The sequence below is a fragment of the Lithobates pipiens genome, unplaced genomic scaffold, assembly GCF_037356315.1.
Source record: "Lithobates pipiens isolate NorthernLeopardFrog02 unplaced genomic scaffold, aLitPip1_a1.2 Scaffold_28, whole genome shotgun sequence".
In the NCBI taxonomy this organism is placed as follows: Eukaryota; Metazoa; Chordata; class Amphibia; order Anura; family Ranidae; genus Lithobates; species Lithobates pipiens.
Window position 1 is genome coordinate 111,996,237 of NW_027507789.1, and position 144,179 is coordinate 112,140,415.

The window sequence follows — 144,179 nt, forward strand, 5'->3', positions numbered from 1 at the left end:
GCCACGGATTGCATGCAGGCCTGACTCTTCTTCTCCTCCTCCTACTCCATCCTCCTCCCTCTCCTCCTCAGCTGCCTCCTCCTTTTCCGCTGCTAGCGTCTCTTCCACTGCACCGCCCAAGCTCCCCAGAACCTATTCCACATGCCAGGTGAGACGTTGCCATGCCGTGCTGCGTCTGTTGTGCCTGGAAGCAAAGAGCCACACTGGCCCGGCACTCCTTTCAGCTTTGCGTTCACAGGCAGATGAGTGGCTAACACCGCTCAATTTGACAGTTGGTAAAGTGGTGTGTGACAACGGTGCCAATCTGCTTAGCGCATTGAAACAGGGCAAAATCACGCACGTGCCGTGCATGGCACACGTCTTAAACTTGGTCGTGCAGCGATTCCTTGTCAAATACCCTGGGGTCCAGGACATCTTGCGGCAGGCAAGGAAAATCTCGGCCCATTTCAGAAGATCTTACACGGCCATGGCTCGCCTTGCTGACATTCAGCGGCGACACCATCTGCCGGTCAGACGTCTTATTTGCGATTGCCCGACGCGATGGAACTCAACCTTCTATATGCTTGATAGGCTGCTCCAGCAGAAACGTGCAGTTAACGTCTACCTGTATGAACTCTGCGAAAGAAACGGTTCTGGGGAGCTGGGTTTTTTTTCACCGCGCCAGTGGCTGCTCATGCGCGACACATGCAGACTTCTGCGGCCATTTGAGGAGATCACCAAACTGGTCAGTCGCAGCCATGGCGCCATCAGTGACATGGTACCTTATGCCTTCTTTCTGGAGCGTGCATTGCGTCGTGTCATTGATCAGGCTGTGGAGGAGCAGGAGCGGGAAGATGAGGAAGTCGCAATGCTGGATGAATTCCCAGGGGGGGCTACTCTATCTGAGACAAGTCAACAACAGGAGTCTGATGAGGAGTCAGAGGAGGATGGTGCCGGGGCGGATGAGCAGGAGCAAGAAGAGCATGCTTTAAACCTTTCTGGGATCCCTGTTGTGCGAGGATGGGGAGAGGAGAATGAAGAGGACGACATTATCCTGGATGATGAGCAGGAGCCAGGCCACCACACCGCTTCCACTTTAGTGCAAATGGGGGCCTTCATGCTCCAGTGTTTTAATAGGGACCCCCGTATAAAAAGCATGAGGGTCAAGGACCAGTACTGGGTGGCAACGTACTTAGACCCCCGGTACAAACACAAAATGGCGGAAATGTTACCGCCGTCGCAGAGGGCTGTCAGAATGCAGCACTTCCAGGCCTTGCTTCGAGAAATGCTGCATTCTGCTTTTGCGTGCGCTGGCAGAGGAGCAATTCCCACTCCCAGAGAAGGATTTGCGGGTACCAATCCAACAGCGCCTGCAAGAAGAGGCCGGTTTGAAGATGTGTTGGTGACTTCGGATATGAGGTCATTCTTTCAGCCGACCCATCGACAGGTGTCATCCGGATCCAGCATCAGGGAACGCCTAGACCGTCAGGTGTCCGACTACATTGGGTTAACGGCCGATGTGGACGCTCTGAGGAGTGATGAACCCCTAGACTACTGGGTGGGCAGGCTTGACCTCTGGCCAGAGCTTGCCCAATTTGCAATCGAACTGTTGGCTTGCCCCTCATCCAGTGTCCTGTCCGAAAGGACGTTCAGCGCAGCAGGGGGGATTGTGACCGATAAGCGTACTCGCCTAGCTCACCACAGTGTTAACTACCTCACATTTCTAAAAATGAATGAGGCATGGATCTCGGAGGAATTCAACACATGTGATCAGTAGACCATGTATATGTCTATAAACAATTTTTGGAATCAAGCACACAGACCTTCTTAATTCATTTGGCTCACTTCCCTGACCCAAAAAAGCACACCGTACTATATGCCCCTACCCTCCTCTTTGAAGAGGTTGAGCGGTGTCATATTTCTACTGGGGCTGCTTATTATGAGGGGTTCCCACCATCCCTGTGCTGTGCTGACTTCCTCCTGGGTGTTCTTATTATGAGGGGCTCCCACCATCCCTGTGCTGTGCTGACTTCCTCCTGGGGGTTCTTATTATGAGGGGATCACACCATCCCTGTGCTGTGCTGACTTCCTCCTGGGGCTGCTTACGGTGCTGCTGTCAGCGCTGTATGTCACGGAGCTGCTGTCAGCGCTGTATGTCACGGAGCTGCTGTCAGCGCTGTATGTCACGGAGCTGCTGTCAGCGCTGTATGTCACGGAGCTGCTGTCAGCGCTGTATGTCACGGAGCTGCTGTCAGCGCTGTATGTCACGGAGCTGCTGTCAGCGCTGTATGTCACGGAGCTGCTGTCAGCGCTGTATGTCACGGAGCTGCTGTCAGCGCTGTATGTCACGGAGCTGCTGTCAGCGCTGTATGTCACGGAGCTGCTGTCAGCGCTGTATGTCACGGAGCTGCTGTCAGCGCTGTATGTCACGGAGCTGCTGTCAGCGCTGTATGTCACGGTGCTGCTGTCAGCGCTGTATGTCACGGAGCTGCTGTCAGCGCTGTATGTCACGGAGCTGCTGTCAGTGCTGTATGTCACGGAGCTGCTGTCAGCGCTGTATGTCACGGAGCTGCTGTCAGCGCTGTATGTCACGGAGCTGCTGTCAGCGCTGTATGTCACGGTGCTGCTGTCAGCGCTGTATGTCACGGAGCTGCTGTCAGCGCTGTATGTCACGGAGCTGCTGTCAGCGCTGTATGTCACGGAGCTGCTGTCAGCGCTGTATGTCACGGAGCTGCTGTCAGCGCTGTATGTCACGGAGCTGCTGTCAGCGCTGTATGTCACGGTGCTGCTGTCAGCGCTGTATGTCACGGAGCTGCTGTCAGCGCTGTATGTCACGGAGCTGCTGTCAGTGCTGTATGTCACGGAGCTGCTGTCAGCGCTGTATGTCACGGAGCTGCTGTCAGCGCTGTATGTCACGGAGCTGCTGTCAGCGCTGTATGTCACGGTGCTGCTGTCAGCGCTGTATGTCACGGAGCTGCTGTCAGCGCTGTATGTCACGGAGCTGCTGTCAGCGCTGTATGTCACGGAGCTGCTGTCAGCGCTGTATGTCACGGAGCTGCTGTCAGCGCTGTATGTCACGGAGCTGCTGTCAGCGCTGTATGTCACGGTGCTGATGTCAGTGCTCTGTATTACGGTGCTGCTGTCAGTGCTCTGTATCTCCTGCACCCTCTTGTTTGCCTACCCTGGTCCCTGACCTTCCCTCTCCTCCATTGCCTTCATTAGCTCCATAGTCCTGAATTGTCAGAACAATTTCCCAAATAAAAAAAAAATGCTTGTAGTTATCGATCCCAAATTCACCTCATACATGTATTATGCTATTGTCCAGGTGGTGGGACTACGTGCTACCCCCTAATAATTACCCCGTGGCCGCAAATTCGACCTAAAGGTTTGCGAAATTCGCCTCCCATTGAAGTCAATGGAGCCCGCGGCGAACGGTCGTTTTCGCGAACGTTTGTGTCCGTTCGCGTTTCGCGTTCGCGAAACGTCCCGTCGGAAGTTCGTCCATCACTAATGAAGACCATTTTATCCTTCACATAGCAGTCTCCAAGACACAGCAGCTTGGCTCAGGCACGGACATACACTTTTATAAGACCAACAACCGCTGGTGCCCGGTCGCCATTCTCACCCGCTTGATGACCCTTCTGGCCGATCAACCAGGAACTGGCCCACTTCTGCCATTTCACGCTAAGCCGCTGAACGCAGCCCAGTTCATGAAACATGTCAGGATACTCCTGGGCATCCTTCACCTCAATCCTGCTCACTACTCTGGACATTCATTTCGTATCGGAGCAGCGTCAACTGCCTCCCGCCAAGGGGTCCCGGACCATGTTATTAAGAAGTTGGGTAGATGGAAGTCTACCTGTTTTGCCCGTTACATACCCAATCCGCAAGTAGAGATGGCCCAGGCCTTTGTCAAGCTCACCTAGTAACAAACTTGTACCAATAAAATGCATCCCCTACCTGAATGTTTTTGCCCCCTTATTCTGGTATACCGTACGTTAGACCAGGGCATACTTTCAGGTCCATTTCAAGTAAGCGAGTTTATGTTAACCTTGTTTGTCATCCTTATCCGTATCGGTCAGAGGGCTCTGGACCATAAATAGAAAGGCCAGTATGGTGGCCTGGAATTATGGGTGGAGCCCGGGGGAGTATATAACCAGCCCGTGCGCCTATCTTCCTTGTCGGTTCCGGTGCGCGATACCCACCCACCCATCCCCTTTCAGGGCATTTCTCAAGCATCATACTCCTCATGAGAGTACTCATTTCACTCCATTTCATATTCATTTCATTATCACCCACTTCTTTATCTAAGGTATGCCCCCTTATTCTGGTATACCGTACGTTAGACCAGGGCATACTTTCAGGTCAATTTCAAGTAAGCGAGTTTATGTTAACCTTGTTTGTCATCCTTATCCGTATCGGTCAGAGGGCTCTGGACAATAAATATATATATATATATATATATATATATATATATATATATCCCTAGCCCTATGTCAGTGTCAGTCTTCAATTCATACTATATTGACACACAATACTCATACTATACTAACAATACACTACAATACGCTAACACTCTCTACACTCAATAAGTAAACACACTAACTCGCTAGTAGCAAACAAAGCCATGCTCTACTGTATCTATCTCCACTCCAACAACACACTGCAAAAGCTTCCTGTGGGAAGGAACCTTTTATAGTGTGGGGGTGGAACTATGAGCACTGATGCATGACTGGACAAAGCCATCATCATGTATCAAAGTCCCAGGGACCCTGAAGTCTAATGGTGACCTCCAGAGTTAGGGACAGCTGACATCCTTCTGTATGTAGTGGGTTGCACGCGGGGCCGAGCTGGGAATAAAATCCAGCCCTGGAAATAATTTCATACCAGCCCAACATCATAACGTCATTATTTTATTGTTCATAAAAAGGGAAAACCATGCATTTTAAAGCACATTTAAAGTATATATAGTTAAGATATATATGAAAGCACATAGGGCTAATGACAACTTTTGGAAATCCACCCGCAAAGGGATCCGAATGAAACTCTGCACAGCTTCCTCTATCCATTGGGTTTCCTTGTCCTGGATCTCTTCCTCTGGGTGGGTCGGTATGTAGGGATTAGGGATGGGTCAAATGGACCCCTGTTTGGTTTGCACCAGAACTTTCAAACACCGCAAAAGTTCGGACCCGAATAACGAACCCCATTAAAGTCAATGGGACCCGAACATCAAAAAATCAAAAGTGCCCATTTTGGAGGTTTATATGCAAGTTATTGGGCATACAATGCTTTTAGGGGTTCGGGTCCTGCCTGGGGGACATGTATCAATAAAAAAAAGTTTGTGAAAAATGTCATTTTTAAATGAGCAGTGATATTTTGATTTTTAACTGATTGCCGACCAGCCACCGCAGTTGTACCGTGGCAGAATGGCACAGGCAGACGAATCTCTGTTATGTCATCTCAGTTTCTAAGACACTAGGGGAGCGCGTGCGCCCACTACTCGGCCCCAGAGCCGATGCGAGTGCCTGGCAGTCTCGATGACCTCCAGTCTCGATGACCTCCAGGCTCCCGCGATCACTCGTAACACAGCAAGAACCGGGATCTCTGTGTGTAAACACAGAAATCCTGGTTCTCAGAGGGGAGAAGTGACAGATCGTCTGTTCATACAGAGTATGAACAGCGATTTGTCATTTCCCCTAGTCAGTCCCCTCCCCCTTCAGTTAGAACACACATTAGGGAACACAATTAACCCCTTAAATGCCCCCCGGTGTTAACCCCTTTGCTGCCAGTGACATTTTTACCGTAATCAATGCATTTTTATAGCACTGATCGCTATATTAATGCCAATGGTCCCAAAAATGTGACTGCCATAATGTCGTAGTCATGATAAAAATCACAGATCGCCGCCATTACTAGTAAAAAAAAAAAAATGCTATAAAAATATCCCCTATTCTGTAGATGCTATAACTTCTGCCCAAACCAATCAACATACACTTATTGCGATTTATTTATTTTTTTTACCAAAAATATGTTTCAGAATACATATCTGCCTAAACTGAGAAAAAAGTAGCTTTTTTTTTAAAAAAAAATGGGGATGTTTAATATAGCAAACAGTACAAAATATTATGTTTTTTTTCAAAATTTAGATCTTTTTTTGTTTATAGCGCAAAAAATATAAAACACAGGGATGATGAAATACCACCAAAAGAAAGCTTTGTGGGGAAAAAAAGGACGTCAGTTTTGTTTGGGTACAACGTTGTCGAATCACAAAAAGGGCTCTGATCAGGAAGGGGGTAAAATCTTCCGGAGGCTGAAGCAGTTAAAGTAAAAGCATAAAAATTAAAAACTCCTTCCAATATAGTGCCAGGGGGGTCTGATTAGTCTACCTGCAAAGTGGCAGATCTGTACTATGTCTAGAATTTGCTGCAGCAAATAATTACATTTATAAAGCCAAAAAAATGAAATTTTCCCTGCAAGCTGCCTTTATTTTGCTCAGCAACAGCTGGGGAGCCAGTATGTATGATGAGGCTACAATGTAGTGCACTGGGAATAAGATTAGAGATTTTTTGGATACATTCTGGTGTCACTTTGACTTTGGATAGAAGTAACGGGTGCGCAAAAATTGGTCTTTGGGTTCCGGTGGCGCCTTCCCACCATAACCCTATTGAGATAATCTTGATGAAAGCAAGAATTGGCCTTGCTGTAAAAAATTGAAATGATATGCATCTGTCAAACAGGTGCAGAAAAATTACTCTTTGGGTGTCGGTGGCACCTTCCCACTGTAACTCTATAGAGGTAATCTTGATGAAAGCAAGAATTGGCCTTGTTGTAAAATATTGCAATGATATGCACCTGTCAAACGGGTGCTGAAAAATTGGTCTTTGGGTGTTAATTGTGCCCATGAAACGTATACCAAAAACATTCTTCCAGATGAAATGATTGAACACCCTCAAAGGTAGGCAGCCTCAAAGTCCTGCAGAGATTCCACATCCCAAAAAGACGTAATCGGTGACATTGGCATCAGGGGCTTTATAACTGGTAATCTAGGACTGATTCTATAAAAGTCCAACGGTCCATGGAGTCTGTGGACAGACACGTTGTACGATCAGTAACGAAACCTTCTGCAGCACCGAATGCCCTTTCTGAAAGCACACTGGATGCAGGGCAGCCCAACAACTCAATAGCATACTGGGCAAGTTCTGGCCAGTGGTCCTTTTCTCATGACCCAGTAAGCCAGTGGATTGTCAGCTGGAAAGCTCTCCATCTCTGTTTTGGCTCCAAGGTAATCGTCCACCATGTGATGCAGACGCTGCCGATGGGATGTGGAAGCTGACAGCCCTGTGTGACGAAGACTAAAAAAAAAATCAAAAATGCCTCACTTAGGCGAACGCCTTCTCTGACGCTCCTCTATGTAACCTACTGGAGTCAGGAAAAACATTCAATAAAATCATCTTTAACGTGTCCTCAAGAGATTTTATCTTCTGCACTCTCTGTGGGGACAAGATTAGTTCTGAGACCTTCCCCTTATAACGGTGGTCAAGGAGGTTTGCCCAGTAATCATCCTTCTCCTTTATGCCACGTATTCTTGGGTCCTTTCGCAGGCATTGAAGCATGAGGTTGCACATGCGCCTCAAATTTGCTGAAGCTTGAGAAGCAGACCCCTCGGGGACACTCAGGATGACAGCATCTGGAACTTCCTCCTCCCAGCCACGTATTGCTCCCAAGGGTCCTGGGGTCGGAAAGCTATCGCTTACAGATTGACACATGTCTTCCTCTTCTTCGAAGCCTGTGAAAGTACCAGAATCCTCCTCCCCTCCTGTGTGTTCTGTGACATAGGAATGATGGTGTCTGGATAAAGTGGGCCTTGAGAGGAAAGGAAGTCCTCCTCTTCCTCCTGCTGCTCTGCCTCCAGTGCCCTGTCCATAATGCCACACAGAGTCTGCTCCAGCAGGAACACAACAGGGATTGTGTCCCTTATGAATGCACTGTCACGGCTCACCATTGTTGTGGCCTCCTCAAATAGTAACAATACAGTGCATGCATCCTTAATGATCAGCCAGTGGCATGGGGAAAAAAAAGCAGAGGTGGCCTGAGCCTGTCGTGCTGTATTCGCACATGTTCTTGTTGACGGCCCTCTGCTGCATGTATAGCTGCTACAGCATTGACAAACTCGTGTTCCACCTGGTGGGCATGTCACAAATCAGGCGGTTGACAGGCAGGTGGATTTCCCACTGAATTTCAGCCAGCGGATCACTGGCTGTGTGTGACCGCCTGAAATGGCTACAGACTATTCTGGCCCGCTTCAGCACATCTTGCAACCCAGGTACATATTTAGGAAATGCTGCACCATCAAATTAAAGATGTGCCAGGCATGGCACATGTGTTAACTTTCCCTGTCTAAGGAGGGACAGGAGGTTTGAGCCATTATCGGACACCACCATTCCTGGCTCCAGCTGGCGTGGTGTCAACCACCTCTGGGCCTGTCCCTGCAGAGCTGCAAGAATCCCTGCTCCGGTGTGGTTCCTGTCCCCTAAACATACCAGCTGAAGCACTGCATGGCATCTTTTAGCCTGTGGGAATTGCTCTTTGGACGCTTAGCGGGTACCTGATTCTTCATAGGACAATTCTGCAGAGGAGGGCATGAAGGTGGCGGAAGGAGGAAGGAGAATTCTGTCATCATTACCACCAGCTGTATGGAGACATGGGGGCACAACAAGCTGCAGCACCAAGCCCTTTCCTGCATCCTTTCGAGTAACAAGCAGCATAACCCAGTTTGCTGTGAACAAAATATATCGTCCCTGCCCATGCTTGCTGGGACTCATGGCAGCAGTAAGGTGGATTTTACGATTGAGTGCCTTGGCCAACGATGCCAGAACATTCCCTTCTACGTGATGGTAGAGAGATGGAATGGCCTTAAGTGAAAAGTAGTAGCGACTGAGAACCTGCCATTGTGGTACAGCACATTGTGCAAATTCACCAGACTGAAAGGCAGAAGTTGGAGCGCCAACAGCTTTATATTCAGATGCTGGGCATGTGGGTGGCAGGGACTGTATTTTTTTTCTGCTGCAGCAGATGGGGCAGAGAAATTTGACAGATACAGTCTACAGCTGGTGGTGTGCCGCTGGCAGATGTGCTGCTAGGACACCCTATACTATATCAACATCCCTATTAGTGGAGGCTGCTGAAAGGTAATGACTCTGTATCGCAGGGGCAGACTGAAGTTGGTAAAGAGAAGGATGAGGGGCAGATTTGGTCCCCTTTTTTGTGAGGCTTTTAGGTGCTCTTGCCAATGGGCTGAGTGGTTGGACGTTAAATGCCTTTTTAAGCATGTTGTACCCAAATGGTTGGTGTTTCTGCCACGTTTGATGTACCTGAGACACAGTTTGCAGATAGAAACAGTGCGATCTGCAGATGTGCTGAAAAAGGCCCAGCTGATTTTTGGGAAGTGGGCCGAGAGATAACAGCTGCAGAATGTGATGGAATAGGGTGGCTGCTCTCTACTCTGTCTTGATGTCGGCCTCCTTGGGGTTGTGCCACCTCACCTTCAGTTTCCTCCTCTGCTCTATCTGGCACTCAAGTCGCATCAGTGACCTCGTCATCATCATCTCCATCATTACCACCTCTCTCTAGGCTCATGTTCCTGCCATCCTCAACCTCAGAACCAACATCTGAATCCAGTAATGGCTGGGCATCATCAAGGTGCAAGTGGCTGACACTGTGGTCAAATAACTCAGCTGATGCCTCAATTGGTGATATTGGGGCTGAGACAGGAATAGATGTGGACAAGGAGGCTGGTTTATCCACTCTGGCAACTGCAGGGGACTGCACACATCTCTGCTGGAGTGACAGAGGATGAGGAAGGTTTAGTAAGCTAGTTCACCACCTCCTCTGCATGCCGTGGCTGGATAGCACGGGCAAACTCATTAAACAGAGTAAATGATGCCCTGCCTGAGGACTGACCACCACGTCCACCTTTGTCTGTGGACACATTTGTTGCTGGTACCAAGGGAACGTCTGCCTCTCCTTGTCCTCCCAGACATTATTGGGAGGGAGGGGGCGGTGCTTTTAAGCAAATGTAAAGAAGAATTTTAAATCTTTAGGTAGATCCACTTTAATCAATGTAAAGTGCTGTTTGGTGCACTTTAATTTGAGTACTCACACTACACAGACACACTCCATGGATACACTATAATATACTGAAATATAATGTGCCAAACCTACAGTGGCGCACAGAACTATATGGCGTTAAACTGGCAGTAATGCAGACTAAACTTTATGGCATTAAACTGGCAGTAACGCACACAACACTATATGGCGTTAAACTGCCTAGGACCTGTGCATCTGGTGCACGTTGAACTGGGTATCTGGCAACAATATCTGGCTTGCAATCAGACTTAATCAACAGGATAACTTTGCCCAGCGATCCTCCTCAAAGGACTTAGTAATGCATATGAAGGGAGCTGCATTGGCAGACAATTCAATTTTGACACTGGCTGCTGGCACAGAGGGAATGTCATCCTCCTCTAACTCACACAATTGCTCATCATCACTATCAGTCCACTTCCCATTCCATGACAAAATGTATGAAAAGGGTTCTGAGACCTGATCGGATGGGATATGCAAATCGGATATAGTAGTGCATTCTTCGGCCAGGAGATAGGTGTGCATGGAGCTGGCTTTTTTGGCACAACCACATTGTCTCCCTTAATGGCCACAGGTATGAACTCCCCATTGGGACACTACCTTCACACTTTGCAGGCTTCCTTTTTCCCAGTAGTTCCATCATCAAGGAGAGCAGGTGGGGCCGACCCAAGCCTTGAGGGACAACAAGAGGAGCAGCTTCTTTCACAAGCCGGGTGATAGCAGGTGGACTTCAATGCCGATTCCAACCGGGATGGTGACATTCATATTCCAATCCGCTTGGCCTCTAGAAGGAGCAGCCAGCTCCGAGCCTTTCACCACTGCAGCCCTGATTGGCAAGATTCCAGCCCTGCCTAGGTCCAATCAGATGTCGGTGACATCACTTCCTGTTCCACAATCCATGCTGATCAGTGTGGAGCTGCTTGGTTCCTTTGCTCTTGGAAGACACACTGTGATCCATTACAGCCAGCTGCTCAATCCTTTCCAGCTATCCAGAACAGCGGTGGGACCCACAGGCCAGGACTGCACTTTACTTTGACGAGCATGCATCTTCTATCATCTTGTAAGTGTTTTTAATCTTATTCTATTAAAGTCATAATTTTAATACTACACTCAGGTCAGCGCCTCCCCCTCCCTGTTTCTTCCTTACATGTCTTGCAGAGTTCTGGACACACTCTTAATACCCCTTTCTATGGATACATCACCATCCAGCTATTACAGCTACAGACTATACCCCTAAGGATTACTCCATCTAGAGCGCCAGATAAACACTGACTATACTGCCAACCAGAAAAACGATCAGGTGGTTTAACTTTAGGCTCTGGCTCATGCTGGAGGTGCGTTTAAACACACAGATAGTTCCTGGACTTTGCATGTCAGTTTGCAAATCTCCTCAGCAAATTAATCTTCACAGAATTTTTTTTGTTAAAGGCTTGTTATGTCACCTATACCCCAATGCAGGTGGTCAGACACTATAGCTGGCTACTGTGTTCTTCACCTATAGCAGGCCCCTTTCCCATATGGCAAGCAGGCCTATCGGTACTTTGGTGCCCCCAGGTCTTATACACAATGCTATAGTGCTTGGCCACCATGCCAGGGCAGGCACGAACTGAGCAAAGCAAACTAAACCGGTACTTACAAAATCCAGTCCAAAGTCATACACAGGGAAATCCAATCTAGCAGAGCATTGCAGACAGACAGGGGGCTTGATCAGGAATAGCACACGTATCACTCTATCACAAGCATGTGAGTGAGGGTTTGGATGGCTTATAATAGGTTTGGTTTTCACCCAGAGACTGATCAAATGAATCACCTTGCAGGTGGACAGACAGACAAGGAGAGTGCTATAGCCAAAACCTGGATGCTGGAATGAGGAGCAGGAGCACTAGATGCTCCAGACATCAAGACCACCAGGGATGCCCACTGCAGACCACCAGGTATGCCCACTAGAGCCCACCAGAGATGCCAATCGGTGCCTATTAGGGATTGAACCTTGTGCCCATCAGTGGTGCCTCATCAGTTCTTGCCCAACAATGCCACCTATGAGTGCCGATCAGTCCCCTCATATAAGTGCCTATGAGTGCTTCATATCAGTGCCAATCAGTACTGCCTCATCAGTGCCCTTCAGTGAAGGAGAAAACTTACTAATTTACAAAGTTTTGAAACAAACAAAGAAAACCTTTTTTTTCCAGAAACTTTTGGTCCGCAGGAAAAGGGTGGGGGGACAAGAAAGCACCCCCCTCCTGATCCATACTAAGCCACATGCCCTCAACATGGGGAGGGAGACAATGGCCTCATCCCCACAACCCTTGCCAGGTGGTTGTGGGGGTTTGCTGGCAGGGGGTTATCGGAATCTGGAAGCCCCCTTTAACAAGGGAACCACCAGATCCCACACCCCTATATGAATGGGTATCGGGTACATTGTACCCTTTACTCATTCACCAAGAAAAGTGTCAAAAAAAGTAAAAATGACAAGATACAGTTTGGGACAATTCCTCTATTAAAAAAAAAAAATGTCCCGCTATGTCCATTCATCTTCAATCACAGCTCCAACGGTCCAGAGAAAAGAAAAAGGAAAAACTCTGCCTCGATGGGAGGCGTCCCCGCGACTGCAGCCTTTTTTGCGATGACAGCTGTGATCGAAGATGGATTTACATCTCAGGACAAAAGACTGCAGTCGCGGGACACCTCCCATTGAGGCAGAGTTTTTAAAAAAAAAATTCCTGGGTCGTTGACGCTGTGATCGAAGATGGATTTATATTACGGGACTTTTTTTTTTTCATTTTTAATAAAGGAATTGTCCAAAACTGTCTCCTCTCATTTTTACTTTTTTGGGTGAACGTGTAGGAGTACAATGTACCCGATACCCATTCACATAGGGGAGCCGAGATCTGGGGTCCCCCTTAAGCCCCCTGCCCACAGACCCCCACAACCTCCGGGCTAGAGGCCCTTGTCACCATCAACATGGGGACCCCAAAGCACCCTTACCATGTTGAGAGCATGTGGCCTGGTACTGTTCAGGAGGAGGGGGGGTGCTCTCTAATCCCCCCTCTTTTCCTGTGACCTGCCAGGTTGCTTGCTCTGATTTTTTTTTAATGATTTTGTTCTATATTGCCGGGACCTGACAATACATTACAGCTGCGAGCAGTTTAAAATAAAAAAAATTTGTAATTGTGCTACGGTACTTTTCTAAACATGGAAATGATGTGTTACTTTACATGCAGACTAAGGGGACTCCTAAAAGCACAATATTTAAAGGAATATTTAATTTTTATTTTTTCACTTTAAGTATTATTAAAATCACTGCTCCTGAAAAAATGGCAGTTTTTTAAAACTATTTTTGCATTAATACATGTCCCCTGGGGCAGGACCCAGGTCTTCAAACTCTTTTTATGGCAATAACTTGCATATAAGCCTTTAAAGTGGTTGTATAGTCATTTTTGGGACTTTTACCTACAGGAAAGCCTTACCTTTAAGGCTTACCTGTAGGTAAAAAAAATCTCCTAAACCTGTACGGTTCAGGAGATATTCCCCTCGCAATGTGCCGCTGACTGCAGCGGCGCATGCGCACAGGGGATTCTCGGCTGAAAGTCCAGCAGACACCAGACCATGCCGGGAAGAAATCTCCCGCGCGCATGCGCGGGAGTGACGATATTGCGGCCCCGGCCACTCACAGCGCCGGAGCCACGATACCTGGAAGAAACGCAGAGGGAACATGTCAGCTCCCTTGGCGTGGATCGGGCCAGATGTCGGGGCCTCGTTCTAAGGTAAGTATTTCATAATGAGCTAGTATGCGGTGCATACTGGCTCATTATGCCTTTTCCTTTGCAGGTGAGTAACAAAAAAAAAAAACACATCAGCCGGTATACAACCGCCTTAAATTGAGCACTTTCAATTTTTCATGTTCATGTTCTATATATTTTAAGGCTTCATGTACATGAGACGTTTTTACAACCTCTCCTGAACAATTTAACTTGACAGATAGTAACCCACTGTTTAAAACATCTGTTAAATGGCCAAAAACGGCATCTAAACTAATTTTATTGCCTTCAAAAAAGGCCTAGAAATGCAACTGCCTAAAAAGGACAGTAAACGAACCTGTGTACATGTACACATAAGATAACATTGAATGAGTTTAGGGGCAGTTGAAAAAAGTGTCCAACTGCCTCTGAACGTCCGTTTAGCAGCAGCAGTGTACATGAGACCTAACTGTGTTTGCGTGTTCGCACAAATTTTTTGCCTGTTTGTAAGTTCTGGTGCAAACCAAACTGGGGGGTGTTCGGCTCATCCCTACTAAAGATAGTTTTCTATTTAGGATACATTAATAATTTAGTTTATTCAGCATGAAAAGGAGCTTAGTTACCGTATGTAGCAAGAGGCTGTATATCCTGCAATATTTACATTTTTGGTAAATTCATTCAATGAATCCAAGCTCTGCAAGCTGAGATAACAAGCACTGCATTGATGCATTCACACAATTTCACAGTAACAATGACATAAAACAAAGTTCAGGAATATTCCTTTTCCCATTGTTTTGCAAATCTATGTGCACTTCAAACTGTATGATTGAATCCGTTCTGATATCGCTGTTTTACTAACCTGACATTATTCTAAATACGAAACAAGTTAATTTAAAGTGGAGTTCCACCCCCCAAAAACAAAATGTATTAATGTGCTTAAAAAAAAAATATATATATATTAATTAATTATTTTTTTACTCACCTCTAAATGCCTGTTGCTAGGGGGTCCCTTGTTGTCTGTCTCCTTTGGCGCCTGGGCTCCTGACGTCACTTCCCTCGGTGCAGGAAGGGAGATTGCCTCTCCTCCCTCTTGTCAATCATCTGGGATATGTGACCGGTCCCAAATGATTGTGCCGCCAATGATGGAGCGCAATGTGGCTCGTGCATGTGCAGTGGGTACCCGTCTGTGAAGCCACAGCTGAATTATTTGTGGCTGAATTATTTGTAGCTGCTGACTTTAAATTTTTTTTTGTTTTAAGTGGTAACCCCGCTTTAAATCAAGCCTTTTTACTAGTGATTTACATCATGATTTAAAACCACTTGATTTAAATCAAAACCACCCTGTGCATCTTAAACCACACCTCACCTACTTTATTTAAAAAAGGGGGGTAAAATGATTCTTTGACCACAGACATCTGCTTGCTTCCGAAGCCTAACCTGGATCCACATAGTGGGTCAATTTAAGGCCCATCTCTCTGTAGAACTTGGATACCAAACTTTTGGCTAAAGTACTTGTGTTAAATGAGGGCATGTTCAGACTGGATGGGAAGAATCAAGTTGGCTTAATGCCACAGCGTCAGGCTACCGATACTGTCAGACACTCTCTCCATCTTATCCAGACTGCGAAACCAACAGACCTTTCTCTGGATATCTGAAAGGCTTTTATTAGCGTGTCTTTGCCATACCTCACCTCCCTTGTTGCAACTTTGGCTTTGGCCCCTACTTCATGTCCTAGCTTGCAGGATTATATGACAATCCCAACCTGTGACCACATAATTAAGGGGCTTGGAGAGATGGAGGTAGAGAAACTTTCCCAGTCAATGGCAGTGCAGGGGGCATGACAGCAAGTCTTGGCCATTGGAGGACAAGCAGGCTCCCATGACAGCCAGAAAACTGATCACACTGAGATGGATTTGCTTCTTTGTTTAGTGTGGTCAGTTTGAATAAGGAAAGGAGGGGCAGTCATCTCCTCTGACGGGTAATATTGAATATCAATAACAACTTGTTCTTGATTGTCCCTCAGTAGGTGATACTTGAAGTCAATGTGTTTGGTACTAGGATTGACCCTTTCTGATTGAGTAAGCTTCATACATCCCTGGTTGTCTTCCAAAATGGGAATTGCTTTTGATATGTCTATCCCAATGTCTGCAAAAAGTTGACAAATCCATATCGCTTCTTGACACGCGTATGCTGCTGCAATGTACTATGCTTCAGTTGAAGATAGAGCGACAGTTACTTGCTTTCGACTAGACCAACTTATGGTTCCTTTCTCATACTGGAAGATGAATCCACTTGTAGATTTGTGGTCTGTGCAGTCCCTAGCCCAATCAGCATCCACGTAACTGTCTAGTTTTGGAGTAGATGTTGCTGGTAACCGTAACTTAATTTGAATGGTTCTTTTGAGGTACTACATCACTCTCTTCACTGTGTACCAGTCACGCTGACAGGGAGCTGAAACTTTCCTGCATAGTATGCCCACTGCGGGTGGGGCTGCGTCTGGTCTTGTCACAGTGGCAACATATAGCAGCTTACTGATTGCTCTGCGATACATGTCATTGTTGGGTAGCAAGTTTTCCTCATCTACCCATCTGAAGCCAGCAGTCTATCCGCCCTCATCCACCCATCTGAAGGCAGCAGCCTATCTGCCCTCATCCACCCGTCTGAAGGCAGCAGCCTATTGGCCCTCATCCACCCGTCTGAAACCAGCAGCCTATCGGCCCTCATTCGCCCGTCTGAAACCAGCAGCCTATCCACCCTCATCCACCTGTCTGAAGCCAGCAGCCTATTGCCCTCATCCACCTGTCTGATATGAACACAGCACCTATCGGCCCTCATCAACCCGTCTGAAGGCAGCAGCCTATCAGCCTTCATCCAGCCATCTGAAGGCAGCAGCCTATCGGCCTTCATCCAGCTATCTGAAGGCAGCAGCCTATCAGACTTCATCCACCTGTCTGAAGGCAGCAGCCTATCGGCCCTCATCCACCCGTCTGAAGGCCGCAGGCTATCGGCCCTCATTCACCCGTCTGAAGGCAGCAGCCTATCGGCTTTCATCCACCCGTCTGAAGGCAGCAGCCTATCGGCCCTCATCCGCCCATCTGAAACCAGCAGCCTATCCACCCTCATCCACCTGTCTGAAGCCAGCAGCCTATTGCCCTCATCCACCTGTCTGATCTGAACACAGCACCTATCGGCCCTCATCCACCCGTCTGAAGGCAGCAGCCTATCGGCCCTCATCCACCCGTCTGAAGGCAGCAGCCTATCGGCCTTCATCCAGCCATCTGAAGGCAGCAGCCTATCGGCCTTCATCCAGCCATCTGAAGGCAGCAGCCTATCAGACTTCATCCACCTGTCTGAAGGCAGCAGCCTATCGGCCCTCATCCACCCATCTGAAGGCCGCAGGCTATCGGCCCTCATTCACCCGTCTGAAGGCAGCAGCCTATCGGCTTTCATCCACCCGTCTGAAGGCAGCAGCCTATCAGCTCTCATCCACCCGTCTGAAGGCAGCAGCCTATCGGCCCTCATCCACCCATCTGAAGGCAGCAGTCTATCGGCCCTCATCCACCCGTCTGAAGGCAGCAGCCTATCAGCCCTCATCCACCTGTCTGAAGGCAGCATCCTATTGGCCCTCATCCGCTCGTCTGAAGGTAGCAGTCTATCGGCCCTCATCCGCCCGTCTGAAGGCAGAAGCCTATCGGCCCTCATCCACCCATCTGAAGACAGCAGCCTATCACCCGTCTGAGTTGGAGCACTTATCAAAGCTGTGCGTGATACCTTGAAAATCAGGATACAGCAGGATCCTCTGCTGAAGTAGCAGTCCCTTTTGGGTCCTGTAAGCCAGCCCGTATACCTTAGGTGTTTCTGTTTCTGACTTATTTCAATAAGTTCATATACAAGGAATGGGGAGCTTCTCAGTCCCCAAAAGAATGGCAGTGTGATACCCCTTTGAGGAGAGCCTTCTTAAAAAATGGTTGGCTCCTCCGGTCATGGACCCTCCATTATCCAGGTTAACCACTTGCTTACTGGGCACTTAAACCCCCCTCAGTCCCAGACCAATTTTCAGCTTTCAGCGCTGATGCACTTTGAATGACAATTGTGCGGGCATACAACACTGTACCCAAATGAAATTTTTATCATTTTTTTCCCACAAATAGAGCTTTCTTTTGGTGGTATTTAATTACAGCTGGGAGTTTTATTTTTTGCTAAACAAACAAAAAAGATGCAAAAAAAAATTAAAAATCATGTTTAATAGTTTGTTATAAAATTTTGCAAACAGGTCATTTTTCTTCTTCATTGAAGTGCGCTGATGAGGCGGCACTGATAGGCTGCACTGGTGGGCACTAATAGGCTGCATTGGTGGGCACTGATAGGCTGCATTGGTGGGCACTGATAGGCTGCACTGGTGGGCAGATAGGCATAGTTAAGGCGGCACTAATAGGCACAGATAAGGCGGCAGTGATGGGCAAAGATGGGCACAGATAAGATGGCACGGATGGGTGGCACTAAGGGGCACTGATAGGTACCACTGATAGATGGGACTGATGGGCACTGATAGGTGGCACTGCTGGGCACTGGTAGATGACACTGATGGGCACGGATATGTGGCACTGGGGTGCAGCACCTTTGTTGAGGCAGATTGTGGGCACTGCTGGGTGGCACTATGGGCACTGACGGGGGGCACTTATTTTTTATTATGCTTAGTGATGAGGGGGCAGGTGGGCACTGGCAGGGGGCAGGTGGGCACTGGCAGGGCTGGCCGTGATCGGGACTGATGTCTTAAGCTTTCCCCACCCATAACTAGGAAAGTGCTTTGGCTTGAGTTTTACTCGAAATGGATGAGGTAACAGGGGGACAGCTGGAACACACCAAACTAGAGAACCCCTCCATGGGCACACAGCCCCCTCCACACAACTCAGAAGGCGGCACAGCGGGTCCTAGAGAACACCAAACAAACCGAAAAGCAATCACAGCACTTCCTTAACCAAGAACTACAATCCCCATCATCCCCTACGGCCTCATTTCCGCATTCTTCTCTCCGCTTGTGTCATTTCCGGTATCCTTTCCAGAATAGAAGAAACGATTGGTTGTTGCCGCTGTCATCTTGCGGCGTTCGTTAATCAGATAGGACGAAAGTGGGGCGTACCCGGAAGTGAGACAGGAAAGGCGGAAGTAAAGGCCGGAGGAGAAGGAAGGAAGGGAAGGAAGAGAAGGAGATCTCCCGGCGGGAGAGAGGAGGCGGATACTGGAAGGCAGGTGAGAATCGGGCATGTGCGGCTTTGTAGGTAGGGGAACAGGAGGGACGCCGCTGGGTACACGGTGGGTTGGTGTCACCGGAAATTGCCTTTCCTCCAGAAGTAGGAGGGGGACGAGACACACACTTTATAGTAGAGGAGGCTTCTTCGGGGCCCAGGCTGTGCTCTGCATGCGCTGTGTATGCACAGGGCTTGTCATACAAAGCTGGACGGCTGTCAGTGCAGGGGCAATTCCTGAACGTGTCATGTTTATGGCCATAGGATGTGTGATTGCGTTCAGGTCTTGTTTACACTCTCTGACACTGCCAGTCTGGACAGGTGACACCCTTACTTCCTGGTACAGTGATGCAGCTTCCCGTGTCACCTCTCCTGATCTGATCAATATCTCATGGATGAGTGCCTCCTCTGAGCTCTTCTCGGCAGTAATGTGTGGATCACAAGGAAACAGCCTTGTATTTGATGGTCTGAAGATCTATTAAACTCCCTTCTGGGCACCCTTTTTCCTGACTGAATGTCATCCTTTTCTACTAACCTGCCTTCTCCACCAGACAGGAACTTCTCCTATACCCCTCATTGCAGAGGACTTAACTCTGCCAGTGCTGGGGGGAGGAGGAAGGGATCCGAAAAAGCAACCGTGTGTTATTCTTCCACAGAGCACCCTTTTAGATCCCCACTGCCAGATATGTGTCATTTTCTAAATGACATGGCAAAGGCTTTATAAACAGGACTACAATTGGAATTCCTTCCCCCCCTTTTTGATACTGCACTAAAGGTTGTTGTAAACCCTTTTCTATGAATATAAAAAATAAAATGAGTGTGTGTGTGTGTATGTGTATATATATATATATATAGTATAGACACGTACCCAGTGAAGGGACTGGCCTCAGGTGGTACACAGAGATGAAACCAGTCCTCCTACATAAGTTGTATCTGTAGTGTTCTCTACATCTGTTCAAAGTGCAGAATTGACAAAGCTTGCACCCTGCGGAGCTCAGTGAAACAAGCTGATTAGAGGGGAGAGACGCCTCCTCCGCAAAGCAACAGAGATGAGGCTTTCAATCAGCTTGAAGAGGGATTTCACTGTTAAAAAATATTAAAAGCCAGCAGCTACAAATACTGCAGCTGCTGACTTTTAATAAATGGACACACCTGTCTCAGGATCCAGCGATGTCGGCAGCCGAGGTCGATCTCTTGGCGGCTGCCGCCACCATTCTAGGTGAGGGAATCAGGAAGTGAAGCGTTGCAGCTTCACTTCCCGGTTCCCTACTGCGCATGCGGGAGTCGAGCAGCACAATAGGAATTGTCCGCGCTGTCTCTGGGACCCGTGTGTGTCCCAGCAGACAGCGCGCAGCATGCCCGGAAGTGGGTGTAAGTACCTGTCTTTGCCAGGTATCTGCACCCCCCCCCCCCCATGAAAGGTGCCAATTGTGACACCGGAGGGGGGGAGGGTTCCGATGGGTGGAACCCCATTTTAAGTTCCCTCCACTGTCACCATTTTTCTCGCCAGTTTTCTGTCTGGAAAACTTGTCAAAAGGGACTTGTGCTGATAGCAAAGGAATTAAGCAGCAGACAAATAACACTTGGTGCTCTGGATAGACACTAGTACACGCTAGAGCTGCACAATTCTGACTAAAATGAGAATCACAATTTTTTTATTTATTTTTTGCTTTAGAAGATAGATCACGATTCTTGCAGCGTAACATCTTTCACATTAAAATAAATGGTCTAACTTTACTGTTTCCCTTTTTTTTTTCCCAAAAAATTGCGTTTGAAAGACCGCTGGGCAAATACAGTGTGACATAAAATATTGCAGAAATTTTACAGTGGACCTCCAGCTGTTGCAGAACTACAAATCCCATGAGGCATAGCGAGACTCTGACAGCCACAAGCATGACACCCAGAGACAGAGGCATGATGGGACTTGTAGTTTTGCAACAGCCGGAGGTCCGCTAATTGCATATCCCTGCCCTAGGGTCTCTGCTAAAATATATATGTTTGGGGGTTCCAAGTAATTTTCGAGCAAAAAATATTGATTTTTAACCTAAAGTGTCAGAATTTTTTTTTTTTTTTTTTTTTTTTAGACTTTTTAAGGCAGTTAAACTTCCTGCATTTACACAGTTAAAAACTTGGCAGACTGCCTGGATTTTTTTTTTCTATACACACAGAGGTTCCCCTCTGATCTAAGAAGGAGGAGTTATACAATGTTTCTTTTTAAAAACTTGGCAAACTGCCTGGATGTTTTCTTTTGACAGCTGAGTGAGCAGATAAGTCTCTCCATTTGTTATATGAAAGAATTGGCAAACTCTGCAACAGAGATGGGGGGGGGGGGGGGGGGGGGGCGGCGAAAATCATCAATATATTTTTTAACTATTGAGCAGCTCTGGTACACGCTATAGAGGGATATGCTTTGTTCATATTTCATGTCTGAAGTTTACAGCCACTCGAATGCACTGCATGTGAAATAGTGTTGTCACCCTGAAGATGGAGGGCTGGCAGGATCACCAGATATTTGAATAAATTGCTCATTCAATGTAAAATTAGTTTGGGGATGGGGGGGGGGGGAGGGGGAGAAAACAATTATACTCAGGGAGAAATCAAACACAGACGATTGCTGAGTTATCAGCCTTCAGTGAGCAGAGAGCTGGTGACTGTTAGTCACTGACTCTCTACTCAGCACTCACTGGAGCACTGGGCTGTGGAGGGGGCGGGAGCGGCTGGCTCAATTTCCCAGCGGATCGCTAAGCAAGCTGCCGGTCCAGGAATGTGGGTGGATCCTGACTGTAAAGTAGACATTTTTTACCTGTAATGTAAGTTGATGACAGGGTCTCTTCAAAATTTGTTGAAAAATGTCATCATTGAGCGATATGTGTCGGGTGGTGTGAATTTGCTCACAGGTATGCATGCTAGAACATTCATTGATGGAGCGGGCAGTGGTAAAATGGGTGGCATCTTGTCTGACTTGGCCTCATTTCCTCTATTTCCATAGATCTATAGTTTCCTGTTAGATTTCTCAGCAATGGGGATGGGCTCAGGTCACGATGTGTTGGGGAAAAAAATCCATGTGAGCTGTACCGCTGGGAAGCTGTCCATGCTAACAGCCAATCATAGATAGTGGAAACTCTTCCCCCCCCCCCTTCTGCCACATGTATGTAAGGGGCACATGTATATGTGGAGCTGTGGCAGAGGATTTGCTATGATTGGCTTTTGAGAGCTTTTGGACTCTGAGCTCATCACTAATATAATGTGAGTAATCTACCTCAATAGTCCAATTGGCAGGCTGTCACATTTTTGTGAATTAAAGAGAACTGTTCAGAGATGCACTTGGAAGAAGCTCATAGTGAGGCAGGAGAAGCTCCAGGGTAAGAATACAAGTGTATAAACCCTTATACAGTTTTTTATTCTCACTAAAGCATTCATATATAAGAAGCAAAATACCTTAACTGGCAATCAGAATGTTTAACAGTACAAGAGTGCGTACCCCAACGCACCTTAGCCAATGGTATAAAACATAACCTTTTTCTTAGGATTGCCACAAGCGTGTTTGGGATGCGTACCCTCGTTGTGGTAAACATACAGTATTCCTGCACAAATGTTGTTTAAATGCACACACCAAGATTTGGCCCTTCTCCTAGCAAACTCCACAGTCTGTTATAACATTATCCTGACACTTGGGGAATAAAATAAACCACATTATGTAGACTTCAGCCAGAAATGTGTGTACAGTTTGGGCGGCAGCTGACAAATACTTTTTCAAGCCCGCATCTGCTGAACACACGATAAGAACAACGTGATGGGCTGAAGCTCTAATGCTGGAAGAACTTGCACTAATATTAATACTTTCTGAGACCTACTTCGAGTTTGACAATCTAATGATGCACCATATGTTTCTGAATAATTGTCAGTATTGATGCATATAGTGTGTTGGAACTGAGAACTGGGTCATGTCAATCCATGTACTCCCCCCTATGGTCCATGCCAACAGACCTTATTTTGTACAGTAAACGTTTATGGGGAGCTGTGTTAAATGCTTTTGCAAAATCCAGATACACCACATCTATGGACCTTCCTTTTATCTAGATGGCAACTCACCTCCTCATAGAAGGTTAAAGTGGTTGTATAGCCAAATTGGGGACTTTTACCTACAGGAAAGCCTATAATAAGGCTTACCTGTAGGTAAAAAAAAAATCTCCTAAACCTGTACGGTTTAGGAGATATTCCCCTCGCAATGCACCGCTGACTGCAGCAGCGCATAGGCACAGGGGATTCCCGGCTGGAAGCCCGGCAGACGCCGGACCCTGCCAGAGAGAAATCTCCCGCGCGCATGCACTGGAGTAATGATATTGAGGCTTCGGCCACTCACAGCGCCGGAGCCACGATACCCGGAAGAAACGCAGAGGGAACATGTCAACTCCCTCGACGTGGATTGGGACAGATGTCGGGGCCTCGTAATAATCTAAGTATTTCATAATGTAATGTATTTCATAATGAGCTAGTATGCGGTGCATACTAGCTCATTATGCCTTTTGCTTTGCAGGTGAGGAAAATAAAAAATTCAGCGGGTATACAACCGCTTTAATAGATTGTTTTGGCAAGAATGATTCTTCGTGAATCCATGCTGATTACTGCTAATGATGCTGTTTAGTCCCTTTATCATCCTCTCCAAGAACTTGCATGCTATTGATGTTAGACTAACTGGTCTGTAATTCCCAGGGATGTGTTTTGGACCTTTTTAAATATCGGTGCTACATTGGAGAAAAGCCAATCTGCTTGTACCATTCCAATCAATAGACTGTCAGAAAAAAATTAGGAACAATGGTCTGGCAATTGCTTAACTGAGTTCCCTAAGTACCTTCGGGTGCAAGCCACCCGGTGCCAGTGATTTATTAAAGTTAAGGCTCCTAAGCCTAATTCTGTCCTCTGTTAGCCATGAGGGTGCTTCCTGTAATGTGTCATGAGGATAAATACTGCAGTTTTGGTTACTGAAGCCAAACGGCAAACTATATTGCCTATGATGTATTTGAGTTATCTTACAAACTGGGCCTATTGGTGGGTCCTGAGGACACGGGTTGAGAACCACTATAGTGGGATTTTGTGAAGGCTAAATATCCTTAAAAAAAAAAAAGAATTCCTAGTCCAATAGTGTATAAAAGAAATACATGCTGATTAGTCACTAAGGTTTTATGAAACTGAGATCAGCAGTGATCCCAAGTCTCTCAGCTGATCTCAGGTCATTGCCAGTTTATGAAACTGAGGTAATCGGCAGAGAACATGTTCTCCACTGATTATCTCAGCACAGGGAGAATCTGTAACTGACTGTCACAGAAACGGCCAGTGTATGAAGGTGCGATCTCTGCATCTCACTGGCAATCTGTGACAGAATTCTCACTTTCTGATTAACCATCTCAGAGGTGGAGAATCAGAAGCGTGAAGCTGGCTGAGTATTCTGGCGAAAGCAGGATGTCTTTTGATTTTCTTCTTTCATCCAGTGGCTGAACAGTCCGAGCACATCTTCCCCACCATTACACACCCCAAAACAAGCAGGTTAGGAATCTATAGTGTGTGTGTGTGTGTGTGTGTGTGTGTGTGTGTGTGTGTGTGTGTGTGTGTGTGTTTCAATATAGATAGCTAGATGAGATAGATTATAACAATTATACACCATGCACACACATCTGCGCACCACTGCTGGTGTCAATATAAAGTTAATGACACCCCTAGATCATTTCACAGATCACAGTGGGAACAATGAAATGGTGCAAGAATCATATTGCATGGATCCAATTCCAGTACAGACCAAATAAAGGGTCCTGTACTATTTTGATGCAATATGATTTAAATTTACATTGCATGTGATATGCACAGCAATGCGTCGCATGCATGTGATTGCACAATTGTGATGCCAGTCTCTTTCCCTCTCTATCAGTATCTCACAAAAGTGAGTACACCCCTCACATTTTTGTAAACATTTTTCTTATATCTTTTCATGTGACAACACTGAAGAAATAACACTTTGTTACAATGTAAAGTAGTGAGTGTACAGCTTGTATAACAGTGTAAATTTGCTGTCCCCTCAAAATAACTCAACACACAGCCATTAATATCTAAACCGCTGGCAACAAAAGTGAACACACCCCTAAGTGAAAATGTCCAAATTGGGCCCAATTAGCCATTTTCCCTCCCGATGTCATGTGACTTGTTGGTGTTAAAAGGTCTCAGATATGAATGGGGAGCAGGTGTGTTATCGTTCTCACTCATACTGGTCACTGAAAGTTCAAAAAGGCACCTCATGGCAATAAACTCTGAGGATGTGAAAAAAATGAATTGTTGCTCTACTATAAAGATTTCCAAGACTCACAAAACTGAGCTGCAGCACGGTGGCCAAGACCATACAGCGGTTTAACAGGACAGGCTCCACCACTCAGAACAGGCCTCGCCGTCATATCCAGAGGTTGTCTTTGGAAAATAGATTTATGAGTGCCTCCAGCATTGCTGCAAAGGTTGAAGGGGGGGGGGGGGGTCAGCCTGTCAGTGCTCAGACCATACGCCGCACACTGCATCAAATTGGTCTGCATGGCTTTCGTCCCAGAAAGAAGCCTCTTCTAAAGATGATGCACAAGAAAGTCCACTTTGCTGAAGATAAGCAGACTAAGGACATGGATTACTGGAACCATGTCCTGTGTCTGATGAGACCCAGGTAAACTTATTTGGTTCAGATGGTGTCAAGCGTGTGTCGCGGCAACCAGGTGAGGAGTACAAAGACAAGTGTGTCTTGCCTACAGTCAAGCATGGTGATGGGAGTGTCATGGTCTGGGGCCGCATGAGTGCTGCCGGCTACTGGGGTGCTGCAATTCATTGAGGGAACTATGAATGCCAACATGTACTGTGACATACTGAAGCAGAGCATGATCCCCCTCCCTTCGGAAACTCGGTCGCAGGGCAGTATTCCAACATAACATCCCCAAACATGCCTCCAAGACTATCACTGCCTTGCTAAAGGAGCTGAGGGTAAAGGTGATGGACTGGCCAAACATGTCTCCAGACCGAAACCCTATTGCGCATCTGTGGGGCATTCTCAAACGCAAGGTCTCTAACATCCACCAGCTGAGTGATGTTGTCATGGAGGAGTGAAAGAGGACTCCAGTGGCAACCTGTGAAGCTCTGGTGAGCTCCATGTCCAAGAGGGTTAAGGCAGTGCTGGAAAATAATGGTGGCCACACAAAATACTGACACTTTGGGCCCAGTTTGGACATTCTCAATTAGGGGTGTACTCACTGTAGTTTTCAGCCGTTTAGACCATAACGGCTGTGCGTGCGAGTTATTTTGAGGGGACAGCAAATTTACACTGTTATACAAGCTGTAGCAAAGTGTCCTTTATTCAGTGTTGTCACATGAAAAGATATAATATATGTAAAAAAATGTGAGATATTGTAAATAACTGATATATATGATCTCTATTTATTAATTTTCTACCTGCTAAAAAATGCTATTAATGTCATGTCATTTTTATATAATTTAAAATTAATTTACTAATTAAAAACACTGAAATATATGGTTTTGCCCATGGCATGATCAATTAGTTATACGTGAGTTTATCAATTATGAAATATATTTTAATAATTTTTACTTGTATACTTTACTTTTTAATTATACATGTATTTTACATTTATATGAATGGTGTATAGCTGCATTACATATGTGGATTACATTCATTTACTATACACCATTCACATTTAAGTATTTTGTGTAGGGGGAATTAAACTTTATTTTGTTGGGGAATAATGTGTGCTGATTTATGTTCAACTTTTGTATTTTACACCTCCTCATACTGTAATCCCGCTACATCACGCAAGATTGCAGTGCAAGGAGCAGCCGTTCTCAGGAGTTCCAGGCGTTTGTGGATCGCTTCTCAACTCAACATGATCTACAGATCATCATAAACAGGCACTCAGAGGGGAGTGATCTCCTCTGAGTGCCTGAGAACTGAATAGCGTTATTTTACCGCAGTTTCATAAAAGGACACCTTAGCCATGCAGTGGCCTCAGAGTAGAATTCAGCCCTTGACTAAGAGTATCCTGTGAGCAGACTTGCACTGTATGGCACCACCAAGAGGGTTTTGTCTGTTTAAAAAAAAAAAAAAAAAAACATGCTTTTTCACCACCATAGGGATTCCTGGATCGCTACAGGCAGTAAAAACCTACATCACAAAAACTAGGTATGTGCTTAGGCCCTGGCCACAATTTTTTTTTTTTTTTTTTTTTTTTTTTTTTTTTTTTTCTTTCCTCTAGGGAAAGGAGTTTTGAGACTGTCCCATGTACTTCCATGCAGTCAGGGTAACATCATACAGTGACTACGAAACCTACTTAGTAATTTTTACAGCTCTGTTATACCATTAAACTGAATATGAGCAATATGCAAGGACAATCCATACAATGATCACTCACACCCTACATGATCTTCGTACAAGAGATGCCTCCCATGGGAGTGCTGTTGGGCACGGTTTGCCTAGGTGATCTTGTGTGCCTGCCCAGGGTACACAGGTGTTCTGTATATTCTTGTGCAGGCAGTCCCATTCATGTCAGTTGGTACACAGCGGCTGCTTCCAGCTTGACATCTGTGGGTGTGTGGATGCATGTCCCTGAACTTGCACTGTCTGTGCTTGCAGACACACATCCGCACAGATATTGGATTACAAGCAGTGGCTGTGCAAATGCAGCAGCTGCATTCCAATTGGCAGGAATGAGAGCTTGCACGAACGCCACCCCCTGTGGGCAAAGTCGGCCCTCTCATGGGTGTACGCTTAAGTACACTAGTGTGAACAAGGCTTAACATTATATGTTGCTAACTAACACAATAAGATCTTTACATTTAAACATAAAAGATTGCACCGTGCAAAATCTGTCTAGCCTTAAAAAAATAAAAAAAATAAATAAAAAAAGTGCGCTTGCGAAACAGTGAAAAAGAATATCCCAAATTGTGAATGGGTGAGGGATTAAAACACTTTAGTGCCGATTTGCAATGTTTCTTTAAATAGGTCTTTGGGCCACCTTGTCCCAAACAAACTATTGCAGTAACAGGTGCACTTGCTGTGCGGCACTGTATTAACTGTGTAGCCTCAGCTACATACATTATACAGCGCTGTGTTCTGGCAGTGTGATGGAGACTTCCTGTGTCGCTCCTGGAAAAACATAAAGCCGGGCTGCGCACTTCTTAGCCATTCAGGGAAACCATTGTGTTCTATGAATGAATACGAAGCTTCCTCTGACTGAGACATCAATCGTAGCTTCATCTGCAATGCGCGCTGTAGTGCCTGAAAAGCACCTCCAGTGTGAAAGGGGTCTAGGGCTACTTTCACCCTGGGGCGGACAGGCGTCGACTGTAAATCGGCGCTATTTTAGTGCTGCCTTACCAGCATCTTTTCGTCGCTATTCAGCCACTAGTGGGGCAGTTTGAACCACCGCTAGCGGGCAAAAAAGGGTTAAAGCTGCTGATGTCCCCTTGTTTTCAATGGGCAGGGGTGCTTTAGGAGCGGTGTATACACCACTCCTACAATGCTGCACATTGGAGAGACAGGAGAGGCCCTTTACAGGCGCTGCATTTAGCGCTGTAGCGCCTGTAAAGCGCCTCAGTGTGAAAGTAGCTGTACAAAAAAATACTTTTCCTCTTGCTGGCATTGTCCCCTGCAGAATCACTGTTCTTCATTGTACTGGCCAGGGGGTCACATGTGATTACCCCTAGGCAGCATGGCGCTCATGTAAAGAACAACCACTGCTGCCATCGGAGGATAAAAAGAAAAGACCAGTGACAAAGACTGCAGGCGAAAAGTTTTTGTGACTTCACAGAACACCTTGTACTCTGTCCTTTCACAGAGCACTTTCTTTCTATTCTGTAAACCATTCACAAAGGAAGAGTGAGGTGAATAAACACTATTACTTCCCTGTATGAAATACAGTGGGCCAGATATACAGCAATAGCTGTACTTTCCAGCGTGAAAAGTGATTTTTTTTTTTTTTTTTTTTTTTTTTTTTTACACTACACAGCAGTCCAGACATGAAATAAACCTCATTGGGGCGACTTCTTCACCGTTCACATTTGCACTACGTTACACTTTTAAAGGGTCTCAAAAAACAATACCTGGAGTAGGGCTTTAATGTCCAATTCCACAGTGTGTGTGTGACACTGATTCTCTCGGTAAAAGTTTACAACACACAGTGCATTGTTTTTGTCTTGTTGCCCAGGGTGGTGTAGCATTCTATAACTTTTTATTTTTTTTTTATTTTTTTTTTTTTTATTTATTTTTTTTTTCTTCCCCATTTACTGTTTCCTTGTAATCTCTTATAAAGCACTAGTTTAGCAGGTTACCTTTGTATAGATATATACTGGATTTAGCAGCTTGTTGGAATTCCTTCCTGAAAAGCTTGCTTGTGAAACTTCTGATGTTTACATTTAGCATCGTACATCTTTGAGGGTCATGTAGTATACATTGACCAGATATGCTCACAATTCCCTATAACCACTTGTAGTGCTGTTTTTAAGGTGCTCTACTAAATTCTCTGGTTCACACCAATGTAAGGGTACAGTGCTTGATTTGGAAACGGTGAAGCACGAGGGGATAATTAGAGCTGCACAATTAATCCTTAAAAAATCGTGATCTCGATCCACCTCTGTTGCAGAGTTTGCTGATTCTTTCATATAACAAGTGGAGAGACTTATCTGGTCACTCAGCTGTCAAAAGAAAACATCCAGACAGTTTGCCAAGTTTTTAAAAAGAAACGTTTGTATAATTCTTCCTTCTTGGATCAAAGGGAAACTTCTGTGTGTGTATAGAAAAAAATCCAGGCAGTCTGCCAAGTTTTTAACAATGTGTAAATGCAGGAAGTTTAACCACTTTAAAGTTTAAATCTTTTTCTGACACTTGTTTCTTAAGCTTAAATCAATATTTGTTGCTAGAAAATTACTTGGAACCCCCAAACACACATTTAAGCAGCGACCCTAGGGAATATATTAATTGCTGCAATATTTTCTCACACTGTATTTGCCAGCGGTCTTTCAAACGCAATTTTATTTATTTTTTTGGGGGGAAAAAAAATACACTTCAATTAATAAAAAAAAAAAAAAGTCCAACTTTATTTGTTTTTAATGTGAAAGATGTTTTTGCCTTGAATCGTGATCCATCTTTTAACCAAAAAAAATTGTGATTCTCATTTTAGCCAGAATCGTGCAGCTCTAGATGAGACAACAGGTGGAGAGGAATGTGAACGGCCTCATCCATGAGCTCCTCCTGAGTCCCAGCGCTGATGCGTTTCGCCCTGCCATGGGCTGAGACCATTCTCTCCAACTGTTGCGCTTGCAGTGTCTCATCTCCTCATACTGAACTGTCTTTTTTTTTTTTTTTTTTCTCAAGGAGAAAAGGGATATCACCGCTCCAGGAAAAACAAGCGGATAATGAAATTTTCTCTTGGTTCGGAAGTCATAGGTGCTGGCAATTGCTACTAGCAATAAACAGGAACAGATTCTGGATAGCCGCACTCTTAAAAAGTGGCCGCCTTTTATTGAGGAAAGATTCACATAAAAATATCAAAGATGGAAATCGCGGCAGACAAAAATGGCTGACATTTCGCACTAGCATTATGAATAAGCACTGCTGCTAGTGCAAAACGTCAGCTATTTTTGTCTGCTGTGATTTCCATCTTTGATTTTTTTTTTTTTTTCTTTTTCTTTTTTTTTTTTTTTAATGTGAATTTTTCTCAATAAAAGAAGGCCACATTATAAGAGGGCAGCTGTCCATAATCTGTCTTTTCTCAGGACGTGTGTGTGTGTTGTTTGTTTTTTTTTTTTTTTTTTTTTTTATCTTGTCGGGTTAAAGTCATAGAAAAAAACTAGAGGCCGGACGATATTTGGCATTTTTTAATTAATCGGCATAGGCCGATTGTGCTGATAAAAAGGCTGATTATATGATCAGCATGACTTACAAAAGACTTTTGTAATAGAAGTCAATGTAAGTTTATCAGTGAAGCGACTTTCCTCCTCTTTGGGCAGTCTGCCAAGAAAAGATCAAAGAGATACAAGGTTTCTTCTTCAATGGACTGAACTCCCTGTGTAGAGTTCTCAGTTTTACCATTTAAAGACTAAATCTTTTCTGACACTTGTTGCTTACAAGTAAAAATCCTGTATTTTCTGCTAGAAAATCACTTGGAACCCCCGAAAATTGTAATTTTTATAAAAAAAATTTAAAGCAGAGACCCTAGGGAATACAATAGCGGTTGTTTCAATATTTAATTTGATGCGCTATTTGCGCAGAGGTCTTTCAAACACAAATTTTTTTTGTTTTTTGGGAAAAAATACATTGATTTAAAAAAAAAAAAAAATGAATAAATAAAAAACAAAAACGGTAAAGTTTTTTTTTTTTTTTTTTTTTTTTTTTTTTTATTTAAATTATACATACAAGTCAACTGATTGGAGGTTTGTTTTGTTTAATGTTTAAGTGTAAGAAATTTTCTGTATCACTTATTACTGAAGGCTGCTTACACACTGGAGCAGGCAGGCGTTGACGGTAAACCGCTGCTAGTTTTAGCAGCGATTTACCGTCATTTTAGCGGCGCTGTTCGGCTGCTAGCGGGGCACTTATAACCCAGCTAGTGGCCGAGGAAGGGGGTTAAATGCGCTTGTGAAGCACTGCTGCCAAATCGCATTGCATGCGCTTCAGCAGCGGTGCCCATTCATTTCAATGGACAGGAGTGGTGGAGGAGAGGTTTACACCACTTCAAAGATGCTGCTTGCAGGATTTTTTTTTTTTACGTCATTGTGAAAACACTCAGGCTTTCACACTGAGACTGCAGGGGAGCCGTTTTGAAGGCAATTTACAGGCACTATTTTTAGCCCAAAAGCGCCTGGAAAAAACGTCCCAGTGTGAAAGGTGTCTAACTTTCACACTAAAAAAGGGAAAACTTAAAATAAGAAATCGGCCAAACATATCGGCCCCAAAAAAAACGGCATCGGCCAGAGAGAACCCCATATTGGTCGAAAACCTCAGGGCTGTTTTCTCTAGTTTTTTTGCTAGTGTCCTAGGTCAGAGAACTACTAATACGCCATATTCCCATCACACGCATTCCTGGATGACGCTTCAAAAAAATTTGGGTGTTGCAGCAATGGCCAGCTGGAGACTGGTTCAAATGTCACAATGCAGATATTTTCCAGCACACATTGAATCACCAAAATGGTGCCCAGATGCATAACCATATTGTGATGCAATTTTTGTCTTATCTTTACATATATGCTGTATATCTCTGCTGATGTGTACGTGGGTTTTTTGTTTTTAAATTAGTGCACACTGTTACTGCACTCTTATCACATGCCTGGCGCAGGGGCCCTGCGTGGCTCTGAAACGTTGCACCACTTTGTGATTTGATCATACAATAAAAATTCAGTTTGCACACCATTTTGTTGATCCATGGTGTGCTGGCAAATGTCTGCTTTAGGTCAGAGAACTCTATCTTTTTACAGAGAGAAGCAAATTCAATTCTTTGTCTAAAAATATTATTATTATTATTATTATTATTATTTCTCCAGTTGCTTCTGAGCTGGGAGAGCTTACTTTGTAGCTCTCTGGGTCAGACAATCTGCAGTATAGCACAAAGACTGCATGAATGAATAGGCAGGGCCAGCCTATAATGTTATATGTGGGCGCTGTGCTCTGCTGTTGTGCTCTCCAAACTCCTTGTGTACCAAGTGAGTAAAGCCGGCCATACATGGGTCGAATCTTGGCAGGTTCAACAGGAACTTGCTGAGATTCCAACCATTAATGGACAGGCTCAATGTACCAAAGTGATCAGTCAACTTTTGGTACAGTCAGCCTGTCGGATTCCATAGCCGCTAGCGATAATCTGCCTTCTCCTGGCAGGGGGGGTTAAAGCGGGAGTCCGCCGGGAGTTCCGCCGTATTTTTTTAAACAGCCAGCAGCTACAAATACTGCAGCTGCTGACTTTTAAAATAAGGATAGTTACCCGCCCACGATGTCGGCACCCAAAGCCGATCTCTCGATAGGCTCCACTTCCTGATCCCCATACCCAAGGTGGCGGCGGCAGCACCCGAGAGACTTTCGGCTTCATTTCCCGGTTCCCTACTGGGCATGCGTGAGTCGCGCTGGGCAATAAGGATGGTCCCGCTGTCTCTGGGATCCGTGTGTTTCCCAGCAGGCAGCGGGGGACCTTCGGAAAGGGGCGTAGATTCTGAAGAATCTACGCCCCTTTCCGCAGATAGCTATGCCGGAAGTGGGTGCAGATACCTGTACAGGTACCTGCACCCCCCCCCCCCCCCTCCCCCCTGAAAGGTGCCAATTGTGGCGCCGGAGGGGGGGAGGATTCCAATGAGCGGAAGGTCCACTTTAGGGTGGACCTCCGCTTTAAGGCTTCCTCCGCTGGGAGAAGACAATTGCTGATTCTCCTGTCAGCACTGCTTGTGTTGATAAGGGAATCATGCGCATTTCTTTCCTGCAAACTGTGGTTGCAGAAAATTTGCACTATGTATGGCCTTGTATGATTTACAGGTGTAGGACTGCGATGCACCCATCTTGCTTTCAGCACCTGTTACTAGGGCTTCTCAGAATTGCAAAGTTAGGGGTTCTGCTGGACTTTCAAACTTATGACACTGATGGCAGTCACAAGACTGCTATATACCGTATATACTCGAGTATAGGCCGACCCGAATATAAGCCGAGGCCCCCAATTTACCCCCAAAAAAACTGGCAAACTTATTGACTCGTGTATAAGCCGAGGGTGAGACATGCCTGTCCATCCCTGTGTGTGTGTCCGTCCATCCCTGTGTGTCCGTCCATCCCTGTGTGTCCGTCCATCCCTGTGTGTCCGTCCATCCATCCCTGTGTGTGTGTGTGTCCATCCATCCATCCATCCCTGTGTGTGTGTGTCTCCATCCATCCATCCCTGTGTGTGTGTGTCTCCATCCATCCATCCATCCATCCCTGTGTGTGTGTGTCTCCATCCATCCATCCATCCATCCCTGTGTGTGTCTCCATCCGTGTGTGTGTGTGTGTGTGTGTGTGTGTGTGTGTGTGTGTGTGTGTGTGTGTGTGTCCAGCCTACCTTTGTCCCGAGCCTCCGTCCCGTGCCTTGCCTCCTTGCCTCCGTCCCGTCCCGTGCCTTGCCTCCTTGCCTCCGTCCCGTCCCGTGCCTTGCCTCCTTGCATCCGTCCCGTGTCGTGCCTTGCCTTGCCCCCGTCCCGTCCCGTCCCGTGCCGTGCCGTCCCGTGCCCTCTTCGTCGGCGGCCATTGTAAAGTTCAAAAGCTGCGCCGCCGCCTTCGCCTGTGATAGGCGGAACACTGAATTTCCCAGCAGCCTGTGTTCCGCCTATCACAGACGTCGTATCATCCTCGTCCGTAGTACGAGGATGATACGACGTCCGTGATAGGCGGAACACGGGCTGCTGGGAAATTCAGTGTTCCGCCTATCACAGGCGAAGGCGGAGCCGGAGGCGCGGCTTTTGAATCAGAATGGCCGCTGTCTGTCTGCTCGACACGCTGATCGAGCGGGCAGACAGCGATGACTCGAGTATAAGCCGAGGGGGGCACTTTCAGCCTCAAAAAAGAGGCTGAAAATCTCGGCTTATACTCGAGTATATACGGTACTGCTGATGAGAAAAGGTATTTAGCAGTTTATAGTTACTAACATATTTGCATTTCCATGTTCTGTGTACTGTGGCAGACCAGATCTAGTGAATGCAGGGTCCTGGGTTTAGGAGCACTTTAAGCCCAGGTTCACACCAGATATCGCATGTGATTTGCACCTGCGGTGTCTATCACATGCTATGTCTGAGATGCGAGTTCAGCCATACAGTTGATTCACACATAAAAAAAAATAAAAAAAAAGTGCAGGGACTTGTTTTCTCCCCACGCTATAATCTAATCTATTATAATCTAATTCCTGTGCAAGTTTACACTCCAATCTGAACCGATCTGGGGGTGCCATTAACAATGTAATGACACCCTCAGCGATTCTCAGAGGGCAGTGTAACCTTCCTGTGGGAAAGGAGTGATGCGACAACTGGCGATGTAATAGTGCTGGTTACTGCATCGTTTCAGGGTAAACTTAGGCTAAGTTGCATAGATTGGAACAGGTGCCATTGAAATCAATGGGCTGCGACTTGGGTCCAAAGTCCATTGACAAGTCACACTAGTGTGAGTGGAGCCTTATGCATAGTCTGCACGGGCTGAATATCAGATTACATCGGCCTGTTCTAGAAAAACCAGCTGACATTCAACCAATGTATATGGCAGCCGATCTAAAAGAAGCTAGCCTTTAGGAAGACCAGCAGCCGGAGTGTTCTGGCATCTGCTACTATCAATCTGCCCAATGAGGAGTGAGAGGCAGGGGGTTGTGGGCTGCAGCTCTGTGTGGGTGTTTTTTTTTTTTTTTTTTTTTTTCTCCTTATTGCATTAGGGTGAACAACCAGGGTTGCTCCACTTTTGTGATAAAGAAATAATATAGCGTGTACAATCGTGATAAAAGTCCTATTGTGATTGAATGTTATAAAAAATTACCTTTTCAATCTGCAGCCGCTGTAATTTTCTACAAATGCAATATGTCTACATGGAGTTGTTCTGTACACAGAATGTACTGACCACTTCCCAGAAACATTCCTGCTTGTGTGATGGGCACACTTCTGGGAAAATTGGTCAGCCAAGGATACAAGTCAAATTTCAGGCATGCCCTGCAACAGAAATGTCATTTTTGGTGACATCCAATAGGAACACGTCTAAAAGGATGCAGCCCCAGCAGCTTTCCTCATTAGATCTCTGCAGCTGATTGATGCTCATGAAACCACTCCCATTAGACTCAATAAACAAACACACAGAATAACAAGATAGGAATCTGCAACAAAGGTTGTTCTAATCCTTGCAATGTACATGGATCACCCAGAGGGGAATGGTGTGTTTTTGTTGAGAGAGAGAGAGAGAGAAAAAAAAGTGAAGTTAGGGCCGGTTCACACTGCGACGCGAGGCGAGGCGACACGGCTCGCCTCGCCTCGCTCCCGCAAGTCGCCCCCATTCAGTGCTATGGAACCGTTCTGAGAGGAGCGACTCGAGTCGCTCCGACTCAGAAAAAAGGTTCCTGTACTACTTCGGGGGCGACTTGCATTGACTTCTATGCAGAAGTCCTCTGCAAGTCGCCGCTGAGGTCCGTGCAGGTCGCGGCGAGGCAAGTCGGAGACGCCTCGCCGCGCATCGCTGTGTGAACCGGCCCTTACTCTTTAAAGCTTTAGAACCACTTTAAGCATACAACATGGATTTGAGAACAGAGTTTGTTGCTTTTTAGCACCTGGCTTCTGTTTATCAGATTTTCGAACAGGTGGAGGCCTTGTCTGATGCCAGCTTTGTTCATAACTTTCTTCAGTTGGCTTATTGAGCTTAAGAATTACTTCTGGAAGATGTTAGAGGAAATGTCTGAAAAAAGGGGAATTCCTTACAGCTTTCCATGGAATAGATTCTCTCTTGCCTCATATTCCGGGGACATGTCTTAACGATTTTTCCCAAGTGTTCTTCCAGGACAGCCCTTGAGAGATGGAGCTCCTCCCATCGACACAGGAAACACATTGCCACAGTTCAAAAGGCGGTCCCTCAGGTCCCTGGTCAGTCATTTGTGTTTCCTCCGTCGGAGGAACATGTTGCCAGGAACCTGGAGGCCCCTCTCAGGGGCTGCCTGAGAACCTGCAAGCCTAAGGGCCGGTTCACACTGCGAGCCGCGGCGAGGCGTCTCCGACTTCCTCGCCGCGACTTGCAGGGGGGGTGAGCGGCGACTTGCAGAGGACTTCTGCATAGAAGTCAATGCAAGTCGCCCCCGAAGTCGCCCCGAAGTAGTACAGGAACCTTTTTTCTGAGTCGGAGCGACTCGAGTCGCTCCTCTCAGAACGGTTCCATTGTACTCAATGGGGACGACTTGCGGGAGCGAGGCGAGCCGTGTCGCCTCGCCTCGCGCCGCAGTGTGAACCGGCCCTAAGGGACCGGGTCCTGGTTTATGGCTGCAGTTTGGGTCCATACCTTTTTTTTCTTTGGCTCGGGTACCGTCCAGCTGAACCGGAGCAGACCCGTTACCCTCCTCCTTCCAGTGCCGAGGTGGCCAGGGGCAGAATGACGCCGGTTTCCCCCAGGAGTGGTGAGTGGAACCTTCCATCTTCCCTCCTCGTTGCAGGGGGTCGGAGACGCCGAGCGTTCACTTCCGGCGGAACCGCGTCATCACTGCGTGCCGAGACTTCCGGTTCCGGGTCTCTAAGGGTACAAGGAGGAGAGGGAGAGCCAGCGCTGTGCCTGTAAAGCCCGACCAGCGTCCAGCTATACCGGATTAGCGGCGGGATTCGGAGCGTCAGAGGGGGACCATGGAGGCTATTCCCCAGGATACTCCGGCGGAGACAGGCACCAGCCAAACCCAGGTAGGCTGCTGGGCATGCTATTACTCTGGTGGAGTGGTGGTGTTTGTAGGCTGGGCCCTGTAGTACCCCACGGTGGCGGTTTACTCACAGTGAGGTTGTTTGTTAGTGGTGATTCTAAGAGGGACATGGTGCTGACGCTAAGAAATCCTTTGTCTTCTTATTTTCAGGCTAAAGAGATGCCAAGGGAAGACAAGACAGGCCGCAAAAAGTGTCCTAATTGTGGGAATAGGTTGTCCTCTGGCTCTAACAAAGCCCTATGCAAGCAATGCATTGCAAGCTTGCTTAAATCTGAGGCAGATTCCCCTTTAGCAAAGTTTTTGGGCTCCTTTAAAGAGGAAATGGCGTCGACCTTTAAGTCCCTCCGGGAGTTAATCACTGACGTGGGATCAGCTGCAGCTGCCTCCACGAGTAAAACAACTATAATCTCATCACCATGCCTTACAACACCCAGCTCAGGGGAGCCCCGTATGGTCAGGGAGCCTAGCCCCACGTTGATTAGCCCCGAATCCTCTGACACTGACTCGGGTCAGGAAGAGGATCAAGCAGCATCTAAAGCCTCAAAATATAGATTATCTCTCGAGGAAGTAGATGAGCTAATGGGGGCTATCTATGATACGCTGGAAATTGAGGAGGAAGAAACTCAGTTATCCAGACATGATCAAATGTATGAGGCTCTGGGGAAAAAGAAAGCAAGGGTTTTTCCTATACATAAGGTGCTTTCTGACCTTGTCCTTAAGGAGTGGTCTGAACCAGACAAGAAGGTTTTCTTTCCTAAATCCCTTAAGAGAAGGTTCCCTTTTGATGAGAGCCCAGAGGCGGTCTGGAATAAAAATCCAAAACTAGACGCCCCTCTGTCCAAAATCTCAAAGCAGGCTGATCTGGCCTTTGAGGATATGGGCCACCTGAAAGATCCCATGGACAGGAGAACAGACATTGTCTTAAAGAGGGCCTGGGATGCCTCTATGGCAGGCTTAAAACCAGCTCTAGCCACTTCCTGTGTAGCTAGAAACCTGGAGTTCTGGTTATCGCAACTACAAGAACACTTAAAGGCAGGCACTCCTAGGGGGGAGCTTTTGAAATCTTTCCCTATGCTTTTTAAGGCCACCAGTTTCATCTCTGACGCCTCCACGGACTCCGTTAAATTTACGGCTAAATCTGCAGCACTTTCAGTGGCAGCAAGGAGGTCAGTATGGATGAAAACCTGGGGGGGAGACACGGCGTCTAAAACCCGCCTGTGCAGCGTCCCTTTTACAGGAGACTTAGTCTTCGGGCCTGAATTAGACTCCGCCTTAGAAAGGACGGCGGACAAAAAGAAAACCTTTCCTGCAAAAAAGAAATTTTCAAAGAAAAATTTTTCGTCCCTTTAAGGAACCCTCTAAATCAGAGAAGAGTTCAACCCCCAAAAAACATTGGTCGGGACATAAAGGGAAAGGAAAAGGGGGCATACTGTTTAGCCGCCCCAATCAGGATCCCAAACCCCAGTGACGTCAGGGTTCCTGTGGGAGGAAGATTAAGCAAATTTCTTCCTCAATGGGAAGAGACAACCTCGAACGAGTTTGTCTTAAACATAATAAAAAGGGGTCATGCGCTGGAATTTCACAGCAACCCTCCTTCCAAGTTTCTGGTGACAAAGCTTCCAAGTCACTCAGAAAAGGCCAGGGCCTTACCTTTACTAATAGGGGAAATGGTAGATCAAGAAGTATTGACACCAGTCCCTATTCAGGAACAAGGGGACGGTTTTTACTCGCACATCTTTGTGGTAAGAAAACCGTCAGGGAGATTCAGACTAATTATGAACCTCCGTCCACTGAATCGCTCCATCCGTTACAAGAGATTTCGGATGGAGTCCATTTATTCCATAAAGAATCTCCTGCAGAAAGAGACATTTATGGCAACCCTGGACCTAAGGGATGCTTATCTGCACATTCCAATAAGGGAGGAATGCCAGAAATTCCTTCGGATGGCAGTGCAGATAGACACAAAGGTTTACCACTTTCAGTGCAGAGCACTTCCCTTCGGTCTATCATCCTCTCCGAGAATCTTTACCAAGGTTCTCGGAGAGGCTTTAGTTCCTCTGAGGCTTCAATCAGTCTCAATTATCCCCTACCTAGACGATCTGCTCCTAACAGCCCACTCAGAGAGTCGTCTTTCTCAGGACCTAGAATTTGAATCTGTGGCAGAGAATATCTTTTCTTCAATGCAGCCCCAAGTGTACGGTGAGGGAAGTAATGTCGGTCTTAGGTCTTATGACGGCAGCCATTCCAGCCGTACAATGGGCCAGGTTCCATCAAAGAGAACTTCAGGGTTTTCTGTTAGAACAATTAAAAGGCAGAGATCTGGAGGAGGAGGTATCGATCCCCTCAAGGGTAAAACGCTCCCTCTGGTGGTGGAAGGACAGGGAGAACCTAAACAAAGGGGTTCATTGGGTCCTTCCTATCACTTCAACACTAACAACGGATGCGAGCAGTTGGGGCTGGGGAGCCCACCTAGGCTCAAGCTGGGTCCAGGACAAGTGGACCCCGGAGGAGAAATGTTTCTCTTCCAATTGGAAAGAACTAACAGCAATCCTGAGAGCTGTTCTAGCTTTCCACCCCGCAATACAGGGTCACCATCTACAAGTCCGTTCAGACAATACGACGGCTGTAGCATACATAAACAAACAAGAAGGAACCAGAAGTCCTCGTTTGATGTTGGTAGCCAGACGCATTCTCCAGTGGGCAGAAGCCAATCTGGAATCCATTTCTGCAGTTCACCTGAAAGGGGAGTTGAACAACAAGGCGGACTTCTTGAGTCGACAGAGGATTTCGAACCAAGAATGGTCCTTACACCCAGAGGCATTCAATCTCATAACAGCTCACTGGGGAGAACCAGAGGTAGACCTTTTTGCGAGCAGGAAAAATGCAAAGGTTCCCAATTTTTTCTCGCTAAACCCAGGAGATCAACCCCTGGCGGTAGATGCCTTGCAAACTCCATGGACTTTCAGTCTGGCGTATGCATTTCCCCCTCTTCATCTCATTCCGAGGGTCCTAGCAAGATTCCTCAAGGAAAAAACCTGTTTGATTCTAGTAGCACCTTTTTGGCCCAGGAGACCGTGGTTCACAACGTTGCTACAATTGACAGACTGTCCGCCTCTAAGACTTCCCTACAGACAGGACCTCCTGTCGCAGGGACCTCTTTACCATCCGCAGGTCGCCACACTGAAGCTGTCAGCGTGGTTACTGAGGAGGAAATCTTAAGGAGTAAGGGCCTGTCAGACGAGGTAATTGCGACCTTACTACAGAGTCGCAAACCAGTCACGAGAGCTATTTACAAAAAAGTCTGGAAAAAATTCAATAGCTGGCTGAATGGCCGGGACATAAATACGGCTAATATTCTACAGTTTTTACAGGAAGGTGTAAACAAGGGTTTAACCCTAAGTACTATTAAAGTACAGATAGCTGCCTTAAGTGTATACCTAGATGAACGCTTACAGGAAAATCCTTTTGTCGCTAGATTCTGTAAGGCAGTCGCTAGACGCAAGCCAGTCAGAATCACAAAAGTCCCATCCTGGGATTTAGCAGTTGTGCTAAAAGCTTTCTTGGGGTCACCCTTTGAGCCTATCTCAGAGGCCTCCCTAAGGCTTATTACCTTTAAGACAGTTCTCCTGGTGGCAATCACTTCAGCCCGTAGGGTCAGTGAAATCCAAGCACTTTCCATCAGGGAACCATTCCTACAGATCCTAGAAGACAGAGTCATTCTAAAGACAGACCCTGGGTTCTTACCAAAGGTAGCTTCTAGTTTCCATAGGTCCCAAGATATTGTCCTCCCTTCATTTTGTCAAAATGCAGCAAATGAGAAAGAGGAACGTTTTCATTTATTGGATGTGAGGAGGTGTATTCTAGAATATCTTAAAATAACAAATCCATTCAGAATCTCAGACTCCCTTTTTGTCCTTTTTTCCGGACAGCGTAGGGGACAGAAAGCTTCAAAAGTAACCATAGCTAGATGGATTAGGCTAGCTATAGCAGAGGGGTATAAGGCCTTGAATAGAGATCCTCCTGAGGGTGTTAAAGCTCACTCAACAAGAGCGTTGTCTGCATCCTGGGCAGAAAGAGCTGGTGCCACCCCGGAGCAGGTATGTAAAGCAGCCACATGGTCAAGCTTTTCCACCTTTACAAGGCATTACCGACTGGACTTAATGTCTAGTCAGGATCAGGCCTTTGGGAGGAAAGTCCTCCAGGCCGTGGTCCCCCCCTAATCTGGTAAGTACTTGGGGATCCTCTCAAGGGCTGTCCTGGAAGAACACTTGGGAAAACTGGAGTTAGTACTTACCGGTAACTCCTTTTCCGGTGGTCTTCCAGGACAGCACGATCCCACCCTTTATTTGATTGTAGTGATGTACTAATGTTATTACCTGTTATGGTTTATATGTTTTTCAGTTCCATCCTTCGGTTCTTGGTGAATGACTGACCAGGGACCTGAGGGACCGCCTTTTGAACTGTGGCAATGTGTTTCCTGTGTCGATGGGAGGAGCTCCATCTCTCAAGGGCTGTCCTGGAAGACCACCGGAAAAGGAGTTACCGGTAAGTACTAACTCCAGTTTTCTTTTCACTTTTCATTATATAACAGTCGTACTCGGTACAAATAGAGGAGGGAATCATCCCAGACAGGAGGTCCAACCCTTCCCTACTCAACCCAATCTAATAGAAAAATGCACATTCAGGATTTTCCTGGATATTTTGTACTCCTATTAAGGGCCCTAAAGATCAGAGGGAAAAAAACACAGATACAAAAGTAGAGCATTGCGTTGCCCATTCTGAATAGCCAGAGGAAGTGGTAGCCTGTCGGTGCACAGCTCAGCATTTAGTCAGCCAGTTGTGACCAGTTCTGGTGGGGGATGTATGAGGACGACTAGGTGTGTTGTAGCTGGACACCCGAGGAAAGGCCATACTGCGAAGTGTCTGTCATTTAGAATTTTACCCACCCACCCTTTCATGCTTGTGTGACTGCAAAGTCACATGACAGGTCGTACCCCATGATTTCCGATGAGTACTGTTCATATCTGTGCAACGTCAAAGTAGTCCCCACTTTGGTCCGACTTTGATGCGACTTCAAGTCCATAGACTGAAGATTACACAGGAAATGCTTCAAGTTGCGTCGCTTTCAGGTTGCACAAGTGTGAAAGGGGCTTTAAAAGTGTTATGACTGTTTGTTTTTATTTTCTGATGCTTGGTGATCCCCACTCACTCTGCAGAAACACCAAGCATCAGTAAATAAAAACGCAGTCCTAACACTTTTAAGGCCACTTTCACACTCGGACCTGAAATGAGGACGCACCTGACCCCCTGCTGTGAGCCGCATGCGGTGATAGTGTGAACCCAGCCTTATTATATTCCCTTCCCTCTTTAGAAATGAACATCCCGCTTGTTTCTAAAGAGGGAAGGGAAAATAAGGCTGGGTTCACACTATCACCGCCTGCTGCACACGGCAGGGGTCAGGTGCGTCCCCATTTCAGGTCCGATTTTTGGCTGAATTAGGACCTGAAATGGATCAAAAGACAAACAGGACTCCTGTGCAAATTTGCATTGGAGCCGCAGGGGACATGTGTGAACTGGCCAAAATCTCCTGCTATTGCGAATTGGATGCAGGAAACCCACATCCAATTCACAATAGTGTGAATCCAGCCTAAATGTGGGAAGATTAGGGCTGGTTCACACAACAGAAACGTTCCGAATGCCGTTCTGCATGCACGTTTTTTAGATGTGTGGGGTTTCTTTTTTTTTTTTTTTTTTCCTCCTCTCGATCCTGTGATCTGCATGAAAGCATTGGCTCTCCGTGCACTCTCCCTCCATTGGCTAAGACTGCAGCAGGAGCCATTGCTATCAATTGCAGCAAGTGAGCCAATCAAAGGGGGGGGGCGGCTGCAAGCTACCTGTCTGACTGACTGGATACATGCCTACTTAGATGCCTCCTTCGCCAGCTGCTTGCTCTGGGGGCATTCAACAGGAGGGAGGGACCAGGAGTGCTGATGGGGGGGGGGGGGGGGGGGATATATGAAGGGGGCAGTGCTGTGAGGGGGGGGCAGGGCTCTGTGGGGGAGGTGCAGCGTACCAAGTAGCACTTCTGTTTAGAGCCCTGTGCATGCAGGGAAGTATACCTAGAACACGGGGCATCTGTTCCGGGGCATCTGTTCCGGGGCATCTGTTCCGGGGCATCTGTTCCGGGGCATCTGTTCCGGGGCATCTGTTCCGGGGCATCTGTTCCGGGGCATCTGTTCCGGGGCATCTGTTCCGGGGCATCTGTTCCGGGGCATCTGTTCCGGGGCATCTGTTCCGGGGCATCTGTTCCGGGGCATCTGTTCCGGGGCATCTGTTCCGGGGCATCTGTTCCGGGGCATCTGTTCCGGGGCATCTGTTCCTAAGTGCAGATTCACAGGGGCTAGACTCCCAATCTGCATGTGGCCTCCGGGTAATAAAGAATATGGAAACGTTCCTTTTGTGCATTATGACTGTCATACCTGTTAAACTGCCCATTTAACCATACCCAACCACGTATGGTGGCACTTGTTTTTCAGTGTGTCTAGATAAACGGATTGTCGCTGGCATTTTACTGAGCTGAAAAAAATGCTTCTAGTAGACATTGGGGGTTATTTACTAAAGGAAAATCCACTTTGCACTTTCAGTGCACTTGGAAGTAAAGTCACTGTAGATCCGAGGGGGACATGCAAGGAAAAGAGAAGGGGGGAAAAAAAAGCATTTTAGCTTGCACATGATTGGATGATAAAATCAGCAGAGCTTCCACTCATTTCAGATCTACCCCTTAGATTTAGAGCGACTGCACTTTCAGTGCAAAGTGGATTTGCCTTTCGTAAATAACCCCCATTGTCCACAAGTCTGGCCTGCTGGCAATAGAAGTTGGGAATCCTGACGATTAGGGATTATGGCCCCAACAACTGGGCAGTTAAGAGGTACATAGTCGTTTTATGACGTATTTCCAGAGTTATAGATGCTGCTTCGTGGCATCTGCTTTAACACTGCCCATTACAAGACATTACTATTTTTCATTTTAATAAAAAAGCAGAAGTGACTCATAGGAAATAAAAGATAACCGTTTAAAGTAGAATTCCACCCAAACACTAACACTATTTTTATTTATTTTTTTTTAATTTTATTTTAATTTTTTGATTATACAAACCAGAACAGTTCATCGTTCTCCCCTTCAGTTTGCGTTGTCTGTTGATCCTTCTTGGAATCTTTGGCTTCCTGTAGAGGAACCTCAACGATAATAATTTTTCAGCAGTGTTGCCGGGTCACCAATGAGTCTCCATTACAGTGGTGATGACAATGGGCGGGCGGGGGGGGTTCCCATAAACTAGAAGTGTTTGATGGGTTGGAGAATTGGTGGACATTGCCTCCAGGGTGGCTGCATCAGCAGACCCTGCACACCTAGATGAAGAGCATCGGCTCAAACAGGCTGTTTGTGATGTGTTCAGAAGTATTTTTCAGTGTGTATACTTGCTGTCTAATTTACAATATAGAATTGGGTAATCTATTACTACTGTTTCAAGGTGTGTGTGTGTGTGTGTTTCTGATTCCCTGCACATTTTGGAAGTTTGCCCAATTACAAAGACAGAATATCAACCAAAAATCAAGAGAACGCATGATGCAAATGTTATAAATTGAGTTGCAATTCAGTGAGTAAAATAAGTATTCAATCCCCAAGCAAAACCTGACTTAGTACTTGGTGTAGAAACCCTTGTTGACAAGCTCAGAGGGAAGTTGTTTCTTGTAATTTGTTACCAGGTTTGCACACATTTTGAGGGATTTTGGTCCACTCTTTACAGATCTTCTCCAGATCTTTAACCACTTCTGGACCTGCTCAGGCCAATATACAGCAGCACTTTGAAGAAGGATATCGTTATGGCAGCAGCCAGCTAGTTGCCATAACCCCATTTATCCTCTACTTCAGTGAGCGGTCCAGTTTCCGATAAAAAAATGGTCTCTGCGGTAGATTTGCCACGCGATCACTTATTTTTTATTTTTTTCTTCAGAGAGGGGTGCCCTCCGCCGCTTACCAGAGCGGAGGCGATCAGGTCTGCTCCCTGGCTTGGTATGGAGATGAGGGGAAGATGCCCACCCATCTCCATACCATTGCAGGGCGAAAGCGACGTCAAAACGTCACTTCTGGCCATAGCTCTTAAGGGACGTTTTTTTTTTTTTTTATATTACAATGGATGTTTATATTCCGTGTAATTAGGAATAACCCTTTTTTTTTTTTTTTTTTCTTTAAAAGAAAACAGTGTAAAAATAAAAGGTAAAAGAAATGCGCTTGTAAGACCTCTGTGCAAATACTCTGTGACTAGAAGTATTGCAATGACCGCAATTTTATTCTCTAGGGTAAAATATATAATGTTTTTGGGCTCTAAATTTCTAGCAAAAAAAAAAAAAACTAGCTTGTAAACACCAAATCTCACAAAGAGGCTCAGTCCTTAAGTGGTTAAAGTTTCTTGGCTGTCACTTGGCAACTCGAAGTTTCAGCTCCCTCCATATATTTTCTATAGGATTACTGTTTGGAGAGGGTAGGCCACTCCATGGCGTTAATGTGCTTCTTTTTGAGCCACTCCTTTGTTGCCTTGGCGGTAGGGGGGGGGAGTTCAGCCTCCTGAGTTTAGAGGCATTTCAAGCACTAAACATGGTAACTTGCATTTAGCCGTGTTTCATTTACAGGCCTTTTTCGTTTTTGGCTATTTTGGGGGAGGGGGAAGAAATTATATATATATTTTTATATTAATATTCTTTTTTTTTTTTTCAAACGCTTCTGAACGCGGCATTACAGACGTTTTTAAATGGGGGGGGGGGGGGGCAGTTACTATCAAGTTAAATCGTTCAGGAGAGGTTGTAAAAACGTCCCATGTACATTAAGCCTAAATGTTTTAAAATTACTCGCATATTGGGTCCCCTAAATAAGATGCAAAGTAATCTGTTGCGTTTGCCCATCCTACTGTAGAGAATGTCAGTCAATAGGAGTCTTTCTGTCTGTGTGCCCTAACATAGCTAGGATATACTAAGGCAAGATAGTAATTGCTTCCTTTTTTTTTAATTCTTCCTCTTGTGTTATGGCTGTTAGAAACACGGTACCCCCATAAACTGGTTTTATTTTCTCTTTACAGAAAATGCTGGTGGTTCTTTAAAGTGAACTCTGTTTTGGGAATTCAAAAAAGAACAGAAGCCACAAGTGGCCAGCTATTACTGTTTGTGAATTTGAAAATGCTCTTTAGTTTACCCAGTAAAGCCCATCAACTTATTCTGTCACTAAATGACTTGGGGAAATGAGTAGTGCCCCTGTACCCTTAATCTAGAACAAGTCTGATGCAAGAACCCCTGTGTGTGTTCCGAGGTAGAAGGCTCAGAATTTATTTATTTATTTATTATTATTTTATTTTTTTGGCTCACTGTTGAATATAGTCCAATGTCCAGAACTTGCTAAATCTGTGAGTAATTGTACTCAACCTCACTTCCTCATGTGCAGAGGAAGTAGTGGCTTCGTTCTCCGCTCAATCCTAGGAAGCAGATGAGTGTAGATCTGCAGTGCATCTTGTGCTGTAATAAGGCATTGAAATACTTTTTCAGATCTTCACTTCTAAGCCGTTCGTTTTTCAAGTTGAAGACGCTTTCCAAGAAAGTGCTGATTCCTTTAAGGCTTGGTTCTCACTGAGGCGACCTGACGGGTTGTGCTCTATTCAGTGCAATAGAACGGTTGCTCTGACTACTTGGGGGCAACTTGCATTGACTTCTATTACAGAAGTCGTTTGCAAGCCGCTCTGAGGGTTGCGCTGTGTGGGGCGGCTTCAGAGTCGGCGGGACTCTGAAGCCATCCCGATGTGAACCGAGACTAATAGTTCACTGCCATTTAATGAGATTTGATTGAAGCAGGTGAACCCTCTATACTTGGCTCCCTGTTTATCAAAAGACCCCAAAGGACTTCAAGTGTCCCCCTTCTTCCCCCTTTTTTTTTTTTTTTTTTTTATTGTAGCCCCAGAGCAAGTTCACCCATTGGAAGATTGCCCCTGTATTCTTGTTCTAACGATCACTCTGTATTTTGGATTTTTTCCCCTGTACTTTTTTTTTTTTTTTTTTTATTCCTAGTGACAGTGGTTACAAAGGGTGAATCTTCCCTAACAAGGATTTGGATGGCAATGAAACTGGGCAGATGTTACATTTTTGACATTGGGTACACTTTTAAATATTCCCCTCTAAAATGTTAGGTTCTAATTAAATTAGTCACCCCTCCCCTGCCTGAGCTTGTTCCAAAAAAAAGTGTTTCAAAAATGCCCATTTAGGCCTGATTACTTCATACCCCTTTAACACGTTTCTTAAAGCAGGGACCCTGTAGTAGAGACGCACAGTTCTGGCTAAAATAAGAATCCTTTTTTTTTTTTTTTTTTTTTTTCTTGGATAAAGATCACGATTGTCTCAGCGTAACATTATCTTTCACATATACAAATTAAAAATTTACTGTTTGTGCTCCCTTTTCCTTTTTTGGGGGGAAAGTGTTTTTTCCAAAAAATTGCATTGGAAAGACCGCTGCGCAAATAGGTGATATAAAATATTTCCACAACCGACATTTTATTCTCTAGAGTCTCCACTGAGAGAGCTTTAAAATTTGAGTGAGTAGAGCATGTCTCTGCACTTGCATGAATGAATCGTGTAAATGCTGCATAGAGATCGTGAGAAGGGGGTTGAATCAATCACTATTTTTTTTTTTTTTTTTAACTATTAATCTTGCAGTTCTAGCCAGTAGAATAAAACGGTGGCAGTTGTGTGTTTGGTGGGGTTGGTGTGTTTATTTTTTTTTTTTTTTTTTTTTTTTTAATCAAATTATTTTCAGTAAAATACATTAAATTCTAGTGCAAATACCATATGAAATATTATTTTTGGGGGGGTAAAAGATAATTGGTGAGGTTGCTTCAAGTAAATAGAAACCAAATCTATCTTTAAAATGCGATTAAAAATGATAGGAATGAGTAAAAATGATAGTACCCAAAACTAGGCGATACTTGGAAAGCTTTTACAGCTCCATTGCTTTGGAGTTAACAGTGGATGATGGTCCTAGAATCGTTGCTTTAACCCTGGAATGCATTTGTTCCTGATATGTGGTGCACACCTTGTCTGTTTGGGGCTGTACCCCCTCTTAAATACACAGGCCACTGCGTGCAGTTCCAGGGTACTCTAGCCACAAAAATAAGGCTCTCATTTATGATGCACTGACCACAGCACCGATTTTTATTTTATTTATTTTTTTGAGCCCTAAAACTTCTGGGTACACTTGCTACCCCAACAAGTATTGTACCATGCATTCAGAAAGTATTTACAATGCTTCACTTTTTCCACTTTTGTTATCTTACAGCCTTATTCCAAAATTGACTAAGTTCATTATTTTCCTCAAATTTACAATCTATACCCTATAATGACAACAGTTTAATATCTTTGCAAAGTTAAAAACATTACATGGGTATTCACAGCCTTTGCCATGACACTTAAAATTTAAGTTCAGGTGCATCCTTTTTCCACTGATCATCCTTGAGGTTTCTACAGCTTGGAGTCCACCTATGGTAAGTTCAGCCGATTGGACATGATTTGGAAAGGCACAAACCTGTCTATATAAGGTTCCACAGTTAACTGTGCATGTCAGAGCACAAACCGAGCCACGAAGTCCAAGGACTTGTCTGTAGACCACAGAGACAGGATTTTATGTAAGAAGGGTACAGAAAAATGTCTGCCGCATTGAAGGTCCCAATGAGCACTGTGGCCTCCATCCGTAAATGGAATTAGGTTGGCACCACCAGGACTCTTCCTAGCGTGGGCTGCCCAGCCAAACTGAGCAATTGGGGGAGGGCCTTAGGTAGGTGACCAAGAATCCAATAGTCATTCTGACAGAGCTCCAGTGTTTTCTCTGTTGAGAGAGGAGAACCTTCCAGAAGAACCATCTCTGCAGCTCTCCACCAATCAGGTCTGTATGGTAGAGTGGCCAGAGGGAAGACCCTCCTCAGTAAAAGGCACCTGAAGGATACTCGCATTGAGAGACAAAATTCTCTGGTCTGATAAAACGGATTGAATTCTTTGGCCTGAATGGCATTGGTCCTGTCTGGATTTAACCGGGCACCGCTTATCACTACCATCCCTACAGTGAAGCATGGAGGTGGCAGAATCATGCTGTTGGGGTGTTTTTTCAGCGGCAGGAACTAGGAGACTAGTCAGGATCGAGTGAAAGATGAATGCATCAATGTACTGAGACATCCTTGATGAAAACCTGCTCTGGACCTCACACTGGGGAAGACTGTTCATCTTCCAACAGAACCCTAAGCACACAGCTAAGGTAAAGCAGTGGCTATTGGACAACTCTGCAAATGTCCTTGAGTGGCCCAGCCAGAACCCAGACTTTAAATCTGAAATAATGTCTGTGCACAGACAATCCCCATCCGACCTGATGGAGCTTGAGAGGTCCTACAAAAAAGAATGGCAGAAACTGTCCAAAAATAGGTGTGCCAAACTTGTAGCATCATACTCAAAGACTTGAGGCTGTAATTAGTGCTAAAGGTGCTTTGACAAAGTATTGAACAAAGGCTGTGAATACTTACAGTGGATCTAAAAAGTCCACACCCCTGTTAATGTCCAGTTTCTGAGATGTAAAAAAAGAGACAAAGATAATTTCAGAACTTTCCTCCCTTTAATGTGACAACTCAATTGAAAAACACACTGAAATCTTTTGGCCGGGCGGGGGGTAAAAATAAAAATGTTTTAAATGTGGTTGCTTAAGTGTGCACACCCTCTTTTATAACTGGGGATGTAGCCGTGTTCAGAATTAGAGGACACATACTGCAGCTGCTGACTTTTTTAATAATGGGACATTTTCCTGTCCTGAGTCCAGCGATGTCGTCCCCCACCTGATGTTGCCATTAGCTGTCGGGTGCTATCGCGGGTAAGGGAACCTGCCAGTGTAGCATTTACTGGGTCCCTACTGTGCGATGCACCACTGTGCTCTCCTACTGGATCGGCGGTGGGGCAGGGAGGAGGAGGGACATAATTTACCATGGCCTTGACTCCTGGAATTGGAGTCCGGAAACTGGCCTGTTGGAGGTACTTGAGGACTAAGTTTGTGAACCATTGGTCTAGGGCTCATTAATCCTAGCTGATCATTCAGTTCCTTTTTTATTTTTAATAAATTTGCAAAGAATTTAAACCAACTTCTTTTCATGTTTATTGTGGAGTATTGTTGCTTTTAGAGGAGAATAATTCCATTCTGGAATAAGGCCATAACGTAACTAAATGTGGATAAAGTGAAGCGCAATGTATACTTTCTGGATGCACTGTATAGTGATTGGTCTAATCCAGACAACAAATTTAAACTTTCCAAGCATTTTGCAGAATGTTATGGAGGGGGATGTTCTTACGAAATGGGCTATTCGTGTAGTCTATCCAGCCTGGACAAAACCTTGCCTGTTTTCTGTTGAGGACATTTCATTATTTTAAAGATTCATACCTTGCCCTGCTGGCTGTGTTTACTGTTATGTCCATCTGCCAGACCATGGAGATGTCTGGTTCAAGAATATGTCTTGAGCAGTGATTCCCAACCACAGTCCTCAAATCACTCCCATGTTCATGTTTTCAGTGCTTTAAATCGGGGTTCTCCAAACTTTTTTTATAAATAAAGGGCCAGTTTATTATTATTCAGACTTTAAGGGGGCTGGACTGGCCAGTGGGAGTAGACCGTGTTCCATCTTTGGTATTACTGGGAAGAATGGTGCTCCATTGTTTGTGTCAGTGCAGGAATGTTTGCCCTGCTGTTGGTGTCAGTGGGAGGAAGGGCCAGAAAAAGGTAAGCAAAGGGTAATATCTGGCCCCCAGGGCTGCAGTTTGGAACTCATTGGTAATGGCTTCATAACTGACAGCTATTTGTATCTAAGAGCTTCTGAAAACATAGCCGGCTTGAGTTACTTAAGGACTAAGTTTTGGGAGCCATTGGTCTAGAGCTCCTGGTTTAATCCTAGCTGATAACTCCTTCGGTTATCCAACAATTGAACTCATGTCTGTTGCTCTGCCCTACTGTTTTGAAGAGTTTGACTATTCTACCCCTATATCAAGTCTTGGGCTGGAATCTACATCTAATGCTAAGAAAAGTTCTTTTGTGATTCTCCCAAACCCACGAGAGTCTTTTCTACAATTGGGACATTTCCCTGCTTCTGAAAGTTGAAGACGTCTGTTAGCCTTTGCAACCACCTAAATCAAAAGCATTTCGGATGCATGGGTCAAATTTGTATTATTCATGGGTTACAAGCTGGAAGTTTGTGGGTTTATTTTTTCCATTCTGTGCCTCCACCCCAATTTTATGTTGTCAATGTATCCAACATCTGTGCCGAACAGACCTTAACTCTGTCTGTCTGTCTCGGCTCAACTCATCTCATAAGGAGTCACTGCCATTGTTCCAGAGGTAGAAAGGTTTCTCCTAAAACATGTTCACCGCTATCAAAGCAAAACGGGGCATACACACCATTCTGGATCTAAGCATTGGATCTCTTCATTCGTATGCACAAATTCCACAGTGAATCTACCAGATCTGTCATGGCATCCCTCCACCCGGGGAATTTTCTGGCCTCTGTGGACATTAAGGATTCCTACATGTCTGTCTCAATATTTCCAGTACATCAATGCCACCTGATTTTTGTTTTGCTATGGGGAAGCAATACTTCCAGTTTTTGCCCTTCCCCATAGCCTGTCTACTTCATCTCAATTATGTAGGTGATAGCCTTGTGTTTTGCACTGCTGTGTTCACAGGGATTCCCCATTTTGGCATATCTGGGCTAGGTCCTAAAACAAACATAGATTTTAGATGAACTAACATGCCTGGAGACACCTAGGAGTCAGTTACTTCAACCTATCATTTTTGGTCCTATTTACTAAGTTGATCAGTTTTAGGGCCCTTTCACACTTCTCTGTAGCAAAATCGCAGTAAAAATGCATATGCGTTTTTGCTGGTTTTTGGGTTGCCCGCACCTGTGAAAAATAGATGTGTCAAAAATGCATATCGCTGTCCATTTTTACCACAATTTTGCCTTGATTTTTTTCCATTCATTTCAATGGGAAACTGAATTTTTGGTGTGGTTTACGACACCGCACCAAAGATGCAGCCTGCAGGACTTTTCAAAACGCACAGTGCAATGGTGTGAAAAGTCACATAGGCTTTAAAGGAAACCTCGTGTGTGTGTGTGTGTGTGTGTGTGTGTGTGTGTGTGTGTGTGTGCGTGCGCGCTTTCTTTTCCTCTGCGAGAAAATGTATCGGTGTGAAAGGGCCTTAGGCTGGGGTCAGATCTGTGTAAATGGTGCCGCTGCAGGACCCCCACACAAATACTGGCAGCCGCCACCCCCACACAGAGAAACACGGGCATCGTTAATCCTAATGGCACATGGCCCACACTGAAAATTGCAGCCGTACTGGAAACAATTTCCTCGCTTGTTGCAGGGCATGGCACAGCAGTCCTTTTCAAACTAATGGGCTCTCGTGCACATGCAAACCGCAGCCACACAGATGCGAACCTAGCCTTACCGCTTTTTTTAAGAAGGCTGCCATGAACCTGGTGTGGGTGTGTTTTTTTTTTTTTTTTTTTTTTTTTTTTTTTATTTTGTTTATTTATGGTTTTTAATCCTTTTTTTTTTTTTTTTTTTTTTCTTCTTGTTTAGCTGTGACCATAAAGTTATTTGCCTGTGATCTGACCAACCGTTCCATCACCTCCTGTGCCTTCAACGCCAACGCTGTCTTCTGCTGTTGCAGCCGACTGATCTCGCAAGGAAATGGCCGGTCGAGGCGGAAATGCTCGACCAAACGGGCCGGCTGCCGGCAACAAAATTTGCCAGTTCAAATTGGTCTTACTAGGGGAGTCTGCGGTGGGGAAATCTAGTCTTGTCTTGCGTTTTGTTAAGGGTCAGTTCCACGAGTACCAAGAGAGCACAATTGGAGGTAAGTTAAATATCACTGATGTAAAAAAGCCTAGCTGTGTTAAAGGTCTGGTCACAGCACACGTACTTTGATCTAAAGCCAAGGTGTGGTGCAGGAACAGATTAACACTGCTTTCATCACTTTCTGTTTCCATTATGTTTGCTGACCTTATTGACTTTTGTAAAAATATAAGTCAGTTTTTTGTCTTTTTATTGTGAGAATAAACTTTAGCTTTCGTTTTCTGGACTGATTGCTGTTTATAATCAAATGTCCCTTGTGCGAAAAAGTAAGTTTGTAGCAAATGCTGCTGCTGATATGATTACACCAGTGTGTAAAAACAATGGCACCTAAAATTTTGTTACTCAAGTCCAGAACTGAATAACCGCTTACCGACCGACTTCTCTACATGTACATGGTCAGTTTGAAGAGGAATATCTCGGTAACGGCAGCAGCTGCTGCCACAACTGAGGTACCCATCTTTAGAGCCGGCAGTTCTGTTTACAATAATGGTGGTCTCTGTGGCAGATTCGCCGCAAGATCTGCGTTATCGGCAGCGGGAGAGGTGCCACCCGCTCTCCTGTGCCCTCCGCCGCTTACTGGAGCTGTTGGCAGGGAGAAAGCGGCATCAAAACATCACTTCTGCCCATACCTCTTTAAAGGCACTTTTTTTTATTTATTTTCAAATGACTTTTTTATTTTATTTTTATTTTTTTTATTGCATTTAAGTCCAAATATGAGATCTGAGGACTTTTTGACCCAAGATCTCATATTTAAGGGGACCTGTCATGCTTTTTATTTTTTCTCTCTATTACAAGGGATGTTTACATTCCTTGTAATAGGAATAAAAGTGACACTTTATTTTTACACTGAAAAAAAAAAAAAAAGGCACACATGTGAGGAATCGTCTCGATCAGTAGAGCGAGGGCAATAATTCTATCTCTTCTGTAACTCAAAACATCGTTCTGGTTCTAAGTAAATTTTCTAGCAAATTTTCTACCAAAAAAGAAGTGTTTTTAACTTGTAAACACCGAGTCTGAAAAAGAGAGGCCTGGTCTTTAAGTGGCTAGTAGAACTAAAGACAAAACCTTTTGGGTACTGTTGATGTCTCATTGTGTAGATGTTATGCTGGAGAGGAGTTGGATGACATTTACCATGTATGTATTTTCTTTTCTGTGTCACATTGTCCTGGATTGCCAAACTGTTTTATCTCCTAAGGCTACTTTCACACTGAGGCGCTTTACAGGCCCTACAGCACTAAAAATAGTGCCTATAAAGAGCCTCTCCAGTGTGAAAACCTGAGGGCTTTCAAACTGGAGCAGTGCACTTACAGGACGGTAAAAAAAAGTCCTGCAAGCCACATCTTTGCAGCACTGTAGGAGTTGTGTATACACTGCTCCTAAAATGCCCTTACCCATTGAAGATAATGGGGCAGCACCAGCAAACTGCCACTGAAGCAGCACCTTGCGGCCAGTTTTAACCCTTTTTTCGGCCTCTAGCGGAGCTTAAAACCGTCCCACTAGCGGCCCGAATAGTGCCCCTAAAATGGTGCCCCTTTACCGCTGACGCCTGCCACCCCAGTGTGAAAGTAGTCGAAGGCTTAATTTACACATAAGGTTTTAAAACCTCTCCTGAACGTCTTAACATGGTAACAGACCTTTAAACACGTCCTTTATGCATTTGCGTTTTTAGAAGATATTTTTTCTCTTACGTTCACCAACTGACACGGCTCCTCTTGGACCATTGGGTTGTTACGCCACCTTCAGGAGAGGACTAGGCATAACGTGTTAACATGTAATAATAAAAACTATAGCTTTCTAGTTCCGCCCAAGGGGTGGTCCCTTGGGTAACAACAACCCCCACAGCCTGCCTTGCAGCTTCAGTGTGTTTTTTTTTTTTTTTGTTTGCACAAGATTAAAGATCCTGTGATCTGCTATCAACAGCCGGCTGGGTGATGGGCTGGTTACTCTTATCCTTGTAGTCTCCCCAGCCTGGCCAGCGAGCGTGTGCAGACCAGAGCTCCACTCTGGGTCAGTCACAACATGCCTCAGCTCCAGAGGAGGTCTGTGAGTGTAATTTGCTCCGGGGCACACATATGACCGGGCTACTGATGTCTGCGTCAGTGTGCCAGGCCAGCAGCCACCCCGTACTGATCGTAGAGTGAGTCTGTGATGGAATGTCTCCCCAGCTCTGCAGGACTGGTAAGTACAGCTCTCCCTGCCTCAGGGGGGCTGGGCATTCCCTGGGAGGTCGATATTTTTTTTTTTTTTTTTTTCGGGGGTTTCTCACCTCCCTCTCTTCTCTCCCTATCCCCCCCCCTCTTTCCCTGGGGGGGATGTTGCATGGGCTGCTGAGTGGTGTGTGTGCCATAGACAGGGGCTTACCTGGGGGGGGTGCTGCGCTGGCTGGCTGTGCCCTGGGTGTGTGTAGGTCTCTCCCTGGCGGTGTCTGGAGGCTGTGTCTGTTGATCGCTGCTGAGCTGTTTCACCGCCATTTCTCTGCTTGTTTTTCACTGTCCCTCATGGTATACAGTGCTCGGCGGCCATTTTTGGTGTGACCAAGGAGCAGCTTGCTCTGGCCATTTTCCTGTAGTTCGGCAGCCATTTTCCCATTGATTATGTCACTTGTACTGGATGATCAGCGGCCATTTTCTTGAAGCCTGAACACATTTTTAGTCCGTTTCAGAGCAGCTCTGCACAGCGCAGTATGGTCACCTATGCACCAGGGAGCTGACACAGGCACTATTAACTGGACAGTGCAGAACCAGTCAGGGTGGTGAGTCCTGCGGGAAAGAGCCCCTCTGCCAGCAGCAGTTAGGAGGGTGGGACCATCACTGTCCTAAGTCCCCAACAGGTGGCAGACAGGGTAGGGTCAGCATGGCTTCAGAAACTGGTGTTTCTTCCCCTGAAATCCAGGCAACTGCATCCGGTTCGCCTGCAGACAGTGCAGTGCCTCTGGACGCTTTGTTGCCGGTCTTTAGTTCATTGCCAAGAGGGAGGCGGTGCGTGGGCGCAAAGGTGATAAAAAAAAAAAAGGACCCTATGGACAGGAAGGCTGAGGCAGTGGCTCGTTCCTTGTTTATGGTTGGGGGGTCAAACATGCGACCAGTACTGGCATCTGTACTTGTGTCGCAGACACTCACTGAATGGGCAAAACTTTTTGCACCGCGAATTGGGAGAGCAACAGGCCTCTCCTGTCTACATGGAACTAGCAGACCAATTAGTGCAAGGCCTTAAGTACATTTGTGACGCGGCCCTGGACACACTCCCCCCTGTTGTCCAGGGCTTCAGTGTCTACCGTAGTGCTGAGGCGCCTGATTTGGCTAAAATGCTGGTCTGCTGTCCAGGCATCTAAGAAAACCCTGACTGATCTTCCCTTCCTTTGCGACCGACTCTTTGGAGCCTCATTGGATGACATTATAAAAAAAATGCCACAGGTGGTAAGAGTACACTACTCCCACAGACCAGGAAGGCTAAGGAGCCACGCAGTAGGCAAGGGCCCTCGTTTTCCGCTCACAAACTGCTTTTTTGTCCGCCTGGGGCTTCGGTGAAGCATCCCCAGCCCGACGGGACAACCTCTGAAGGACCAAAGCTTCCCTGGAACCACAAGCCTGCGAGCAAAAGTGCAACCGTGTGAAGGTTTGCCCCCCCCCCCCCCCCCCCCCACCAGCAACACTGGTGGGGGGGCTCACCTTTGGGAGTTTGCAGCCTGGTGGACCTCTCGGCTGTCCGACCAATGGGTCTACGATCTAATTTCCTCAGGCTACAAGATAGTGTGTTTTTTTTATTTTTATTTTTTTTTTTTTCAGTAATGCACTGTTGCATTTGTTAACGCATTTCTGGTGCAGTTTGAAGGTAGTGCCTCTCAGTTGAGGAGCGCCCTGTTTTTTACCCCCCCCCCCCCCCCCTAGTTCCCACATTCCATTGTGGGTGAAGGTTTTTTATGCCGTTTTCTCACCCCTCGTTTTGGCACTGCTTGGGGACGTCCCAATGGTCTAAGAGGAGCTGTCAGTCGGTGAAAGTAAGAGAAAATGGGATTTTTTTTTTTTTGTACTCGTCGTAAAATCCTTTTCTCTGTAGTTCACCGACTGGCACAGCCCCCGCCCCTCCTAGTTTTTCTTTACGTTTTTTATACTGCTTGTTGATGTACTGAGGCTGCATGGCAGGCTGGGGGGTAGTTGCCTAAGGGACCGCCCCTTGGGCGGAACTAGAAAGTTCTAGTTTTTATTACATGTTAACATGTTATGCCTAGTCCTCTCCTGAAGGTGGCATAACAACCCAATGGTCTGAAAGGAGCTGTGTCAGTCGGTAAACTACAGAGAAAAGGATTTCACGGTGAGTACAAAAACTTTTTTTTTTTTTTTTTCTCCCCAAATGCTTTTAAACTCCAACTGCCTAGAAACTACTATAAACAACCCTGGATTGGAAATGTGGAGGAGAAAATTGACTTTTCAGGCACATAAAAAAAAAAAAAAAGTAACAGAAAATTCTTTATACAAATCAAAGACAAGCTAAGAGTATCTAACAGGCCCATGAGTTAACCCTTAGGCTCGGTTCACACAGGGGAGGCACGACTTGCAGCGCCGCGACCTGCACACGATCAGCGGCGGCTTGCAAAACGACTTCTGTATAGAAGTCAATGCAAGACGCCTGAAGTCGCCCCAAAGTAGTACAGGAACCTTTTTTCTAAGTCGGAGTGACTTGAGTCGCTCCTATTAGAACGGTTCCATAGTACAGAACGGAGCACGACTTGTCAGGCGGCGAAGTCGCCTGGACAAGTCGCCCCTGTGTTAACCCGAGCCTAACAGAGAGAGCAAAATCACTAATTGGTATCTACTGTGGGCTATTAATGATTCAAACAAACTCCCTCTGGGATGTGACCTCAATTACTGACAAACCCTGATAAGATAACCGAGAAGAGTAGGGCTGAAAAGATTAATCGATATCATTGATAACGAAAATAGTCAACGATCATTGCTTTTCCTGGGAGGGGGGTTCTTGTACTACAAACCCCATCAAGGCAGGATACCTGTATATGACCTGTGTCTTTTTTGTTTTAATGTGGGGTTTTATTTTATTTTATTTTTTTTTCCCGATTTTAACCGAAAAAATAATCGGCCAACTAATCGATTATGAAAATAATTGTTGCAGCCCTAGAGGAGAGTTCCTGCAAAAAAATCGCCAACTGCTTCCAAACAGTTTTACCAGCAGCAGTTCATATGAAGCCTAATAATAAGCATTTTTCTGATTTAAAAAAAAAAAAGCACTTTTTTTACTTTTACCCTTCCTTTTTTGGATAGCGTAACGGAGGGTCATAATCCCTGACAGATTGTTATTTATTTTGTCATTTGTGTCCAATTTGGGAAATTTTCATTCCCTTCCTGACCACACTACCCCCGTCCCTCTTGGAAGTGCAGGGGGAAAAGCAAAAACTCATGGGTTTCACTAACATTTTGACTGTTGAAGCCAGATTGAAAAATAGATGTATGTATTGTACAAGAATGTAGTTGGAAACATGCTGGCAGAGCAGCACATGTTGGATTCAATATTGCTCCAACTGGCTAGGATAACTAATAAAAATTTTTATATGCCTTACAAAAGGGTGGGAACTAGCTAGCTAAAGGTTTTCCTTTATTTTATTTTTTTCATTTATTTTTTTTTTTTTTCCTTTTTTGAAGTCAAATCGAAATGCAAAATACTTGTTCACATAAACTTGTCACTTCTGGGGGTTCTGTGGGAAAAGGCTGAGGTGGCTATCGTCACAGCTAGAGATGTAAATGGTTTTTGAACACAACAGCAGCTTTTACACAATATGACCTCTAACAAAATACAGGCGGTCCCCGGGTTACAAACAAGATGGTCTGTAGGTTTGTTCTTAAGTCAAATTTGTTTGCAAGTCGGAACAGGTCCCTTTGTTTTTTTTTTTTTTTTTTGTATAGCTCCAGCCAAAAAACTATTTTAAGCTTTTTGGTTAGCATCGGGAAGGGTTAACACCCCTGTTATTTTATTTTTTTTTTTTTTTTGCTGTCTGTGCCCCCGTTCAGAAGATTTTACCTCGCTTTCTGTCCCGATGACAATTGGATTTGGAAAACTTTGGGTGGTTGTTGTGGAAAGAAGAATCGGTGATAAAGCATCAGTGGAGATGCCTTTTTCCCATAACTCTTACAGGAGTGAATTTCCCTTCCTAGTGGTAGATTTTCCTCTCACTTACTGTTGCCTCCCTCTGTAAGTAGGGGACTGCCTGTATATATAATCTCTCATAAATAAAATGGCTCTATTCCATTTACCCGATCAGAAGATTTCCCCTCTATTCCTGTTCTAGGGATGACTCCAAAATTCAGGATTTTCTTTTTCTTTCACTTTGAAAATGGTAAACAGGACAAATCTCCCTAATGAGGGCACAGACGACAACAACAAAAACGTGACTTGCAAACCCTCTCCACTCTATCCAAAAGTAAAGTAAAATGCCTTTGTTTGTTTTTTTTTTTTTTTTTTTTTTTATTCTTTTAATTTTTTTTCACAAGAAACAGACATAAATCTTATACATTAAATATTACCATTACAATTATTAATTAAACATGTGCATTCGTTTTCGTCCAAATGCGCTTTCATCCAAATTTCAGGTACCGTATATACTCGAGTATAAGCCGAGATTTTCAGCCTCTTTTTTGAGGCTGAAAGTGCCCCCCTCGGCTTATACTCGAGTCATCGCTGTCTGCCCGCTCGATCAGCGTGTCGAGCAGACAGACAGCGGCCATTCTATTCAAAAGCCGCGCCTCCGGCTCCGCCTTCGCCTGTGATAGGCGGAACACTGAATTTCCCAGCAGCCTGTGTTCCGCCTATCACGGACATCGTATCATCCTCGTACTACGGACGAGGATGATACGACGTCTGTGATAGGCGGAACACAGGCTGCTGGGAAATTCAGTGTTCCGCCTATCACAGGCGAAGGCGGCGGCGCAGCTTTTGAACTTTACAATGGCCGCCGACGAAGAGGGCACGGGACGGCACGGCACGGGACGGGACGGGACGGGGGCAAGGCAAGGCACGACACGGGACGGATGCAAGGAGGCAAGGCACGGCACGGGACGGAGGCAAGGAGGCAAGGCACGGGACGGAGGCTCGGGACAAAGGTAGGCTGGACACACACACACACACACACACACACACACACACATGGATGGAGACACACACAGGGATGGATGGATGGATGGATGGAGACACACACACACAGGGATGGATGGATGGATGGATGGATGGAGACACACACACACAGGGATGGATGGATGGATGGATGGAGACACACACACACAGGGATGGATGGATGGATGGACACACACGGACACACAGGGATGGACGGACACACAGGGATGGACGGACACACAGGGATGGACGGACACACACACAGGGATGGACAGGCATGTCTCACCCTCGGCTTATACACGAGTCAATAAGTTTGCCAGTTTTTTTGGGGGTAAATTGGGGGCCTCGGCTTATATTCGGGTCGGCCTATACTCGAGTATATACGGTATTTTCGTTTTGACAAACGATAACAAAAGCACAGAATCTGAAACGAAAGATCCGACATAAATAAAAGCTTTATTTTCGTTTTCCTTGTTACAACAGTTTGATATAGAATAGGAGATTCAACGTGACTCCGACAATAACAATCTGTGTCCTATAGAACCTGTGGTCGAATGTGCCTAACCTTACCTCTATTAGTCCAAGATTATATAGAGAAAATATTGGACAGAGAAAAAAGATTTGACAGAAAAGATTCTGCAAGTTGCTGTTCTAAAAAGTGGGGACCTGGGTCCTGCCCCAGGGGACATGTATCAATGCAAAAAAAAAGTTTTAAAAACTGCTGTTTTTTCGGAAGCAGTGATTTTAATAATGATTAAAGTGAAACAATAAAAGTGTAATATTCCTTTAAATTTCTTGGCTGGGGGGTGTGTATAGTATGCCTGTGAAGGGGCGCATGTTTCTGGTGCTTAGAACTGTCCCTGCACAAAGTGTAATTTATGCAGGAAAAAAAGTCCTTTAAAATCACTCGCAGCTATTATGAATTGTCGGCTCCGTAATACAGAGAACACTCATTGAAAGTCATTGATTGAATGAAGAAATAAATAAATTTAAAAAAGCGTCGGGGTCCCCCAAATTCAATTACCAGGTCCTTCAGGTCTGGATATTAATGGGAACCCTGTGTCAAATAAAAAAAAAAAAAAAATTTGACGTGGGGTTCCCCCTAAAAATCCATACCAGACCCTTTATCCGAGCACGCAACCTGGCAGGCCGCAGGAAAAGAAGGGGGATGAGAGAGCGGCCCCCCTCCCTCCTGAACCGTACCAGGCCACATGCCCTCAACATTGGGAGGATGCTTTGGGGGTCTATGACCCCTCAAAGCACCTTGCCCCCATGTTGATGTGGAGAAGGGCCTCATCCCCACAACTCTGGCCAGTGGTTGTGTGAGTCTACGGGCGGGGGGCTTATCAGAATCTGGAAGCCCCCTTTAACAAGGGGACCCCCAGATCCCGCCCCTCCCCCTGTTTGAAATGGTAAGGGGGTACATAAGTACCCCTACCATTTCACAAAGAAAGTGTAAAAAATTGTTTCAATAAGACAAACACACTTTTGAAAAATTCCTTTATTAAAAATAAAAAAAATATCAAAGATTCCAGCGGTGGTAATCCACTCTTGCTATCCAGCGACGGTTGATCTGATCCAGCGCAGCGAATCCATCCATCTTCTGTCTCCACGGAGGAGACACTGCGGGGATCCCGGTGGCCTGACGTTTGCTATATGCGGAGGGCGGGCCAAGACAAACACGCTTCCTTTCCCGACGTTTGTTATATGGGGAGGGCGGGCCACCCATCACCTGACCCCGCCCCCGTCTGACGCAATGGGAAACCCGGGGTTCCCCGTGAGGTATGGGTGACCCGCCCCCCTCTGATGTAACGGAAACCTGCCTGTGTTACATCAGAGGGGGCGGGGTCACCCATACGTCATGGGGGAACCCCGGGTTTCCCCTTGCGTCAGAGGGGGGCGGGGTCAGGTGATGGGTGGCCCCGCCCTCCCCATATAACAAACGTCGGGAAAGGAAGCGTGTTTGTCTTAACAATTTTTTTTTTACACTTTCTTTGTGACATGGTAGGGGTACTTTTGTACCCCCTTACCATTTCAAACGGGGGGGTGGGATCTGGGGGTCCCCTTGTTAAAGGGGGCTTCCAGATTCTGATAAGCCCCCTGCCCGCAGACCCCCACAACCACCAGCCAGGGTTGTGGGGACGAGGCCCTTCTCCACATCAACATGGGGACAAGGTGCTTTGAGGGGTCAAATTGTTGAGGGCATGTGGCCTGGTACGGTTCAGGATGGAGGGGGGGCTGCTCTCTCGTCCCCCCCCCCCCCCTTTTCCTGCGGCCTGCCAGGTTGCGTGCTCGGATAAAGGGTCTGGTATGCATTTTTAGGGGGAACCCCACGTCAATTTTTTTTTTTTTTTAATTTGACGCGGGGTTCCCCTTAATATCCATACCAGACCTGAAGTGCCTGGTAATTTGGGGGACCCCCACTTTTTTTATTTTATCAATGACTTTCAATGAGTGTTCTCTGTATAACGGAGCTGACAATAGCTGCGAGTGATTTTAAAGGACTTTTTTTTTTTTTTTTTCCTGCATAAATGACACTTTGTGCAGGGACAGTTCTAAGCACCAGAAACATGCGCCCCTTCACAGGCATACTATACACACCCCCCAGCTACGAAATTTAAAGGAATATTACACTTTTATTGTTTCACTTTAATCATTATTAAAATCACTGCTCCCGAAAGATTATTTTTTTTTTTTGCATTGATACATGTCCCCTGGGGCAGGACCCAGGTCCCCAAACAATTTTTAGGACAGTCCCATAGGGTTCTAAGTTCACACGAAGTATGCTATATACTAGCTCCGTCGAATCTTCTTTATACATTCGACAGACACCATAAGCCTTCAAAGACGGATTCGACTGTAATTCATGTGGATTTTAGGACGAATGCAATTTTTGAACGAAAAACGAATTTCGGGAGTAACTAAATTTTTCAGACTAAAACGAAATTCCAAAACAAAATATTTTACTCTGCACATGTCTATTAATTACTTTTCCCCTACTCTCCCTCTACCCCCTCCCAAGAGGAAAAAAAAAATGTAAAAACTTTAACGACCTTCCTTCTCTATCCAAAATCTCTTTCCAATAACCCCAGGTAACTTTCCGTTTTTCTAAACAATAGCCATTGCTGCCATCTTTTTTTTTGGTGTTTCTCCTGTGTCCTCTATCTTATGTTTCGACTCTTTGGTAGTTCTTATCCACTCTACCCTCTCAACCCACTCCTTTCATAGCCAGGATATCCTGGGATTTCCACTGCTTTGGAATTTAAAGCCTTCGCCAAGTTCAATAGATAAGGGATCAAGGTACACCTATATTGTCTCCTCCCCCCCCCCCCCGTATCATGGAACAAGAAAACCAATGGTTATTGTTTAATCCTTACTCCTATTACATTAAAAATAGTTTCTATTATTTTGTGCCAGTAAGTTTGTATTTTAGGACATTCCCACCACAAGTGTGAGAGTTTCAAGTACAGGGCAGCCTCTCCAACAAGTTGAGGGGTTATCTCCTCTAAAGTTATTCGCTCTTTGTGGGGTTGCATACCACCTTGCTAAAAGCTTGTAGGACATTTCTACTGTTTGCGTGTCCTTTGCAGCCAAGTGGGTCAGCCTCATTATCTTGTTCCTGTGTTCGTCACTGTTTTAAGGGGCCTATCTCTCTTTCCCATTTTTCTAGATAGGAAGGATATTCGTGATCTGCCTTGCGCAGCAATATTTTATATATTTTTGATATCCTTTTCTCAAGGCTTTGGGGGGACTCCAATAGCTTCTCAAAAGGTCTAAGTTGTCTTTCCTTGCAGTGGCTGTGGTAAAGACTGTACAAAATGATGTAGTTGTGTGTATCTCCATTTATCAAGTGGTTTCTGACCCCATTCCCCCGTGATTTCCTTATCTGTGCGTAATCCATCTCCTTCCATCACATCCTGTAATCTTATATTCTCTTTATTGGCCCACCTACTAAAAACTATATATATATATATATATATATATATATATATATATATATATATATATATATATATATATATATATATATATATATATATATATATATATATATATGTATATATATATGTGTGTGTGTGTGTGTGTCCCAAATCCTTAGTGCATTTTTTTGGTCAATATACTTGTGTTAGGTCCTAAATCTCGTTATTTTGACGGTATCCATATCAGTTTCCCTATATTTTGTCCTACTTAACCTCGTTTCTAATTCCACCCAACTCTTGTCCTTTTTATTATGAGTCCAGTCTATTATTCTAGATATCACAATAGCCTCATAGTATTTTTTAAAGTCAGGTGCTGCTAGGCCCCCTCTATCCTTTTCTCTGGATATTATATTGTATGCAATCCGCGCACGTTTATGTCCCCAGATACATTTTATAATTGGATTTTAATTTTCTAAGATACATCTGTGGTAGGGGGATTGGGATCATTTTAACACGTGTATATTATTGGCAATATGAACATCTTGACTGCGTTTTTATTTTTCCAACCCATGAAAGTGCTTTGTTATTCATCTTACTTAATTGCTCTTTAGTTCTATTCAAGAGGGGAATATAGTGAGCCTCGAATAGATCTCCTAATTTTGCTGTCAACTTTATTCCCAGGTAACCCAGTTCTCTCTTGCACCACTTAAAGGGTAGTTTAGTTTGAATTGCTCTCTGCTCTTCTATAGGGTTAAATTTAATATCTCGGATTTAGTCATATTTACATTAAAATTTGTTAATTTCCCATATTGTTTTAACTCCTTCAGGACTGCGGGCATAGAGATTCTGGGCTTGGAGACATAGAGGAACAGATCATCCGTAAAAGCGGCTGCCTTGTACTCCATTCCCTCCTACCTGTATTCCTTGGATATCTTGATTTATTCCTTTATCGTGGCCAGGAGGGGTTCCAATGTCATTATAAACAGTAGAGGGGAGAGTGGGCAGCCCTGTCTTGTCCCATTAAATAGATGAAGGGGGCAGAACAGGATGCCCTTAACTTATTCTGGCCATTGGACAGGAGTAGAGGGCTTCGATCCACCCCATCATGCTCTCTGCCAGTCCCAGGTGTCTTAATGTTTCAAAAAGGAACCCCCAACCTACCCTATCGAAAGCCCTTTCATCATCAATTGCCGTAAGGACAGTGGGGGTACCCTGCCTGATGACTTCCTGTATCAACATTATAGTTTTCAACGAGTTATCTCTCCTCTCCCTCTTTTCAATAAGCCCCCCCCGATCGTTGTGAATCCTTTCTGCCGGATAGGACTTCAATCTCTCTGCAATTATTTTTGCAAACAGTTTAATATCGGAATTAAATGGTGAAATTGGTCTATAGCTTTCAACTGCCATAGGATCTTTCCCTTCTTTTAGGATCAAGTTATATGTGCAAGAAGTGTCTCCTCTCTAAATTTTTCTCCTTTCCTAATTGCGTTGAAATAGTTACATAATTTAGGCACTAACTGTTTGCAAAACTTCTTGTAATACGAAATGGGGTACCCGTCGGGGCCCGGGCATCCTCCCGAGGTGGTATTTTTGATTGCTCTCTCTACTTCCTCTATTGATATGGGGGCTTCTAATGCCTCCATTTCTTTCTCGACCCTCGGGAGGTCCAGGTTCTGCAGGTACTCCCTTGTTTCTTCTCTCTGCTTTACCGCCTCTCCATCGGTTTTGTCTTGTCTTTTATATAGGGTACTATAGTATGAATGGTATATTCTGTGATGCAATTAGTATCTCGCCCTTTTTTTATCCCTCACCATCGAGATAAAGCTTCTTCTCCTTTTTTTTTTTTTTTTTTTTTTTTTTTTTTCCCCCCAGCCCAATCCCTATCAAGACCCCCATTATTACTGCTTTATGGGTTTCCCATAATATTTAGCTAGAAATCCCTGGAGTGTCATTCAGCCTGAAGAAGGTTGGCAATTCCTGCTCAATCTTACTAATTGAATCTTGATCCTGTAGCAATGATTTGTTCAACTTTCAGTTTATCCCCGGTCCAGGGACTTCCTTTATCTCCAGTTGGATTTGCACTGGTGCGTGATCTGATATTTTTATTTCTGCCTTTTTAAGCACTGATACTAACTGGTGCTCTAAAAGAATATAATCTATCCTGGGGAAGGAACCATGGACCGGGGAGAAACTAGTATAATCTCCCTTCTTTAGATGGGTAACCCTCCATGCGTCTTGTAATTGCCAATTTGCTAACGCTTTTATAAATGTTTTCTGCCAATGCTCTGTAAATCGATTTCCCCCACCCTGCTATGATCAATTTCTCCTCCTTGAAACCTTCTAATTTCTTTAACACTTTCTTGAAAAATGTATCTGGGTTCCTGTTCGGTGCATGCATGTTTATAATCATACATTTCATATTAAACAGTTTGCCTTTTATACACAAATATCTTCCCTCTGGGTCCACGAGATGCTACTTCGCTTCAAACCTTATTGTCCTGCTAAATCCAATTGCAATGCCTCTTGAATATGAGGAAGGTGTGTCTCCACAATACCATACCGGGAAATGAAATTAATTTAATTTTATCCCTGAACTATGTGTTGTGTGTCTCCTGGAGGCACACTATATTTGCTTCCAGTAATTGGAGTTCCTTATTTACCTTGCATCTTCTTTTTTTTTTTTTTTTTTTTTTTTCTTTTTTTATTCAAGCCCCCTACATTATATGTAATTACATTAATCAGTACCATAGATTACTTCTAGGACCAGGTTTTTTATATTTTTTATTTTTTTTGGAGCATCTAGTGAAGCCCAGGGTTGTCCAAGTTTGATACTGTGGAAGAAGCGAGCGGAAAAAAGTGTGTGTGTGTGTGTGTGTGTGTGTGTGTGTGTGTGTGTGTGTGTATATGTATGTGTGTGTATATATATATATATATATATATATATATATATATATATATATATATATATATATATATATATATATGTATGTGTCATAAGCCCCCTTTCTCCCTCCCTCCTTATCCCCCTGTTCTGCAATGAAATACCTTGAGAGGCTGGACAGAACCTCCCCTTCTTTTTGTTTTATTCTATGGACCAGGTCGAACACTTCTTGTTGCCTGCCATCCATAGTTTCCCGGGGTCTCCCACCCAAAGTCAGTCTAAGGCTCCCCCCCCACATGCTCCTATGTTTAAAAAAAAAAAACTATATATCCTTACTATCGTTGGCGCCGGTATTCAGTTCTCTCACTCCACTCCTCCTTTCTCATCCCTCCATTATTCCTTTTTTTTTTTTTTTTTTTTTTTCCTCTGTGGTGCCCAGATACCCTCCTCACCCCATCCTAATAATGGTGGTGGGTTTATATCTAGTCGTTCACAAAAATCTTTTAAATCCTCCGGGAAGCGCAGAACTGCAGAACTTTCCCTATCAAGCAAACTGAGAACCCCATTGATGGGAGATATCAGATGCCACCATCAACTCCGTTAACGGTTATAATCGTCTCCTCCTCCTCAGCGTCTCTATTGCTAAGTCTGAACAGATCTGCAGTTCTGTGCCCTCATAGACCACTCCCGGGAGTGTTCTAATTCTCCCCATTTTTTGAGCTTTCTCTTCCACATTGTGAGGTTTCACTATTGCATCTCGTGTGATTTCTGATCCAAGTCCTGGGTCGTGCCATCCTATGTATTCTATCTATTTTTAGGGTCTCCCTGACTTCTCCTAGGAGCGGTTTGAATATTTGCTGAGCTATGTTAATTCTGAGTTACGATGGGTTTTGGGGAGCCCTTTTATTCAGAGGTTCTTCCTCCTGCTCCGATTCTCCTGGTCCTCTAATTTATACACAAGTGACCTTTTTCCTCTCTGAAGGGACGTGACCTGGTCAAGAATTTCTTCAATTCATTGATCGTGGGTGTCTAATCCAAGGCTTGACAAATTTGCTTGGAATCTAGGAGCCAGCTAAAAAAAGTTAGGAGCCAGGTCCGTAACAGCAATCCGGACCTGTCCCTGGCCTGACATGGAGACGAGTGAGGGGAAGATAGCGAGCGCGCGCGCGCCCCCCCCCCCCCCCCCCCACAGCTCTTAAAGGGACATTTTATTTATTTTTATTTTTTTCAAATGACAATTCGTTTTTTTGTGTTTTTTTTTTTTTTAATTGCATTTTAGTGTAAATATGAGATCTGAGGTCTCTCTGACCCCAGATCTCATATTTAAGAGGACCTGTCATGCTTTTTTCTATTACAAGGGATTTTTACATTCCTTGTAATAGGAATAAAAGTGACAATTTTTTTTTTTTTTTTAAAGAACAGTGAAAAAAAAAAGTTAAAATAAGAAAAATTATTTTTTTTAATTCGCCTTGTCCCGCCAAGCTTGCGTGCAGAAGCGAACGCATATGTGAGTAGCGCCACATAGGAAAGCGGTGTTCAAACCACACGTGAGGTATCGCCGCGATCAGTAGAGCGAGAGCAATAATTCTAGCCCTAGACCTCCTCTGTAACCCAAAACATGCAACCTGTAGAATTTTTTAAACGTCGCCTATGGAGATTTTAAAGGGTAAAAGTTTGTCGCCATTCCATGAGCGGATGCAATTTTGAAGCGTGACATGTTGGATATCAATTTACTCGGCGTAAAATTTTTCACAATATAAAAAAAATTGGGCTAACTTTACTGTTGTCTTATTTTTTTAATTAAATAATTTTCCCCCAAAAAAGTGCGCTTGTAAGTCCGCTGCACAAATCCGAAATAGGGTGTGACAGACAGTATTGCAACGACCACCATTTTATTCTCTAGGTTGTTAGAATACAAAATATATATAATATTTAGGAGTTCTAAGTAAAAGGGAGAAGATGGGTGGGCAGTGAAAGCTCCATTAGCATTGCTGGCTGTCATACCAACAGCCACCACTAGAGGGCGCCAGATTCCAGAAGGAAAAATAGGACCGCAGAAGGCCTCAAAGCCATGGCCTCAATTACCGGCCAGCGGCGGTGCGGCCCGACGCGATCACGCCTGGGGGGGTGCACGGAGACTGGATACCCCCAGCTGTGCTGCTCCAGGTGCCAGGTCACTAATTCTAGTCGCAAATGCGACCTGGCACTCGGGGTTTGTCGAGCCCTGGTCTAATCTACCTTCTAGCTCCTCCACCCTCCCAAGGACCAATCCGATATCTGCCCTTACTGCTGCGATATCCACTTTCAGGGAGGTTTCCATTTTTATGAACATCTCCACGAGCATCTCCCTTAATTGTGGGGCTTCTTCTAGGAATGGGGACTGTAAGTTTCGCTTTCCTTCCAGGTTTCCTCCCTTTATTCCTGGCTCCTCTCTCCCGGCTTGAGGTCCCGTTTGCGTTTTTACATTACTTTGGGGGCTGTTCTCATCTATTTATTTTTATGACCCCATCTTCCATTCACTTTCCCTAACCTACTCTCTTCCACTTTCTGTCTATTCAACCCTGACCGTAGAGGAGCTCCTGCTCTAGGGATCCCCTGCCCTTCTTCTATTATACTGGAATTGGAGGCCATATACTTCTGGATACTTGCGGTACTTGAGACTGGTGTGATGTTTTTAGTTGTTTTGCCCGCTTTCCCCCTCGTGTTAATTTTACTCCTTTGTGACACTGATAGTGCCTCTCTAATTTCTGTTTTCTTCTCCCTATCTCTAGACCCTCGATTATCAGTCAGATCTCCTCCCAATCCTGGTGTATTCTATGCTTTCCAAGTCGGTTAGTGCGACCCCGACCTAAAAAAGGCCAAGGAACGTACCCAGAATACCTCCTCCTTTTATATTTTGTATTTCTGCCGTGTACCTATGGCCCGCCTTTATAACTAGAAAGACAATAAATTCCCCAACCCCCCCCCCCCCCCCTCCATCGCACGGCCTTCTGTACACTCTAGATAGTCCTCAAATAAGTAATGTCCCGTGGTCACGCCGCGATCCGCCATTCCTACTCCAATGAATCTTCTTACTACTTTGAGTACCAATGTTCCCTCAAAACATTCTAGGTGTACTCTAGATGTACATGGCCGGTCTCCAAGGGCGTTATGGTATTGGTGTACACCACAAGATTAATAAATCTGATACAACTGGTTTCGTTATTACTTACACCGGGTTTCTTCTCGCTAGTTCTGGTACCAGTTACCCTGTCGGGTCCACTTACGGTATGTACTTCCCGCATTGACAGTGGGTCATAGATGCCAATATTGTTCCTTGCGCCACTACCTAACAGGTTTGCTTGAGGGAGGGGGGGGGGAGGGGTGGTACGACAGTCCTTAATACAACAGTTTGTATGGCTTCACTCGATCTGATAGCTCAACTACCTCCTCCCCACAAACACTATGGCTGGCTGATAATAGCAGATGTAGGAGCCTAAAGGTTTTAAAGTTATTGCCTATCAATATCCAGCTATAATCTTAATCGGTCCACTGTATGACAATTGTTGGTACCAGATAGTATAGAAGATACCACTCCTTTTTGTAGCATTATGAGTAAAGGAACATTAATACTCAGTCTTACTCAGTTGGTTCATTGGCCATATAACACGGGGGGATATTTTTCTGACCCCCAACCTTCTGTTATTTGACTGTTAATAAGGCCGGCTAGTACTTAGCAGTCTATAGTGGTTTTAACATTTCCTGGTTGCTTTAAACAGTCCCCTCTCCTCGAGTAGTCTGCTTCCTGGCCGATCAGGCCACTCACCCGTACCACAGCGAGCCCTCTGCGTCTTTTCTGCCTGTCCTCCTCCAAATACTGGCCACCGGCAATCGCTTCCCGCTCCTACTTCCGGGTCAGGTCAGCTGTGTGCCGCTTTCCGCTCTCCGATGCGGTCCCATCCCTCTGCTACAAAGTGCACACCACACTAATGCCTCCGGCGGTCTGGGATGTGCGGTGGCGGGGTGAGGTGGAGGTTTCCCAGCACCTGCTGTGGCTCAGCTTTCTCTAAATCGGCAGCTCATCCTCTCCTCCTGCTGATCGCGTATAGCTGCTTAGCGTGATGGAGGAGCGCGTGGGTTCTGAGGAGAGACAGGGCTTCCGGAGATTGCCTCAAGCGCATCTACGTCATGGTGCTCCGCCTCTTAATGCCTCTAAGGCCGGGTTCACACTGGTGCTATAAACGCTCCGACATTGGGAGCTCATGTCGCATAACGTGAAAATCCAATGCTTCCCTATGGGAGCCGTCTTAACTGGTCCGACTTTGAAAATGCTCCCTGCGCCACTTTGGTCCGACTTTAATGCTATTCAATGGGCTGAAGTAGGATCAAAGTTGGATCGCTGTCTTGCCTTATCGGACTTTGGCATGCAACTTTGTGCTCTGATGATCTTGAGGGGGGACTCCACACCAAATTTTAAATACAAAATCTGCGCGGGTTCCCCCTCCAAGAGCATCATACCAGGCTCTTCTGGCTGATATGGATTTTAAGGGGAACCCCCTATGCGGAAAAAGACATAGGGGTCCCCCCAAAATCCATACCAGACCCTTATCCAAGCAAGCAGCTCAGCTGGTCAGCAAAGGGGGTGGGGATGAGCGAGCGCGCCCACCCCCCCTCCTGAACTGTACCAGGCCGCATGCCCTCAACATGGAGGGGTGCCCAAAGCGCCTTGTCCCCATGTTGATGAACACAAGGGCCTTTTCCTGACAACCCTGGCCACTGGTTTTCGGGGTCTGCGGGCAGGGGGCTTATCGGAATCCGGGAGCCCCCTTTAATAAGCCTATGTGAGCAATGGAGTGCATTGTACCCCTACCCATTCACCTGGGGGGGGGGGGGGGGTGTTAAGTGTCAATAAAAAATATAAAAAAACACACTAGACCCGTTTTTAAAGTAATTTATTAGGCAGCTCCAGGGGTCTCTTCCAACTTCTCTCTCTGGCCTCTTCTCCTTCTCTCTGGTGTCTATTGCTGGGATCCTCCACTATCTTCTCTTTTGCCTGCTCTTTTGATAGCATTGGCCCGGTCTTCTCCATCATCTTCTTCTCTCCGGTCATCTTCTGATGTTGACACGACGCTCTCTCCCGATGTAATGCCGTGTGCGCAACAACTTTTATATAGGCATGGTCACTGGGTCATCATGCCCCAGGCGGTGATGTCATAAGGGGGGGGTCACCAGATGGCATCACCCGGTGACAATGCCTATATTAGTTGCAGTTCGCGTTACATTGGGAGAGAGCGTCATGTCAACATTGGAAAAAGACCAGAGGGGAAGAAGACTGGGCCAATGCTAGCAAAAGGGCAGAAGATAGCGGAGAAAAGGCCGGAGGGAGCGGAGAAGGCGTAAGACCCCTGGAGCTGCCTAATTCCTTTTTTTTTTTTTTTTTTTTTAATTCCCGCTACCCCCCAGGTGAATGGGTAGGGGTATGATGTACCTCATACTCATTCACATGGGGTGGGGGGGCCGGGATCTGGGGGGCCCCTTATTCCGATAAGCCGCCCGCAGACCTCGACAACCAACGACCAAGGTTGTCGGGAATAGGCCCTTGTCCTCATCAACATGGGGACAAGGTGCTTTGGGGTGGGGGGCCCGTAGTGCACCCACCCCCCATGTTGAGGGCATGCGGCCTGGTACAGTTCAGAAAGGGGGGGTGGTGTGCTCACTCGTCCCCACCCCCTTTCCTGACCGGCCGGGCTGCGTGCTCAGCTAAGGGTCTAGTATGGACTTTAGGGGGACCCGCACACCAATTTTATATATAATTTTTTTTTTTTTTTTTTTTTTTTTTTTTAATGTTTGCGTTTTGGGGTTTTCCTTTTTTCCTTTTTCATACCTGTGACGGTTCGGTCACCCTCGTACCTGCTACATAGTGGAATGTGCGGCCAATGTTGGACTTTCCTCTAGGCATTCATATTCATACGATCTCTGTTATATTATTTTTTATATAATTTATGTTGATCACATTTATTATTATTGAAGCGCTACACTGTTTTTATCATTTTGTTTGCTGAACTTTGTTTGTTTTTTGGTGTTGGCTGCTGTTTTTGGCTGTTGAGGCCTCCTTCTACATATACTAAATCATAGCGCAGTGTTTTCCCCTTAACTGTACTTTTTCATACCAGACCTAAGGGGCTGGCATTCATCCGGGGGGGGGGGGGCTTATGCCGATTTCCCTCCGCCCCCCCCCCCCCCCCCCCCCCACACCCAATTTTAAACAAAAAGCTCACCAAGCTGTGGATAATTGAAGAACTTGTCCCAGTGTTCACGGAGGTCCTCATAGATGACCCAGAACTGTCCTTTGTTTTCGGTTTGCAATCACAGGATGGATCCAATATCGACGCCTCCTCTTCCACCTGTTTAGCTTCCATTAACACTGCCACGCCTGATGTTATGAAGGCTGACACTGCAGTTGCCAGAGAGGTTATAATTGCTGACCACATGGACACACAGGAAAAGGAAGAGGGAAAGGAATTTGTCATACCAGGATAGTTTTGATGGGTTAAAGGACAAGTCTTACTATCTGAAAAGTCGGATCAAAGTAGTATCCTGTTCCTGAAAGTCGGATGGATGTAGGAGCAATGTAGGACTGATGTCGCAGAGCAAAGTTAGGATCAAAGTCGTCACCCCCAACTCCCCCTTTTGTTAATCTGGTGATCCTAGAAGGCACCTTTTTGTGAAGCTGGAAAACCTGCCACATGTGTATTGCTGTCTCTGGTCTACAGAAAGCTTGATGTTAAAATTATTTCTACAGCCACTGATCAGATGACTTGACAGTTTAAATGGGATTGGTGATTCATGAAGCAGAGAGGGAGGAAGTTGCATAGCTCATGTTTCAGAAAGTACAATTGGTTGGAATCAGCAATGTGTACTTGTGCATGTAAGGGACTACAGAGTACAGAGTTTGCTGAATGGTATTGATGGCGCATTGTTTTCTTTCACGTGTTGCCTGAAATTGCTTTTATACTTGAACTCTTAATTTTGTGTATGTAATATATATTTTTTATTAACATTGAAGGTGCAATGAAATAAAAATTCTAGTGCCGAAACAGAAAATTCAGGATGCACTTGGCCGAAACAAAAATTGAAGTTTAAAAAAAATAAAAATAAACTTTTATATATAAAATTTATACATTTTAGAAATTATTATATTGGACTTTTAGTTATTAATATTTAATTTATTGTCCCCATTATCGGCAGCTGTTAAAGAGGAAGTAAACCCTGATGAGTTTACTTCCTCTTTCATTCCCTGCAAAGGCAAAGCATAATGGACTACTATGCATCGCATAGTAGTCCATTATGTGTCACTTAACTGACACAGGAGCCAGCAAAGTCACCGCTGTCCCCTGTAGTCCGCCACATCCATCTTCTCGGTGGGTCTCGCAGCCGCGCCACTGTCATTCGGCGAAGCCGCGATGACGTCACTCCCGTGCATGCGCACGGGAGCCGAGACGCGCGGCATCTTCTTTATCGAAGATGTCACGCTCAGTGCGCCTGCGCGCCGCTGTCTACGGTGCCCGTCTTTGGGCAAATATCTCCTAAACCGTATAGGTTTGGGAGATATTTCTTGGACCTACAGGTAAGCCTTAATCTAGGCTTACCTGTAGGTCAAAGTGATTTGTAAGGGTTGCCGCATTTTTGGTCAGGTAAAAAAAAAATACCACCAACCATGCATTCTCAACACAGCAAGAGCTCTTCAAAAATGCGCCAGTTTTTTTGATGCATTTGAGTCACATGACCTATGAAAAACCACATCATAAGCATGGTAAAATCGTGGGCGTTTTTCTGAGTAGATTGTGGCCGAAGAACCTTGTGTGGTGTTAGGTGCCTTTTCTATGAATGAGAGATCCTCCATTCACTGTTACTGTACTTCTGAGCAGGAAACTCCTTGCTGAGTGGAAAAGGAAAATGGTCAGCAAGTTCTTTCACTTTATCTTGTTATGCCAGTTGAATAGGTCAAAAGTACAGTTGTGCACAGACTTTTTCATTTAACCTCCCACTGTCCAAATGAGTTTGTAGATGTGTGTGTGTGTGTGTAAAAAAAAAAAAAAAAAAAAAAAAAAAAAATTTTTTATATATATATTCTCTATATCTCAAACCCTGCACAGTCCCAATCTGGGGGGTGTTCTGTGTTATCTCCTGTATACAGACAGGATGGAGAGATGCTGGGGATTGGGGGGGTGGGGGCGGGGGAGCACAGCCCACACCACCTCTCTGCTGCTCTCATTACCCATGAGAGACATGTGGTGGAAGGGCCGAGGAGGAGCAGAAGTTGTGTTGGGGGGGCGGGTTTGTTGTGCTGAAAGTGGGATTTGAATGGAAAAGTTTCCCTCACTGCATTATGCAGGTGCCATTAATTCTTAATGGTACTCCCACACATCTGGCAAAGGCGTGTGCCTTCATGGCTTCTAAAACGCATGGTATTGCAGTACCATGCATTTTGGTGCGGCATGCTTTTAAAAATCAGCTTTTTTTGTTTCATGCGTATGCAGCAGCCAATTTAAAAAGTGCAATGCACAATGTGCAAACTAGCACATGCACTTGGTGTGAACAAGTCTTCATACTGGTGTGTCCTGAGATTTGTGCACAATTGGTTAGTCTATTTAAACTTACCCAAGTAAAATGCTTTCTAGGATGTTAACTGTCTTAAATTGATTGCTAGGTTCAGTTTGTCTGATATCCTGCCAAGGGGCCACCACATGATATATTGGGGCGCCAGCTGTGTACGTAGTAGTTTCTCTTCCCTCTTTGGCTCCATTAATCTCCTTTTTTTTTTTTATTTATTTATTTTTTTTTTTTTTAAAGGGCTATTCCTAGAGTTTGAGATCAACAGCTCCTTCCCCTAGGTTGGTTCCCACCGGGCACTAATCCCCCTACCCCATCTACCTCTGTAGGCCATGTTCCATGGAGAGTTGCGGCATTCCTCTGCACACTTTACTGCACAATTGTGCATTTAGGACATCTCATTGTAAATCCAAGTGGGAGTCTTCTGTGTGTGCCTGCAGTCCCTAGGTATTTAGCCCACAGGGCACCCCATGGTAACCAAAGTAAATGTAATAAAGCTTGTATATCAAAGTGCATGCAAGGAAGGATAACATCAGTTTATTTTCTTTCAAAAATTGACAAAACTTTTAATACTGGTCAATAGATGTATCAAGTACGGTATTTATTTTTGCAACCTGTCAAATTATAGGCCCCATGTGCCAAATGTGACTGACCCAATGAAATTTTAAAAGCGGCACATAAATGTGGCAGGTGTGCATATTGTAGATTGTTAAATGTACTCAAAAGGGTGGCACTCCAAAAAATGGCAAAGCAATTCAGGCAAAACATTTTGTGAATTGTAAAATATCAGGCATGATATGCGTTAACGTGTATGGTGCCTACTGTGTGGGTAAGACCAAGTGAGAATGGTGGTGCACATTTTATGCCATCCAGATGGGGGACATGACTTTTCCAGTGGAATGACATGACACTGTACAACCTCCATATTTCGGCCTAGTTGCATTACTGTTGCATGGACCAAACATGCCTTTGGTAAAACACAAAGGGGACGTCTTTCTGCCACGGATTATCTGATTCCATACTCCCCTAGTGGTTCTGGCAGTGTTTACACTGTATCAAAAGGAACCAGCGCCTGTAATCTGGGACCGTCGTCATTGGAGTCTTCCCCGGCTCTGTCAGGTGAGGCTGTGCTTACAAAAGTCATTGGGAACCTCCATACTACTCCAGGCCCTTTCGGCTGTTTCTGCTCAGGTACTGGAGCACCCTTATTGTGGGTTGTTCCAGATCTTATTGATGCAGTGCTTATTGCCCTTTATCTGGAGGACTGACCTCTGCCATTCCAGGTCTTGGGTCTTTCTAGAAGACCTTTACGCTACATTTTGCTATTTCAGACATTTCTCTATGCAGACTGGAAACGCCCTTTTTAAAGTGGTATTTAACCCAAAAGCAATCAGTTTATATTCTTGCAGCTACAATAAATAAAACCATGACCCATCATAACTGGAATACCACTAGACTGAGGGTGTGCTCACCTTTCAGGATTCCTTGTTTTTTTGCTTGTGTCTATCTAGCAAGGTTACTTTTGTGGTATAAGCAAGGAAGATGATCAATACATGACTGGTGTATATCTATAGCAAGATGCCTAGCAAAAGAGCAGTCTGTGGTCTATACACAGTAAAACTTTTCTGTAAAGTTACTCCGGTTACTGTGTGTTCATGATCTTCGTTGCTTCTGGAGATTGGCAACTTCTTCTTGGCTGGAACAGCTCAGTCTTTTGGTGTTTAAAGCATGATGAGCCCTCCTAGCTTATGCCTCACAACCCCTTTTTATGTGTCAAGCAGTTTACCATAGTTGCCAAACAAAACATACCTGTTTACTGTAGCTTTAGAGACAATGGACTGCTGAAGCTGTCAACTGTTTCCACCGTTTAAGGACAGCCTATGTATAAATTACCAAAACATTTGTTAGAGAAACGGCCTCAAACAAAACCGGATTTCTGTTTCTGTGAAAACTAGTCTGATGGAGATAATGGTATGTGAAAACACACACACCCTTGCGAAAGTATTTGGCCCCCTTGAACTTTTCAACCTTTTGCCACATTTCAGGCTTCAAACATAAAGATATAAAATTTTTATTTTTTGTGAAGAATCACCAACAAGTGGGACACAATTGTGAAGTGGAACAAAATCTATTGGATTTTCGAAAACTTTTTTTTTAACTAATAAAAAATGAAAAGTGGGGCGTGCAAAATTATTCGACCCCCCCCCCCCCCTTGCGTTAATACTTTGTAGAGCCACCTTTTGCTGCGATTACAGCTGCAAGTCGCTTGGGGTATGTCGCTATCAGTTTTGCACATCGAGAGACTGAAATTCTTGCCCATTTTTACTTGCAAAACAGCTCAAGCTCAGTGAGGTTGGATGGAGCGCGTTTGTGAACAGCAGTTTTCAGCTCTTTCCACAGATTCTCGATTGGATTCAGGTCTGGACTTTGACTTGGCCATTTTAACACCTGGATATGTTTATTTGTGAACCATTCCTTTGTAGATTTTGCTGTATGTTTCGGATCATTGTCTTGTTGGAAGATAAATCTCCGTCCCAGTTTCAGGGCTTTTGCAAACTCCAACAGGTTTTCATCCAGAATGGTCCTGTATTTGGCTGCATCCATCTTCCCCCTCAATTTTAACCATCTTTCCTGTCCCTGCTGAAGAAAAGCAGGCCCAAACCATGATTCTGCCACCACCATGTTTGACAGTGGGGATGGTGTGTTGAGGGTGATGAGCTGTGTTGCTTTTACGCCAAACATGTATCGTTTTGCATTGTGGGCAAAAAGTTCGATTTTTGGTTTCATCTGACCAGAGCACCTTCTTCCACATGTTTGGTGGGTCTCCCAGGTGGCTTGTGGCAAACTTTAGACAAGTCTTTTTATGGATATCTTTGAGAAATGGCTTTCTTCTTGCCACTCTTCCATAAAGGCCAGATTTGTGCAGTGTACGACTGATTGTTGTCCTATGGACAGACTCTTCCACCTCAGCTGTAGTTCTCTGCAGTTCATCCAGAGTGATCATGGGCCTCTTGGCTGCATCTCTGATCAGTCTTCTCCTTGTCTGAGCTGAAAGTTTAGAGGGACGGCCAGGTCTTGGTAGATTTGCAGTGGTCTGATACTCCCATTTCAAAATGATCGCTTGCACAGTGCTCCTTGGGATGTTTAAAGCTTGGGAAATCTTTTTGTATCCAAATCCGGCTTTAAACTTCTCCACAACAGTATTACGGACCTGCCTGGTGTGTTCCTTGGTCTTCATGATGCTCTCTGCGCTTTCAACAGAACCCTGAGACTATCACAGAGCAGGTGCATTTATACAGAGACTTGATTACACACAGGTGGATTCTATTTATCACCATCAGTTATTTAGGACAACATTGGATCATTCAGAGATCCTCGCTGAACTTCTGAAGTGAGTTTGCTGCACTGAAAGTAAAGGGGTCGAATAATTTTGCACGCACCACTTTTCCGTTTTTTTATTTGCTAAAAAAGTTTCAAAAATGCAATAGATTTCATTCCACTTCACAATTGTGTCCCACTTGTTGGTGATTCTTAACAAAAAATTTAAATTTTATATCTTTGTTTGAAGCCTGAAATGTGGCAAAAGGTTAAAAAGTTCAAGGGGGCCGAATACTTTTGCAAGGCACGGTGTGTGGATAGTGTGTGTGTGTGTGTGTGTGTGTGTATATCTATATCTATATCTATATCTATATCTATATCTATATATATACATATATACAGGGCTCGACAAAACCCGGGCGCCAGGTCGCATATACGACTAGAATTAGCGACCTGGCGCCAGGGGCAGCACAGCTGGGGGTATCTTGTCTCCGTGGACCCCCCCCCCGGCTTGATCGCGTGGGGCCACGCCGCCGGCGGTCGGTAATTGAGTTCCTTCTGGAATCTGGCGCCCTCTTATGGTGGTCGTTGGAATTACAACCAGCAATGCTAATGGAGCTTGCCCTACCAGCCTATCTCCTTCCCTTTACTTAGAATCCCTAAACATTAGATAGATAATATATATATAATCTCCTAGAGAATAAAATGGCAGTCGTTGCAATACTTTGTCACACCGTATTTGCACAGCGGTCTTACAAGCACACTTTTTTTTTTTTTTTTGGGGGGGGGGGGATACAAATTTTTTTAATTAAAAAATAAGACCACAGTAAAGTTAGCCCAATTTTTTTTTTATATTGTGAAAGATAATGTTACACAGAGTAAATCGATACCCAACATGACATGCTTCAAAATTGCGCTCATGGAATGGCGACAAACTTTTACCCTTTAAAATCTCCATAGGCGATGTTTAAAAGAAATTCTACAGGTTGCACGTTTGTTAGAGGAGGTCTTGGTGGGACAGGGCGCGTTAAAAAAATTTTTTTTATATTTTTTTCTTATTTTAACATTTATTTTTTTTCACTGTTTTCTTTAAAAAAAAAAAAAAAAAAAAAGTGTGTGACTTTTATTCCTATTACAAGGAATGTAAAAATCCCTTGTAATAGAAAAAAAGCATGACAGGTCCTCTTTTATATATGAGATCTGGGGTCAGAGAGACCTCACATCTCATATTTACACTAAAATGCAATTAAAAAAAAAAATCGTCATTTGAAAAAAATAAAACAAATAAAATGTCCCTCTAAGAGCTATGGGCAATGACTTGGATACAGGTGGGGGGGGGGGGGGGCTTATCTTCTCCTCACTCGTCTCCATGTCAGACCAGGGACAGGTCTAGATCGCCGTCACGGACCTGGTTTCTAGATTCCAAGCAAATTTGTCAACCCCTGTGTATGTGTATATGTACACTACCGTTCAAAAGTTTGGGGTCACCCAAACAATTTTGTGTTTTCCATGAAAAGTCGCACTTATTCACCACCATACGTTGTGAAATGAATAGAAAATAGAGTCAAGACATTGACAAGGTTAGAAATAATGATTTGTATTTGAAATAACATTGTTTTTACATCAAACTTTGCTTTCGTCAAAGAATCCTCCTTTTGCAGCAATTACAGCATTGCACACCTTTGGCATTCTAGCTGTTAATTTATTGAGGTAAGCTGGAGAAATTGCACCCCACGCTTCTAGAAGCAGCTCCCACAAGTTGGATTGGTTGGATGGGCACTTCTGGCGTACCATACGGTCAAGCTGCTCCCACAACAGCTCAATGGGGTTCAGATCTGGTGACTGTGCTGGCCACTCCATTACCGATAGAATACCAGCTGCCTGCTTCTGCTGTAAATAGCTCTTGCACAATTTGGAGGTGTGTTTAGGGTCATTGTCCTGTTGTAGGATGAAATTGGCTCCAATCAAGCGCTGTCCACTGGGTATGGCATGGCGTTGCAAAATGGAGTGATAGCCTTCCTTATTCAGAATCCCTTTTACCCTGTACAAAGCTCCCACCTTACCAGCACCAAAGCAACCCCAGACCATCACATTACCTCCACCATGCTTAACAGATGGCGTCAGGCATTCTTCCAGCATCTTTTCATTTGTTCTGTGTCTCACAAACGTTCTTCTTTGTGATCCAAACACCTCAAACTTGGATTCATCCGTCCACAACACTTTTTTCCAGTCTTCCTCTGTCCAATGTCTGTGTTCTTTTGCCCATCTTAATCTTTTTCTTTTATTGGCCAGTCTCAGATATGGCTTTTTCTTTGCCACTCTGCCCTGAAGCCCAAAATCCCGCAGCCGCCTCTTCACTGTAGATGTTGACACTGGTGTTTTGCGGGTACTATTTAATGAAGATGCCAGTTGGGGACCTGTGAGGCGTCTGTTTCTCAAACTAGAGACTCTAATGTGCTTATCTTCTTGCTTAGTTGTGGAACGCGGCCTCCCACTTCTTTTTCTACTCTGGTTAGAGCCTGTTTGTGCTGTCCTCTGAAGGGAGTAGTACACACCATTGTAGGAAAACTTCAATTTCTTTGCAATTTCTCGCATGGAATAGCCTTCATTTCTAAGAACAAGAATAGACTGTCGAGTTTCAGATGAAAGTTCTCTTTTTCTGGCCATTTTGAGCGTTTAATTGACCCCACAAATGTGATGCTCCAGAAACTCAATCTGCTCACAGGAAGGTCAGTTTTGTAGCTTCTGGAAGGAACTAGACTGTTTTTAGATGTGTGAACATGATTGCACAAGGGTTTGCTAATCATCAATTAGCCTTCTGAGCCAATGAGCAAACACATTGTACCATTAGAACACTGGAGTGATAGTTGCTGGAAATGGGCCTCTATACACCTATGTAGATATTGCACCAAAAACTAGACATTTGCAGTTAGAATAGTCATTTACCACATTAGCAATGTATAGAGTATATTTGTTTAAAGTTAGGACTAGTTTAAAGTTGGCTTCATTGAAAAGTACAGTGCTTTTCCTTAAAAAATAAGGACATTTCAATGTGACCCCAAACTTTTGAACGGTAGTGTATATGTATGTGTGTGTGTGTGTGTGTGTGTTTATCGATCGCGTAACACGCACCCCAAGTGTAGGAGGGAAGTTTAAGGAAAAAAAACTTACATTTAAATGCCCATCAATGCAGCCTTTTCAGGGTCATTGCAGCCTTTCTGTTTTAAATATGGCGCCGCTGAGATACAGAGCCAGATGTCCTGTGTATCTCAGCAGTGATTGTGCTCCTCTCGGCTTTTCTCTGTGACTTGATCGGAGCCGAGCTATACCTAGCAGAGTGTACTTGCTTTAGGCTCTGCTTCGCTCAGTCACTCAGTCCCTGCGTTATGTCAATCATAGGGCGGGACTGGGCATGGCTGAGCGGAGCCCAGAGTAGCAGAGTATACTCGGCTATATGTATCTCGCCGGCTTTCGCTCCTCCGCTCACTATCAGCGGGGGATTGGCATATAACACGCACCCATGATTTTTTTATTTTATTCCCCCTGATTTTTAAGGAGGGGAAAAGGGTGCATGTTATGCGCCAATAAATGCGGTATGTATATATGTGTGTGTGTGTGTGTAGATAGATATAGATAGATATAGATAGATATAGATAGATATAGATAGATATAGATAGATATAGATAGATATAGATAGATATAGATAGATATACCGTATATACTCGAGTATAGGCCGACCCGAATATAAGCCGAGGCCCCCAATTTACCCCCAAAAAAACTGGCAAACTTATTGACTCGTGTATAAGCCGAGGGTGAGACATGCCTGTCCATCCCTGTGTGTGTGTCCGTCCATCCCTGTGTGTCCGTCCATCCCTGTGTGTCCGTCCATCCCTGTGTGTCCGTCCATCCATCCCTGTGTGTGTGTGTGTCCATCCATCCATCCATCCCTGTGTGTGTGTGTCTCCATCCATCCATCCCTGTGTGTGTGTGTCTCCATCCATCCATCCATCCATCCCTGTGTGTGTGTGTCTCCATCCATCCATCCATCCATCCCTGTGTGTGTCTCCATCCGTGTGTGTGTGTGTGTGTGTGTGTGTGTGTGTGTGTGTGTGTGTGTGTGTGTGTGTGTGTGTGTGTGTGTGTGTGTGTGTGTGTGTGTGTGTGTGTGTGTGTGTGTGTGTGTGTGTGTGTGTGTGTGTGTGTGTGTGTGTGTGTGTGTGTCCAGCCTACCTTTGTCCCGAGCCTCCGTCCCGTGCCTTGCCTCCTTGCCTCCGTCCCGTCCCGTGCCTTGCCTCCTTGCATCCGTCCCGTGTCGTGCCTTGCCTTGCCCCCGTCCCGTCCCGTCCCGTGCCGTGCCGTCCCGTGCCCTCTTCGTCGGCGGCCATTGTAAAGTTCAAAAGCTGCGCCGCCGCCTTCGCCTGTGATAGGCGGAACACTGAATTTCCCAGCAGCCTGTGTTCCGCCTATCACAGACGTCGTATCATCCTCGTCCGTAGTACGAGGATGATACGACGTCCGTGATAGGCGGAACACAGGCTGCTGGGAAATTCAGTGTTCCGCCTATCACAGGCGAAGGCGGAGCCGGAGGCGCGGCTTTTGAATCAGAATGGCCGCTGTCTGTCTGCTCGACACGCTGATCGAGCGGGCAGACAGCGATGACTCGAGTATAAGCCGAGGGGGGCACTTTCAGCCTCAAAAAAGAGGCTGAAAATCTCGGCTTATACTCGAGTATATACGGTAGATATATCTCTATATATATCCCCTATAGCACGGTAAAAAAATCTGCTCAAACCACTCACTTCCTGCCCAGGACTACATGTCCCATGAGGCATTGCTCCTCACACATTTCACACATTCGCAGGCACTTATTGATATTGCAGACCAACTAATCGGCTGGACGATTTAATCGCTTAGCTTTTATATAGATATATATGAGAGAGAATATATTATAATTTATTCTCATGTCAAACCCAACACACTTGTTTTCATATAGCAGAGGGAAAACATTTATTCTGGAGCCTTGTGCTTTAAGTCCTGTACACATGGCCTGATAGCGCAGCAGGGATATTGCTGTACTAACATTGGATTGTTGGTACAGGCTCTCCTCCCAAGCGCTTCAGTTTTTCATTCAGCCTGCTGAGTTGATCAGCAAAAAAAAAAAACTGATGGTGTGTACTAGGCTTTAGTTTTTTTTTTTTTTGGCTTGTTACAAGCATCTGAAATTGTGCCTTGCATGGGACTGATGTCTGTACATATGCTTAGAGCACCCTGGCTGCATGGTTGGGATGCTGCATTCATGTAGTCAAGTACTATTTTGCGTGATTAACCTGTGGTGTTGGCAATCGCAGGGTCAAGATCAGGGCTGAAGAGGCAACTCCTCTCCAAAAGGTTAATCAAGTACAAACGGATCATACTTGCCTGCTCTGTGCAGTGGTTTTGCACAGAGCAGCCCTGATCCTCTTCTCGGGTTCCCCTGTCGGCACTACTGACATTTGCAAGTTACTTTAGGTGAGCCCAATTGTAAGACAGTATATCATGCAAAATACCCTACATTTTGTTTAAGTGTCTGTGTATGTTAGTTTAAGAATCTTTTCTTAGTGTAGGAAATAGTGCTTTTAGACTTTTTATACATTAATTCACGTTTGTACTGTTTAAAATTCATTATTTTTTTTTTATATGTCCTTGTTCTAATTCCCTTTCATTGTTTCTCTCCTCAGCTGCATTCCTAACACAGACAGTATGTTTAGATGACACAACGGTGAAGTTTGAGATCTGGGATACCGCTGGGCAGGAGAGGTACCACAGCCTGGCCCCCATGTACTATAGAGGAGCACAAGCAGCTATTGTAGTATATGACATTACTAATACAGTATGTGTTTGCACTTAAACTTAAAATTATCTGCATTTCATTTTTTATTTTTCTTGCAAAGAGATCTGGTTATAAATTTGCCTAATATATGTTACTATGTGTTATTTTGACTGGATGGTAGGTTGAAAAAAATGCAGATCACTGCATATAGTGCGAATGAGCCCTTGAGGTTGGTTGCAAGGATTCTTTGTTTAACCATGCTAGTATTACTTGCCCTTCTGATGGATGACTACTGAATTTCTGCCACCTTGGTCAACTCTGCTACCTCAGCTTTATGACTCTGTTGTTGTTTTTTTTTTTTTTTTTTTTTTTTTTTTTTTGAGATTTAATTTGGATTAAAAGTAGATGCTAGCAAAAAGACCTATTTAATGCATACATAACTGCTGTTTTTGCACTTCTATGGCTGCAGGTACAGTTTAATGTTTGAACCCCTTTAATGACCACTATATTCCAGTATCCAAAATCTATCAATAGATAATTTTTGTAAATGACAAAAATGTTATATAGCAACCAAATGCAAGCTTTCAGTTTTAAGTGAAAACATTGAAAAATATAGTACTTTGCAGCCTAACCAAAAATACAATGTGAATAAACCATGTAATCCAAAACAATATAAGAACACATTCAAGGGTATACCCTTTTATTACAAGGATAGAGAGGGTAAAAAAGGGGGGGAGGGTATGCCTATATATCAAGAATAATGTACAAGTGAATGTGAAGGGAGCTAGGGAGGAGGTGGAATCCTTATGGGTAGAGCTCCAAAGGGATGAAGCTAAGGGGAAAATACTGTGAGTATGCTATAGACCCCCCCCCCCCCAACCTGAGGGAGGAAGGGGAAACGGATCTCCTATCACAATTTGGATTAGTAGCAAGGATGGGAAGTGTTATCATAATAGGGGATTTTAATTATCTAGACATAGACTGGTTGGAGGGAATCGCACATTCATCTAAGGCTCACTAGTTCCTAAATGTCTTGCAGGACAATTTTATGGGTCAGATGGTAGACTCACCAATTAGAAATAAAACGTTACTGGATCTACTGATTACCAACAATACAGACCTGATCACGGCTGTGGAAATGAGGGGCAATTTAGGGAACAGCGACCACAGGTCAATTGGCTTCCAAATCGCACAAATGGGAAACGAGGAGAATACAAAGACACTGAATTTCAAAAGAGCCAACTTTCCTAAACTACGAACCTTGCTGGAGGGCATAAATTGGGATAAAATCTTAGGGACAAAACTAGAGGTCGACCGATATGGGATTTTCTCTGGCCGATGCCGATATTTAAAAATCATGGCGGCCGATAGCCGATATATGATGCCGATTTTTTTTATTTTTTTTTATTTATTTATTTATTTATTTTTTTTGGGCCGATATGTTAGGCCTATTTTATTTATTTATTTTTAATCCCCCTTGATCTAACACACCTTTCCCACTGGGGCGTTTTAAGGCGCTTTTGGGCTAAAAATAGCGCCTGTAAAGTGCCTGTAAAATGGCTCCCCTGCAGTCTGTGTGAAAGACAGAGTGCTTTCACACTGAGGCGATGCGCTGGCAGGATCTTAAAAAAAAGTCCTGCAAGCAGCACGTTTGGAGTGGTGTATACCGCTCCTCCACCACTCCTGCCCATTGATATGAATGGGCACCACTGCCGAAGCGCATGCAATGCGATTTGGCAGCGGTGCTTCATGGGCGCATTTAACCTCTTCCTTGGCCACTAGCTGGGTTATATGTGCCCCACTAGCAGCCAAATAGCACCGCTAAAATGATGGTAAAGAGCTGCTAAAACTTGCGTTTTACCATCAACGCCTGCCCGCTCCAGTGTGAAAGCGGCCTTCATACGTGATACAGAAAATTTCTTACACTGAAACATTTATTAAACAAAACAAACCTCCAATCAGTTTACTTGTATGTATGATTTAGATAAAAAAAAAAAATATATATATATATATATATATATATATATATATATATATATTATAAAAACAGGTAGTCAAAACTTTTGGACAAAAAAAAAAAAAGGGCTAACTTTACTGTTTTTTTATTTTTATTTTTTAAATGGTGTATTTTTTTTTCCCAAAAAAATGCATTTGAAAGACCTCTGTGCAAATGCCGTGTGACATAAAATATTGCAACAACCGCTATTTTATTCCGTAGGATCTCTGCTAAAAAATATATATATCATTTTTGGGGGGGTCTAAGTGATTTTCTGGCAGAAAATACAGGATTTTTACTTGTAAGCAACAAGTGTCAGAAAAGATTTAGTCTTTAAATGGTTAAACTGAGAACTTCTACACACAGAGATGACTTCATTCATTCAAGTGTAAACATTGTATCTTTCTGTTCTTTTCTTGGCAGCCTGCCCAGAGTGGAGGAAAGGGTTGCTATGACGACTCAGTCAACTTAGACTGACTTCTATACAGAAGTCATTTCAAAGTCCCGCTGTAGTTCTAAATCGGCTTTTTATCAGCACAAATCGGCCGATGCCAATTATTTAAAAAATGGCAAATATCGGCCGGCCGATTATATCGGTCGACCTCTAGACAAAACGCGGAGGAACAATGTGCGGTAGGAAACGGCAGTGAAGCCGCAAGGCTCCACTGCCTGTTTCCCTTCATTGGGTTGGAGGTGCCAGCAGCCGATCCGATGGTCGGGGCAGCTGACCATCGCAGGATCGTTGGACAGGGTAAGTGTCCTTATTAACCAGTTCCCAACCGGCGCACGACTATGTACGTCGGTAGAATGGCACGGGCAGGCAAACTGGCATACAGGTACGTCCAGTTGAAATTGCCACCCTACCATTGCGGGCGTGCCACCCGCGGTTCATGCACATGCTGGTCGGGACCCCCTTGAGTCCGGTTGCGGGTCCCGTGGACTTGATCGCCGTGGGGATACCCACGATCGTCTCACGGGGAGGCAGAATGGGAGATGCCGATGTAAACAACATCTCCCCATTCTGCCTAGCAACAAGTGACGCTGATCTCTGCGCCCTGTGATTGGAGCAGAGGTCAGTGTTCACTAACACTCAGCCCAGCCCCCCACAGTTAGAACATGCCCCTAGGACACACTTAACCCCCTACACTGCCACCCCCTGGCTAACCCCTTCACTGCCAGTGTAATTTACACAGGAATCGGTGCATTTGTATAGCACTGATTGCTGTATAAATGACAATGGTCCCAATGTCTGATGTGACCGCCATAATGTCGCAGTCACAATAAAAATCGCTGATTGCCGCCATTACAAGTAAAAAAAAAAAAAAAAAAAATTAATAAAAATGCCATAAAACTATCCCCTATTTTGTAAACGCTATAAATTTTGCGCAAACCAATCAATCGCTTATTGCGATTTTTACCAAAAATTTGTAGAAGAATACATATCGGCCTAAATTGAGGGAAAAAAATGTTTTATGTTTTTGAGGGATATTTATTATAGCAAAAAGTAAAAAAAAAATGTGTTTGTAGTTCCTGACTTTAAAAAAAAATACTAGCGGCCGGAACACCCCTTTAAGTATGTAAACAGTAAAAAAGGACGGACCATTCAAACCCCATAAAGAATGAGGAAGGACATCTGGTTGCAAAGGATGGGGAGATGACGAAGGTATCAAATTTATTCTTCTCAGTCTTCACGAGGGAATCGGTAACCAAAACTGCAGTTTTTATCCTCATGACACATCACAGGAAGTACCTTCCATGGTTAACAGAGGACAGAATTAAAATTAGATTTGAGAAACGTAACATTAAAATCACCGTAACATAAATCATAAATCACCAGGACCAGAAGGCTTGCACTCGAGGGTACTTGGGGAACTCAGTCCAGCAATTGCCAGGCCATTGTTCCTAATTTTTACTGACTGGAATGGTACCAGCTGATTGGCAAAAAGTCAATGTACCACCAATATTTAAAAAGGGCCCAAAATGCATCCCTGGGAATTACAGACCAGTTAGCCTAACATCGATAGTGTGTAAACTCTTGGAGGGGATAAGGGACTATATACAAGATTTTATTAATGAGAATGGTATTGGCTGTAATCTGTTTGAGTTCATGAAGAATCGTTCTGGCCAAACCAATCTACTAACCTTCTATGAGGTGAGTTGCCACCTAAATAAAGGAAGGTCCGTAGACGTGGTGTTGTGTGGATTTTGCAAAAGCATTTGACACCGTTCCCCATAAATGTTTACTTTACAAATGAGGTACGTTGGCATGGACCATAGGGTGAGTAGATGGATTGAAAACTGGCTACAAGGGCGAGTTCAAAGGGTGGTGATAAATGGGGAGTACTCGGAATGGTCATGGGTAGGTAGTGGGGGGGTCCCCCAGGGTTCTGTGCGGGGACCGATCCCATTTAATTTGTTCATAAACGACCTGGAGGATGGGGTAAACGGTTCAATCTCTGTATTTGCGGACGATACTAAGCTAAGCAGGGCAATAACTTCTCCGCAGGATGTAGAAACCTTACAGAAAGATCTGAACAAATTAATGGGGTGGGCAAATGCATGGAAAATGAGATTTAATGTAGAAAAATGTAAAATAATGCACTTGGGTGGCAAAAATATGAATGCAGTCTATACACTAGGGGGAGAACCTCTGGGGGAATCTAGGATCGAAAAGGGCCTGGGGGTCCTACTCAATAGTGATAGGTATTGAGTCTCAGCAATGGCATGCAATGCCAAGCTGCTGCAAACAAAGCGAACAGAATATTGGCATGCATTAAAAAGGAGATCAACTCCAGAGTTAAAACAATAAATCTTCCGCTCTACAAGACTTTGGTCCGGCCACACCTGAAGTATGCTGTCTAGTTCTGGGCACCAGTTCTTAGGAACTATGTACTGGAAATGGAGAGAGTACAAAGAAGGGCAATAAAGTTAATAAAGGGTCTGGAGGATATTTGTTATGAGGAAGGTTTGTGAACACTGAACTTATTTTCTCTGGAGAAGAGATGCTTGAGAGGGAATATTATTTCAATATACAAACACCATACTGGTGACCCCACAATAGGGATAAAACTTTTTCGCAAAATGGACTTTAACAAGACACGTGGCCACTCATTAAAATTGGAAGAAAAAGGTTTAACTTTTAAACTACGTAGAGGGCTCTTTACTGTAAGAGCGGTAAGGATGTGGAATTCCCTTCCAGAGGCGGTGGTCTCAGTGGGGAACATTGATAGTTTAAAGAAACTATTAGATAAGTACCTGAACGACCACAACATACAGGGATATACAATGTAATACTGACATATAATTACACACATAGGTTGGACTTGATGGACTTATCTATTTTTTTTTTTTTTTTCAACCTCACCTGCTATGTAACTTCCCAGATTGTGCTTATGTATAGTAAGGCCTACACTACACTGGGCATTCTTTAAAAAAAAAAAAAAAGCATTAGCTGTAGAGGGTCCCCCCAGTAGTGGTGGTTTTTGTGTGTGTGTGTGTGTGTGTGTGGGTTATATTTATTTTTAACAAAATTGTACTCCCACTAAAGGTTCTAGCTCAAAAAAGATGAGCGCTGAATTCCCATGTTTTCTGACAATTTTCAACTTTTTTATTTTTTCAGAGTTGGAAGAGTGGTTTGTGTGTGTGTGTGTGTGTGTGTGTGTGTGTGTGTGTGTGTGTGTGTGTGTGTGGTTTTTTTATTTTATTTTTTTTTACAGCTGAAAAACTCCTCTCAAAACGTTTTTGATTGTAACAGCCAGAAAAAGCCCCTGCCAAAAACCGGTAACAGCCTATGTGTGCATGGACAAGGATAACTTGCTGGGGAGTTTATTGGCTGCAAAAAAAATGCCTGAAGCCAAAAAGAGCAGCTGTGTAAAAGCATCCAGTGTGTCCGCAATCCAGAGTGATCTTTATTATACAACTTTTTTTTTTTTTTTTCTGCACCCAATTTTTATTTATTTTTTTAGGATCGTCGCCTTATGACATATAACTCCACCCCTCCTCTTCCATCCTTTTCACTAATGAGGCATTTTTTTATTTCAAATTTTACTTACTTTTGGGGAAAGGCGAAGCCCCGCCCCTCAATACACATCAATCACCTAGACGAATGATGTGCATAGTGCTGGCTAGGCCTTCTTGGATATGTGAAGTGCATATCCCAGAAGACCTAGCAAGTACTATGTACGTCATTCGCCTAGGCACAATCTTAAACAATTGCAAGAAGGAAAATGTGCAGCATGGTTAAAAAAAAATCTAGCGAACAAAAGAACCAACCCTATACTCAGCCAGTTTTCTGCAAAGAAGGTCAGTGGCAAATGTCAATCAGCATGATGATGCCATAGGTGCCACCTTTACACAGTACATCCAATGGGACTTTTTCAAAAGGCCTTTTGAGGAAGTCCTGTTGGATCTAATGCATAAAGGAGGAGCCTATGACGTTATCACACTAAATGACACTTGGCGCCGGCGATATCTGTAGAGGGGAGTAAAAAAAATTATTATTTTATGTAATTGTGGGTGTAAATCATTAAGTGCCAGCTGGCTGTTCACATATTTACATTCTGGTTGCACATGCAGTATTTTTCATTACCATTAGCACCTTGCTTCTAAATTGTGGTTTCAGGGGAAAGCCCAGTGACATCTTGACATGAGTCATGGTGGTAATCTGCTGTGGAAATTTATTGCAATAGTGACCACTGCTTGCTGTATTGAGATGTGAGCTATCCATTATAATAATCTTTAACTACAGAGGTACATGGAGAGTTGACCTGATGCAGCCCACCTTGTGTGAAAAATGGGGGGAGATGAGGAAAGTGACTTCTAAAAGCTAAATCGGGGAGGGGTGGGATCTGTCTATCAAAAAAAAAAAATGTTCTACCCATTACTTGTATCACGTTCTAAGTGACCTTTTCCCCTTATAACGTTGTTGTCAACCGAGGATTTCCTGTACTGCAAGGCAGTTTCAATTTAGACTTCATTGTTTTGCTTTTGTTACAGGAAAAATCACTTTGAAATTTATTTGAAATCTTCTGATTGCACGATATTGCAGAGTGAATGTTTTGGGGTTGCATGATTTCTGTAAAATGCATTAAATTCTCTTCTAAAACAGTTCAATTTAATTCCCTAATGGAAACATACAAGCTAAAAACATACAATACCTTGAAAAAGTATTCATACCCCTGGGAATTTTCCACATTTTGTCATGTTCTAATCAAAAATGTAAATGTATTTTATTGGGATTTTGTGATGGACCAACACAGTGGCACAACATTTTGAAGTGGAAGAGAAATGATTAAATTGGTTATCCATCTATAAATTATTTTATTTTTTACAAATATCGGAAAAGTGTGGCTTTCATATTATGCGAGTCAATAACTTGTAGAACCACCTTTGCTGCAATTACAGCTGTAAGTCTTTTTGGGTATATTTCTGCCAACTTTTCACATCTAGAGTGACATTTTTACCTATTCTTCTTCTTAGCAAAATGTCTCAAGCACTGTCAGATTGGATGGAGCGCATCTGAACAGCAATTTTCAAGTCGTCTTATGACAAGAATGGCTTTCTTGCCACTCATAGTTGTCTGGTGGACAGATTCTCCCACCTGAGCTGTGGAGCTGATCTTGGCTGCTTCTCTGATTTAATGCTATCCTTGCCCAGCCTGTCAGTTTAGGTGGATGGCCATGTCTTGGTAGGTTTACAGTTGTGCCATACGCCACTCTTTCCATTTTCAGATGATGGATTGAACAGTGCTCCGTGAGATGTTCAAAGCTTGGGTTGTTTTATTTATCTATCTATCCATCTCTCCAATAAACATGGAGAACGCCATTAACCACCTCATGCCCGGCCTATAGCAAAACACCGGGCGGTGGTTCAGTTTTCCTGACTGGCGTCGTATCGCAGCTGATCAGTGTAAACGGTCAGAGCTGTTTATCGGCTCTTCCGCACCCGTGTCTGACTGACATGAGTACAGAAGAGCCGACCGGCAGCTCTCATGATATTGGGGGACAGATTATCGGCGCAGCCCACACTAGACTTACAGGGATCTCGCCAGGGATGCCCCCTCGCATGGATGACCAGGTATGCCCCCATGGCCACCAGGGATATCGGTGCCCACAAAATGTTGCCAGTCAGTGCCCACTATTAATGCCTGCCAGATGTCTCAATCAGTGATGCCTTTCAGTGTGCAGCCTATTGCCCCGTACACACGATCGCATTTTCCGAACAACAAATGTTGGATGTAAGCTTGTTGGCTGAAAGTCCGACCGTGTGTATGCTCCATCGAACATTTGTTGTCGGACTTTCCGCCAACAAATGTTGGCTAGCAGGTTCTCAAATTTTCCACCAACAAAACTTTGTCAACATTTCCGATCGTGTGTGCACAAGTCCGACGCATAAAAGTTCTTGCATGCTCAGAATCAAACAGATGGAGCTGCACTGGCTATTGAACTTTTTTGCTCGGATCATCTTACGTCACCACGTTCCCATGGTCATAATTGTTGGCCAACATTTGTGTGACAGTGTGTATGCAAGACAAGTTGGAGCCAATATCCTTCGAACAAAAATCTACGGTTTTGTTGTTGGAAAGTCCGATCGTGTGTACGGGGCATAAGAGTTCTCATCAGTGCCGTCAATCAGTGCCACCTCATTGGTGCCGCCTTGTCGGTGAAGGAGAAAATGTTACAAAATTTTATAACAAACTTTTTTTTTTTAATTTTTTTTCCCCAATTTCCAGTCCTTTTTTTTTTTTTTTTTTTCACAAAAAAAAAAAACCCAGCAGGGATCAAATGCCACCCCTGTCCTGTGGGCTCTCCTGCGTGCCTCTCCAACATGGCATCGCAGACCGAGCATGAGGGGGGTGCTGGTCCGGCGCCTCCTGGCATCCCGGAGGTTATGGCGGCTATTACTCAGTGTCAGTCTGCCTTAACCACCAAGATGGAGGAGGTCCAGATGGACATAGGATTGATTCGGCAGAACTTGGATAAAATACGCTCCCGGGTGGCTGACACGGAGAGGCGAGTGGGGGAGGTGGTGGACACTCTGGTAGACCATGCGGCCTCCATCAGAGCTCTCCAAACGAAAGTAAAGGCGTTGGAGTACCGGGCGGAAGACGCCGAGAATAGAAGCCGCAGAAACAACCTTGGGATCGTGGGGTTACCGGAGGGGGTTTAGGGGATGATCCCCCGCTCTTCACTGAAGACCACCTACGTTCTCTGCTACCGGTGGCTAAGCTTTGCCCATATTTTGCAGTGGAACGAGCCCATCGTGCACCACCCAAGCCTGGACCTGAGGGAATGCCTCCCCGCACATTCATCCTCCGACTGCTTAATTTTCAAGACCGAGATGAGCTGTTGCGGGCTGCTCGAGCAGCCGGGGAATTGCCCTTCCGCAATACTAAACTCCTGCTATTGTCGGACTACACTATGGAAATCCAAAGACGGCGCTGCTCCTTTGACAGCATAAAAGCTGCACTGAGATCCAAAGGGCTCAAATACAGCATTTTGTTCCTGGCAAAACTGAGGGTTGTGGACGGGGAGACGGTGCGTTTCTTTTCTAAACCGTAAAGAACCTGCTGCTTGGATGGAAACACTATCTCCGTAGTGCCAAAGAATATCTGTGAATATCTGCACTATTTGGTGCAGGGTTAGTGGAAGTCATCTAGTGCTATTTTCCTGGAGAGTGGGACTTCTCCCCCTGCTGAGCACAGCACAGCTTTTCCCTGCCGTCTTGATGAGCAGGGGAGATGCAAGTGACAGTGATGCCTTCCATACAGAGGTGAGCTCTCCAGCTTCTTGGGACATATGCCGAATAATGCCTTATCACGGATGACTACAGATTCCACATCTCCCTCAGTTTATCATTCCTGTGAGCTTTTCAGTTTGTTCGCAGTTTGTCTATTTCTTTCAGCAACCAACTCCTAAGTATGTGCCCCTGCTCAGTCAGGTGATTATAACTTGAGCTACGCACCACTCACTCCACTGGCTTTATTACTGTACTGCTTTTAATCCTGACATTTTTTCCTTCTATTTTTGGATGTCGCAGAAGAGTCTTGTCCCTCCCTGGCTAAGTGCCTCAACCTGGGGGTTCCATTGTTGCCCTAAGACTATGGGGGTTGGGTATCCAAAATGCATCTTATGTTTCCGAGATGTATGGGGGGGGGTTGGCGTTTGCCGACCATAGTTGTTTTTTGCATAATGTTGGTATCTGTTATTGCATTGTGTTTTTTTGTGGTGGGCTTAGTCTATTTGTATACAAGTGCTGAGGCTGGTGGATGTGTTGGTGGGTGGCTGTACCTCCATGATGGTGTCCAGGTGGTCCCTGTGGACCCTGGTGGTGCGAGTTGCGACCGCATGCTGCCGCCTCTACATGTCCGTCATATTGCATGACCACCTTTTGCTCTAAAGGGGTCAGGGTATCCGGGGGTGGTTATATAATCCCTATTTCATGGTCAAGTGGGAAATATGGCTAACCTTACGGTTCTGTCCTGGAACGTCGGGGGGCCTTAACTCTGCCATAAAACGGTCCCAAGTGCTTTAAATAAAGGTATGCATTCTGCAATAAAACCCACTTGGTGGGTGTGAGGATTCTGGGTTTGAAGAGAACCTGGATTGGTGCCCATTACCATGCCTCTTACTCCTAGTTATGCCAGAGGGGTCAGTATTCTGATGCATAGGTCCCTGGCGTTCCAATTAATAGCAGTCAGGACAGATCCTGGAGGCAGATATGTTCTAGTACATGCGCTCATAACAGGTTCACTATTTCTAATAGTTGGAATATATCTGCCTCCCCCCTGCTGATGTTACATTACTTCATACGCTCATGCAAATTGTTGTACCATATGATGTGAGTAGGGTGCTGATTGTGGGGGATTTCAATTTAGCCATGTCTAATGAGGTGGATAGACTAAGACCCTCGCCTGGTGCTGCCACCTGCCTCTCCCATTGGGCCTCTTCCTTCCACCTGAGGTATCTGTCGCCATTTTCCCCCTCGGATGCTCAGTTCACTTGCCTCTCCACCACCTATCAGACGATGTCCCGCATAGGCATGGCATTTGCCTCCCCTGACCTGCGAGAGACAGTCTCCACTGAGATCCTCTCCCGTGGAATATCAGATCATGCCCCATTGTTGGTCACAGTTCAGGGGGTCTTGTCTCGAGGGTTGAGGCTTTGGAGGTTATCCAAATACTGTATTCTGGATACAGAGATTCAGGAGAAGATGCCGGAGGCCTTCTGCAACTTTTGGTTGTGTAATGCAGATTCCTCTGGTCCATTGGTAACATGGGACACGCTCAAGGCCTAGGTGAGGGGCAAGTACATTAAGAAAGTGCATAGGAAGAGGACATCTGGGCAGTCTCTGAGGCAATTGGAGGAGCAGGCCCAGGAAAAGGAGCGGTTATATGTCCGTGACTTGAATAGGGAAAATGATGTCTCCTGGCAACACACCCTAAGGGTAACTTTCACTGTTACGGGTAGATTTAACCAAGAAATCGCATTTTAGCTAGCGCCCAAAGGGTATTTGAGTATGGGGATAAAAATGGAAAGCTCTTGGCCTGGTTGGCCAAAGGCCAATACACGACTCATGTGGGCAGGTTGAGGGACGCGGATTGCGTACTTCTTCTGACCACTCCAGGGACATTCAGTAATAGATTTTTGCAGTGTTACCGGGAGCTGTACTCTAGGGTGAATTATACTGCCCAAGCCTTATCTGCCTATTTAGATTCGATCCCACTACCTAAACTAGATCCAGATCAGAGCAGGGCACTGGAAGAAGATATATTCTTGGAGGAGATCCAGAAGGCTATGGGGTGTAAACAGGAAAAGCACCTGGCCTAGACGGGATGCCCATAGAATTTTACTAATTTTGCCTCGCAAGGTTCGCTCCCAGAATCTGTCTGAAGCGGTGGTGGTATTGGTTCCTGCCACATTACAAGACAATACCGGTCCGGTTAAAATCCTCCAGGACATTGTCCAGTCAGGGACACTTCTTTCATTCCAGGGGTTAGTAAAGAAATTGAGACTTCCGGGTAAAATGTTGTTCAGATATTACCAGCTGAGGCATGCGGTCAGGGCAGTTTCCCCAGCCTATTAAGTGTTAAAACGGATCCCATTGAAGCAACAGTATCTCAGGAAACCCTCAAAGACTCGATCTACCTTGTATCTTGCCTTACTGGGAGTTGAGTCGCCCAAAATAAACACCATGTGGGAAAAATGGGAGACTGACATCCCTAGTTTGGACAGGGAAATCTGGGAGTGCTTTTGAAGATGGGGCTAAACTGATCTCTTCTCGAAGTTACTGCAAACCAAATTTATGCATCGAATATATTATACGCCACAGAGACTGTACCAGATCTACCCTCACAGATCACCCAATTGCCCTAGATGGCAATCCCCTGACGGTACATATATGCATATGTTCTAGACCTGTCCCCTTATTGAGAAATTTTGGGCAGAGGTCTTTGAAAGTATTAACATCCGCCTTTCTGTTGGTGCTTCCGGTTCTGCTCAAATTGGTTCTGTTAGGCATCCATGAGGATGACCAGAGACCCCGAAATACGAAGCTACTAGTTTCAATGTTGCTCTTTTATGCTAAGAAGGAAATCCTTAAGAAGTGGGCCTTGTCCCCCACCCCCCCCCCCCCCCCCCCCAAAAAAAAAGTTGAATCATGGGAATCTACTATTAATGCTGTCTTACCCATGTATAAAATGACCTACACAAGCAGAGGATCCCCAGAGAAATTTGACCGGATATGGGCACCCTGGACGGAACAGTTCTAGGGATCCTGAGGTGCAGGCAAAGGGGTGAAGGCATGGACTGGTGAGACTCTGGTGTAGGGTGGTTGTCTGTCTGTCAATTATGTGACGTCTTCTCAAAGACCAACCTTGATGTTAAAAGGAGAGAAAAAAAACAAACGGAATACATTTAACCCCTTGATCGCCGTTGATGTTAACCCCCTTCCCTGCCAGTGTCATTAGGGCAATGTCAGTGCATATTTTTAGCACTGATCACTGCGATGTCACTGGTTCCCAAAAAAAGTGTCAAATGTCAGTTAGGTGTCTGATCTGTCCTGCAAGGTTGCTGTCCTGTTAATCACTGATTGCCACCATTACTTGTAAAAATAAAAAAACTGCCATAAATCCATCCCCTTTGTTGTAGACGCTATAACTTTTGCGCAAACCAATCAATATGCGCTTACTGGAATTTTTTTTTATTACCAAAAATGTAGAAAAATACATATTGGCCTAAACTTATTTATTTATTGTTTATAGTGCAAAAAATACAAACCACTGAGATGATCAAATGCCAACCAAATAAATTTGTTTGGGTACAACATCACATGGCCGCACAATTGTCAGTTAATGTAACTCAGTGCTGTATCGCGAGAAATGGCCTGGTCATTAAGGGCTGAAGTGGTTAAAGTAAAAAGCCACACACCCTTAAAAAATGGCCAAAGAATAGAAAATATACCCCAGGGTTTTAATTGCAGCAAATGATCAAATGCAATAGGTTATGTAAAAAAAAATAATAAAATTATACAAAAAATGTAGTGTGATATGAGCTCTGGCTGCAGAAAGTGTAGACACAATCCATCAATTACTAGCAGCATATAGATGTGGTGGATACAGTATAGTATTCCTGCCACGAACGCGTAACAGATGTGTTTCGACCTAATGAAGTCTTATGATTCTAAACTTTTGATGCATCTTTTTAGACAAAATATTCCCCTTGAAGACTAACACGTCACAATGTGTAACTATCCATATGGATACACCAAGGTTTATTTACCGCTAGTGGATGGGAGACTTGTAACCAGAGACTTTTAAAAGTTGATCCAGATTATTTCCCGGCCTGTCCTCGTAGGCAAGATCCATAAAAGGAACTGACTTTTGAGAAGCCACGCTGTTGGCGTCCCAGAAAAGGGACGGAGAGCCACCTGTGATACAATCCCCAAAAGGCAAAAAATATAGTTTATAAAAAAAGTATAGGTGCCGTTTTTTCCAGAGTGACAGGTGCAAGATGGTAGGGCAATTAAAGAGTGTGTATACATTTCTGTGTGAAAATATTGACTGCATGATGGTGCTTAATGGTATGGTCAGACTATAAGGTGAGCTGACAGTAACATGTGCATAAGGGAAAGGAAAACAAAGTGTGGAATTGTGCTGGCGTCATTTTGTGAGATCAACCCCATTTACTAATTAGGCGACTTCTGAAGGCAATTGGTTCCAGTAGATTTTAGTGGGGGGGGGAGGGGGAGAATACAAATGCATGCCACTTTTAAGTCCTTTTATTTATAATATATTTAACCATTTATAGTTTTCCTTCATCCACTTCACGATTATGTGCCACTTTGTGTTGGTCTAGCACATAAAATCCCAATAATACATTTGTTTCTGGTTGTAACCTGACAAATTTTGGAAAACTAAGAGGTATGACATTTTTTTTCAAAGTACTGTATAATCGAGCATGCTAAAAAAAGGCTCTCATTTATCACAAAATGTATTATATGTGAGATTAAATTGGATACCAAAAATGATGTGGACGCGGCTTTGAAACCTGGAAAAAAAAAAGCTCTAGGACAGTGATGGTGAACCTTGGCACCCCAGATGTTTTGAAACTACATTTCCCATGATGATCCAGTACACTGCAGAGTGTATGAGCATCATGGGAAATGTAGTTCCAAAACATCTGGGTTGCCAAGGTTCATCATCACTGCTCTAGGACATAAAAGGTTTAACCACTTCCCGACTGCCTGCCGTACATATACTGCGGCAAGGCAGCTCTATTGCGCAAAATCATGTACCTGTACGTGATTTTGTCAATGGCCACGGGGGGAGCATGCTGATTGGCCACAGGGTGAGCCTGCGATCGCTCCCCAGAGACGGAACGTTGGTCTGTTGATGTAAACAAGCAGACCGCCATGCTGTCAGGCATGGACACTGTGATCTAGTGAGTAAGCAAGCACAATAAGGGGAATACTCTTAACCCTTTGACTGCCCCTGAAGTTGAACCCTTCCCTGCCAGTGTAATTTATACAGTGTCTGTCTGTTTTTTTTTTTTTTTTTTTTTTGCGCTCATAGCTGTAATGTCACTGGTTCCCAAAAAAGTGTCGGGTGTCCGCTCTGTCTGGCACAATCCCGCTAAAAATCAGACTGGTCATTGCCATTACAAGTAAAAAAATAAATAAAAAGGGCAATAAAAGGGCATAAGGGGGGAGGGTGAACCAGACGTACATTGGGCAGACAGGTCAGTTAGGGGTCAGACATTAATGGAGGGTGGAATGGGGATAGATGGGGGGTGGGATATGGCAGGTGACAAGAAATTTCCCATGTTGCAAACAGCCATTGAAAACTATAGTGCAATTTGTACTACTAAAAATAATATGAAAAACACCAGAGCAAAATGTAATAATGCATTAAAGTGTTTGTTCACCAATGCCAGAAGTCTGCCAAGCAAAATAGGTGAGTTGGAAGCTGTGGTGCATGAGGAGAGCTATGATGTAATCGGTATTGCTGAAACTTGGCTTCAATCCTCACATGACTGGGCTATTAATATTCCTGGCTATGCACTCTTTCGGAGAGACAGGGTAAAAAGGAAAGGTGGCGGGGTCTGTCTCTATGTGAGAAATGATCTCAAAGCAAGTGTGAAAGAGGACCTGGTGGATGGAGAGTGTGATGAGTCCGAAGCATTATGGGTGGAACTGCATTTAGATGGGTGTAGTTCAAAGTTAATCGTTGGAGTTTGTTATAGACCACCCAATGTGAATGAGGAGGTGGAGACTCAGCTCCTTGCACAGATGGAAAGGGCTGCAAGGGCTGGGACAGTGATAATAATGGGGGATTTTAACTACCCAGAAATTGACTGGAGTAATGGCACTGCTGGGACAGTTAAAGGGCAAAAAATGATAAACCTATTACAGGACAATTTTATGGTCCAGTTTATTGAGGCCCCAACTAGGAATGAAGCTCTGTTGGACCTGGTAATCTCAAACCATGCAGAGCTTATTACTAATGTCCAGATAAAGGAACACCTGGGTAGCAGTGATCATAACATGATTTCCTTTGATGTTAGCGCTAAACAAGAAATACATACGGGTAAGATAAAAACACTTAACTTCAAGAGAGCTAATTTTCCGAGCATGAGGGCTACTCTCCAGGACTTAGACTGGGAGAGAATATTCGCTTCAATGGGCACAGAACAGAAATGGGAATTCTTCAAAAAGACTGTTGGGGACCTCACTGCAAAGTATATTCCCATGGGCAATAAGTTTAAAAGGCTAAAAACAAAACCTATGTGGCTCACGGCCAAAGTTAAAAAAGCTATAAACTGTAAGAGAAGAGCTTTTAAAAAATATAAAAATGAAGGATCACTAGTGTCATTTAAATGTTACAAAGAAATTAACAGAATATGTAAAAAGGAAATCAAGGATGCAAAAATTCAAAACGAACGACAGATTGCAAAAGATAGTAGGACAAACCCCAAAAAATTCTTCAAATATATTAATAGTAAAAAGGTCAAGTCTGAGCATGTAGGCCCTTTACAAAACAATCTAGAGTTGGTGACTGGGGACAAAGAGAAGGCTAATTTATTAAACACTTTCTTCAGCTCTGTGTACACAAAAGAGCATGGGGGAGCGCATGTCCATAATGGGGGTGATAGTGACACAGCCCCAAATGATCCACAATGGCTCAAAAGTGATATGGTCCAGAAATACTTAGACAGAATAAAGGTGGATAAAGCACCTGGCCCTGATGGCATCCACCCACGGATCCTAAAAGAATTGAGCTCTGTAATTTCAGAGCCATTGTATCTAATTTTTAGGGACTCATTAATGACGGGAATAGTCCCACTGGATTGGCGCAGGGCGAACGTGGTGCCTATATTTAAAAAGGGATCAAAGTCTTTACCAAGTAACTATAGACCTGTTAGCTTAACTTCTATAGCTGGGAAGATACTGGAGCGTTTAATAAAAGACCACATCGACGAGTTCTTGCTGAACAAAAACACTTTAAGCAACAGACAACATGGATTCATGAAAGACAGAAGTTGTCAGACAAATCTGATTTCTTTTTATGAGGAGGTAAGTAAAACCTTGGACAGAGGGGTGGCGGTGGACGTGGTATACTTGGATTTTGCAAAAGCATTCGATACAGTTCCCCACACACGGCTCATGTGTAAGGTAAAGTCTACAGGTTTGGAAATATCAGTTTGTAAATGGATAGAAAATTGGCTAGAAGACAGAATTCAGAGAGTAGTGGTTAATGACTCTTACTCTGAATGGTCTAAGGTTATCAGTGGTGTACCCCAAGGTTCAGTGCTGGGACCCTTACTTTTTAACATCTTTATAAATGATATTCGGTCTGGGATCAAAAGTAATATTTCTGTCTTTGCAGATGACACCAAGATATGCAGTGGAATAACGTCTTTACAGGATGTCTCCAATTTACAAGCCGACCTCAATACACTGTCTAATTGGGCGACTATGTGGCAGATGAGGTTTAATGTTGATAAATGTAAAGTTATGCACTTGGGGCCTAAGAATATGCATGCATCATACATGCTAGGGGGAGTACAACTGGGGGAATCCATAGTGGAGAAGGATCTGGGGGTTTTGGTAGACCATAAGCTCAATAACAACATGCAATGCCAAGCTGCTGTTTGCAAAGCGAGCAAAGTCCTTTCTTGTATTAAGAGAGGTATGGACTCCAGAGAAAGAGATATAATTTTGCCCCTGTTCAAATCATTAGTAAGACCTCACCTGGAATATGCCGTTCAGTTTTGGGCACCAGTTCTCAAAAAGGATATCGGGGAACTGGAGAAAGTGCAGAGAAGGGCAACCAAACTGATAAGAGGCATGGAGGAACTCAGCTATGAGGAGAGATTAGAGGAACTAAATTTATTCACTCTTGAGAAGAGGAGATTAAGGGGGGATATGATCAACATGTTCAAATACATTAGGGGTCCATATAGTGAACTTGGTGTTGAGTTGTTCTCTGTACGGTCAACCCAGAGGACACGGGGGCACTCTTTACGTCTAGAGGAAGAGAGATTTCATCTTCAAGTACGGAAAGGTTTCTTCACAGTTAGAGCTGTGAAAATGTGGAATAGACTCCCGCCAGAGGTGGTTCTGGCCAGTTCAGTAGACTGCTTTAAGAAAGGCTTGGATACTTTCCTGATGGTACATAATATAACTAGGTACTAACATAGGTAAAGTTGATCCAGGGAAAATCCGATCGCCTGTTGGGGGATCAGGAAGGAATTTTTTTCCCCTGCTGTAGCAAATTGGCGCATGCTCTGCTGGTTTTTTTTTTCGCCTTCCTCTGGATCAATTGTGGGCATAAAATTGGGTATCTGGATTGTACGATTATTTTTTATTTTATTTATTTGTTTTTAAGGTTGAACTGGATGGACTTGTGTCTTTTTTCAACCTGACTAACTATGTAACTATGTAACTATGTAACTATATCCACTATTTTGTAGATGCTATAACTTTTGCGGCAACAAATCAATATATGCTTATTGGGATTTTTTTTTTTTTTTTTTTTAAGGCGCATAAAATAAAAAACACAGAGGTGATAACATGCCACCAAAAGAAAGCTGTGTGTGGGGGGGGGGGGGGGGGACCACGCAATTGTCGGTTAAAGTAACGCAGTGCCATATCGCAAAAAATGGCCTGGTCATTAAAGTGGAAGTAAAGCCTCCTATCGTTTTTCAGCCATGGAAGCTTCCGTCTTGGCCTCTGTTTTGATCTGCAACTGCCTTGATGCTACACATATGATCAGTTATGACATCAGTCATTTGATGGTTTGACAGTTTGGTTGAGAGCACAACCAATGGCAGCTTTACATTTATGGCACATACCAGAAATGTAACTGTTTATTCAAACTGTTAAATGGATGGGTTTACTTCCACTTTTAAGGCAGTAAAACCTGGGGTTGCAGTGAACTGGTTGTAAACCTGAAAAATGAAATGCAACGATCACTAGGCTGAATAGATCAGCAGTAGAAAGCATTTGAGCTTGCTTTGAGCTTAACACTGTCCGTGTTCCCTGTTTAGTAGCAATCTTTCCTGATGTGCTGAGGACAATAAAGCTGACACCAAGAAAAAAATGGGGATGGCCCATCCCTTCTGTGTTGATTGACAGACTCTGCAGTGGGGTCAACTGTGTGATGTAATTGGAGTTGGAGGCAGTGAGTGTGCTGCAGTTTAACCACTTCAATACCTGGCACTTAAACACCTTCCTGCCCAGACCAATTTTGAGCTTTCAGCGCTGTCGCACTTTGAATGACAATTGCTCGGTCATGCTACACTGTACCCAAATGACATTTTTATCATTTTTTTTCCCCACCAATAGAGCTTTCTTTTGGTGATATTTGATCACCTCCTACGGTTTTAATTTTTTGCGCTACAAATAAAAAAATACAGAAAATTTGGAAAAAAAATTGTTTTTTATTTCAGTTTCAAAACTTTGTAAATAAGTACGTTTTTCTCCTTCACTGATGGGGCTACACTGATGGGCACTGATAAGGCGGCACTGATGAGGTGGCATTGATGGACAGTGATATGTGGCACTGATAGGCGGCATTGATGGGCGACACGGATGGGCACTGATGGGTGGCACAAATTGGCACTGATGGGTGGCACAGATGGGCATGGGTGGCAGATGGGCATGGGTGGCACAGATGGGCATGGATGGGTGGCACAGATGGGCACTGATAGGCGGCGTTGTATTATGTCATACTGTACTAATGGATGCCAATCAGTGCCAAACAATAATGCATGCCAATCAGTGATGCCCATTGTGGGCACTGATTGGCATCCATTGTGGGCACTGACTGGCATCCCTGGTGGTCTAGGGAGGATTACCTTTTGCTGGGCATCCCTGGCGGTCCAGTGTGGGCATCCTCAGGGGGGCTGTGCTGATAATCGATCAGCACAGACCCCCCCCCCCCCCCTGTCAGAGGAGCAGCCGATCGGCTCTCCTCTACTCGCGTCTGACAGATGCGAGTGAGGAAAAGCCGATCACCGGCTCTTTCTATTTACACTGTGATCAGCCATGATTGGACACGGATCACTTTGCCACCGTCAATTGCCTATAGGGCGGGCGGCAAGTGGTTAAGCCTAGTACACACTAATATTTTTTTTTTTTTTTTTTTTTTTTTTTTTTTCATTCAACCCAGCAGGGCTGAAAAAAAAACCCTGAGACCCCTTTCACACTGGGACAGTTTTCAGGCGCTTTAGAACTGGATATGGCCTCTAAGTGCCTGAAAACTGTCTCCCATTTATTCATGTGACTCTTCTCACTGGGGCGGTGCACTTGCGAGATGTTACAAAGTTACAAAGCAATCGGCATCTTTGGGGTGGTTTGTGAGCACTGTATTTAAAGCTTCCAAAAGACCCTGCCCATTGGACTGAATGGGCAGTGCTTCCAAAACGATTTGGGGTTAAAGCAAGCGGCGCTTTAGCGCCCACGTGGCTGCGGCCTCAATGGGGTCTGAAAGATCGGGAGAAACTGCTCTATTAACTATCCGTTGGTACAGCAATCTCCCCTGCTGTGCTATTCTATTCTGAATGGGGTGGGGGTGACTCACACACAAACGATGTAAAAGAAAATGTGGTTCATCAGACCAGACCTCCTTCCATTTGTCTATGGAATTAGATATTTGGTGTTCACCTTTACCTGTCATGTCAGTGGTCATAATGTTGTGTGTGGGGGGGGGGGGGGGGGGTGTACACATGTATACGTGTGCATCTCATAAAATTAGAATATCATCAAAGTTTATTTTTATATCAGCAATTAAATTCAGAAAGTGAAACTCGTATATTTTTATATAGACTTGTTACATACAGAGTGATTTCAGTATCTCAGAAAATTAGAAGATTACATAAGACTAGTTTTATTTAAAAAAAAAAAAAAAAAATTTAATGCAATGGCTTTGATTTTAAATGCCTTACTGGAAAAGTGTGTCTAAGTATAGTATAGCATGCACTCAATACCTGGTCGGGGCTCCTATTGCATGGATTACTGCATTAATGCGGCGTGGCACTGCTGAGGAGTTGTAGAAGCCCAGGTTGCTTTGATAGCAGCTTTCAGCTCATCTGCATTGTTGGGGGTCTGGTGTCTCTCCTCTTCCTCTTGACAATGCCCTGCAGATTCTCTATGGGGTTTAGGTCACACAAATTAGTTGGCCAATCAAGAACATGATCATTAAACCAGGTATTGGTACCTTTGGCAGTGTGAGCAGGTGTCAAGTCCTGCTGGAAAATGAAATCCGCATCTTTTGGACTTTAATATAACACGGTGGACCAACAGCAACAGATGACATGGCTCCCCAAATCATCACAGGCTGTGAAAAATTTAGCAAATTTTAATTTGGAAATCAAGGCAGAGAGTCTGGAGGAAGAGTGGAGAGGCACACATTCCAAATTGCATGAGGTCCAGTCTGAAGTTTCCACAGTCTCTGATTTGGGGAGCCATGCCATCTGCTGGTGTGGGTCCACTTTTTTTTTTATTAAGACCAAAGATAAAGCAATGCTGATTTTCCTTTTCCAGCAGGGCTTTTCCCCCCTCTCCCCTCTCCCCCTCATAATTTTTAGTGTGAGGCCTAAAAGATTACACTATTATGTGTGTGTTGTGTTTTTTTTTTTTTTTTTTTTTTTTTTCACGTCGAACTAATGAATTGCAATTTTTCTTTTCTTTCTGTACCTCTGTAGGAGACCTTTGCAAGAGCAAAAAACTGGGTGAAAGAGCTTCAGAGGCAGGCTAGTCCAAACATTGTAATTGCCTTGTCTGGGAATAAGGCTGACCTCTCCAGCAAAAGAGCTGTAGATTTTCAGGTGAGCTTGCTAGCTTTGTTCCCATCCCAATACAGAGAGCACATCTAGAATACTTTCATATCATCTTTTGCTTTGTTGCAGGAAGCTCAAGCCTATGCAGATGACAACAGCTTGCTATTCATGGAGACGTCTGCTAAAACCGCTATGAATGTGAATGAAATATTTATGGCTATAGGTGAGATTTCTCACTAGTCTTTACATGGGGTCAGCAGATAAACATACTTTCATTTTGTTCTGCACTTATGATAAGAGCATACTCCTATATTTAAGCAAATCCTGGTTTAGATTGTTCTGCATGGTGGAGTTTAAATGAATTGGTACTGTAAGAAAATGTGGTTGCAGGTCCCAACAGATTAACCTATATACAACATACACCTATCCTATCTATCAACAGGGACCTGCTGAAGAAGGTGGTAGCAGCAATTCTCTAGGAACCAGTGAATGTTTTAAAGCTGGGAAACAATTTTACAAACCTAGCTGTTCCAACTCTCATATTCCCAATGATCTTTTAGTATCTTCAAATGTGAAAAAATATATTTCTTATATTCATCGACCGACACAGCTGCTCTCTGTAACAAATGGGTTGTTAGCCTTCTCACTAGGAGAATACTAGGCATAGTTGTAACACAACATTCAGAACTCTTAGTTCTGCCCAGTGGGCTGGTCCCTCAGGCTACAACCCTCCACCCTGCAAAGCGGCATCAGTTTTTACTTTGCCTAGTAAAGGAGAAGGACCTAGGAACCCTGCGGGCCCATCGGTCCGTGCTTCGCTTTTATTTTTATTTTTTACACAGAAGCTTGGATTTTTGCGCAAGATGAATTATCCTATGATCTACTATCAACAGCTGGCTGGGTAACAGGCTGGATACCCTTATCCTTGTAGTCTCCCCAGTCCGGCCAACGAGCGTGTGCCGGTCGCAGCTACGGCTCGGCAGGCCACGACATAACTCGGCTCCAGAGGTGGTCGGTGAGCTTTTATGCTCCGGGGCACACATACCGGGCTACTGATGTCTGCGTCACAGTATGCCGAGGCCAGTAGCTACCCTGTACCAATCAGGTGTAGATCTACAATGTAATGTCTCCCAGCTTCAGGACTGGTAAGTACAGCTCTCCCTGCCCCGGCGGGGTTGAGCAGCTGGGCATTCCCTGGGAGGTCGATTTGGGGGTCCCTCACCTCCCTCTCTTCTCTCCCCTGTCCCTATCTCCTCTCCCCTCCTCCTCAGGGGGGGGGGGGGGATGCTGCATGTGGTACTGAGGTGTGTGTGTGATCCCTGAGGGCGCTCACTTTGAATAGGGGACTGGCTGGTGGTGCTTGGCTCCTGGGAGGTGCCTGTGAGGATCTGGCTGTATCTTTGGTGCAGCGCTGTATCTCTGCCACGTTTCTGTCTATGTCCCTCATGGAAGCTGGCCGGCGGCCATTTTAGGTGTGGGCAAGGGCAGCAGGTCTTCTGGGCTTCAAGTGGCCATTTTCCCAGTGCTTCCCTATATCAGGACACTGGCGGCCCTATTCTAGAAGCCTGAGCACGTTTCAGTGTTCTCCAGCAAGCAGCTACATGTGCATTCAGCTTCCGGTCTGTTTTACTGGACGCTGGCTGGCCGTTTTTATGTAGTCTGAGCAAGTTTTTCAGATCGTTTTAGCGATCGTTCTGATGGACTACCACCGACGGTTTGGATTTCCTCTGCACCTGGGAGCACTAGGGGTCTACAGGCACTGCTGTGAACAGCGCAGAACTCCTCAGGGTGGTGAGTCCGGTGAGTTGGAGCCCCTAATTCGGTGGCAGCAAGGAGGGTGGGACCGTCACTGTCCTAAGTCCCCTTCAGGTGGCAGACAGGTTAGGGTCAGCATGGCTTCAGAAACTGGTTTGTTCCCCCGAAATCCAGGCAATTGCATTGGGTCACCTGCGGACTGCGCAGTCCCCATGGACACCCTGACGGCGGTCCTCAATTTGTTTGTTGCCAAGATGGAGGCGGTGCGTGTGAAGAAGGTGCTAAAAATTACTTATTTTGACAAGTTTATTTACAAGGAATGGGGTCGCCCGCAACTGACCTTTTCGGTCCCCAAATACATGGTGGTGCGTTACCCCTTTTGAGGAAAGCCTTCTCAAAGTTGTCGGCTCCTCCGGTCATGGACCCCCCCAGTATCCAGGTTAGATAAAGTAACCACGATACCGGTTGAGGGGACTCCTGCATTCAAGGATCCCACGGACAGGAAGGCCGAGGCTCGTTCCTTGTATACGGTTGTGGGGTCAGCCGTGCGACCTGTACTGGCATCCGCACTGGTGTCGCAGACACTGACTGAGTGGGCAAAACTTTTGCCCAGCGAATTGGGAGAGCAACAGGTTTCCCCTGTTTGCGTGGAACTAGCTGACCAACTAGTGCAAGACCTTAAGTACGTCTGTGACGTGGCCCTTGATACTCTCCCTCTGTTATCCAGGGCTTCAGTGTCAGCTGTGGTGCTGAGGCACCTAATTTGGCTAAAATGCTGGTCTGCTGATGGATCGTCCCTTCCTTGGCGACCAGCTCTTTGGAGCCTCATTAGATGACATTATTAAAAATGCCACCGGTGGTAAGAGTACCCTACTCCCACAGGCCAGGAAGGCTAAGGAGCCACGCCGTAGGCAAGGGCCCTCTTTTTCCATTTACAAACTGCTTTTTCGTCCGCCCGGAGCTTCGACAAAGCGCCCCCCAGCTCGACAGGATGCCCATGGATGGGAAAAAGCGTCCCTGGAACCGCAAGCCTGCGAATCAAAGTGCTACCGCATGAAGGTTTTCCCCCACCCATGTCTTGGGTGGGGCGTCGCCTTCAGGAATTTGCAGCCGGTGGTCCTCCCGGTTATCCGACCTATGGGTCTGCGATCTGATTTCCACAGGCTACGAGTTAGTTTCTCTCTTGGCCGCCAAACCAATTCTTCCCCTCCAGCACACCCGTATCCCCGGTTTTCCGGGAGGCCCTGTTAGGAGCGGTGAGGGACTTGCTGAAACAGGGGGTGATTGTACCGGTTCCAGACTCGAAACGCTTCCAGGGATTCTACTCAAATCTTTGTGGTTACCAAGAAGGAAGGGGTATGTCAGATTTTGGACCTGAAATCCCTCAATCACTTTGTGAAAGTGCAGAGGTTCAGAATGGAATCGGTTCGCTCAGTAGTCGCTGCACTCCATCAAGGGGACTCCATGGCATCCTTAGACATCCAGGATGCGTACCTGCACATACCAATTTGCCTTCGGCATCAAAAGTTTCTGCGATTTGCAGTCAGGGAAGCCCACTATCAGTTTGCGGCTCTTCCTTTTTGGTCTGGCATCGGCCCCCAGTACCAAGGTACTGGCTCCAGCTTTGTCGCAGCAACGCCAACGTGGGATTGTGATCATGGAATACCTAGACTATCTCCTCTTGAGGGCATCTTCCTCCTCAGAGGAGGATGTGGCAATCACCATGCAGACCCTGCAAGAATTTGGGTGGCTGTTGAACCTCAAAAAGTCGGTGATTGTGCCGACCCAGCATCTGGAGTACCTAGGTTTTCTGTTGGACTCCAGGGAAGTGAGTTTTTCTCCCTTCAAACTAATTGCAGACTCGGATCCGCAGTAAAACTGCTGATGAACTGCAAGTGGTCGTCTCTCTGCTTTTGCATGCGAGTACTGGGGCTCATGGTAGCCTCCTTCGAGGCAGTACCTTATGCCCAGTTCTACACCAGAGTCCTGCAGAAGGAGATTTTGACAAAATGGGACAAATCTTAGTTGTCCCTGGATCGACAGATCCAAGTGAGCCAGTCAGTAAGACTCGCTGATCTGGAGGTTGAGATCCCTGGTGATTCAGTTCGGAAAATCGTTCCTTCCTCTGAAATGGACGGTGATCACGACGGACGCCAGTCTATCCAGCTGGGGTGGAGTGATAGGGGTTCAGTCAGCTCAGGGCCTCTGGTTGATAGAATCCGAGTTGCCGATTTAATCTGCTCGCTGCACGGGAGTTCGCTCACATACTTCGGTGGGCAGAGCGGCACATACCGGCCCTGTCGGCCATTTACATCCCGGGAGTGGAGAACTGGCAGGCGGACTATCTGAGTCGACAGATGCTGGACCCAGGAGAATGGGCATTGCATCTGGAGATATTTAGGTAGCCTGAAGTGGGACACACCAGACGTGGCTCTACTGGCCTCCTGTCTCAATCTTAAGGTGCCAAGATTCGTGTCCAGGACAAGAGATCCGTGGGCCGACGCATCAGGCGCGCTGGTGGCTCCGTGGGCTCGGTACCAGCTGATCTATGCCTTTCCTCCACTGAAACTGTTGCCACATGTGCTTCGCAGAGTGGAAGCCGAGGGGATCCCAGTGATACTGGTTGCCCCAGATTGGCCTCAGCGTCATTGGTACACAGACCTGGTGCGTCTGGTGGCAGACGCTCCCTGGCGACTGCCGTTGCGAGAGGACCTTCTGTCTCAAGGTCCGATTCTCCATCCTGCTTTACCATTGCTGACTTTAATGGCATGGCTATTGAGAGCCAGGTGTTGAGGAACCGGGGTCTGTCGGACTCGGTGATTCCAACTATGTTGAGAGCATGGAAATCTTCTCGAAAGATATACCATCGTACCTGGAAGGCCTACATCTCCATGTGTGAGGAGAAAGGATGGCAACCGCACTCTTTTTCCATATCTAGGATCCTGCTGTTTCTCCAGCAAGGAGTAGACCAGAGATTGGCATTAAGCACCATCAAAGGGCAAATTTCAGCCTTAGCTGTGTTTTTTTTGTTGTTTTGTTTTCCCCCCAAACGACCCCCTGGCATCGCACTCCTTGGTGAGTACCTTCGTTCAGGGGGTACGACATGTAGTTCCTCCGGTGCGTCCACCGTTACCCCCATGGGATTTGAACCTGATGTTGTTGGCGCTTCAAAAACAGCTGTTTGAAAACATCAGGGAAATTCCCCTGTTGACCCTTTCCCAGAAAGTGATCTTTCTAGTGGCCATCACATCGGCCAGGAGGGTTTGAGAACTGGGGGCCTTGTCCTGCAAGTCGCCCTATCTTGTTATCCACAGGGATAAGGTGGCGTTGCGCCCGCAACAGTCTTTTTTTTTTTTTTTCTGAAAGTGGTCTCGGCTTTTCATATCAATGAGGACATTGTATTACCATTTCTGTGTCCTAAGCCGAAACACTCTAAGGAAGTGGCCCTTCGCGCTCTTGACGGGGTTAGGGCCCTGAAGGTGTATTTGTCTGCCACGGCTCCTTTTCAGAAGTCAGACTCACTGTTTGTTTCGGTGGCTGGTCCAAAGAAAGGCATGGCGGTCTCGTCGGCCACCATTTCCAAGTGGATCAGACAGATTGTAGTACAAGCATACGCCTTGAAGGGGCAGGTGCCCCCCTTTCCGGTCATGGCCCACTCCATAAGGGCAATCGAACGTCTTGGGCCTTCCGACACCAAGCGTCGGTCACTTAGGTGTGTAAGGCGGCAACATGGTCATCTATCCACAAGTTTACCAAGTTCTACAAGGTAGACGTCAGTGCATTGGCTGATGCCTGTTTTGGCCACAAAGTTTTGCAGGCGGCCGTGTCGTTTCCTGATTTTTCGATTAAAAACAGTACTGTTGTGTTAATGCACTGTTGCATTACTTCCGCAGTTTGGTGTGGTCTTGGATCACTCCTGTTGAGGATATCCTGTTTTTTTGTGGTGGTTTTCCACGCACTTTTTTTTGTGGGTATAGTTTCACTAGTTTCCACTCGCCATGGTGGATGAAGTTTCTATGCTGTTTTTTCCCACTCCTCGTTTTTGGCACTGCTTGGGGACGTCCCTTTTTGTTAGAGAGGCGCTGTGTCGGTCGGTGAATATAAGAGAGAAAATAGGATTTTTTGTACTCACCGTAAAATCCTTTTCGCTGTAATTCACTGACCGACACAGCACCCACCCCTCCTTTTTATCTTTGTTATACTGCTTGTTGACGTACTGATGCTGCTTTGCAGGGTGGAGGGTTGTAGCCTGAGGGACCGCCCCCTGGGTGGAACTAAGTTCTGAGTGTTGTGTTACAACTATGCCTAGTATTCTTCTAGTGATAAGGCTAACAACCCATTTGTTACAGAGAGGAGCTGTGTCGGTCGGTGAATTACAGAGAAAAGGATTTTACAGTACAAAAAATACTATTATTCATATACTTGTGATAGCATCAGTTTGACTTTACTTAGTATGGCTGGGCCATGCACATTGAACTATGTATCCCATCTTGCTTTTGGATTGTAGTTACCTGATGTGCAATGTAGATGGAAATAAGAGTTGACAACTATGAACCCACAGAGGATTACGTGACCCATGCTCATGTTTAATAGCACTGCCCACTGTTCATTTCACGCTGAAGACATGAGGTCTTGGCACAAGCGCTGATCAGTTTACACACTGTCAGTGAGGGGACTCGTCATCCTGCTGCACATAGAACAGCCAAAGTGTTTGGTCCTTGCACAGTAAATTGCAAATAGCATCTGAAGGAAGACTTTTTTTTTTTTTTTTTTTTTTTTTTTATGCAGTCAGATGAGAATGCTCCTGTTTAAAAGGTAAATGAAGCTAATATTACATGCCATGTATCTGAATATACATTTTTCCCGGAGTGGGGTTGTAAGTCAACCAATTTTTGTTTCATACCTTTAGTTTTTTCAGTATATAGGGGTTCAACTGACATAGTGGGGTGGCAGGGGTTTTGAGATCGCAATGGTTAGGAGGGACCTCTGAACTACTTCATTGGGCTAGATATGGAATGAGGGAAGGAATGTAATATAAGGCCTTTGTCTGGTACCGAACTAAATGGTGATCAGTTGGAAAATGTAGCCCCTCCTCCAGGTTTTTTTTATGTCTATGTCCACTGGGAATATTGCTGTTGCAACCCTCAAAGTGAAGTAAAATGTCCCCAACAGGACACAGATGGCAAAAAAACTGTATTTTCAAGCTTTTCTTATCAAAAAATAAAAAATAGTCTGTGTTTACACTTAAATAAGCTGTAGAGTAATTCTTGGCAGGCATACAGCTGCCACTACTTTTGACATTTTAAACATACCTTGAGCATAGATATTGCACAAATGTGTGTGGGGGTTTTTTTTTTTTTTTTTTTTTTTTTTCCTTCTTCTTTCACCATATATATCACACTCATAATTAATTAATTTTTCTTCTTTAGCTAAGAAGCTGCCGAAGAATGAGCCCCAAAGTGCACAAGGAGCCCCCGGAAGGAACAGAGGGGTTGACCTCCAGGAAAACAACCCTCCTGCTAGGAGCCAGTGCTGTAGTAACTGAGTTCCTGCCTTCTCACTTGTCGCCTATTGGTAGAGAAGAAAGGAGTCAAAACACAGAAATATCCATAATTACAACACACCATTTAAAAGCTTCAGATCAAGAAATAAACCAACAAGAAAATCTGAGATGAGACTGGAAATCCACTCTAATCATACTTGGTCCTCACAGAATCAGAATGAACTCTGGCTCTGAAGGGGCTAAGATAGACGCTGTGAACCTGTATTGTATCATCTTCACCACTCCAGTTTGTAAATGATCAGCGTCCTGATGGATATCTCATTCCACCTGCACTTTTTTCCTTGTATAAATACTAATTCAATTTTTAAGTCTTAAGTCACTTTTAATATATGTATTATAAATATATAAATATGAACTATGATCTGATTAACTTTCCATTTCCTTGCCCTCTTGTCCCCCCTCCATTTTAGTAGCTTTGGTGGTGGGTACAAAAGGGGTAGAGGTGCTCTCAGAATTCTCAAGTGCTTTTGATTGAACTTGATGAACATGTTCATCACAAGCTCTAACTTAAAGGGTACCTGTGAGGTTAAAAAACATGGGAGCTGCCATTGCTTGTGCGTGTAAATTTTTTCTTTTTTTTTTCTTTAACGTGCAGGCTCTAGTGTTGTCACCCTGGTCCTGTTTACACTACCTTGTGAGATTAAACCTGGATCAAGCATGTGACCTGCACAGTCTAGATTAGAATGTCTGAGCTCCAGTTCTGCAAATCCTTGCATACGTGTTTCAGATCTGTATCTCACTAGGTAGTCAAGTCAGGTTCAGGATTACAGTACAGGTCTGCACCTTTACTTACTAAGCAAGTGACCGCTCCCATATTTATGTCCTCCAAGGTTTCATATAAACAGTATATTGTGAAGACAGAAAGCTGTGTACATTGACATGCATATATGTATGGAGTGTATATGAATATATATTTTTTTTCATATGTTTAATCCCCTTAATACAGAATGCCTTGCTAAGTTAAACTTTAATCCAATTGCCTTTCTGGAAACAATGAGATTGATCAAAATGGCACCTTGGAGCTAAAACCGCTTACCAGGAAGTGGCATGGTTTTGTCATTTTTGGAGAAATGGGTTGCTCATTGACTTTTCCCTTTTTGCCTTTCTTCAGAAATAATCATGTTATTTTATATTCTTCATAGGTGTCTTCAGTCATGTGAACCATGTAAAGGCTGTCAGGGCCAAAAAAGCACTTAAGTAGTGGTAAAAAAAAAAAAAATCACTAAATGGTTTTACTGATCCGTGGCATTTTCTGGAACTTAGTCTGTTTGCTGGATCAAACTGTCAGTGTTTTGCCATCATGTTTATGTAATCAAGATATGACAAAATCACATTTTACTTGACAGCCACATATATAATATATCTCTATCTATATCCCACAGCCAATCGAATAAGGGTCATTTCTGCAATTGTGTTCTATTTCTTTATACGGCTGGGGAAAAAAAATGTGGATGATTAGCTGGCTACATACACCACAGTATACCATGTAAAAGCAGATGAGAGATTTTATTTTGGAATATAGCAGTCTGGATGTTGTATAACTGCTGTCATTACATATGCATAGACTGATCGCCACCGTAAAGTTACCCAAGTAACTGTAAATTAAAGCCAGTACAGACCCCATCTTCAACACTTGTGTATCTTTGGGAGCTGTGAAGCTGATTTTTGTAATTTTGGCTATCTAAGGTGTCTTTCTGTCTCTATACCCAGTCACATGACCAAATATCAGTTGTGAGTATTAGGGGGAAGGGAACCTCTATTTTTTTTTTTCTTCATATTCTGTATTTTGTATTGTATGTTCTCTGCAATATGTACTTAATCAGTATATCTTGATAATACAGTATGTACCCAAATAGAAACCTTGTTTCTTCCATTTTGTGCATAGAAGAATGTAAGACTTTTCAGGGTACATGACCGCAATCATTTACATTTGTACTGATCACCATTTTGCATATTCCAAGTTTTTTTTTTTTTCAAGGTCCTAGGTGATACCTGAAATTGTAAGGTTGGTGAAAAGAAAAGTTAAATGAATTGTTTCTGTCCTAAGTTCTACTCATCTGCATTGGCACAGAGAATCACAGCTTGACCTTATCCAAAGTGTGAAACAGTTGTGAAATGCCCAACACAGGCACAAAGCTGCAAACCCATAGGGACAAATAGAGCTTAGCTGTGACTTGAGAGAACGTGGCCCTGGCTTATTTTGCTCATCACTAAATTAATTGGGCTGTGGAAAGAAAAAGTCCTTAAACTAATTTCCCTGCTTCTAATCCATCTAAAAGGTCAGCTTTTGACCAAACTAACAAAGATGAGATAAAAAATTTCTTTAATAGTCTTCTAGTTATAGTTGGTAAGGTTGAAAAAAAGACACTAGTCCATCCAGTTCAACCTGTGTTGTGTGAGTATGCCTGTGGTTGTCAATAGTACATTGTATATCCCTGTATGTTGTGATTAAGGTGTCCATCTAACAGGTGTTGTGTGTTTTTTATTTTTTTTTACTTTCGCTCCCTGTTGATACCACTGCTTGTGGAAGAGAATTCCACATTCTTAACGCTCTGGTAGTAAAGAACCCGCTACGCAGTTTAAGGCTAAACCACTTCTCTTCCAGTTTCAGTAAATGGCAGCATGTCTTTAACCAAAAAAACAAAACAAAAAACCCTTTCGCTGTAAAGTTTTCCCTATGCTAGGGTCACCAGTATGGTATTTGTACATCGCTATCATATCCCCTCTCAAGCGAGAATAAGGTCAATGGTTTTTTTTTTCTTCTTTTTTTTTTTTTTTTTTGTTTTTGTTCCTCCCTCCATAGCTGAGATTCTCTAGTCACTTTTTAGCTTTGTTGCCCTTCTCTGCACTCTCTCCAGTTCCAGCACATCCTTCTGAAGACTGGTGCCCAGAAATTGATGGCATACTCAAGATGTGGCCAGACCAGAGTCTTGTAGAGTGATGAAGCAATAATTCTATTTCCTGGAGTGAATCCCCTTTTTAATGCATGCTAATATTCTGCTGGCTTTGTTGCACCTTGGCACTGCTTGTCGGCTACCAAGACCTTTTCCATCCTAGATTCCCCCAGAGGTCCTCCCCCTAGTGAGTACATAGTTAGTCAGGTTGAAAAAAGACACATGTCCATTCAGTTCAACCACAAAAAAAATAAACATACAATCCCATATACCCAATTCTATACCCACAGTTGTTACAGAGGAAGGCAAAAAACCCCAGCAGAGCATGATCCAATTTGCTAAAGCAGGGGAAAAAAATTATTTTCTGATCCCCCAAGAGGCAATCGGATTTTCCCCGGATCAACTTTACCTATAAATGTTAGTACCAATTTATATTATGTACACTTAAAGCCCCGTACACACTATCAGATTGTCTGCTGAGTTTTTCCTTCAGATTTACCAAAACCATGTAGTAGAAGGGCCTGCCTGATTGCATACACATAGAAACTCCTAAGGTTTGACCTCATATTATATGGTTTTGGTAAATCTGAAGGAAAAACTCAGAAGACAATCTGATAGTGTGTATGGGGCTTAAGAAATAATCCAGGCCCTTAAAGCAATCCGCTGAGCTGGCCAGAACCACCTCTGCAGGGAGTCTATTCCACATTTTCACAGCTCTTACTGTGAAGAAACCTTTCCCTATTTGGAGATGAAATCTCTTCCTCTAGACGTAAAGAGTGCCCCCTTGTCCTCTTTGTTGACTGTAAAGTGAATAACTCAACACCAAGTTCACTATATGGACCCCTTATATATTTGTACATGTTGATCATATCCCCCTTAATCTCCTCTTATTAAGAGTGAATAAATTCAGTTCCTCTAATCTTTCTTCATAGCTGAGTTCCTCCATGCCTCTTACCAGTTTGGTTGCCCTTCTCTGCACTTTCTCCAGTTCCCTGATATCCTTTTTGAGTACTGGTGCCCAAAACTGAACTGCATGTTCCAGATGAGGTCTTACTAATGATTTGAACAGCGGCAAAGTGATCTCTCTCTCTCTGGAATCCATACCTCTCTTAATACAGGAAAGGACTTTGCTTACTTTGGAAACCACAGCTTGGCATTGCATGCTATTATTTAGCTTATGATCTACCAAAACCCCCAGATCCTTCTCCACTATGGATTCCCCCAGTTGTACTCCCCCCCCCCCCCCCCCCCCTAGCATGTATGATGCATGCATGTTCTTAGCCCACAAGTGCATAACTTTACATTTCTCAACATTAAACCTCATCTGCCACATAGTCGCCCAATTAGACAGAGAATTGAGGTTGGCTTGTAAATTGGAGACATTCTGTAAGGACGTTATTCCACTGCATAGCTTGGTGTCATCTGCAAAGACGGAAATGTTACTTTTGATACCAGACCAATATAATTTATAAAGATATTAAAAAGTAAGGGTCCCAGCACTGAACCTTGGGGTACACCACTGATAACCTTAGACCATTCGGCGTAAGAATCATTAACCACTATTCTCTGAATTCTGTCTTTTAGCCAGTTTTCTATCCATTTACAAACTGATATCTCCAAACCTGTAGACTTTACCTTGCACATGAGCCGTGTGTGCGGAACTGTATTGAACGCTTTTGCAAAATCCAAGTATACCACGTCCAGTGCCACCCCTCTTGCCAAGGTTTTACTTACCACCTCATAAAAAGAAATTGGGTTTGTCTGACAACTTCTGTCTTTCATGAATCTATGCTGTCTGTTGCTTAAAATATTGTTTTTCTGCAAGAACTCGTCTTTGTGGTCTTTTATTAATCCCTCCAGTATCTTCCCAACTATAGAAGTTAAACTAACAGGTCTATAGTTACTTGGTAAAGACTTTGTCCCCTTTTTAAATATAGGCACCACATTGGCCCTGCGCCAATCCAATGGTACTATTCCTGTCATTGAGTCCCTAAAAATTAGGACAATGGCTTGTAACTTGTGTTGGTATTTTTACCACCCAAATACTTTACAAAATTACATTTATTTTCTTACATCAGGGGACATGGAGCCATAGTACTTGCTATGTGGGTTACAGGGCCACTTATAGGTGATGGACACTGGCACGCCCTAAGGCAAGAAGTGTACTCCTATATAACTCCTCCCACTAATGGGAGTCCTCAGGTTTTTTTTTTTTTTTTTTTGCCAGTGTCTAAGGTGTTGGTCACAAGTAAAGATGTGCTCCACTGGAGCAATCCTTGCTGGGGCTAGCCATGCTGACCAGATCCATTCAGATGTCCTGGGCTAAACGAATGGTACCTGGGCATCATGTCCATAGAAACAAGGTTTTGCTTGTGAATGCTTCTCTTTTTAGAGAGCTGGACCCTGGGATCCAGTACTTTTTGGTAGTAAGGCCATGAAGTTTTTTACTGGCAGGGTGCTGTTGCAGGTCCAGGTTTGTGGGTAACCTGAGGTTCCCCTGTTCCTGCAGGTTTCCGGGCCCACCATGAAGGGTGAAGATTAGATAACCCTGCTGCGAAGAAAAGCAAGGGAGATTTTCTTAAGAATTGCTCCTTTTTGTGTATAATGTTGTCATGCCTATGTGTTGCCACTGGGGGCTGTATTGTACACTCACTGCCTGATGCTGGAAACCGCGCAGAAGCCTTCATTTCTCCTCTGGCCACAAGCAGGTCAGACCATGCAGCCGCTCAGCGGAGGGTTTACACCCCCCCCATGTCAGTTGTTCTGTCTGCAGATCGTGCAGGAAGACCCTTTCCTTTGAAAGGAAGGGGGCGTGGCTAACGGAATCAGACACCGGCCACACGAGGAGGAAGTTAAAGCGCTGTATGTGTAGCTGCTGCCTGGCTGTGGAGGGACACATGAGCAGGAGGTTGGCTGGATTCAGGTTTGGTGACACAGGCATTCCCTTTGACACATTGTACTTTACCAGGCTAAGTGCTAATAGCGCTGGACTATAACCTAGCAGTGTACATTCTTTTTCTGGTAGTGCCTCTGCTTTGTGCTTTGGCCTATGAGTGGTAAAGGGGCCAGGAACTCCTCTAAGGGTTCTAAAGGGTCAATGGTTTCACAACAAACCAAATCAATTTCCAAAAAGAATAACCTCCACCTCTGAAAGTAATGCGGCTGCTCAGATTAAGCCGGGGAAACTGTTGTTGCAGCTGTACTGGACACTTAAGCCCGTGTATATTTCACATAAGGTTTTTTTCTTCTACCATTTATCATTTGGAAGAGAGGATTGATGCTATGATATTTCTCCATAGTGGGGTCAAACGTAGCACATCCCCATCTAGAGTTCAGGACCCTCTTATTGAGATTTTAGGAGGCTGGGAATCGGGTAGATCTTTCCAAAGATTTGGAAGATACTTATTCATCCTCTTCCCAGGACCCTAATATAGAAGGAGTAACATCACATGACAGGTTGCTTGTGCACTCTTACTAAATTGGTTCGTTCAACCTTTTTGCTGCCTGCAGTGCAGGCTCTTGAGGAACGCACCTCTAATTTGGGATCATTAAAACTTCCTGGGCATGCCTTTCCTATTAATGCATGGCTAAAGAAGCTTGTGTATGCTGAATGGAAACATCCGGTTAAACAATATTATCCTCCTAAGAGATTCTCCACCTTTTATCTTATGGAAGAGGAATTCTATTAAAAATAATGGAGGGGGGGGTTCCAGTGATTGATGCTGCAATCACCTCAGTGAAAAAGAATCTCTCATGTCCGGTGGATAATGCGCTAACTGAAAGCCATATGTCTTTAGCAAGTTCAGTAGCGCAGCTAGTTCTTGTTGCAATTGGTGTATCCCAGTCCATTAAGGAACAGTTTGTGGATATACTTAAAATTCTGCCTGATCAGCAGGCCCAGCAATGGGCTGGTGTATCAGACACACTGTTTCACAGTAAATGCTATGAAAGATTCTATCATTCAAGCCTCACGGCCTATGCTTGGACTAGTGCATTCTCGCGGAGTTCTATGGCTGTAAAATTGGTCAGCCGAAGCACCGTGTAAAAAGCTCTTAGCCGTTCCCCATGAAAAAGGAAACTGGCTATTTGGAGACAATCTGGATAAATGCATCCAAAGGATCTCTAATGGGAAAAGCTCTCTTTAACCAGTAAAGAAGAGGTTTAAACATTTCTCCTTTTTTAAATGTGCTGCCTCACCTGTGCCATGGGCATTTGCCTCTAGGCAGTCTCGACGGCCTCAACTGTCAGGTTCAAGGGGAAGACCCCAAGGTCAGAAGAGATCTTTGGGTAGAAAGGCCACAAAGCAGAATGCTAAAGCCTCCTTATGAAGGGGTGCCCCTGCTCACTCGGGTGAGGGGAAGGCTCCTGCAATTCTCAAGGATCTGGGAGGAACAATGTCAAGACAGATGGGTGACTTCTGCAGTTTTTCTAGGTTACAAACTAGAGTTCTGAGAATTTCTGTCTCCTCATTTTCTAAGGTCATATGTTCCCAAGGACCCAGAGAAAAAGAAGTCTTTCTAGCTCTGGATCGTCTATTATCCCAGTCGGTGATATCGTAGGTCCCCTTAGTGGAACAGGGCACAGGTTTTTATTCAAACATTTTCACGGTTCCAAAGCCAAACGTAGAGGTAAGACCCATTCTGGATCTCAAAGATCTGAATTGGCACTTAAACATCCGATCCTTTCGCATGGAGTCAATCTGATCGGTTGTTTCCATCCTGCAATATCAAAGATGCATATCTCCACGTGCCAATATTTCTCACTCACCAGACATTTCTGCGCTTCAAAATAGATCATAATTTTCAGTTTGTGGCTCTGCCATTCGGTCTAGCCACAGCACCACGGGTGTTCTCAAATTTTGGCACTTCCTTTAAACAATCTACTTTTAATAGATCATTCAGTCTCGGGTCTAAACCAGAGTCTGGTCACAGCTGTAAACTACCTGCAATCTCTAGGTTGGATACTCAACCTAGAAAAATCCTCCTTAAAACCATCAAGGAGATTACAGTACTCTGCGGCTGGTCATAGATACCGTACAGAAAAAGGTATTCTTACCCCAGACAATCGATTCCATTATAGGACTAATTCAACTCATCAAAGCAAAGAAATCCTTCCATTGGGTTGTGCATGAGATTGTTGGAAAATGGTTATGTGCAGTTTCATTCAAGACTGCTTCAAAGCACCATCCTGTTCGCCTGGAACAAAAAGGTTCAGGCTTTGGATTTTCCAATACGCTTTGCTCCTGACATACGTCGGAGCCTAAATTGGTGGTTGATATCTAGCAACCTCCAAAAGGGAAAATCGTTTCTACCAGTTTCCTGGAAAAGGGTGACAACAGATGCCAGCCTTTATAGGTTTGAGGAGCGTCCCGGAAGAAGATTCTGCCAGGGGAGATGGTCCAAGTTAGAGAAGACCTTGCCTATCAACATTTCAGAGATTCGGGCCCTACGTCTGGCCCTAAAGTTTTGGACAGTCAGACTAGGATTGTCCTGTCAGGATTTAGTCCAGCATTCCGTGCCTATCGGCAATATTCATTCCAGGAATAAAGAATTGGCAGGCGGACTACTTAAGTCGCCAAGTTATTTCCGGGGGAATGGTCTCTTCACCCTGACATCTTAGCGATATGTCAGAAATGGGGTACTCCGGACGTGGACTTGTTTGCGTCCATATTCAACAACAAAGTCGACACCTTTGTGCCGAAAGAGGGATGCGCTAGCATGCGGAACAGATGCTTTAGTCTTCCCATGGGATCAGTTTTCACTGATCTATGCGTTTCCTCCAGTTCTGCTACTTCCGTGTCTTCTTCGCAGGAACAAAAGGAGGCAATTCTGGTAGCCACAGCATGGCCCAGAAGATCTTGGTTTGCAGAGATGATCATGAAGATGGCTGTTGGAGTCCCTTGGACTCTGCCATTATGGCCAGACCTTCTTGTACAAGGTCCGGTAGTCCATCCTACCTTTACAGGCACAAAATTTAACGGCTTGGCTATTGAGATCCACATTCTAAAGGATTGTGGGTTATCTCCTTCGGTAGTGTCTACCTTGATTAATGCCAGGAAGCCGGCCTCCAGAATCATTAACTATAGAGTCTAGAAAGCATATGTGTCTTGGTGTGGATCCAGGGGTTGGCACCCCAGGAAATATGTCATAGGTAGGATCCTTGATTTCCTGCAAATGGGATTAGAAATGAAGCTCTCCTTGAGTACTATCAAGGGCTGAATCTTGGCCTCGTCACTATTTTTATTTTTATTTTTTCTCCAATAGCCTCTTGCTTCCCACTCACTGGTGTGTAACTTTCGTCAGGGGACTAACCGGATTAATCCCCCTATCAAGGCACCTCTAAATCCTTGGGATTTGAATTTGGTCTCATCGGCTTTGCAGAATCAGCCGTTTGAACCTCTCTGGAAAATTCCCTTGGTTCTTTTGTCTAGAAAGTAAATCTTTCTGGTTGCTATTTCTTCCGCAAGAAGAGTATCGGAACTAGCGGCTTTCTTGTAAAGAGCCCTATTTGATCATGGATAAGGCGGTTTTACGTCCCCATCCTGATTTCCTACCAAAGGTGGTGACAGGTTTTCATTTAAACCAGGATATTATTCTTTCTCCTTTCTTCCCAGAGCCTCTATCTAGGGAAGAGAAGACACTAGATTCCCTTAATGTAGTTAAAAGGGATCAGAGTCTATTTAAAAGCGACCACTCAGGTTCGCAAAACAGATGCTTAATTTGTACTGCCAGAAGGTCCCTAAAGGACAGGCAGCATCAAAATCTATTTACAAATGGATTTGTCAAGTCATTATTCAGGCTTATGGTTTAACCACTTGCAGACCGGACCAATTTGCTGGTCAAAGACCAGACCCCTTTTTGCGATTCGGCACTGCGTCGCTTTAACTGACAATTGCGCGGTCGTGCGACGTGGCTCCCAAACAAAATTGACGTCCTTTTTTTTTTCCCACAAATAGAGCTTTCTTTTTATTTTTTGCGCTATAACCAAAAATAGAGCGACAATTTTGAAAAAAACGCATTTTTTTCTCCCTTCGTCTTTCAGGACAGCACCTGGAGAGAGCGCAGCTCCACCCACTTTCCCAGGAAACACTGCAGATCACTTTAAAAGACCGGACACTTCCACCATGGCTTCTGTTGTAGTGTTTCCTCCGGTCATGGTGGAAGCGCTGCAGGGAACCAAGGGGTGCTGCGCTCTCTCCAGGTGGGGAGGGCTGGAGGCATGCCATTGTTGCGCGGTTGGTACAGACCTGGCCAAGCTTCCTCCCTTCACTCGCGGGGGTCGCTTCGGTGCCCGCTCTCCTTCATACCCAGGGGGGTCAGGCTGTGGAGGTTCCTCCTTCCTTAGACCGGCGGCTGGGCTTGGTACGCGGCCGAGATTCATATCTCGCGCCGTTCGTCAGGCTCGCGTCTTCCGGGTCCGGATGGCGAGTGCGTCATTTCCGGCCGGGGGCGGAACTTTCGTCGGCGCGACGCGGCTTCCGGTTCCGGCCGCTGGAACGCAGGGAGAGGGGGCCGGTCTCCTCGGCTGACATCACTTCCGGGAGGTGCGAATTTCAAACAAATGGAGCGCCCAGACGCCATTCGATCCTTTCTGACGATGGAGGAGGATCAATCGGCGGTGGCAGGAGCAGGAGCCACAATTGTCAGCCAGGCTCAGGTAAGCAGAGGCAGCGGTCTCTGTCATTACTGTTAGAGCTTGTTTGTTTTTTCTCCCTTCCTGACTTGGGGAAGCCTGCAGCATTGTTTTCCTAGAAATGTTATGTAGGAATAATGCGTTTAATGTTTGTTTAGTGAGTCTGTGGGGGGATTCACTGGCTGAAGAACAAATAGAATGGGAAGTCAGTTAAAATCTGTTCTATTTGGCAGCATATCTTCTTGTGTCTACTTGGTGTTTTTACAACTCAGGTTTTTGGCATCCTTTTTTTCTTGGTATATTTCAGAAAGTAAAGGAAAAGTCCAAGCATGTGTCCCCTCCTAGCAAGAGAAGGTGCCCATCATGTAGAAATGTTCTTAAGGATTCCTGGACTAAGGTGCTTTGCAGGTCTTGCATAAGCGACCTAGTCAATGAAGAAGCAGCCTCCGTTACCCCTGCGGCTCAGCAGGGAGAGTTACTAAGTTCTTTCAGGAAAGAATTATCAGACACTTTTGAATCTTTCCGGTCTTATTTAGACAGACGCCCAGCTGCGGGTCATAGCTCAGCGCCCCGTTCTCACCCACCAGCACCTACACCCAGGGGGGGCAGTGACTCGGAGGAGGAGGAGCACACTTTATCCTCTGTTTCAGAGGAGGAGGCAGAGGAAGCAAAGGAGGCTTCCGATTCTTCATCCCGGTATAAGTTATCCTTGGAGGAGGTGGATAACTTACTGAAAAATATCCACACGACTCTAAATATCACAGAGGATAAGGCCCAACTGTCACTACATGACAAGATGTTTCAGGGTTTGGGCGAGGTGAAACGCAGAGTTTTCCCTGTGCATAAGTTTCTGTCCGAAACTGTCAAGAAAGAATGGAGAGATCCTGAGAGGCCTCCTTTCTTTTCTAGGTCGTTAAAACGCAGGTTTCCCTTCGAGGAGGATAGTTCACAGGTGTGGAACAAGAAGCCTAAGCTCGACGCAGCCTTTTCCCAGGTCTCAAGGAATACGGATCTTGCGTTCGAGGACATGGGTATCCTCAAGGATCCCATGGACAAAAGAGCTGATTCCCTGCTAAGGAACGCCTGGGACTCAACATTAGCAAACCTCAAGCCAGCAATGGCTTCAACTGTAGTAGCCAGAAATTTAGAACACTGGCTAGAACAGCTAAAAGATCATATTGAGGCAGGAACACCTAGAAAGGATCTGCTTGATACTTTGCCTGTTCTCTTAAAGGCAGTAGGGTACATGGTGGATGCCTCAGCAGAGTCAATTAAAATGTCAGCCAGGTCCTCAGCCCTTATAATCTCAGCCCGTAGGGCTTTATGGGTTAAGACATGGGCAGGAGATACTGCTTCAAAAGCAAAGTTATGTGGTCTTCCGTTCGAGGGAGACTTGGTATTCGGCCCTGACCTCGAAGCCATTCTGGATAGAACGGCTGACAAAAAGAAGGGTTTTCCTACTAAAAAGAAGGTGATTCCCCAAAGCACAAAGAATTTTCGTGCTTTTCGAAAAACCTCTGAGACAAGAGTCAGGTTTTAAGAGACCCTGGAAGCCTCAAAGGGGAAGGGGCAAGTCGGGAGTGTTATTCCGTCCCCCTACTCCGACCCCAAAAAAACAGTGACAGTCTTCCAGCTGTGGGAGGGAGGTTACAGGCCTTCCTTCCACAGTGGAAGTCAGTGACGGACAGTCTGTTTATCCTCAGTATAATAGAAAGGGGTTACAGACTGGAATTCGATCACTCCCCTCCCGCACGGTTTTACGTATCCTAGGCTCCTCAGGACCCAGAGAAGTCTGTAGCCATGATCTCTATTCTGGGGGAACTGATGCAGCAAAAAGTGATCATGGATGTTCCCCCCGAGGAGAGGGGATTGGGCTGTTACTCACACATTTTTCTTGTAAAAAAAACATCGGGCAAATTCAGACTCATCCTGAATTTGAAGGTTTTAAACAAATCAATCAAATACAAGAGATTCAGGATGGACACAATCTTCTCAGTAAAGAGTCTTTTGATGCCAAATTGTTTCATGGCGTCCATAGACTTAAGAGATGCTTATCTCCATGTGCCCATGGCCATAGCTTCACAGAGGTATCTGAGGTTTGCACTCAGGACAGGAGGCTCGGTGATGCATCTCCAGTTCAGAGCTCTCCCGTTCGGCCTGTCCTCATCCCCAAGGATTTTTACCAAGGTCGTAGCAGAGGCCCTAGCCCCCCTCAGGGTAGAAGGTATATCAATCATTCCATACTTGGACGACCTTCTAATCTTTGCCAATACAAAGCAGCTATTGGAGAGGGACCTGGGGAGAACAGTAAGACACTTAGAGGGCCTCGGATGGCTAATAAACAGGGAAAAATCAAGCATGGTTGCATCCCAGTCGATAAAATTCCTGGGGTACACCATCGACTCCAGGCAGGAAAGGATTTTTCTACCAGTAGAGAAGATAGAAAAGGTCATGAGTGCTGTGAAGAGGACCCAGACAAACCTGCCTATCTCTGTCAGGGCAGCCATGTCTGTATTGGGCCTCCTCACATCATCCATTCCCGCGGTGCAGTGGGCACGCTTGCATGCAAGAGAGCTCCAACAGGCAATTCTGTCAAATTGGTCCTACGGGGACTCCCTGGAGAAACAATTCAGGATGCCCCCTCAGGTCCAGAGAAAACTCTGGTGGTGGAGGGATCGCTCAAATCTGGACAAAGGTCTACTTTGGTGTTTCCCGGTAGACCTGAGGCTGACTACAGATGCAAGCTCCTGGGGGTGGGGCGCCCACCTAGAAGGGCAGATGGCCCAGGGGAACTGGACAGTCAGGGAGTCCAGGAGGTCCTCCAACTGGAGGGAACTCAGGGCTATTCTGCTTGGGCTACGGGCCTTCAGAGGAGTGGTTCAGGGACTCCATGTCCAGATCCTCTCCGACAACGCCACAGCTGTATCATATATAACAAGGCAGGGGGGCACAAGGAGCAAGGTGCTGCTATCCTTGGCCAGCCAGATTCTGTCATGGGCAGAGGGCAACCTGAGGTCCATATCAGCAGTGCACCTCAAAGGGGACCTAAATGTGGTAGCAGATTTTCTGAGCAGGGAAAAAGTTCGGGAGTCAGAATGGAGTCTGAACCACGAAGTTTTTCAAGAGCTGACTGTGAGATGGGGCCTTCCTCAGATAGACCTTTTTGCATCACGAAGCAACAACAAGGTGAGGGCCTTCTTCTCTTTAAACAGACAAGATCAGGCAAGCGGACTCGATGCCCTAGCACACCCGTGGGATTTCCACCTGTGCTACGCTTTTCCCCCCTTTCAATTGATCCCTCTGGTTCTAAAGAAATTGCAGGGGGAATCCACGAGTCTAATCCTAGTGGCCCCCTTCTGGCCCAAAAGGTCATGGTTTGCTACCATACAGAGGATGGCGGTGGGACCCCACTGGGTTCTTCCGCTTCGAAAGGATCTCCTAACCCAGGGACCTCTTCAGCATCCGAACATCGGGCAACTCAATTTAACCGGGTGGTTACTGAGGAGCAAATTTTGAAGAGAAAAGGGTTATCTGATAAGTTAGTCACAACTCTCCTAGGAAGTAGAAAAGATACTACTAGGGCAATTTATTTCAAAACATGGAAACGGTTTAACTCCTGGTGCCTGTCAAAGGAATTCCCTCCCCAGGAGATTTCTTCAGTTCTTGAATTTCTCCATGAGGGCATGGAACTAGGGTTGGCAGCCAGTACCCTAAAGACACAGGTGGCTGCTTTATCAGTTTTCCTTGAGAGACGTTTATCTCAAGAACATCTTATTAGATTTTTTAAAGCTCTGGCCAGAGCTAGGCCCGTACCATTTAAGTTTTTCCCTAGATGGGACCTGTCCTTGGTTTTACGGGCATTGACAAAGGCACCTTTTGAACCCCCAGCAGCAGCGACTCTCAGGTTGTGGTCGCTTAAGTTGGTCCTGTTAGTGGCCATTACATCTGCTAGAAGAGTAAGCGAACTACAGGCCTTATCAATAGTGGAGCCTTTCTGTTACATATTCCCGGACCGGGTTGTTCTTAAAACTGACCCGGGCTTCCTTCCAAAGGTCTCAACAGCCTTCCATAGGACGCAAGAAATAGTTCTGCCCACCTTTTGTCCTTCACCTGCAAACACTACAGAGAAATCTTTCCATACCCTAGATGTTAGAAGGTGTCTGTTACACTATCTAGAGATCACATGTGAGTTTAGGAAGTCAAACTCCCTTACTCCCTTTTCATAGCGTTCTCAGGACCACGGAAGGGCTATAGTGCGTCCAAAAATACTATAGCTAGGTGGCTACGAATGGCTATTAGGGAGGCCTATAGTGCATCCGGGCTTGAACCCCCCGCAGGGGTTGTCGCCCATTCTACTAGGGCAGTAGCAACTTCCTGGGCGGAAAGAGCAGGAGCCTCTCCGAATCGAATCTGTAAAGCGGCTACGTGGACAAGCTTCACCACCTTCACACGCCACTACAGGTTGGACCTACTCTCAGCTTCAGACCAGGCCTTTGGCAGAAAGGTTCTGCAGGCGGTGGTCCCTCCCTAGAGTAAGTACTCTCTTATCATCTCCAGGTGCTGTCCTGAAAGACGAAGGGAGAAAAACCCTAGTTAGACTTACCGGTAACGGTATTTCTACGAGTCTTTCAGGACAGCGCCGATGACCCACCCTATATTGTGTTTGATAAATGTGGTGTTATTGCTATGTTTTCTGCTTATTTAATTTCAGCATGGCGGAGGTACTCTATGAACAACTGAGGCCATGGTGGAAGTGTCCGGTCTTTTAAAGTGATCTGCAGTGTTTCCTGGGAAAGTGGGTGGAGCTGCGCTCTCTCCAGGTGCTGTCCCTCAGTTTAGGCCGATACGTATTCTTCTACATATTTTTGGTTAAAAAAATCGCAATAAGCGATTATTGATTGGTTTGCGCAAAAGTTATAGCGTTTACAAAATAGGGATAGTTTTATAGCATTTTTATTAATACATTTTTATTATTATTTTTTTTTTTTACTAGTAATGGCGGCGATCAGCAATTTTTATTGTGACTGCGACATTGTGGGGGACCCATCGGACATTTTTGACACATTTTTGGGACCATTGTCATTTATACAGTAATCACTGCTATATAAATGCAGTGATTCCTGTGTAAATAACACTGGCAGTGAAAGGGTTAACCAGTGGGTGGCAGTGTAGGGGGTTAAGTGTTCCTAGGGGTGTGTTACTAACTGTGGGGGGGTTGGGCTTTCATTTAGTGAACACTGATCTCTGCTCCAATCACATGGAGCAGAGATCAGCGTCACTAGTTGCTAGGCAGAATGGAGAAATGTTGTTTACACAGCATTTCCTCCATTCGGCCGCTCCGTGAGACGATCGCGGGGATGCCCGCGGCGATCGAGTCCACGGGTCCCGCGACCGGACTCACGGGGGTCCCGACCAGCGCGGGAGCGCGCCGCCGGCGGCGCGCTCCCGATGGCAGGGCGGCATTGAATATTGGACGTACCTGTACGCCAATATGCCTGCCCGTGCCATTCTGTCGACGTACATCGTCGTGCGCTGGTCGGGAAGTGGTTAAAGAAGAAAATTCCCCTCTCTTCATGTTAAAGCACACTCAACCAGGGCGATTAGTGCCTCTTGAGCAGTACATCTTTAGGTCTCTCTGGCTCAGAACTGTAAGGCCGCAACTTGGTCTTCAGTTCATACGTTTACCAGATTTTATCAAATCGATGTTAAAGGTATGTGTGTTGTCTGGCCTCCTTTTTTTTTTTTTTTTTTTTTTTTTTGTTGTCTCCCTCCCCTTCAGTTGCCATTGCTATGGGACATCCCACATAGTAAGTACTATGGCCCTGTGTCCCCTGATGTAAGAAAAGGAAACAGGATTTTTAAAACGGCTTACCTGTAAAATCCTTTTCTTTGTACAGGGGACACAGAGGTCCTTCCCTTCTTGGTATACACTTGTATTGCTTGGCTACAAACCTGAGGACTCCCAGTAGTGGGAGGGGGTACACTTCTTTCCTTAGGGTGTGCCAGTGTCCATCACCTATCAGTGGCCCTATAACCCACACAGTAAGTACTATGGCTCTGTGTCCCCTGATGTACATCAAAGAAAAGGATTTCACAGGTAAGTTGTTTTAAAAATCCAATTTTTTCAACATCCAGCCTTATCTGCCATGTGGTTGCCAACCCCCTTATTTTATTTATGCCTTCTTGTAAGGTTTCCACAGTGCATTGCCCTGTTTAAAGTGTTACTAATCCTAGAACCTGCCTTCGCTATATCTGGTCTGCTACAGTACACAGAAATGCAATAGCTTTAGTAAATATAAACTGCTAAATACCTTTTCTCATCAACATTGTATAGGAGTCTTGTATCACTGTCTACTTTGGCTTGTGGGAGGAGTTTTCACTCTCCCCTAATCCTGTCTCAAGAGTGCTGATTGGTTGACTTTACTGTTGTGAATTTACTTTAACTTTGTCTCATCTGCAACTATTGTGATTCAGCCGTTTATTCCATCTTCTATATAGTGTATGAATAAATTAAACTGAATTGGGCCCAGGTCAGATCCTTGGGGGACCCCACTCACCACACCAGACCATTCTGAGCACTTGTTATTTATTACCACCATTTGGATGTGCCCTTGTAGCCAGTTTTCAATCCAGGTACTCACCCTATGGTCCATGCCGGCAGACCTCAGTTGTTAAAGTAAACATTTGGGGAACTGCATCAATGCCTTTGCAAAATCCAGATACAGTGCGTCCACAAATATTTCCTTGATTTAGATGACAGCTTACTTCTTCATAGAAATTTAATAGATTGGTCTGGCAGGAATGATTCTTCGTGAAGCCATGCTGATTACCACTAATGATACTGTTTTTCCCAAGTTCGTCTTTCAGGACAGCCACCTTTGAGAGACACTGGCTCCTCCCCTCTTAGGAAACACCGCCTTCAATTTCACAATTTAAGCCTCCTCCTCTCTCCGTCCCTCAGTTATGGTGTTTCCTCCGGCGGGGAGACACCGCTAAGGAACCTTAGCTAAATCAGTTGGCGAGACTGAAGCTATCCGAGCGGAGCTCCGGCCCCACTCGGCAGTCCGATCGTCTATCTGTCTACTTTCGGCAGTCCGGTCACCTGGGGAGCTGAATTTTCATACTGACCGCTTTACATGTGCTCTAAACTTCACTTGGGGAAAGCAGGAAGTTTGTGAGGTCCATCCGTTTGTTCGCCCAGTCGGGTGTTACAACGGGGTCGGCAGTCGGGTCGGCCAGGGAGCTGGTTTTTCGTACTGACCGTTTTACATGTGCTCTAAACTTCGCTTGGGGAAAGCAGGAAGTTTGAGAGGTCCATCCGTTCGTTCACCCAGGAGGGTGCTTCAACGGGTTAGGCAGTCCGGTCGGCTGGGGAGCTGAACTCCTTGTACTGACCTTTTTTTACACGCACTCCAATCTTCGCTTTTGGAAAGCAGGAAGTTTTTGGGGAGGTCCATCCTTTCGTTTCGCCCAGTGGGGCGCTGCAACGAAGACGTCTAAGGTCCCCCTGTGTTTGCAGTCGGCTTGGAGCTGGAGGCCGGACCAGATGACGGGCGACGTCCGTTCTGGTGGGGGCGGACATCTTCGTTGGACCCGCGTCTTCCGGTTCCGGACGCGGTCGGAAGGAGGACCAAGCGTTCGGCTGGTGCGGCCTCTCTTTCTAAGTTGCACAGGCAGCTGTTGGAGGCACGTTCGTACCACTCTTCCTCAACAGGAGAATGTCCGAAGCAGTGGCTTCAGGAGCTCCTGGAGCTAACGGCACCAGCCACTCAAAGGTAAGGAAAACCCTGGGGAGGGGTTCCCTTACTTTATAACCAGTAGCTCCACTGGTGTTTTTTCCCCCTAGGTGGTCAGGGGGAAGGGCAGTGCGTCTGGTATCCAGGTGGAGTTTGATCCTGGGGGGGGCACTCCCGGTGGTCCTCTTAAGTAGTGCTGGTGTTTCTTTTCTTTTTAAATTTTATGCTGCCCTCTCTTTATTTCTATGTCTCAGAAAGACATGAGCAAGTCCCCCCTTGGTTCTAGGAGGGAGTGTCCTTCATATAGAGCCTCTTTTGGGGAATTCCTGGTTCAAGGCACTTTGTAAAGAGTGTTTTGAAGCCCCGGATAGCTCAGTCGATGGAGCATCAGACCTTTAACCTGAGGGTTCAGGTCCCTATTTGGGCGCCATCAGGGAGCAGGCAGCAGAACAGGGTGCAGATCTAGCGGCTTCTGTGAAGGTTCCAGTGGCCTCAGCTCCAGAGCACTCTTTCACCAGCACAGCAGAGTGTTCCACCTAACCCGATGGATGTTCCTCCTGCAGGTTAAGGGAGAATCCAGAGGGTGTCAGAGAGGAAGTTGAGGAAGAAGTTGACAGTGCCGTCTCAGACTCACAAGGGGAATCTGATGGTGAGGGCTTGGATGGGGAACCCAAAAGAACCTCACGGTATAAACTTCCCCTGGATGAAGTGGATAAGCTCTTGGGAGCTATTCATACCACTTTAGGTATACAAGAGAAAAAGAAGGCATTGTCACCCCACGATCAGATGTACTAGGGCCTGGGGGAAGCGGGTGTTCCCGGCTCATGACATCTTGATCGATGCCATCAGGAATGGCAGGGTCCCGAAAGAAAACCTTTCTTTTCTGGTGCATTAAAACAAAGGTTTCTTCGGGCGGAAGAGGAAGCTCTTGTCTGGAATAAAATCTCCCAGGTTAGATGCTGCCTTTCTTCGGATGTCCAGGCATACTGACCTGTCCTTGGGGACATGGGGATGCTTTCAGACCCTTTGGTCTGAAGGATGGATTCACTTCTGAAGGATACATGGGATTTTCTCATAAGAAAATCTTTAAGCCTGCCATAGCAGCCACAGTGGTGGCACGTAATATGAAGTGTTGGCTTATCCAGATTAATGCATGAAGCAATGACGGCAGAGGAGACTTTTTTTTTTTACCCTCCTTTCCCATGCTGCTTAAGGAGTTAGCATACACTGCGGATGCTTCGGCTTAATCCAGGCGAATGTATGCAAGGTCTTCGGCTCTGACCAACTCAGCCTTGAGGGCCTTAAGGCTGAAGACATGGCAGGGGGACAAGACCTCCAAAGCAAAGCTCTGTGAAATCCTTTTTACAGGAGACCTGCTGTTTGGGCCAGGTCTTGAAGCAGTGCTAGATCGCACGGCTGATAAGAAAAAGGCCTTTTTCCTTAAAAGGAAATAAAAAAAAAAGAAAAAAAGGGGCCTTCCTCCCCCAGTGGGAGATGATCACCTCCAATCAGTTTGTGTTGGGGATCATCAGGGGAGGTTACCGGTTGGAGGTTTCAGAGCTCCCCCCTTTTTGAGACTCCTTGTCACTGAGCTGCCAAAGTGTGCCCTTCTTTTCTCTCCAGGAGTTAGAGGAGCAGGAGGTGGTAATACAGGTCCCAGCAGGATGGACAGGCAAGGCTTCTATTCTCACATTTTTGTGGTTCACAGGCCTTCAGAAAAGTTCAGGCTCATCCTGAACCTGAAGCGTCTGTGTGTCTTAGTCGCCTACAGAAGGCTTCGGTTGGTTTTGGTCACTGGGTGAGGGCACCTCTTCCACCAAAACTGTTTCAAGGCATCGATAGTAAGGATGCATACCTGCATGTTCCCATCGCAGAGAGCCACCAGCGTTTCCTCAGGCTGGCAGTGATAACCTCTGTAGGGGTGCTACACCTTCAGTTCAAAGCACTTTCCTTTTGGGCTATCCCCTTCCCCCTCGTATCTTCACCAAAGTGATGGTAGAGGTTCTGGCTTTCCTGCGTCTCAGGGGAGTCTCGGTGATCGTGTATCTTGACGATCTTCTCCTGTTTGTCCCTTCTCTGGCGCAGTTGATTTGGGTTCCACAGGTAACAAAAGACCTGTTAGTGAGCCTGGGTTGGCCTCTGAACCTAGAGAAACCCAACTTAAAATCCTTCCCAAGGGGTCACCTTCCTGGGGTAGGTGCTGGGCTCAACAGAACAAAAGGTCTTTCCTCCTTGGAGAAAATCCAGAAGGTAGACAAAGCACTGTTGTTTCTCCAGGGCAACCGTCAGAACTCAATGAGGAAGGGCAGGTTGAGCTTACTGACATCCACGCTCCCAGCAGTTCAGTGGACGGGGTCACGTTACCGTCCTCTGCAAACTATTCATCTTGAAGGTTTGGGACCACAGTCAGGGGTCTTGGGACTCTTTGGTTTCGGTTCCAACTCAGGTAAAGAGATCCCTTTGGGAAAGGGAGCACGTTTGTCACAAGGCCTAGAATGGATTTTGCCGATATCCAGGGTGGTTACAACCGATACGAACGGCTTAGGTTGGGGTACACACCTAGACTCCCGTTTGGTATGGGGTACCTGGGAGAGGAAAGAGTCTAAGAGATCCTCAAATTGGAGGGAGTTGAGAGCAGTAGATCTGGTTCTCGGGACCTTTCAGAGAGTGCTCTGGAGAATTCATGTAAGAGTCATGGAGACAATCCCGTGGCAGTGGCTTACGTCAACAAGACGGGGGCTCCTGGAGCAGATCCTTATGGGCCCTAGCGAAAGCCATCCTCAGATGGGCCGAATGTTAAATTCCTGTCCTTCCAGTGATCCGTTTGAAAGGAGAGCAAATTCTGGTATTAGGTTTCCTCAGCAGGAGAACACGGGAAGAAAGCAACCAGGTTCTCAAGCAGGAGGTTTTTCGAAGAGATCACCCAGAGGTGGGGGATTCCTTCGATAGACCTCTTTTGCCTCAAGGGAAAACGCAAAAGAAGCCATCTCCTGTTCCATGAACAGGGGAGATGGGAGGTCGGGAGCAGATGCACTAAAGCACAGAGTTGGGGTTTCTCTAGGTGCTATGCTTTCCCCCCTCCCATTCTGATTCCTGCAGGGTCAAGGAAGTTTCAGGTGGAGATTACTTCCTTTTTCTAAACGCACCTCATTGGCCCAGGAGGTCGTGGTTCTCCATTCTGAAGGGCCTGTCTGTGGGACCCCCCCCCCCGGGTTTTCCCGGTCTAGGAGTGTCTCCTTTCCCAGGGCCCAATCTGTGGTCCCCAGGTGGATCCTTGCAGCTTGGCTACTGAGGAGGAATTGCCGAAGGGCAAAGGGGTCTCAGACTGTTTAGTAGCCACTCTTCTGTATAGCAGGTAAATAAAAACTCAGACCATTTTCCTGGAGGTAGGGGGCCGTGATCGTATGGGGGTTAGTACTCTGCGTGGTGTCCGCAGCACCCCCGGTTCGTATCTGGGTCACGGCACCAAGGTGGTTCAATAGCTGGTGCTCAGAGAACTCTTTCGATGTGCACAGCCTTGTAGCCGTTCTAGAGTTCCTGCAGTCAGGGGCAGATAAAGGTTTAGCCCCTGAAACATTGAAGAGTCAGGTTTTCGCTTCAAGCGTATTTCTGGAAAGGCATCTAATATCAGACCTTGGGTTAGTAAGGTTCCTTAGAGCCTTAAGTAGGCAAAGACCAAGCCTTTTGGTCGCCCTCTTCCCAGTCGGGATCTTTCATTAGTTTTACAGGTTCTCACAAAAGAACCTTTTGAGCCATTGGAATCTTGCTCGTTCTGGTTGATCACTCTCAAAACTGTGTTTTTTGTGGCGATCACTACGGCAAGGAAAGTGAGTAAACTCGAAGTCCTGTCTGTTAGGACACTCCTTTTCCGGACCATTCAGTTTTAAGACTGATCTGGCCTTTTTACCTAAGGTAGCCTCTAATCCTCAGAGAGTCCAAGAGATTATGCTGCCTGTTTTTCGTTCAAAGCCAGTGAGAGAACAGGAACACATCTTAATAAATTGGTCCTTAAAAGATGTGTCCTTCATTATTTAGATTACACAAGTCAGTTCAGGAAGTCTGATTCACTTTTAGTGTTATTTTCAGGGGCTAGGAAGGGTTCCAAAGCCTTTAGACGTACGATAGCCAGATGGTTAAGGTCAGCCATTGGGCAGACTTACGTGGTTGGGGTGTTAGAGTCTCCAGTTGGAATTAGAGCATACTCAACCAGGGCAGTGGCAACTTCGCAGGCAAAGTGGGCTGGTGCGTCTCCTGAACAGATCTGTAGAGCCGCAACGTGGTTCAGTTTTTCTACGTTCGTGAAGCACTATAGACTGGATCTTCTGTCAGCCAAAGACCAAGCCTTTGGGCATAAAGTGCTGCAAGCAGTGGTCCCACCCTAAGACAAGGTACTCGCTTATCCTCTCAAAGGTGGCTGTCCTGAAAGACGAACTTGGGAAAAATGGAGTTACGTACCGGTAACATCCTTTTCCGGGAGTCTTTCAGGACAGCACCGGTTCCCACCCAGGTTTTTGGAGATCTTCGGGAACTCATCACATGAGACCGTCAGGTAAGATTAAAAGTTTGATTGTTTATTTTGACGTGTTCTTGTGTCTCCCCAGTTAGCCGGAGGTACTCTGGAAGAACTGAGGGACGGAGAGAGGAGGAGGCTTAAATTGTGAAATTGAAGGCGGTGTTTCCTAAGAGGGGAGGGGCCAGTGTCTCTCAAAGGTGGCTGTCCTGAAAGACTCCTGGAAAAGGATGTTACCGGTACGTAACTCCATTTTTTATGACCAGCATCTTGGATATAGTCCCTTATCCCCTAAATTTAGCTTGCATACTATTGATGTTAGGCTGACTGGTCTGTAGTCTCCAGGGATATATCTCGGCCCTTTTTTTAAATATTGGTACCATGTTGGCTTTTCTCTAATCAGCTGGTACCTTTCTAGTCAGTAAACTGTCCATAAAAATTAGGAAAAATGGTCTAAATATCACCTGGCTGAGGACCCGCAGGTGTAAGCTATGACTAGGTGACTTATTTGTGTTAAGTTTTTCAAGTCTATTTCTGATACAGTCTTCTGTTAGCCATGAGGGTGCATTTTGTGATGTTTTATTAACCGCTTGCTGACCAGCCGCCGTTATACTGCAGCAGATTACCACGCCCGCTGCACTACGAGGGTGCCAGTGCGCATGGTCGGCAGTTGCGAGAACGAGAGCCAGAACAAGGACCTGTGCGTAAACGCACAAATCCCTGCTCTATGAGAAGAAGAGAGACGGATTGTGTGCTTCTAGTTAGGAAAAATGATCTGTCATCTCCTCTCGTCGGTCCTATCCCCTTACAGTAAGAACACACAAGGGATCAACTCCTTGATCGCTCCTTAGTCTTAACCCCTTCCCTCCTAGTGACATTTACACAGTAATCAGTGCATTTTTATAGCTGTATATAAATGTCAATGGTCACAAAAATGTGTCAAAAGTGGCCGATCTGTCCGCCGTAATGCAGCAGTCCCGATTAAAAATTGCTGATCATCGCCATTACTAGTAAAAAAAAAAAATATATATATATATAATTTTTTTTAAAAATGACAAAAATCTTTCCCCTATTTTGTAGATGCTATAACTTTTGCACAAACCAATATAAGCTTATTGCAATTTTTATTACCAAAAATCTGTAGAAGAGTACATATCGGCCTAAACTCCAGGAACAAATTCGCTTTTTTTAAAAATAAATAATTAATTGTATAGTTATTATAGCAAAAAGTACAAAACATTGTTTTTTTTCTTTTTGCCAAAATTGTCGCTTTTTTTGTTTTACAGTGTAAAAATAAAAACCGCAGAGATCAAATAACACCAAAAGAAATTTTGTTTGGGTGCAGCGTCGCAAGACCACACAATTGTCAGTTAAGGCAACACAGTACCCTATCGCAAAGAAATGGCCTGGTCATTGAGCAGTCAAATCTCCTGTGATTGAAGTGGTTAAAGGACTTTTTCCTTTTGTTTTACAGTGCCTTGCAAAAGTATTCACCCCCTTGCCTTTTTACCTATTTTGTTACAATGTTTTTTAATCTGAATTACAGTGACTACAAGTAGTATTCAACCCCCTGCAGATTTAGCAGGTTTGATAAGATGCAAATAAGTTAGAGCCTTCAAACTTTAAACAAGAACAGGATTTATTAACAGATGCATAAATCTTACAAACCAAAAAGTTATGTTGCTCAGTTAAATTTTAATAAATTTTAAACATAAAAGTGTGGGTCAATTATTATTCAACCCCTAGGTTTAATATTTTGTGGAATAACCCTTGTTTGCAATTACAGCTAATAATCGTCTTTTATAAGACCTGATCAGGCCGGCACAGGTCTCTGGAGTTATCTTGGCCCACTCCTCCATGCAGATCTTCTCCAAGTTATCTAGGTTCTTTGGGTGTCTCATGTGGACTTTAATCTTGAGCTCCTTCCACAAGTTTTCAATTGGGTTAAGGTCAGGAGACTGACTAGGCCACTGCAACACCTTGATTTTTTCCCTCTTGAACCAGGCCTTGGTTTTCTTGGCTGTGTGCTTTGGGTCGTTGTCTTGTTGGAAGATGAAATGACGACCCATCTTAAGGTCCTTGATGGAGGAGCGGAGGTTCTTGGCCAAAATCTCCAGGTAGGCCGTGCTATCCATCTTCCCATGGATGCGGACCAGATGGTCAGGCCCCTTGGCTGAGAAGCAGCCCCACAGCATGATGCTGCCACCACCATGCTTGACTGTAGGGATGGTATTCTTTGGGTCGTATGCAGTGCCATCCAGTCTCCAAACGTCACGTGCGTGGTTGGCACCAAAGATCTCGATCTTGGTCTCATCAGACCAGAGAACCTTGAACCAGTCTGTCTCGGAGTCCTCCAAGTGATCATGAGCAAACTGTAGACGAGCCTTGACATGACGCTTTGAAAGTAAAGGTACCTTACGGGCTCGTCTGGAACGGAGACCATTGCGGTGGAGTACGTTACTTATGGTATTGACTGAAACCAATGTCCCCACTGCCATGAGATCTTCCCGGAGCTCCTTCCTTGTTGTCCTTGGGTTAGCCTTGACTCTTCGGACAAGCCTGGCCTTGGCACGGGAGGAAACTTTCAAAGGCTGTCCAGCCCGTGGAAGGCTAACAGTAGTTCCATAAGCCTTCCACTTCCGGATGATGCTCCCAACAGTGGAGACAGGTAGGCCCAACTCCTTGGAAAGGGTTTTGTACCCCTTGCCAGCCTTGTGACCCTCCACGATCTTGTCTCTGATGGCCTTGGAATGCTCCTTTGTCTTTCCCATGTTGACCATGTATGAGTGCTGTTCACAAGTTTGGGGAGGGTCTTAAATAGTCAGAAAAGGCTGGAAAAACAGATAATTAATCCAAACATGTGAAGCTCATTGTTCTTTGTGCCTGAACTACTTCTTAATACTTTAGGGGAACCAAACAGAATTCTGTTGAATTGAGGGGTTGAATAATAATTGACCCTCTGAATAAACTTTTCACTATTTAAAAAAAAATTAAACAAAGAAATAACATTCTTTTTTGCTGCAGTGCATTTCACACTTCCAGGCTGATCTACAGTCCAAATGTCACAATGCCAAGTTAATTCCGAATGTGTAAACCTGCTAAATCTGCAGGGGGTTGAATACTACTTGTAGGCACTGTATATGTAATGGATCAGAACACAATAATCTAAGTTTGTGAAGTAAAATTAGAAAAATATATACATAACGTTTCCGAAATTTAAAGCTGATAATTGCGTATCTAGTCACTCTCTTTGTTATGAAGCCCATAGAAACCTCTAGTGCAACCACCTGCCTTCAGAAGTCACATAATTAGTGAAATGATGTCCACCTCTGTGCAATCTAAGTGTCACATGATCTGTCATTACATAAACGCACCTTTTTGAAAGGCACCCAGAGGCTGCAACACTTAAGCAAGAGTCAACACTAACCAAACACTGCCATGAAGACCAAGGAACTCTCCAAACAAGTAAGGGACAATGTTGTTGAGAAGTACAAGTCAGTGTCCAAAATCTTTGATGATCCCTAGGAGCACCATCAAATCTATCATAACCAAATGCAAAGAACATGGCCCAACAGCAAACCTGCCACGATACGGCCACACACCAAAACTCACGGACCGGGCCAGGAGGGCATTAATCGGACAGGCAGCACAGAGACCTAAGGTAACACTGGAGCAGCTGCAGAGTTCCACAGCATAGACTGGAGTATCTGTATATAGGAAGACAATAAGCCGTATGCTCCATAGAGTTGGGATTTATGGCAGAGTGGCCAGAAGAAACCATTACTTTCAGCAAAAAACAAAGTGGCGTGTTTTTGAGTTTACGAAAAGGTATGTGGGAAACTCCCATAATGTATGGAAGAAGGTGCTCTGGTCTGATGAGACTAAAATTTTACTTTTTGGCCATCAAAGAAAACGCTGTCTGACGCAAACCCAACACATCACGTCACTATCCCATTCAGCAGTCGGGACTGGAAATCTGGTTTGGAAAGATGGATGGTGCTAAATACAGGGATATTCTCAAGCAAAACCTGTACTCTGTGTGTGTGATTTGAGGCTAGGATGGAGGTTCACCTTCCAGCATGACAATGACCCCAAAAACAATGCTAAAGCAACACTTTCGTGGTTTAAGCGGAAACCTGTAAATGTGTTGGAATGGCCTAGTCAAAGCTCAGACCTCAATCCAATAGACAATCTGTGGCCAGACTTAAAGATTGCTGTTCACAAGCACAATCCATCCAGCTTGAAGGAGCTGGAGCAGTTTTGCAAGGAGGAATGGGCAAAAATCCCAGTGGTAAGATGTGGCAAGCTTATAGAGGCTTACCGTATTTTTCGGACCATAAGATGCACGTTTTCCCCCCAGAAATATGGGGGAAAACGTCTCTGCAGCTTATGGTACGAATATATACGTCTGGCACCGCCCCCCCGCCGCCACTGGCACCACTCCCCTCCTCCGCTGGCAACGCCCCCCGCCGGGAACAGCCCCAATGCTGGAAGATACAGGAGAGGGGTGGACAGACATCCAAACCCCCCTGTGGGCACCAGGCAATCTCCCAGCTGGGCAGCCTGACACTGCTCCTGACAGCATGGGATAACATCAGGTAAATCTGCATTATGGGCAATGGTCACTCTGCATTTATAGCAATGGTCAGGCTGCATTTCTTTGGCACTGGTCAGGCTGCATTTCATGGGCACTGCAAAATATTTTAGTACACCATTTGGTTCAGAATATTTTTTTCTTGTTTTCCTCCTCTAGAACCTAGGTGCATCCTATGGTCAGGTGTGTCTTTTTATGGAGCGAAAAATACGGTATGCAAAGCGACTTGGAGCTGCAAAAGGTGGCTCTACAAAGTATTGACTTGGGGTGGGGTGAATAGTTATGCACATTGACTTTTTCTGTTGTTTTGTCCTATTTGTTATTTGCTTCACAATAAAAAAAAAAAATCTTCAAAGTTGTGGGCATGTTCTGTAAATTAAATGATGCCAATCCTCAAACAATCCATGTTAATTCCAGCTTGTGAGGCAACAAAACACGAAAAATACCAAGGGAGTGAATAATTTTGCAAGGCACTGTAGTTATTCAGTAGATATTAACACCATAGAAACACATTATAAATGCCTTGCTAGATGGTATATAACACCGTTTAAAGCTCAACTATCAGGTAGAAAAATCCCCAATGTGTTGGAGGGGTTGTAACCTACAGGGCACTATAGCACACATTTGGTGGGAATATCCAAAGGTCAGGGGGGGGGGGGGGTCTGGGAGTCTATGGCATGGGGTAGGGGAGGAAGTAGGGGGGTAGGGTTGTTTTTAAGATTTAGGCATTGTAAAACAATGGAGTTTAAATTATTACAGTCACTTATGTAAAATCGTCACAAATAATTGCACTCCTCCCTGTCCAATCCTACATTGGATTCAGAACAGACCGTAAGGGAGTTCATCCCACTGGATGAGTGTGTAGATTCTTAACCCTTTTTTGTGCTGTTTTTGTATGCTGGTAATATTGCAATAGGGACATCTTGTGTTTGCTCTGACTAATTGCATCCCTTAACCTTGTGAGCTGTATGATATTCCTATTGTGATAAAGTTAATTTGTGTGTATGAAATTAGATGGTATGGTGGTGTGGGTGGTTGTAAAAAAATAAATATGATGTAAAAGTGAAGTTGTGTATATATTGAAGTTGTGTATATAATTAAGAAATGTGAATAAATGAGAGTGAAATTTATAATTAAATTGAAAATAATAAGAATTGAAATAAAAAATAAAAATGAAACTATTTAAATGAAATAATAATGAATTATATTCAGTTAATCTATGTTACTTTCCATGTGTATTTGTTAGTTTATGAGCCTCCATATAGCCAGTGAAGTGATACACAGAGATGGAAAAAAAAAATCCTCCTACATACAGTAAGTTGTTGTTTATCTACAACAGTTCCAAGTACACAACATACACAGCATTTCTCAGCTCTTGGAGGCAGGGAACTGAGCTGAGTGTAGTCTGAGAGCTGAGTGAAGGGAAAATACACACCACCCTCTACACAATCTCACAGGGAAACATACACAGCTGAGGCTGTCTATCACCTTCTGTGTGGGGAAGGGGGGTAGTTTTTAGGGTGTCTACTGGGTTTACTTGATGTCAGTATACTCTGAAAGAAAGGACTCGTGCAGATAGCACAGAAATGACACTCCGTGGATACAGGCATGTGCACTCTGTAGGAGGATATGCTTTGTCAATTTTTTTTTTCTTGCAGAGGTTTACAATCACCTTTAACAATATAAAGAAAGGAGTCAAACAGAATGCTCGATTGTCAGGTTGCTTTATTATGTACAAAATTTGAACAATCATCAACTGAACCTTCCCGATCAAAATGACTAATTGATTGATCGTAGCTGACATGTGATTGGTCAGTAAAATCATTAGACCAAGGAGGGGAACAGGTTGGTGATTGTATAAATGTTCTCAAATGAATAATCTGTAGCTAACAAACATCCAGCTGTGGCGATGAGCAGAGGACAAGTCCATACACCTCAGTACAAATGTTCCAGTGGGCAAGGAATGCCAGCAAGCATATATATATTGAACACATTGTCTTAAAGTGGTTGTAACCCTAAAAAAAAAAAAAAAAAAATCCTTTAAAGCATAAATAACAGCACAGCACAGTGATTGTGCTGTGTCATTTCTCACTTTCTATCATAAAATACCTGGCTCATTCTGCCCACCCCTCTGTAAACTGACCACGTTTATCATGGCTGCTGATCTATGATTATCGTGGTCAGTTCAATTTACGTGCTGATGCCGATGCCTCTCCCCCCCCCCCCCCCCCGCCTGTCAGCTAGTCTTTGCCCATCTGCTCTCTGCCCTCTGCCCTCTCCCCTCCTGCTACTCAAATAACTTTGTTTTCTTACTAAAATCTCCAATGTTGGGTTAAAGCGGAGCTCCAACCAAAAGGGGAAGCTCCACCTGTTTGCTTCCTCCGCTGCCACATTTGGCACCTTTCGGATGGGGAGGGTGGAGCGGATACCTGTCAAAACCAGGTACCTACTTCCGGGTAAGAGTTCCGCAATCGTGCGGTGATCTACAAAACTTCTGGCCCCTCTGCCTCGCCCCCCCCCCGCTGCCTTCTGGGAGACACACAGATCCCAGAA

The 144,179-nt window shown here is 44.9% G+C and overlaps 1 protein-coding gene across 1 annotated transcript; it reads left to right on the forward strand.

The window, feature by feature from the left end:
* Window positions 1-18,981: 18,981 nt before the first annotated feature.
* Window positions 18,982-116,119, forward strand: RAB5C (RAB5C, member RAS oncogene family). The gene is made up of 6 exons (XM_077459539.1): window positions 18,982-19,109; window positions 53,254-53,530; window positions 85,077-85,228; window positions 106,868-106,990; window positions 107,072-107,165; window positions 114,127-116,119. The coding sequence occupies exons 2-6, from the start codon at window positions 53,365-53,367 to the stop codon at window positions 114,240-114,242; spliced, it is 651 nt and encodes a 216-aa protein (XP_077315665.1). The 5' UTR covers window positions 18,982-19,109; window positions 53,254-53,364; the 3' UTR covers window positions 114,243-116,119.
* Window positions 116,120-144,179: the final 28,060 nt, after the last annotated feature.

What these genes read in the sequence shown, in the direction of transcription:
- RAB5C (XM_077459539.1), top strand. Translation starts at nt 53,365, where the DNA reads ATGGCCGGTCGAGGCGGAAATGCTCGACCAAACGGGCCGGCTGCCGGC. An exon ending in TATATGACATTACTAATACA is followed by an intron (nt 85,229 to 106,867) that starts GTATGTGTTTGC and finishes GTACCTCTGTAG; the next exon opens with GAGACCTTTGCAAGAGCAAA. An exon ending in TGAAATATTTATGGCTATAG is followed by an intron (nt 107,166 to 114,126) that starts GTGAGATTTCTC and finishes TTTCTTCTTTAG; the next exon opens with CTAAGAAGCTGCCGAAGAAT.